This window comes from Varanus komodoensis, unplaced genomic scaffold (assembly GCF_004798865.1).
Source record: "Varanus komodoensis strain SLA01 unplaced genomic scaffold, ASM479886v1 scaffold50, whole genome shotgun sequence".
NCBI lineage: Eukaryota > Metazoa > Chordata > Lepidosauria > Squamata > Varanidae > Varanus > Varanus komodoensis.
The window spans coordinates 1,150,285-1,294,463 of NW_025336088.1; the positions used below are offsets into that span (position 1 = coordinate 1,150,285).

Below are 144,179 nucleotides of genomic sequence, written 5' to 3' on the forward strand. Positions count from 1 at the left end.
CTACTGTCTTCTGTGGGCTGCAGTAAGCCTCTGAAGTCAACATACATGACTGAGAGAATCTAGGGTATTAGTCTGTAAGACCAAGTTGAATATGCATAGTTTGTCAAAGACCTCAGTGATCAGAGTGTCTTGCTATGAGCTATGGAAATCTGTATTAAAATGTTTTGGATACTAAACAAAAAAGGCAATTGCTGAATCATGCTCTGCTTGATTCACGTTCTGCTCTCACATGCAAAAGGGGGATGGGGGAGAAATGTGTCAGTTTCAGTAGATAGCTATTGCACCCTGGGCACTACCGCATATACCAAGAATGAAAGGGTATGTTGGTTTGGGCCCTCTGCACTGTACAGATGTGGTATGCAGGAAGCCTGCCTCTGTCTGTTGGTAGGAGTGAAGAATGCTACAACACTGCACCTGGGACAAGAATTGAAAGGGAAATTAAGACAAAGGAGACAGTTTGGGTAATTCCCCTTACACATCTGTTTCCCCTCATCCAAAGACAGTTTGCCTTCTTACCATGATTGGGCAGGTGGGGAGACAAGAAAAGTAGTTTCAGCAGTTCCCCTAACAACATCAGTAACACCTTCCCATTCCACCACCATGCCTTACCTCAGCAGTGTGCCTGTAATTGGGGGGCCTGGTTCCTGGAGTTGGTGTTTGGTGTCTGTGGTAGCAATCCTGAGTATACCAATGTACAGCATTTCTTCACAGAGCAGACAAAAGGGATTCCCACATGCATGGGAGTGTGCAAAGCCCCCTCCAGAATATAAAGGGCAAGTACCTTTTTTCCACAGGTTATCACCACAAGATATTCCCTCTGTGAACTCTAAGCATGTAAGTCATATGGCCAGAAAGATCTAACACCGCACACATGACCTGGAGTAGTCTGACCCTGCTTTTTATTTCCTACTATGCGTCTTACAGAACGTCTCTTTATATAAAGCAAGCACTACATTTTAAGCAAGGTTGTGTTGTAGGGAGACAATAAGCTCAATTATTTTAATGTTGGCACTTCAGGGAGCTGAATCCTCACAGCACTGAAAAATAAAACCTGAATTGAAATACTGCTTTTACAGAATCCCTTATGGCTTTGTGCAAAACCAACTCTAGCTATGAGGAGGCCTAGGGGCAGAATGTCCCCATGTAAGCTCCCTTCAGCAGACCCTGGTAGACTTGTCTCCTGCTTGTAGCAGCCAGCAGTAGCATTTTGAACAGGGCCAAGTGGCTGGATCTAGCCACTAGCTTTATTTCCACAGTGGTCTTTATGCAGCATCCCTCCAGGGCATTATGAGAATTTAAAATGGCAGCTACACTCAGCACAGAACCAGACTGGATATGTTTTTAATGGGCCATGGTGGATGACAATGATGATTCTTCAGAGGAAGGAGAGGCTGTAATTCCCCAGGGAAAGAAAGCTAGCCATCATATTTGGGAGTTTGTTCAAAGGATAAAAAGTCAGATAGGCCAAAAAAAGGTGTGTGATTCCTGCCCTCCCATCTTGACTATCAGAAACTCAGCAGCTTCAAGAAAAGTATCTGATATATCAGATACATGTGGATTATATAGTTTGAGTTAACTCAGAACAAAGGGCAATAGAAGTCTCCCCATGAATTCCCCCCATGGTTAATTTTATTTCAAGCTATTTCTACTCCACAAGCCAGGATTTTAATCGAGTATTTTCCCCACTGCATGTTAATATTGTATACCTTTGGCAAATACCTCCCACAATCTTTTTATGCCTCCACCCATCCATTCACCAAATAAGCCGCTATCTTATTCCTTCTTACCTTGAGGTAAGCATCACTGAACTCAGTAGGACTTGCTTGATGCCTAGGATTATCCTTTAAGACACTCCCCAGTAGACTGCCACCTCCCTCATAATCTCGTACCTTTTGCATCTTTCATATGCTGTCTCAAGTGAATGAAATTCCTCCTTGCATGACCATTTTCATTAAGCTACTAATAATTTCAAACAATGCTGCACACTTTATTTTCTTCTCCAATGAACCTTTGTAATTACCACTTTGAAGTAAGCACCCTAATTCAGTTGAATGTCCGTTAATCTAGACCCCTCTTGAAACTACATTTCCCTTAAAGCACAAAAGCCCCTTTCCCTTTCACACACCACAGTGGCATCACGTATGGATTCCTCTGATTAAGAAAATCATTTGACAGAAAGACATCCCGACCAGCACCACAAGCCCCTATACTGGCCACACACACACCTCACCTACCTTAGATTCTTCTATGTAAAAAGAAACCCCCATGCACACGCCCCATGCTTGAGGCCCTCAGTGCGTTCTTCTCCCTGATGCCCACATCCAGTTCTCCTTTTACAATCACTGCCGCCAGAAATACCTTTCTAGGCCTCGATTCCCTTGACAAAGACCCTAACCCTGCACTCCCTTACCTGATATGCTAGAATCGTTCCTTAGTTCTGCAAGTATTCCCTTAAGCTACTGATCTTCCTCACCTTGCAGTAATTCCACTAATGCATAAATACCCCTCACCTCATGCCGGCACAGACCAAACATAACCACATCTTAGTCTCTAAGCTCTCCCTCATTCTCGTTGCTCCACCCCATGCTTGTAGCACCTCCTCGTACTGACCCGACCCCTCCCCCACCTTTTCTCACTAGCACCAACTTCCCCTCCCACCCGTGCAAATCTCGCGAGACAATACGCGCTTTCACAAGTGGTGTTTTTTTTATTTGCACCAATCGATCCGGGGGCCGGGCTTTAAAAAAATGACTAAGTAAAGAAGGGCGGGGAAAGGGGGTGTACAGTTTGGGGGGAGTGAAATGTGGGGGGCCACCCCGCCCCCGTTGATCGCATCTTGCAACTCTACACACACACCTGAATAGCTTTTTATTTTTAGCAACCCCCCCATGCTAGCCACTTTCCTTTCCTCTCTAACCCTTCCTTGGGGAAAAGAAGGTGGAGAGTCCCTCAATCCTCCCGGGAACGAGATTGACTTTGCCGGGCTCGGAGTCTACGTGAGGCCGAGGATTTTGCGGCCTGCATCACTCTTGGTGTCTGCTGAGAAAGCGCCGCAGCTGCTCCCCCCCTCCTCCTCCAGCGGTCCCTCCTTCTCTCCCTCCCTATCTTCTCCTTGTAGCAAAAAGGCCCCGCAACTGGCTAGGCAGAAGTGGAGCCTAGCCGATCCACCACAGGTGAGACCGCGTCCCGTGTTCCACTGAGGAAAAAGAGACTCACTTCCCTCCGTCGTCCTTCCAGGCCGTGGCTGGCTGATGAGCAGGCCGGTTTTCTTTCCTCTCTCGCTCGTAGGCCTCGGGGGCTGGGGAAGAGGTGTCTCTGGAATTGCCGAGGTAACCTTCTGTGGTGGTTTTGTGTGTATTTTTTGAGGGAGGGGTATGTAGGCCTTAGGGCTGTTTTTTCTCCTCCCCCCTCTCTTTAGTTGCTGTGGTAACGTCTTGGGGGGGATCGGCCTCTATAGGCCTTGAGAGCCCACCCCATCCCTCGTTGGTTTCTATAGTAACCTTGCGGAAGGAAAGGGAGGGCGCCCCCCAATGAGTAAAACCTAAGGAAAGGGGTTCAGGTAACTATGGTAACGTTGTGGGGGGCGGCGGTACCCCTACACTTGCGTGTGTATACGTGTAGGCCTTTGGGCGGGGAGGGAGCAATTTCTGCTCTTCCAGTGGTTTAAAAAATCCGTAAAGAATTTTAGTAGTAGAAGTACGAGTAGTGGTAGTATTTGGGTGGGGGTGAGGCAGATACTTGCCTGTGGCGACCACATTTGCCGCTTCGCGTGTAGGCCTCGGGGCAGGCCTACCTTGCTAAGTTAAGGGGGGGTGCATCTAAGGGCTTAGAGAGGGAGAGCTGTGTTGGGGGCGAGTGCCTGGGTCGTTGCTATGGGAGCGTTCTTGTCGGTTGTGGGTGGGTGGGGGAGCTGCCCTCGCGCCTGTAGATGGTGGGGGAAAGAAAATATACGTTACCATGGTAACTTTGTGTGGGCGGGGAGGGGGACGCGCGCACCCCTGTGAGTGAACGGACGGACGGACAGGGGGTGTCAACCGAGGCTCTGGGTAGGCCTAGTATTAGGGGCTGAATTCTCGGCCTAGAAGCGTGGGGACTTTTGGGAGTGTCCTGTGGGCAGGGGGGAGTGAGATAGCACCGACCACGTCCTTGTGGGAGGCGAGGCTATCAAGAGTGGGAGTCGCCATGGCTGGAAGTTTGGGTGGATATATTTGTTAAATGGTTGCTTGTACAAGAGAAAAGTTCTGTCACTGCCCACGGAATTACTAGGGATGGTTCCCATTTCTTAAGTTTAAATGGGGTGATTTGTAGTGAGCAGGGTTCTTGTAAGTAACTGTTGCCTTTAAGAGCTGATGTATCTATCTCTTGGTAACTGGTCTGTGCAAAGAGCCTTTAGGGTAGCAACCTACTTTTTCATTTGAAATGGGTAAGTTCTGATGTGGTAGTTTGATGTTTCCATAAAATGTTCTTAAGAGCAGCCCTTTGGGATCAGACCAGAGGCCTACATCTCATGCAGCATTTTGCTGCCACAATTGGTCAACAAGGTGGTTAAGGGAAACTGACAAGCTGGGCATGAGTGTTTTCCCACTGGTGTTTTCCAGCAATTAGAATTCAAAAGTATATGTACTAGTATACACTGGAGCATATAATAAGAAAGCAGACCTAAGAGATGGGGTGCAGGTTACAGAGCAAAATAAAATTGTTTATGGGTATAGTGGAAAATCAGAGCTAGAGTGGGATGCCACCTTGTGAGTCTTGGTAGATTTATATATGGAGGTGGGTTATATGTTTGTGCAGTACTTAAAATCCTATAAAAATGAATAAGCTATTTCTTATTCTGTTCCCCCACCCCAAGTCTCTGGTGGACACCTGTCCTTGCTAGAGATTCTCAGTTCCCACTTAAGGGAATTCCATGTGCTGTGTTTGTGCGTGTGTGGGGGAAATCATACATCTGTTTAAAACATGCACAAATGGTTTTTACAGATACCAGCCTACCTTAGGAGTTCAGAAGCCCCTGGGGGAGGGGGTGACAAACTCACTTTTGTGTGATTTGCTTTTAACTTGTGCGTCTGGTAATTCTGTAGATTCCATGGCCTTTTCTGTTGATTCCTTTTTTATTGAGCCTTTTCAGTAGTCCTATTTAGGGGCCATTTGAGAATGTATATATGTATGCTCAATAAGGACAACTTTTCACATTCTAACAAATCGCCTGATCTTAAAATTGCAATATACCTTTTATTTCCAAACAAAAGTTTGGCTAAAGCTGTAAACCTCACAGACATATTCATAGGATGTTCTTATGAGTGCCATCAGCAATACACAGTAAGCTATCTTATTTATATTTGTATCCTGCCTCTATGTTAATCACAATGATCTATGAGGCTAACAATGTGATTACTACAAGATTACTAAAATGTCAGAAGCAGAAAGGTAACAAAATGGTTGAAAAAGGAAAACCTAATAATAGTCAAATGCTTGCCAGTGAAGCAAGTCCTGCTTCAGTAATGGAGGACCAACAAAGAGCGGGCAAAAAGAAATTCCTGAGATAAGGAATTTCAGCGCCTGGGAGTATTTATCAACAAAGTTCTCCCTTGCATCACAGACAGACACAACTTTGATATAGGTGCTACACAGAAAAGATCCCTCCAGAAGATTTTAGTGGACAGACAGACTCATATGAAAGGGGACAATCTTTTATGTGACCTGGTATATTAACCCCTGTCTGTGTTTAAAAAGTTCACTGCATTTTCCCTTAGTGGTGAACTTTAAAAAAAATTACACTGATGCCACTTCTGCAGAAATGGTGATGGGGACAAAATGGAGAGTAAACAGAACAATTGCTATGATGTCAGTGTGTTTTTTCTCCCCTTTCTAAAGGGCTTTTACCCTTCAGGAATATTCCTTATAAGCATGTGCTGGATGCAGAGCAATTCAATACTTTATCTTTTAGCTGGGGAAATAAAAGTAGAACAAATAGTTCTGGGAACAATGCATTCAGGAATAAGTGAATCATTGGGCCCAATGCATTTTGCTACGCTGTCCTTTGTAAATCAGTTCTAATTATATGTTTCAAAAACAGTGGAAATGATTCAGGAATTCTATTCCCCCTCCCCCACTGTTTCTGTCATGGCCTCTGGTTCTGCTTAGTGTTCATGGGTACCATTCAGGAATCAAGTTCATGGTAGCTATGTCTGGGACATTGTGCATGAACTGGAAAGGAGAAGAAAATACCTTTTCTTCCCTTAGTGTTCATGCTTTCATTTCTATGGCATTTTTTTAGCTTCGTAACATTTGAGCAGGTAAGTTAGGAGCTGCAGGATAGAGAATGGTAAAGATCCTGCTCTGTAGTAATGTTTGATTACATGAGCACCTACCTATTGCTGAGTTTGGAAAATTAAATAGAAGTGGAAAAAACCTGAAATGTTTGGTCAGCCATATTTCTAGTTGTTTTGAATATGAGTTTTTAGAAACAAACTGCTTCAGTTTATTGTAAATGCATGCTAAGTTTTAATTGTTTCTAGACATCATTATTGGTAACTGCTGTGAAGAGTGAATTCACATGAATAATTAAACTGTTTGGATTTTTTAAATTCTTTAAATTTTAATTCTTTAAATTTCAAGGATCTTGGCCTTATATATGGGGAAGGGTGTACATAGCTGCTGTAGGACCCTTGATCCAATGGGTTCTTTGTATGAAGAGGGATGTAGGGTGCCAAATGCGATCAGGTTCAATAGAAGGCATGGCAGGAAACATGTACTACCAGAAGGAAGTTAGTTGGCACATTTGTGTGCATGGCAGGTAGAGAAGGATCCATCAGCAAACTTCTGGGTCAAACAAGATTGGTTAAGGAGGCTATCAGACCATACAATATTCAAAGGAGAATATAATTTATCTTGGGAAGCAAAAGTAGTATTTCCATCACTGGTTTGGTGTAAAGTGTGGCTAATAATAGAAGATTGAACTGTAATTTTGAGCTGTGCGGAGAAAACATGTTTGTATTTTGATAGAAGAGATTTGTAAATGCAGCATCCATAGCACCTGTTTGAACATTTAAGGGGTGTATGAGATACTACCAGCATTTTTCTTTGAAAGAAAAGTATATTTGGGTCAAACAAGTACTTCAGAGGTGATCACCCCCATTTTCACTTAGTTATGGGTACTACAGGACTGAAGTAGTTAATCTTGCAATTTAATCCACCTGTAGTTTTGTTTTCACAGCATCAGCCTGCTATAGGGGTTCTGTGGACTCCTTTAAATTCTTAGCTTGTAATAAATAAAGAATTGATTTCAAAATAACTCCAGTGTGGCAGTAGGATAGATTTTAATGGCATAGCATAATGCACAAACTTTTGAGGGTACATTAAGCCTTACAGTATTAACATAAAGAGAAAACAGAAAAGAAAATGTAAAATACATAGAAGAAATAGTGGTTCATAACAGATGAGAAAGCAAAACAAAAATCAAATGCTATAGGTAAAATACTGAGCTTATAGTAAATAGTGAAACATCCTGTGTGCTCCCATAACCTGATAGAGTTTTCACCAAATAGAACATTGCAACAGTAAGGTTTTTAAAGATTTGTAAGTTTGCATTGTAAGAGTGTTAACTCCAGTGTCCAGATAAATCCAGTTGAGAGTAGAATTGAAGCCAGGTAAAATGTAGGGTTTAAAGGCAAAATTTACTCCTGGAGTCCAGTAGCTCCTTGTAATATTTTAATGTGGGGGTGCATTTTTGTCATTGCTGTTATTTTTGTGTAACATGGCCAAGAACAGTGATTGTGGAGATCAGAAAGTTGACTATCATGACTGCTTAAAAAAAATTTCAAAGTTATGTCAAACATCTGCTAGGATCCACAACTACTCTAGTGATTTAGAGGGTTAAGAGTAGATTATATAGAGTTTATATAGATTATATACAATAGATCCAGGTTGAGTTAGTCATGCTTCTGTCGAGACTAATGTCCAATCAGTTTTAGTTGGACTGCAAGCTATTCCTGAATCACATGAGGAGTAACTACAGTACTGCTGCCATTCATTTCTCTCTTACTGTCTTGTCTCTCTTGCTTCTGGTGGCCTTGCAGTTGTATTCTCTTCTGATAGCATTGCATTCAAAATGGTGTCTTACAGGCTTTCTTTGAGATGAAAAAGAGGAACATTTGGGGGACTAACTGTGCTTTTTATCCAAGTAGAGAAAAATAAAGATGTAGCCCCATGAAGGATTAGACCTGCCCCCAAAGGCTTTGGGGGCAGATCTACAACTTTCAGTCCACCTCAGCTGTAGGACGTTCTCCTGTTTAGACATACTTTAGATTGTGCTGACAGTTACATATGAGAAAGGAAGGATTGTGGCGTGTGATGTGCATGTGTGGTGCATAGCTAAATCTCAATCAAGAAATAGACATTGTAAAAATAAGTGTTACTTTTCCGTGGTAATTATGCCATGACAAAATTGTAATGCCAAATGCATGTGTATATGGTTGCTTTACTGCAATTAATGTTCCTTTAGATTCATTTTAAGATTTAAACAGTATCATGACAAGCTTTAATTCAAATATTTAATGTTAGAACATTTTCCTTATGGTGAATTATTATCTTTATTAGCAGATATGATGGAAGAACTGCATAGCCTGGATCCACGACGGCAGGAACTGTTGGAGGCCAGATTCACTGGAGCAGGAGTGGCAAAGGTTAGTATGAGCACAGCCATATAATTCAATATGAATACTTGTATAGGCAGCTAGCATTAGATGTCTGGGTGCACTATAACAATCCTTGTGGTTGTGTTTTGTTTTTAATTTGTGTCATGGTGTTTGCATCAGGGAAAACAGTACTGCTTTATGGTGTGTGTTGTCCCCACTCATAGTAGTAGAGAAAATTGTTGAAGCAGATTTTAATAATCTAAAACATGTGTGCCGTACCTCTTTCAGCCTGGCGGCCATATAGCATTTCATAAAAGATTGGAGCAGGGGCAGGCTGTGTTCCAATGGCATGCAGAGGTGCAGGTGAAAGAAGAAGGAATTTCAGTGATGGCATCAGGAATGTTAAAGATAGGAATGAACTAAGATTTGTGAGGGATGCTAAAAGCAACAAAAAAGCCTTCTGCAAATAATGTCCATAGTAAAAGACAGAAGAAAGAAATGGGGGTTCAGTTACTCAGTGTGGGTAACAGATGACAAAGGTGGCAAAATGATAATAGATGGCAAAGAAAAGGCAGAAGTGCTCAATTTGGCTCAGTCTTCAAAAGAAGGTTTATGACTTTCTTGACGAACGGGAAGTAGAAGCTGAAGGAGCAGAATGGCTTCACGAGATGGATAGGAAAATGGTCAAGGATCATCTAATTGGATTAAATGAGTTCATATCTCCAGAGCCCAATGAACTGCATCCTAGAATCATAAAGGAGTTGGTGGAGGAACTCTCAGAACCACTGTCCATTATCTTTGAGAAATGAAAGGACAGGGGAATTGCCAGGAGACTGGAGAAGAGCTAATGTTGTCCCTATCTTCAAGAAAGGAAAAGAACAACAACCTGGGAACTACAGACCAGTCAGTCTGACATCAGTCCCTGGAAAATTCTGCAGCAGATGTCAGTCTGCAAACACCTTGAAAACAATGCAGTGATTACTGGAAGCCAACATGGATTAGTCAAAAACAAATCCTGCTAGACCAATCTGATTTCATATTTTGATTGGGTAACTTCCCTGGTGGACTATGGGAAAGCTGTGGACATAATATATCTTGACTTCATCAAAGCTTTTGGCAAAATGCCCCATGATGTCCTGATTAGCAAACTAGCCAAAAGTGGGCTAGATGGAAAAATTACAGGTGAATACACAGTTGTCTACAGAATTGAACTTAAAGAGTCTCAATGGTACCTTCTCAAAATGGGGGGAGGTAATAAGTGGGGTACCACAGGGTTCAGTCCTGTGCCCAGTGTTCTTGAACATTTTTATTAATGAGCTGGATGAGGAAGTGCAGGGAACAATTATCAGATTTGCAGATCACACAAAACTGGATGGGATAGCTAATACACCAGATGACGCAAAGAAGATTCAGAGTGATCTTGATAGGTTGGGGCACTATGCTGAAAAGAACAGAATGCAATCAGGTAGGGACAAATGCCAGTTTCTGCACCTAGGAAAAGTAAATAAATGCATCTGGGGAATACTTGGCTCAGCGATACTGCAAGTGAGAAGGATCTTGGAATTGCAGAGGATCAGTTGGGCTGCATTAATAGAAATATTATTTCCAAATCATGTAAGGTACTAGTTTCCCTTTGCTCAGAACTGGTTAGGCTTCATCTGGAGTACTGAGCCCAGTTCTGGGCACCACAGTTCAAGAAAGACGCAGTCAAGCTGGAAAGGGTTCAGAGCAGGGCAACAAGGGTGATTTGGGGACTTGAAACAAAACCCTATGAGGAGAGATTGAATGAACTGGGCATGTTTAGCCTTGAGGAGACTGAGGGGTAATATTCCCATTTTGGGAATATTTTAATGAAGTTCCTCTACATATGGGTGAGGCAGGCATGCATGAAAATTATGTAGAAAACCATGATTTAAATCTAGTCTGACTAGCTCCCTTCACTTTTGTGTGGAGGCAGGCTCAGAGGAGTCCACTTTTCCCAGCTCAGTTGCATGTGCCAAAATTTGCATCTTGCTTTGAATTTCCTGTGCATTCTACCTAAGCATTCTCTTATTTTATGCCTTTCAGAACTTTCTGTTCTGTTGTGTCTGACTATAAGCAATCCTATGGGCCAAATCTTGTCACATTTTTCAATCCAGTGCCACCTTTTTCAGCTGAACTACGCTCTCTTTGATGAAGTCTAACCACCTCACTCTTTGGCGACCTGTTTTTTTCTTGCTGCTGAGCATTCCAAGTGTTATATGTTTTTCAAACGAGCTTGATTGCATGATGTGACCAAAATAAGTGAGTCTCAGCTTTGTTATAAGCCAGGGATATGTCTGGTTTAATATGCTCCAGCACTTGCTTGTTCATCCCCCTTGCTGTCCATGGAATGCACAGGAGCCTTTTCCAACACCACAGCTTGAATGAGTCAGTTGAAACATTTTTAAAAGCAAAATATTTCGCACCTCTTTTTGGCTAAATGGTGTTAGGTTCCAGGTATATTAAGAAATTTTAGAGATTTGGAATGCAATGTCAGCTGCAGTTTAATCTATAGAATGAGTTCTCACAGCATGATAACCCATCCTACAAATTAGCGATACAGTGTGGCATCTTTGCAAAACAGTCTATGATGTGCATAGCAGATGATAGGGCTTACTGTGGATTGTTTTCCTACTTCTTCCCCATTACTAGTCCTCCAGCTGGCATTTCATGATCCTATGTTACAGAACCCTCTTTGTCTCACACTTCCTACTCCAGTTGTTACCCATTTTTCTATGTTTCTTTCTTCCCAGAGACCTGTGCCACTACCATTGATAGTCACTCCACTGATGTCCAAGTAGCACTTTGGAGCAACCATCACTGGCTCATTATTCTAGTTAAAAATATGGGGGTAACAGAAATTAACAATCTTAATCTTTTTTGAAGTATGACTATGAGTACAATTGTTATTGCTATTGCTCAGTCTTTCACAGAGAGTCTTTGGGCTATTAGGTAGTATAAAATGTATTTATTAAATAAAAAGTCTGACTGCTTGTACAACTGCCTAAAATGTAAGTCTTGCCTGGCCAATGTTCTGGTAGGTGTCTGCTGTCAAAATACAGTAGGTAATATCTATGAACATTGACAGAGTGAGGCTGCATATGGTTTGTGCATTGCTGACAGTTGTCATTTGATGAGCTATTTAAAAGCAATGCGGTGAAGGGATTTTGGCCTGGAAATGGGGTGGCAAGTACATCTCCTTACAGTGAGGTCTGCTTTTTCCATGCTTCTGTGAGTCTCCAGGTACTCATAAAATCATAGAATAGTAGAGTTAGAAGGGGGTATGAAGGCTATAGAGTCCAATCCCCTGCTGTTACAGGACACTACTTTGGAAAATGGAGACCTACATCCCATCCTCATTTCTAAATACCTACCTTTTGACAGCTGTCAAAAGAAATAGCTGCTTTGAAAAATCTATCCAGCAAATTTAAGCTGACAGAGTAATAGACTAGGAAAGACTGCATATGTTGGAAAGGCAAAAGAACCCACATGCGACAACTATTTGGGTTTTCATGACATGAGACCACACCCCAGCTAGCTAACCACAGTGTGGTGTCATGTGAACTTTGTCATATTTTCACACTAAGTTAACAATATGGGATAATCCAGTTTTGACAGCTTTTTATGTGGTAGTGTTGACCTCATAACGGAATTTGTATTTTAGATCAGTTAATAGGATTGGATTGTTTACTGGCTAGTGCCAGTTGGCAGTACATTCAGTTACAGCACTTCTTGGTGTCTATATATTGGTGTTGCTTATTTGGCAGAGTCACTTTCAGTTTAAGGGCCATCTGATCTGTTGAACAGAAAGAGTGGCTGAATTGCCTGTATATTTGGAAGAGATGGATTTTAAAAAGGCACAGAAGTGAAGGTAGCCAAGGGCAAAGGGAGATGAAATAGTGGAAGTTAGCTGGATGATCATGGGAATAGAGAGCACAACAGGGTATTGGTTGCTCTCAAACAGTCACCCATCTCAGAGAGCTTTAGTAGCCCTGATGCGTCTGCCTGGATTGAAGGTACTGCTGCTGAAGGTCATGTCAGTGAAGGGGCAACAACTTCCATTCAGGACTTGATACTAAATGAATGGGCTAGCTTGGCCTGTATCATGCAAACCTGGTTGGATGGGGCTTGGGGAGTAAAGCTCTCCCAGCATATTCCACCTGGGTTCTCTGTATTGCAGCAGGCAAGTCTTTGGAAGTGAGGGTAGATGGGTAGATTTGCAGTGGTGTATCATAATTTGATTCAACTGTCCATGTGCTTCATCCCACAGTCTTTCAATTTCCATGTGTCTTTCAGAGAGAGTAGGTATTCTGTTGATGTACTGCTTACTGAACAGCTTATATTCTACCTCTTTTCCTTCCAAGGAACTCAAGTAATTCTCCTCATCTCAATCTTATCCTCACAACAATCCTGTGAGACAGTTAAGCTGAGAGTAACTGTCTTGCCCAAAGACACTCGGAGAACTTCATGGCCAAGCAGGGACTAAAATGCAGATTGAAATCAGATTCCCAATGAACAGAACTGCTGATAATAGGCATCTTTGCCCTATACCACAAACAAGTTTTAAAATTTTGAATTTTGTCCATTCAGAGTTACATTCCTCTGGGGTTTGCATAATTTTGTCTTACAATTTTTGTGAGGATGTTGCCAAAACAAATGCTTCTAAGGTTTGAAATAAAACCTCCCATTCAACCCAATCAAATGCTTTCTCTTTATCAAACTATCAAAGCGACTTGATAATCATAGTGACACATTAAACAGTTCTATCACTCCTGTGTTATCTGATAAAATTCAGCCATAAATAAAGCCAATTTGATCTTCATTGACATAGGTAAAAGGTAAAGGTTTCCCCATGACATTAAGTCCAGTCGTGTCGGACTCTAGGGGGTGTTGCTCCTCTGTTTCTTAGTTAAGGGAGCCTGCATTTGTCTGCAGACAGATTCTGTGCTCATGTGGCTGGCATGACTAAATGCTGAGGCACATGGAATGGTGTTACCTTCTCACCAAAGTGCTACCTATGTATCTACTCGCATTTGTGTGCTTGTAAACTACTAGGTTGGCAGGAGCTGGGACAAAGCAACAGAAGCTCACACTATCATGCAGATTCGAATTGCTGACCTTTGATCAACAAGTCCAGAAGCTCAGTGGTTTCAACCACTGCACCTTCTGCATCCTTATTGACATATTCAGATATAAATCAATTCATTCTTTTCCAGCAGCATTACAAACATTTTAAAGTCTGGATACAGATATAGTAAAGAAGGTCCTTCCCTTTTTAATGGATTAACACTGACCTTCATCATTCCATGATCTGGGCAGCATAAAAGTTTTAATACATTCATGAAACAACTCTCTGGAATGTACTGTCAAAATATCTGAAAAAGCTTCATAGAATTTTGCAGGTAGCCCATGCAGTTCTGCTAATTTTATAAATTTGAAATACTGTATTCAGGCTTGAACTTCTTGCATAGTAAAGAGTACATTTAAAAGTTCCTGGTGTTCAGAAGATAATTTTGGGAGAATGAGGTGATTTGAATTCATTTTTTTTCCATTTGGGGATGGTTAGAGTTAGATTTGTATAAAAGAAACAAAACTGTTAGTCAGCCATTTATTTGTGTATATCTCTGGAGTTTTTATAGATATACTGGTAACATTGTTCTTTTAACTTCAAGGTCAATAGTATATCTATCTTTTCAGAGTATCTTGATTTTGTAAAGTTCAGAGCCCTCTCAGTTTCTACGGTTTTCTATGATACATTCCAGCAGATTTTTATTTATGCTTATCCTCTAACTTCTCAATTATCTCAACCAGATGATCTTACAGTTTCTTCTCTGCTTTGTCAGCATAGAGGAAATTCCTCTGTAAAGACCCTGAATGTACGCTTTTGCTGTTTCCCAAGTGTTTACACAATTTTTATCCTGTACTAGTTTGGTTTCAGATAAGTAATTCAATTTATCTGTGTACAATAATTTACATATTTGTTCTTCAGCAGAATACATTAATCTTCCACTTAAAATGTGAATCTTGCCATAAGGACCTGGCATAATAAATAAACTGCAGCATGACCAGATAATATTTTCTGATCTATTTCTGCTATTGTGAAGTAATTTATGAAATAAGGGGAAACAATAACTATTGAGTGAGATTGGTTAGGAATTGAAAAATACTATAATCTACTATAATCACTTTTATTGTAATTATAAAATTGACAGATATCAGTTAATTTCATATCTCAACATTCTTTTAAAAAGCTAATGATGAGTACTGACTCTCCCTTATGGTGTGCCTTCTATCATGGGTTCATTTTGGAACTTCATTCCAATTTCCTCTGAACAGTGTCTTGTAACTGGGATATTCCTGCTGTTTCTTAAATAATTTTTCGTAACAGAATCCTGGGGTTTGATTTGGTACATGTTTAATATTAAACTCCAAGCTTCCTCTCTTCCTAATGATCGGAAAGTGACCATGATTATTCTTTATCTGTTCCTTTGATTTAACTGTATTGAAAAATCTTACAAAAGTATTGTTAGCAGATTGGGACCAATCTTAAATTATGCAAAAATATGTGCATTCTGTGTGTGTGGCAGGGAGGTGTCTTTGTCTATATATTCTCTGCTTCTGCAGTTCTTCTTTTGACTGGTTTATCAAGCCCTTTTTACAGTTAAACTTAATGTTTGGACATCATACATTTTCAAATCAGCTATCTGTATCCGTAATTTGAGCAAGTAACTTATGATGCTGTTCTTTTACTTTTTATGTTTAGGTTTCATTCAGGGATTTTGCTTCTCTAATTCATTTAAGACTAATAAAGTTTCTTATTTTGTCTTTATTTTATACAACCTCTTCAAACTGAATACCTCATTTATAGCTAACATTGCCTTTAAGCTAAAATTTTAACTCTTCTTTTTCCCTCCAATATGATTGGTGATTGATCAGCAAGAAAATGGATAGAATTTCAGTTAATTGTTTAGCTTGGTATTTCCTCACACTAACCAACCCCTACAGGTACAATTTGAAAAATCACCAAAACAATTATGTTAGGATTCCTCTTGTGTTCACTTGTGGAATTGAGTACCCACTCCCCACCCACATCTCCAACATAAAATAGAATATTTACTATCCATAGAATTCCCAGGATTAGGGACCACTTTCATACTAGTTTATAGAAATTTTTCTTTATTCTTACTGGTACACACTTTAATATTATGTTATCCCATATATTTTAACATTTTTCATTACTAATATTCCTCCTTAAATCTGTTTCCCTTGACACTTTAAGAAAATCATATTGGTCTTCTTAAAATGTTGCTTGTTGTTCTTTTCATCCACATAGTATTTTGTTTTTCCTTGTCCATTATCATATCTTCAAATTTCGTATAATCTCTAAATCCACCTTTTTTCTTTAACCAATCTTTTGTCCAACCTTCTAATTGAATCACATTAAACCAAGTTATTTTCCCATTCTAATGCTGCCTTTATTGTTTCTTTAGTATTCATTTTCCCCATGCTATGAACTTAGCATCAAGTGAGGACTCTTGATCACCAGCTGCATTTTGCAGGTGACAGTCTTCAAATCGTTTGTATGCCACCTTCTCTCATGGCCCAGATAGAAAAGGAAGAGATTGCTGCATTTGGTGGGGCTCTGATGAATACATTTGCATTTTTATAGTGACTGCACCTTCATAGTTAGGATATTAATCAAGCATCAATTTCAAAAGAATTTTTGCTGTGTGAGATTGCAGGTGATACCCTTTTAGCATTATTTTAAATGGACTGTATATGGCATTGTATGTATCACCTTCAAATTTAACATAGTCACTTAGATGTGGACAGTCTCAAAAAGATATAGGAAGGATATATGAAGCTGTTCTTTGACTTAGTTCTGTTGATTATGCCTCCCAGTTCATGCCTTGAAGGTAGGAGGTGTGTGCTGTACAACCATCTTGCTTGGGACAAGCTCCTGTAAAGCTTGAGAAGAATTGTTCTGCATATTTAGTTTTGTCCTTTGTGCATTTCTCACAGTATATTAAGAAAAATATAATCGCATAAGCATGCATGCATGCAATTCTTGTATGGAGTTTCTCATCTTGAAAAGGCACTATGTGCAAGTATGTACAGTTTTATACTAATTGACTAGCTATACACTATGTGGGGGTTGGGGGGGGGTTGCAACAACATCTTCATGCCCAGTTTCCTCAGCAACATATATACAGCCATTAGCACCATTAGCCATTGATAAGCATTATGTTCAATTAATTTGTCCAGTTGCCTTTTAAAGCCATCCAGATTGATGGTCATCTCTACTTCTAGAAATGGATTCTATTGTTTAACTATGCACACTGAAGAAATAAGTCCTTTTATCTGTCTTGAATCTCTAGCCATTCAACTTCATGTAATGACCATGGTTACATATGAGAGAAGGAGAAAAAGGACTTCCTATCCACTTTTTTTCACTATACGTAAATGTGTATATTTCACTATCATCCCTCTTCTTACTTTTTCTAAGATAAGAAATCCCAGTTGTTTTAATTCAGGTATCCCCGGCAAGGTATCTGCAAAGGGATTCCCAATGTGGTGCCAATGGGTGGCTTTTTAAATATATAGTACATTGTTTTGTATGAAATGGGTACACATTTCTAGCAGAAATACATAAACTTCAACAAAAGTGGAACAAATATCCCTATAAATATCCATTTTCATGGGAGGATGTTTATTTGCATCCTGTTCAGATACTGAAAGCTATTTGGGTCTTCTGTCTGTTGCGTTATAGGAGATGAGTGTTTATCCTTACAGCATTGTCATATCATTGTCATTTTGGTCCATCAAAAATGAGTTCACTCCATATTATGCCTTGCTACTTGTTTTGGACTAATAACAAGTTGCAACAGTCCCATGGTTGTCACAGTTTGCCTTTTTCACAGCAGCCTATCATGGGAGTTGCCAAGCAGCCACATACCAGGTGGCACCAATTAGTTAAGCTATCTGCCAGAATGTCAGGATATGGGCATCTCCATCTGCTGGCCTAGCAGCAGAATAATAACCCTGCAGGATTGGTGCCAGACTCTACTGCAGCTGCTGGGGGGGGGGGGGGGGGGGGGCTTCACAAGCACCACCTGGGAGTCCTGAGGGAAGAGCTATTTTCAGAGCTGGCTCTTCCCTCCGGAGCTGCCTCTGTAACAGTATTTTCCAGTGTTCTGAAGTCCTTAATGTATGAATCTTGCCTGCTTCTGGTTCCTGGCTTCTGCTGTTCCAGGTTCTTGATCCCCACTGCTGTTCTTGCTCCAAGGTACCTGCTCCTTGTTGTGCTGTTGACCTGACTGTTGCCCACTGACTCATTCTGGCCACACATTCATTCATTCATTCAGAAGGCTTCTATGCCACCCCATTCACCAAAGCCTCGGGGCAGCTCACAATAATAAATAAGGACAGAATAAAACAATATAATATGAGTTGACCTGGCCCAAAAAATAAAATAAATAATATTAACAATTAAAATAGCGTTAATGGGCTTACCTAATGGGCTGCATCTCATCTAGCTTCCCAACTGAATCTCAATTTTGACCCTGGCCTGTTTGGCATTATGGCTTGGACTTGTGAGGTGGATTGGTTATGGGATTTGGGCTTGTACCACCTTGGCTTGTTGCCTGGGTCCTGGTGCATTTGTCTTGTTATCTGGCTGCCCATGCTCCAGACAATTACACAGAAACCCAAGATCTCTTTCTTGAACAGTCACTACTAACTCAGATACTATAAACATAGACTTGGAAGTTGAGACTTTTTGCCCAAATGTGCTTTTATGCTTGCTTACATTCAGCCACATTTGCCATTTGCTTTTGAAGCTCCTCGGAGCCCTCTTTTAAGTACCCTAAATAATTTAGTGCCATCTGGAGTCTTTGACAAGGGACTTTGGACTGCAACTTTGGGGAGTGGAAGGACCCCAGTTTGTCTAGTATGTGCAGTGCAGATTGTTTGAGAATATATATACAGCAGGACCCCTGTATCCATGTGGATCAGTTTCAGGCCCCCAGCAAATGCCTGAAACTATAGAGAATAGAAAATACTATACAGTGCAGTATCCAATAGCAAGCAGGTGCTTGTGAGCAATGAACAGCAAATGGCAAAGTAAACTCAAACTGTGTACATGTCCTCTTCCCAATCTCATTCATTCTTACCTCAGCAATTTAAGACTTTCATTGTCACTTTATAGCTTCTCTTTCAGGCCAAGATTAACCATGGTTGAATGAAAATGCAAAAATTGAGCCAGTGGATATGGGGGTCCTGCTGTATTTTAATATCTCAGGCTTGACCTTTCTCATCTATGTCTCAAAGTTATTCATGACTATTCCCCTTTAAATTAATTAGTATTTGTATCTGGGCCGTGTGAAAGCATGTCTCCTGGGTAACTTGCGAACTTTCTTATACATAGAGCATCCTTCCTGCATGTCTGGTAGCCAAAAGTGGGGGGTTTTTTATCCTTTTTTCTTTTTGTCATAAGCTTCTGCGTTTCACTCCCTGTTGCTTGTGGCAGCAGCAGGCTTGGAAGAATGGAACTGCTTGTGCAATATGTGGGAGTTCATTCCTGGCACTCACCTGGGACTCAGACTCTGAATGGCTGCAAAGCAAACTGGAGTCTAAAGAGCTAAAACCAAGAAATCCAACAGATTTTCTGGAGAAAACAGCCCTCTCACACATCCCTACCCATGCCTCCTCCCCATTACCTAGGTGCACCATGTCTTAGCTACAGTATATCACAAAAGTGAGTACACCCCTCACATTTTGTAAATATTTTATTGTATCGTTTCATGTGACAACCCTGAAGAAATGACACTTAGCTACAATGTAAAGTAGTAAGTATACAGCTTGTATAACAGTGTAAATTTGCTGTCCCCTCAAAATAACTCAACACACATCCCTCAATGTCTAAACTGCTGGCAACAAAAGTGAGTACACCCCTAAGTGAAACTGTCCAAATTGGGCATTATTAGCCATTTTCCCTCCCCGGTGTCATGTGACTCGTTAGTGTTACAAGGTCTCAGGTGTGAATGGGTAGCAGGTATGTTAAATTTGATGTTATCGCTCTCATTCTCTCATACTGGTCACTGGAAGTTCAACATGGCACCTCATGGCAAAGAACTCTCTGAGGAGCTGAAAAAAAGAATTGTTGCTCTACATAAAGATGGCCTAGGCTATAAGAAGATTGCCAAGACCCTGAGAGTGAGCTGCAGCACGATGGCCAAGACCATACAGTGGTTTAACAGGACAGGTTCCACTCAGAACAGGCCTCACCATGGTCAACCAAAGAAGTTGAGTGCACGTGCTCAGCATCATATCCAGAGGTTGGCTTTGGGAAATAGACGTATGAGTTCTGCCAGCATTGCTGCAGAGGTTGAAGGGGTGGTGGGTTAGCCTGTCAATGCTCAGACCATACGCCGCACACTGCATCAAATTGGTCTGCAGGGCTGTCGTCCCCAAAGGAAGCCTCTTCTAAAGATGATGCACAAGAAAGCCCGCAAACAGTTTGCTGAAGACAAGCAGACTAAGGACATGGATTAGTGGAACCATGTCCTGTGGTCCGATGAGACCAAGATAAACTTACTTGGTTCAGATGCTGTCAAGTGTGTGTGGCAACAACCAGGTGAGGAGTACAAAGACAAGTGTGTCTTGCCTACAGTCAAGCGTGGTGAGAGTGTCATGGTCTGGGGCTGCATGAGTGCTGCCGGCACTGGGGAGCTACAGTTCATTGAGGGAACCATGAATGCCAACGTGTACTGTGACATACTGAAGCAGAGCATGATCCCCTCCCTTCAGAGACTGGGCCGCAGGGCAGTATTCCAACATAACGACCCCAAACACACCTCCAAGACGACCACTGCCTTGCTAAGGAAGCTGAGGGTAAAGGTGATGGACTGGCCAAGCATGTCTCCAGACCTAAACCCTATCGAGCATTTGTGGGGCATCCTGAAATGGAAGGTGGAGGAGCGCAAGGTCTCTAACATCCACCAGCTCCGTGATGTCGTCATGGAGGAGTGGAAGAGGACTCCAGTGGCAACATGCCCAAGAGGGTTAAGGCAGTGCTGGAAAGTAATGGTGGCCACACAGAATATTGACACTTTGGGCCCAATTTGGACAGTTTCACTTAGGGGTGTACTCACTCCTGTTGCCAGTTGCTTAGACATTGAGGGCTGTGTGTTAAGTATTTTGAGGGGACAGCACTATACTATAGTGCTATAGTGCTACACTATACAAGCTGTATACTCACTACTTTACATTGTAGCAAAGTGTCATTTCTTCAGGGTTGTCACATGAAATGATACAATAAAATATTTACAAAATGTGAGGGGTGTACTCACTTCTGTGATATACTGTAAACCCTTTGTGGCTGAGTGGCAGAAAGGGATGGGCTGCTACACACCAGGTTTCCATGCTCAGGGTTAGGCATCATTCCAGCTGCCCATGCTCTGCTTCTGCTGATGCCAGGAGACTGCTATTGCTCATTAGCCCACTTTTTAGCAGCTGCCCCCATCTTCCTAGTAGTAAGCAGTTGTGGTACCCCAGTACATGGCAGTCACAAGGGTGGAACTGGAAGGTAAAGTTTTTCCATGGCCTCCCTGAGGGAGGTCAAGGAGAAAGCAATCCCTCATATGTTTTGAACTACAACTTCCAGCTGTCCCCCTGCTCCCTTCAGTGCTCTCGTACAGTTCCCTCAAATACCAGTGGGAGAACTGAGCAGGAAAGGGATGTGTCTTAGGACCCCTCTAGTTCCTGCATTGAACCCCTGTAGTTAATCAGCACAGCAGGGTTCACCAAATAACTTAAGCCCAGGGTGTAAAGTGTTGCTCAAATCCATTTTAATTAAATCATATATCCCTCCCCAAGCTCATATCCTCCAGATCTTGAGCCTTTAATAAATCTTTACTATATCTGTCCATTGATCATGCTTTCAGTTTTTGCTTGATTATATTGTTTTTTCGTATTGCTCGTTTTTCTCTTGTAAACTGTTCTGAGAGCATCTGGCTAATCGAGTGGCATATAAAAGCTTTTATAAATAAATAAAAATAAAGAATTCTCTTGTGCCTCCAACCCTGTTACCCACTTTTCCTGGCACCATTGTCAGAAGCAGGGAGGAAGGGAAACTGGACAGGGCATGCTGACTTGTTTTTCTTCTTCTTCTTCTGCTCAAGGAAGACAAGCCAGATGCCTCATGCTTGCCCACTGCTACAGCCATTTTGGAAGTGACAGTGGACAAGGAGGTGCCATTTGACTTTGCTTCCTCAAGAGGAAGGAAACTACAGTGGATCCTTCTGCTATGCATGGCCTTCCCTATTCCCAAGGTTGAACAAGCAGCTCATTAGAGTTCAAGCAACTTCTTCTACCTCCCACACCTATCAGTGCTGGCAGAGAGGGATGCTTGTCAACAGTCCTGCTTTCCCAGCATCAGCAGGAGACTTTGAGTGGGAAAAAGTTGAGGACAACTGCAGAGTTTGACCGGCCATGCGAAAGCTCGGATGTGGCTAATGAGTTGCAGCACATGACATCATCACCTGGCATCACTACTCCTTTCTGACATGCGCATGGCCCCTATGTGTGCTGTTATCCAATGCTCGGCTGCTGGGGTGGGGTGACTTGGCTCGCGTGCCATAAGTTCGCCACTACTGCACTAGGCCAGCCTTCTGGTGGCTTAGCATGTTGTGCAGAACCCATTAATGTGGCTTAGATGTATTTGCATCATAAAATCTCTACCTGGAATCTTAGACAAACGACCCACATCTTTAGAGATATGTTGTGGAAAACTTCCCCAAATTTACAAGATTATTTTTACTTCCACCAAATGTGAGGCCTGTTAATCCTTCTACGACTGTACTAACAGCAATTGTGTTTTTAAAATTTTCACATGCACATAAAGGCAGCTCTATAAAAAAGAGTGTTCATCTGTGAAAATATTTTGATCCTTGGGTAGAAGTCAAGCAATATTTCTTCTCTCATACATTATTTGTATTTATGTTTTCATACTTGTTTATAATTCAGCTGTTCAAAAGTTCTTCATTATCATTTTAATAATTTCATCACATATCAAATAAAAAGTAGAACTATGAATAAGTCGAGAGGAAGAACTAGGGCTTCGGTATCTTCTGGCTTTTGAAAGTTATGTGTAGGCCCTCTGTTTCTTTGGCTGGATTTCAGTGAGCAAATAATAAATTGTTCTTTGCTCTTAACTGTTTTATTTATTTATTTTTTGAAACAATCTTGCTGCATCACAACTTGCTTTTGAAATTCAGAATTTTTAAGAGTGGGTTTCTGATGTGAGATGAACAAGAGATTGCTGTTTTAAAAAAAGGGTAAAAATTCTTTGCAAGTCTAAAGGGGTTGTCTGGATTGTAGTCTAAATTATCTCAGAAGAGAATCATTCCTGTATGTTCTCTGAGTTTTTTTTTCCTCTATTAAGAAGGGCTAAAATGTTTAATATATTCAGATTGAGTCTTTTTGTGTTGTCCTGTGGTCTGCTGGGTGATTACACCAAGCCGGCCTCTTCCTGGTATATATGGATAAGAATGTGTACATCTGTTGCAAAGGGCTGGGATTTGCATTTTTAAAGTGGCATCTAGGGATGCTCTCTTGGCAATCTAAGATTAAGGTTCCTGAGTTTTTCAGGAATGTTGCATTCTTGTGAGGCAGGGGAATACCAATTTCTGTACTTTTGGCATAAACTCCTCAACATGTATCATTTGGGGTACAAGCAGGAACTGATGAAAGTTGAACATAACATTTTTGGGGTTTCCAGTGCCTCTTAAAAGTACTTAAGTGAAGGATTCTCTAACTGGAAAGTTAGAGAATCAAATATGGTGGTACCTTGGCTCACGAATGCCTTGGGTCACAAACAAAAATTTCATGAAAATTTTGACTTGGGCCACAAACTCTGCTTTGGGTGACGACCAAGATCGCAGCCATCTCCCCACCCCCCACGAGTGGGGAGAGGGCCACGATCGCAATCGTGTTCGTGCAGGGAACACATGCGTGATCATAGCTGTGCTGTGCTGCGCCTGTCTTTCCTGCAGGAGCACACCCGTGATCACGCACATCTTCCCTGCATGAACGCAACTGCAATCCTGGCCGTCTCCCCACTCGGGGGGGGGGGGGGGGAGATGGCCGCGATCGTGCTGGTTGGGGCAGGAGAGATGGCCGAGATTGTGCCTGTCTTTCCTGCAGGAGCACGCCCATGCCAGGGTTTCTTTGAGAAGCGCCACCCCAACACAAATGTAACGAACAGAGTGTTGAATCTGATGAATGATAATGTGGTCTCTCATTTCCAGAGAATTATGCAGCGCAGGAAAAAACACATGACTATAGACAGATTTTTCACCAAAATTGACCCTGCAGCTAGGAGACAAAGAAGAGAGAAAACCCCTGAAAGAGATCTCCCCAATGTCCTTATGGAGGGGGACTCCCCCTCAAAACAATAACCTCCCCCCGCCTAAGTTAGTGTTCTCCACTGTACTGTACAGTACTTTGTTACTTTGTTGTTCTTTGTTGCTTTGTTTCAAACTTTTCTGATTTAAAAAAATAGTTACAGAACGGATTAACCTTATTTACATTGAACCTTATGGGGAAATTTGACTTGAGCTGCGACCAAAAACTGATTCACAACCACATTCGGAGGGGCCAGAACAGATTAACCTTATTTCTTCGTTGTGGCCTCTGTGGGAATGCTCCCAAATTTGTACATATTCAATACTAGCAGTAGAAATGGAAGGGAACTCTGCCTGTGCACAAAGAATCCTACAGATATTTAACAATGTCAAAATAATTTATCAGCATATATTAAGGCACCATTTTTTTCCAGAATCAAAACTTAGATTTTATAAATGCACCAAAGAGGAATGTTACTGCTCTAATGTCTGACTGTCAGCTGACCATTATATTGAAAAGGGACATGAGTACGCATTTACTGTAAAGGATACAATTTACCTACTGGTAATATTCTTCTTTCTGTATTAGGGTCCCTTGAACAGTGAATCTTCTAATCAGAGTTTGTGCAGCGTGGGCTCTCTGAGTGACAAGGAGCTGGAGGTACTTGAGCTTAATATATTTCCTAGGCAAATGGATCCTCATCCTAACTTGGGGTCAAGCCAAAACAAAATAGAAGAAAAGGCGCATTTTCTGCTAGAAGATTCTGTTTAAAACTAAACAACTGCAAACATAATTTATTATTTTTAGTATCTTGGTGTTTTTAATCCTGGGATGCCTACAGAAACTAATTTTGGATTCTCCCCCTGCCTCCAGACTCCTGAAAAAAAGCAGAATGATCAGCGCAGTAGAAAGAGGAAAGCTGAACCTTTTGAGACCAGTCAAGGTAAGTCCTCTCATTAGGATATTCAAACAGTTGGTAATAAGTCCAGCTGTTAGAGAAACCCTACCACATACGGTATATTGGAGAATGTTAACCTAAACTATGAGTGATATCTGAAGTATATGTTTCTTTTTCTAATATTTTATTTCTTATATGACCTGGGAGTAATTTGCAGCAGTCTTTTAATGTTCTGGAACTAAGACCCTTCATTGATAATACTTCACTAGATTCACTGTTGTTGCTTCTCATTCAGCCATCCCCAGGCATATTTGATTTCTCTTCTCTGCCCTTTCATATTCTTTGGATGCTTCTGCTCCTGTTGTCTCCTTTTTCTGTTTTTCTACATGTCCCTCTCTTATTTAGCATGCTTCTTGCAAAAAGATACAGGGAACTCTTTGAGAACTAGCCTTGTAACTCAGGCAGTTTCTTGGGAACCATCTTCAAGCAGCATGTGATTCTAGAGTTAGTTTGTTTCAGGCCAGTATTTATGCTGCAGGAATACAGTAGCCATCTGTTCTTTCGCATCCTCTACATACTATCAGCAGTGTGAAAAAGTGTCCTTTACAGATGGAGCTACAGTTTACATGCTTGTACTTCCATAATCCATAATGAAAGAATTTGGCCATGCAGAATTCACACTTCTTCCCAATACGGGACTGGAATAGTACAGCATGTGGCTCCCTGAGAGTCCAGGTTGCTCTAGACTATATGGTTAATTTCAGTACCATTCTTGGTTTCCTTCCTGTATCTAAATCAAAGCAAATTGAACTAGAATAATTCAACTTTGAAGCTTAATAGTATTAATGTTTTCAAAGGCTTAATCACATCTGCTAACATTTGTGTTTTCTTTCCAGGCAAAGTCACTCCAAGGGGACATAAAATTAGTGATTATTTTGAGGTACGTCAGTTTCAGATGTGATCTGCAAATCCTATTGGTACATCTTGACCAGTTTGAAGCAGAGACTCTGAACTCTCTGTAAAAGCCTAAGAGGGGTAGGCCCTTGCAAGTAGACTGCCACATTTTCCTATCTCATTCAAATGTGATTTAAGACAGGAAAAGTAGGTCTTAAATCTGGCCAACTCCTATGCATGTTTTCTTTTTTCCATTTCCTGGCCACCCCAGGAATATTCAGAATTCTGACACTTTCCTACCTTTCCTACAAAGTTACTGATCTCTATTGTGTGTTTTTGTGTCCCTTTAGTTTGCTGGTGGAAGTGGTCCAGGAACAAGCCCTGGAAGAAGTGTGCCAACAGTTGCACGATCATCACCACAGCATTCCTTATCAAATCCCTTGCCTGTAAGTATTCTTTTGAAGGGATCTTTCGGAATAGGCAATGTGGTACTCTGAAAAATAATCTGTATTTCTGGTTCTCTTAGCTTCTAAACAATGCTTACTGACAAATACGTGGTGCTTCAGCATACCTGGGGCATTGCAGGGCTTCCAAAACTCAGGACCTAAATGATGACATTCTCTATCCTTCCCCCATAATTTTTATTCCCTGCTATTGCTATCTAACCTAGTCCCAGGCTGTCTTTGATTAAAGTCTTCATACATATAGCTAGGTGGCAGATAGTTTGCAAAGGAGTTGGCTCATGCTGACATGTAGCACAGACTATACTTCTGAAAGTGTGAGGTCTAGTTGGAAGCCACCATGACCCACTGTGGGACTGGACAGGACTCCTTAGCATTGCAATTTCCATTCTTGGCTGTGCAACCTACTAGTCAAATATTTCAACTTGGCAGGGTTCAGTTGCAAATACATGCTTCAAATTGATAAATGCACCTAGGCTGTAACTCTCTCCCTCTCTCTCCTGCCAAGCAGACCAAGGCACTGGCCTTCTAACTAAAAGTTTTATTAAGTTAATACAAGCCAGTCAGACTGACTTAAAAATACTAATGAAGTGTATTGCCAGTAATAAAGATACAAGCATCTGCCCTCCTTTGCTGACATCAGACCCTGGGATTAATGTTAGCTGATCTACCATCTTCCTCCTTAGCAGGTTGATTTTGCCTTCCCATGGTCTCTAGCTGAGTAACTCTTAACTACCCATCTGCATTACCTCTGGGTCTACTGGCCTTGGAATCCCAGCTGCAGATTCTAACCCCTTCTACTCAGACTCTGTTCCTGTGTTCTTAGAATGATCTTGGTAGGAGAAATAAACTCAGGCTCTATCAATGCACGCACACATATATGCATTTTGTAAGGTGTCTAGAGCTAGAACAAACTGCTGTTTGTGTTAGCGCACCTAGTTAACTGACAGGTTGACTATACCTTTTAGTGATGATGCCATTTTTGTATATATGTAGAAGTGTCTATTCAACACAAGCTGCACATTTATTTTCTGCAGAGTTCTCAGCTAGCCAGACCATACCCTGTAGGCAGTTAAGAAGTATTAAATTACTATGGCACATAGTGTGTTTTCAAGAACTGCAGGTTCAGTTCTTGTTTCATACTGAACACATCCTTTTTAGGTGTTGTTTGTATTTACCTGTGGTTCTTATATATCTTTCAGGCAGGGAATGCCATTGAGGGGCCTTCCTATTTTCTGTCTTTGTAAGTCATATTTGCTTGGTGTCTGGTTTTGACCAAGAATGAAAGATGGATACCAGTTTGTCTTCAGAACAACACATGGGCATATTACCATAACAGGAAAAGTGTAGATAAACATTTTAAAGTATGCTTTATACTTTATGCAAAGTTACCTTTGTATCCATGCACCTTTTTGTGTGAAAATTGCTGGTATCAATCAGAAACAATATTGGAACAGAACAAACAACAGTCTAAATTGAGCTGCTGGCTTAGGCCTGCAGGGAGGTCAGAGTGGAAGAGATCGTAATTTGAGAAGCAGTTACCTCTCATGATCTAGAAGTACCAAAGTGTTAATTCTTCTTGGTCTGTGTGCATCCCACACAGGGTCTGCACCTGTGTGGAGCCCCATTTGGAAAACATTTATAGCTGAGGAACTTTGGGAGGAGCTCTCTCCTGCCATTTCAGTGGGCCTGTCCCTAGCACGTTCCCACATGTTTTCTCAGTTCTCTTTCAACCACTGCTGTGGTAGTCTTGCTCAATGTCTGTTAGTTCAGTGGGCTGTTTTTGGAAACTACTGAGGTTTTATTCCTCCTTTTCTGAAGTCTTTATCATTAATTTTCTTTGCCTTTGCTTTGTGGTCTTTGTGACAACCCTTTTGCCTCAAGGCTTATGGCCTTAGAGGTACCTTTCCATAAGAGTGTCTGCTGTGAAAGTAAGCTGCCATCCACCAACTGCCATTTCCTTTGTCTTTTCTGACCTGGGAAAGGACATAAGTTGCCAAACCTGTGTGCATTGCCAAACTTTTACAAAGCAAGTTAGGTATTCTCAGTCTGACAGACTTCATGTCTTTTAGTGAAAGAAGGTAATTGACTTGGTGGAAGTGTTGAAGTAGCCTCTGTGGCTCAGATTTCAGTTAATCATTTGAGTGCCTGTATAAACTTTTATCTTTGCTGCAGCCTGTGCAAGTGTTGAGGATCTGCCTCATCCCCCAGTCAGATTCTGCCAATGGGATGAATTGACATATTCTAAACTGGGAAGTTAGTGAGTCAATATGACCCACCCACACCGGGTTATTCACTGATACTTTCTAGGGGGGAAATTGTCAAAAAGGCTCCAAAATCTTAAGTGTAAGAACAACAAAAAGAAATGCTAGCAGGTGACAGAAGCAATAGCAGGGCAATTCATTCAAGACTCAGTTGATTCAAGACTCGCCTCCTTTATTGCCAATATCAGAGGATGAGACCAGAAACACATCTCCAGCATTAACACTGACTTGGTCTGTCGCCTCTTGTCTCTACCAATGACTTTTTTATGATTACTTGGTACAGAACCACACCGCTAGCTTGTGCAAAGGACCTGGGAGCAAGTCTAGATTTCCATTTTCTGATTGGAACAGGTTCTCTGACTATGATGTCCCAGTCCTTGGAAGAATTATTTTGGGGATAATCCTCATCACTAGCACAGTACCACTTCAACCGCCATCACCAGACCTCACAATGACTTTTTCTTTTTCTTACCTCTACCATCTGCTTCTATAGAAGTCTTGCCAATACATAAAATAGGTAACATGCAAGTAGTGATGCCTTGGCAACCAAATAATCACTGCAGTGTTTCTGCTTTTCACCAGATGATTATCATTCTGACTCAGCGTTATATTCTCCTGTAGCACTGTTTGTCTTGTCACTGGATGCAGTGATGGGCACTGAGGACACACCTATGTGGGAAGATTTGAGTCAGTTTTCTGGTCAAATCTTTCAGATGGCTCAGTCTTTGGGAATTAGAGACACAGCAACCTGTCCATAGAGTCAAGGAACTGATTTTTATGCAGTCTGTACCTAAACATTTGCTTAGTACCTATCCTGTTCTGGCTCTGTCAGACCATCCAGGGTTTCTGGAAGGCCGCATCCACATCATGCATATTTCCCATATCTAAGCAGCTGAAGAGCATGTTTTGCTTCAAGAAAAGGATGCAAATTTGTCTCCAAGACAATGGATGATGGCATGGCCTTGAGATGTCACACCTGATTGATATTTATTTATTTATTTATTTATTTATTAGATTTATATCCTACCTTTTGTCTTTTTTTAATAACTTAAAAGTGGTGTACATCATTCTCCTCCTACTACTCTCTGTCTTACCCCACAGCAACAACTCTGTGAGCTGGGTTGGGCTAAGAGCCTGTGATTGGCCCAAAGTCACCCAGTTGGCTCCATGGCTAAGCAGGGACTAGAACTCAGAGCCTGTATGAGTCCCAGTCCCATACTCTTAACCACTGCATCACACTGGCTCTCAACAAATTTTGTCACAAGAGCCTAAATCAAGGAATTTCACCTTGTTAGGCAAAAACAATTGAATATGAGGGCTGATGCAACCATAGTCTGTATACAAAAAAAGAAAGCAAACAATACAGCATGCCATATAGAGCTGGCTCAGCCACCCAGTCCATACAGACAACACTAGTGTTCTTGTCTTTGTTACTCATACAAGCACTCACAGGTTAGAGCAGGCTTTCAGAAGCCTGACTTCAGCATGAAAAAAACAATATTCAGCAGCAGCAGAAAGGGTCATACTGACAATAAATACTGGCTTTGACTTCCCTTCTTCTGCCTTCCTGCCTCTGCTTTTTGTCCCATCTTTGGAACTTGTCTGTCTTCTTTCCTGCAAACCTGACCCAACATTCTATCAGACTCTTGGGTTCTCTCTGTCATCCAAAGGAGTTACAAAAGAGAGCCCAATGCCCTCAAACTGTCTATCCTAGCCTGAGTTCACTCTGCTTGTACAGTGGCTACATCTGTAGCATTCAACAAGAGAGTTACCATACCTGAACTTTTGATGGCTTAACCAGGTTGTAACATTGAAATGCTTAGCAGTCCCTATTATGTGGATGAAAAGGACAGTGCTGATGCCTCTTTCAGACATGCTCTTCTATCTATGGTAGTACAATAGAACACATACCTATCTCTGGTAAGGAAAACTTCTTAACAAAGTAATTTGACACTGAAACCAATCGCCTAGGGCAGGTGTCAACATGCTAGTGCCCTCTAGATGCTTGAAACTGTAGCAATGTATCTTAAATTTGTGTACTGTCTGAGAATGTTGGGGAGGCCAGTAGCCAGGAATGCTGGGAGTTGTAATCCAGAACATCTTAAGAGCATCAGGTTGGGAAAGGCTAATGCAGGCTACATTTCCCTTACTGCCACATCATAGGAGGAGTGGGAACCCATGAGCTCAGTGCTTGCTGCTGCTTGTGCATGTAACACTAAACCATAGTTTTGCACTATGTCCAAGCAGGAACAAAGATATTAGGAGTGTCCATTTCATTTTCTTTTAAAATTGTGGAACATTCTGTTGGTGATGGGATGAATTTTAATAGCTCAATCCATCCTGCCCCCCTACTCTGCTTGATGTTAGCTTCCAAAATGCTGCATTTTCCAGTGCATGGATCTGTCATGGATCAGTATTAATTCCTTCTCCACCTCAACCTCTTTTTTTTCCTTCAAAGTATTTTTTAATTTTCTTTAAATGTATTGCAGCGGCGTATGGAGCAGCCGCTTTACGGGGTAGACAACAGCACAGCCAAGGAACTTCAGGAAGAGCATTCTGCTCTGCCAACGCTGGTGTCTGCAATGCTGGCGAAACAGCGGCTAGAAGGCGAGCAGCTGGCCCAGAGGGGTACAAGCCTCTGTTTTCCATTTACTTCGGTGAGCACGGTCTTAATGACCAAACTCAAGTGAGACTGAATAGGTCTGACATGGGTGGATAGCATGCAGTCCCCCCACCACTGCCACATTTGTATGGTCCCCTTATTGGAATCTGTTTTCTTTCTTTTTCTTAAAATTCTAGTACTCAGTGGTTGCAGTTGGTGAAAAAGTGACAGCAAAAATAACTAAAAGTTTAGAACCAAGGGAGCTGTTTGTTTTGGAATTATCCTTCCCCAAGATCCCTACTTCTCGGCCAGCTTCATTTACCCTACCCTGAGGTACTCCTTTCTTCAGCCATGTTAGGCCCTCTTCTCCTTCCATGTTCCAGCCTTGGCATCTCTCCTATCCTTGCATGGTGATGAAATGGACTTTCCCATTTCAAATGCTTATGATCTAAATTAAAACAAATTGAAGCCCAAGAAATCATGGGTTTTCCAGTTCTCAAGATTATATGCTAAAAGTTTTGTTTAAAGGTCTCAGATTAAGGGCAAGTTTATGGTAGCATAGGTATTTCTTTAGAGACCATGGTTTAGCATCCATCTTTTTTTTTTGTGAAAACGGCATGCAGAGCATGTTACTATGATGGAGCTAAAACGTCCGAAACAGCATTGTGATACACTTCTAATGTAACTTTTAGCTTTGAACATGTTGTTTCAATTCTCTGTGCTAATAACTCAGAAGAGGAGGCAGGACAAATTTACCTTTATGGAATGTACATCTTGGGATTGTTGGGTGACACTTAGACTCATTTAAAAGCTCAAGACATTCAACTTCAAAGTATTTATTCCTTGAGACCCATCCTCCCCCCTTTATCTGCAGCATGTCCTAAAATATGACCTTGATGTGCACACATGAGAAATTAATCTAATATATTATTATAAACTTATTTATACACTCATTATTCCAGGACAAATTCTATCTCTAGGCTTGTCATGTAAGCCTGTTCCTGCAATTTAACATATGTGTCACTCACTGCCCCAGACCCCAGCAATTTGTTAAATACATTCACGTTCTATAAACAGTTCGTTTTCTCAAAAATATTTCAGAGAAAGTACTTAAAGGAATCCCTAATGGAGACTGGGACTTAACTCTGTATGTGAACCAGCAGACTGACTTTTATATACTGACTTAGGAGGGTAGCCTGTAGGTGTCCATTTACTTTTATATTTGATATCTTTTGTCATACTGCTTTTGGGAGTAGAGCTAGGAAATGGCCATTGTCTGGGACACTCCAGAGAACTGGATATAAGCCTGTCAGGATTGACAGCGCTCAACTGAGTAGTATAAGCTTTCTTTGTCCTTAGATTAAGCAGAGAAGTTTGTGTTTAGCATAATACTTTGCCATCTAATTAATCCACAGCCCATGGACTACATTTATGTTTTTATTACAGGCTCAGCAAGGCAGTCCTTCTTCAACAGGTTCGGGGAACACAGAGCATTCTTGCGCCTCCCAAAAACAGATTTCCGTCCAGCATAAACAGACACAGGTATGAGACAAATAAAAATTGTAAAGATATACCTGTATTGTATTTAAATCAGGTGCATCATACAATTGGGGAAGAAGTGGAGGGCAACAAGGTAGTGGCACAACAAGGAAGTCTTATTCCATCATTGATTGGTCACTCCTAAGTATGCGTGATCTTAGGAATAGCTGTCCTTGAAGTGAATCAGTGTACTTTGAGTAGCAGATTTCACAGTGGAAATTATTTGTCCCTAACTCCAGTCTACCATTTATTCCGTTCTAATGAGGAAACATGGAGCTCAACATTTGCTGATGGTAAAGGTCATCCTTACCTTTGTTTCCTGAGTGAAAATGTTGTCAGTCCAAAATGTTGGTTTCTCTTTGTTTAATGGTGAACTCCATGCCAAAAGGTTTGTTGCCACTGTAATATGTAGAAGGTGCTCCCAACTACTATAGGTTTCCCTGTACATTAAAGTGTTTCACAGTGTAGAGCTATTCCCAAATAGGAAGGACTTTGCATACATGTGGGTGTTCCAAGTGTTCATCATGCTAATAGCCTCTGGATCTGTGCAGCTACATAACATGGTAGTTTACATGCTTCTTAACCTTCAGGAACCCTTTCACGTTGTGGATCCCCAGTGGATCCATTTAAATTGTAGAGAATGCAGAGTCCAGTGTAGATAAAGCCTCAGTTGATATGGAACTTTGGGCCATGGGGCTGCGTTGAACACATGCCTCTACTTGCATGTTAGCATTCATGGACAAACTGTCTTTCAGGGAAGCTAATTCATCTTGCTTGTTTCACTGAAGAGCTCCTAGGTTTTCAAGGAACCCTAGGATTTAAAGAACAATTTGAATCCTATTTTTTACCAGTGAAAACTTGACAACTGGACTTAACAGCTAGTTTCAAAGTGGGGCTTTTAATGGAGAAGAAAGCCATGCTTCCAAAGCTCTGATCTCTGTGGCTCCTCTGTATGGCCTACTAATAGTTTTGTGATTGAATCTTGTGAACCCCAGTTTCAGACTTTAGGTTTTGTGGCATGATTAAGCATCCAAAAGTGGTAGCTAGAGTAATCAAAACAAATAAAAGGAACCAGAGTTCCCTAAGTAGCTGGGTTTTTGCTGAAAGGAAAGACCACTCTGTTATAAACTGCTGTAACATTCTCCTGGGGCCTGAAAAAAATGTTCATAGGAAAGGTCTGAAAAAGGCTTTTGGATTCCATTGCTTTAGTTCAATTCAAGCCTCTTGTGTTTCTTATGTGTTGAGTATGCTGGGTCCAATGATTTGATCCCCTATTTGCACAAGGATGTTTATGGAAATATAACAGGTAACAATAACAAATCATGGGCTTATTAACCCATGATATGCTAAGTGCATTCTGCATCCTTTTGAAATATTCAAAATCTAGTCAGCTCAATCGGGGGTTGTTATGTGACATCCAAACCTGGCCACTGATAGGTTAATCATAGGTTAAACAACCCACAGTTAACTTAGATTTCATTTAACCCACAATTAACCTATAATGTCTGCATAGCAACACTAGATTGGGGTTGAGTGTTAAAAGTAGTGGCAGGAGACACAGCAAATAATAAGTTGATTAACTTATGTAACCCACTGTTACATAGAAACTGAGTCTGTATGACTGGGCTACTGTATTTTTCATGACCTGCTCAGCACTGGTATTACACTGAAGTTCTCCCAGTTTTGCTACACCTAAGAATGCTCAAGTGATTCCTAACTAGGGAATGGTTTTCTTGTGAAGTTGGATTTCCAATTAACCAGAACCCTTCTGGCTTTTGGGCACTGTAGACATGAAATAAGTTAGCCCATTTGGCAGATGTTAGGAACTTATTTTTTAGATAAAGACTTTGTTTTCTTAACAATTATAGGATGCTATCCATTGGCTATGAAATCAAGGGGCAGAAGACTGATATTTGAGGTGTTTTTTTGGCCATGAAACAATTACCCACCTCTTGGATGACTTTTTCAGTTTGCTTACTCTCTTCTTTCCTCTCTCCCCCTGCCCCCCAGTCTGATCTTACAATGGAGAAAATATCGGCACTAGAAAACAGTAAAAACTCTGATCTGGAAAAGAAAGAAGGAAGGATAGATGACTTATTAAGAGTAAGTAGAAATACTTGTAAACTCTCCTCCCTCTCTTTTTCAAACATTATCGTAATGCAGCTGTATCTAAAATAATATAATCTGAATAATTTTGAGAATAAATTGCTATGCAAGAGAATTTGGTAAATGGGATATTGTCTTCTGCCATTACATGCAAAGATATAACCTGCAAGATTGTTTGACAGCTAGCTCTCCATACATGTCACGGTGAGTGAAAGAAAGTATCCTTACCCTATAGTATAGGATTAGTATGGCTGCCCTCTGGAAAAATCTGAGAATCCCATGCAAAGTCTCCAGAGGAGTTGCTCTATTAGTTTGTTGCAAAAAAAAAGTTTTAACAGGGTAAGCAAACAAATGAAAATTGCAGTTTGTATGACTATAATTATAACTAAAATTTCTCTGTAACTACACAACTGAGCAATATGTCCACTTCTGTAATCTCTTCTGTATATTCCGGCATTCTTGTGTAGCATCTTCAACTTTTCCTCCTCATGCCTTTATGCAGACTTGCAAGTGACACTTTGACTGGTTTCTGTGTTCCAATGCTTTGTATTTATCTTAGGCAAACTGTGACTTAAGGCGACAGATAGATGAACAACAAAAAATGCTTGAGAAGTACAAAGAACGGTTAAATAGATGTGTGACAATGAGCAAGAAGCTGCTTATAGAAAAGGTAAGTTTCGTTTTGCCAATTGCTCTTAATATTCCTCCCCAACTTTTCCTATTCTTTATTTCCAGCTCTTCAAATCTGTTTGCACATCCAGTTACTTGAATTTGTAGCTTGCTCCAGCCAGTCAATTGCCCCAGTTGACATAACAGTCTAGAACAGATGTACTGGGCATTCATATTGGTTCTCTAATTGACATAACTTGAAACAAATTATGGAGCGTGAGCAAGATTGTTCAGGGGAAATCTGTCTTAAACCACGGATAGCAAATACAGAATTCAAAAACTTTTCCATCAGTCAAATAATTTTTAAGATCTGGTGTAAAACCTGTTTTATCTCAATCCAGCTATCTCACTGCTAATATTTTAAACAGGACAATTAATCATTTACGGGATTTTCCAGTGTGGCAGAGAAAATCTTATTACTTAAAAATACAAAATTTTCTGGTTGAGTATCACATAATCTCTTAGAATTGTTCAGAATGAAGGCTATGGACCTCAATTTTCCACTACTATTAACTTTGACATGCAGTTCCACCTTATGGCCAAATACATACAAATCTCCGAGGAAACAACATTTGAACTGTGGGTAACAAACACCTCAGTTTGAAATCATGGTGTAAATTCCATTTACTAGAAAGAGTTAGTTAACTTTTTATTTACAAGAAATACTTGTAAATGCATACCGCTTAATCTGTTCATTGCAAATTTAAATGAGATTCCAAAATATTGTATCAGTGGTACCTCACTCCACTGGCCCACTCATCCTATGAAAGCACCTCCAAAGGTTCTAATTACAGATGCAGAGGGAGGGATCAGAATCTGCAGCCAAATCCCAAGCCCAGTGGAGAGGTCAGACAGTCACTGAGAATCAGTTTTAAAGTCTCTAGGAAAATTTAGTGAACATGCTAATGGGACATGGAGAACGACACCTAATCTGAAGATACAGTGGCAGATTAAGAGAGTGGATCAGTTGTGAAGCATCAGATGTTCGAAGCAACTGATTCTTAAGTAAGAGGATCTACCTTCTGGTATCCCTTTTCTCAATTTGGAAGCAAGCAAAAAGAGATACAGTGGTACCTTGGCTCATGAACTTAATCCATTCCAGGACTCTGGTTGTGACCCAAAGCGTGAGCCAAGTCAAATTTCCCCATAAGTTTCAATGTAAATTAATTCATTCTGTAACTATTTTTTCTTTAATCACAAAAATTTGAAGCAAAGTGACAAAGAACAACAAAGATCGCAGCCACCACGCCCCCCCCCCCCCGCACCCTGAGCACAGCCATCTTCCCTCCACCAGCACAAGCGGGATTACGGCCATAGATGGGCATAATCACGGACACACTTGGTGGGGGGGAGACAGGCGCGATCGCAGGCACACTAAGTGGGGTGGAGACAGGCGCAATCACAATCATCACCTGAAGGGGAGTTCATGACCTGAGGCAAAAAATTTTTTTTCTTTTTTTTTTTTTTTTGCGACCTGATTTGGTCGTGAACTGAGGCGTTCGTGAGCCGAGGTACCACTGTATTTGATTAAGAATCATCTTACCATTAAGCCACATTTCTGTAATAGGAAGTGGTCTAACTTTATTTCTTTGATTATTGATTGTTACAATATTCTTCTTGTATACTACAAATCCTAGTTAGTCAGATTTAATAAAAGGTTTTTAGTTAGAAAGCCTTTGTCCTAGTCTGCTTGGAAGGAGAAGGAAAAGGTTGAAAATCTATTAATCCAAAGCTTTTTGGGCATATTATACTTTAAAGCAGAATTTATGCATTGGGGCAGGGGAAGGGGGTCTTCCCTGATCAACATTGGAATAATTTTCCAGATGTGAGTCATGAAAAAACAGGCCATCATTTTCTTTTGACCCCAAAACAATTCTTATTACATTATTAAAGAAGAATTGAATCCTAATTTAATGACCTTGATTAGATATCTTTAAAGAAACCACAAATTTCTGATTTTAAATGATTCAGAAATATTACAGTATTTATTGAAAATAATAGCATGGCATTAGTATAAATCACAAAACATAATTGAGAAATTATATCAAAAGTTTATACATTGTTGAAACAACACATTTCAAGATAAGAGTGATTAATATAGTCCAAAAACTCGTGTTAAAATGCTTCCTTCATAAAATACATGAGTGACTTTAGTACATGTGCATATATGAGTTAAAGTGCTTGTATATCTGGACATGTTACCAAAGTTGTGGCATCTTCAGAAGTGTTAGTCTTTAGTGGTGGCAGCCCCCTGCCCATATTTGGGGTGAATTGTTATGTCATAAGTTACACGGATGACACAAGTTGGGGAATAGTATGTATTATTCCATAGCATCTAATCTGATCAACTTCATGCTCCCTTTTTGACTCTTTCACAAAAGGGTAATGAGGACCATTAATTATGTCATATGTGACTGAAACTCATACATCATGGTAGGAATCACCTTCCCTCATCTTAAAATATCCACTCTGGTTGCTTTTTGTAGGACTAACCCCAAATCAGACCATTTAATACAATGCGAATTCTAGCAATTTCCAGTGTACTGAATTGGCACAGTGATTATGAAATTATGAACTATTTTAACAATAGTCAAAGACATTTTTTGCTACAAGAAAACTTTTGTGTTTTAGCTATAAAAATTTCAAGAGCAATGAATATGCAACAACCCCCACCCCAAACTCCCAACATAAACTCCGCTTTTCCCCTTTATAGTCCAGTCTCAAACCCTTAAGGATGAAAAAGTAGCTCTTCCATTCTCATTTTGTTCCTGAACCTTAACACATTATTTAAAAAGCAACTATTAAGTCACATTCAGTGTGGTCCCATACTACTAATCATGACAGCTAATGTTAATTCCTATGCCTCGTTCAGGAACCTTTTATTTCTTCAATAATCTTCCTGTTAAAAATATCACCACTTTTTATTTTGCACAGTTTTACAATACTGCATCTTAAGATGCCTTCAAATGTTAGAGGAGGTTTACATAGAGCTGCCTTTCCAAGCCTAGCATCCTTCAGGTGCTTTGGATGATAACTATCAACATTCATGGCCATTGGTTACACTGGGTGGGGCTAATGGAGTTTGAGGTCCTAAACAAGTGGAAGGTACCAGGTTCCTAGGGCAGAAATAAGGAGATTTCATCAACCAGTGAGACATTTGCAGTAGATGGTCCCCGACTGTCAATTTTATGTCTAAGTAGGAAGCTTCGTTTTCTCACTTATTGCTCTTCCCTCATTGTTTGTGTGGTAAAAATCACATGAAGGAAGATATTTCTCTCCATGGGGAGTGTTTCTGAATTTTCCTCTTCCTACTGATACTTACTGTCAGGAAGGCCCATTTTACCAGGTTATGTAAATTTCAAACTTTGCTCTGTTGTTGTTGTTACATTGCATTTATACCCTACCTTTTCCCCCTTGTGAGGAGCCCAGGGTGGCTTACATAGCTCCATTTTATCCTCAAACCAACCCTGGGAGTTAGGTTGGGCTGATATTCTGTGACTCAATCGAATTCACCTAGTGAGCTTTATGGCTGAATAGGGATTAGAGTTCCACACTCTAACCACCACATCACACTGGCTCGCAAAAGAAATGTTCAACACCATTGTATAAGAAGGGAGGTCCAATTTCTGATGGCATCTACAAAATCAGAAATAAAGTAAGAACTGAATCATGCCCATCCTCAAAACTAACCTTGTATTGCATCAGGAAGCCATGTGGCTTGGGCTATTCTAGTCATTGTGGAATGGCCACTGAGAATATCACTTGCTGTTTAGAATTGGTGTGCTAATAATTTTATTACTGAACCATTTGTGTTCTGCCCTAAATTGTACTGGGGGTATGCTTAAAGGAAGTATGCTGATTGTAAATTACCATTTTTATTATCTTCAGTCTTCTTGTTCACTTCCCGTTGCACACATGTATCTCTGTGTGTACACACAAATGCGTACATGCACCATATATACCCTTTTATAAGATGATCCTGAAATCAGAAATAGTAAGCCAAAAACTTGAGGGTAAAAAAAAATCATCATTATATTGCTTTAAAAAGGATAAATAATAAAGACAATTAGATTTACAGGCTTGTTTTTATTAATCATAAAAAATCTTCATGGTACTAGAGGAGCTCTTCCTGTTTTGTGTTGCTGCCTGCATGAGCCTCCTCCCTCTTTCCTGCCCCCCCCCCCGCCATGTCTGCCCCCCATGCGTATCCATGGCACTGGTGCTGGCACCACCCATCCTCCTTGACCAATGCCAGCCAGCCAGCCCCCTTCTGGGCCACCATTGTTCTACAGATTGGAGAGGGAATGAGACTATTAGCTGGAATACAGAAAAGTGAGTCACAAGAGTCTACAAGTGTCTGGCTGACAAATACATAGAAACAGAGCGAGTCAGAAGGGGTCTCCCGGGCCATCTAGTCTGACTCCCGGCTCCAGCCAGCTCCGCTTGCGACATGCTCACCATGTGCATGTCAAATACCCACATACACTGGCATATAAGAGCTCCTTGAAACTGAAAAAAGTGAAACAAAAATTGGGATTTTTTTCTTATACACCTGACAATATGGCAAACAACAGGAAAACAGCCCGATATATCAACCTCCTCTTACATGCTAGTTGCCTTATATGCCAATATGTACAGTATTGTGTATCTGTCCTTTTTTTTCTTCTGTATAGGGAGCCAGTTATTAAGCCACATGTCAGTCCACTGGACTTGGGTCACAGTTTTGCTCCCAGTAACCTATATTCTGTAAGAAAAGTTTTAACTGTCAGCTTATTGAGAATGACCTCTGGGTTGATGTTACTTTTAATCTTCATGAACTGTCCAGCAATAGGACAAATTACAGCTAAGAGTCCTTACGTTCTATCCTTCCCTCCCCAGTCAAAGCAGGAAAAAATGGCATGCCGAGATAAAAGTATGCAAGATCGGTTACGGCTGGGTCATTTTGCAACAGTCCGGCATGGGGCCTCCTACACTGAGCAGTGGACAGATGGCTATGCTTTCCAGAACCTTATCAAGTAAGTTTTGTAATTGCCCTTTCTGCCTGCTCTCAAGGCAGAAAAAATGTCTGGCAGTTATTGGCTTGTCTTGGGACCAGACTCTGGCGGTGCTTAACATTAAAAGCTGCTCAGGTACCATTTTTAACAACCTGGGAGGAAAGCCAACAGGTGTTAGAAAGAATATAAGACTGATAATCCAAATAATCTGCTTACATAGTGACCAGCCAGGTACCTGTAAGAAACCTGCAAGAACATGAGTATAATGTAACCCATGAGTGAAATGGCACCCTCCAATCTATGTTCCTCAGTAACTGGTGTGTGTAAACAGACTGCCTCTGATACTGGAGGTAGCATATAGCCATTGAAAATCTTAACCACAGGAATCTGGTTGAGGTTGAATCATCCCTGGGGATGAAAGTGAACGTTTATGACCTGTTCCCATTTTGGCAATCAGAAACATAATAAAGCATGATATCCAGCAAGAGAGCCTAAGGGATATAATAGAAAATGCGCACACTGGATATATTCATAAGCCACATTCACAAAGCTCCCACTTTAAACTGTTCTGCTTGCAAGGAGCAGCAGATGTGACTAGAAACCTATGTTCTAATGAGCCTGTTTACGGGTGCAAAAGAAAAACCACTTCTCCACAGCAAATAATATTTCTGTGTGTTCATTACTGTTTTTATTTAGACAACAAGAAAGGATAAATTCCCAAAGGGAAGATATAGAAAGGCAACGGAAAATGTTAGCAAAACGGAAGCCACCTGCCATGGGGCAGGTCCCTCCAGCAACAAATGAGCAGAAGCAGCGCAAGAACAAGACCAATGGAGCAGAAAATGAGACGTAAGTGGTACAAAAAAATTAGGATGCTCTGTAGCATTATCAAGATGTAAGTAATAAGGCTGAAGTTGTTATACATTAACCAGCAGACTTCCCCAAATCATGTGAAAGTGTTAGAGCTTCTTCCCACTTCATCCACTATTTTAAATGAGAAATACTTGCTCTTAATATTTGGAGGTTGGAGTTCATATACCTGCTCAACTATGGAGTTGTTTCTTTTGTGTTAGAAAGGTAGTAGTGTTTGCACATGTGCACGTACCGACATAGGTTCTACCTTCTGTGAAGTGGAACCAGTGCTGTTCTTGATGACTGAGGACTGACAGGGTTAATAAATTAATGTACTCTGTTTATTAAGAAAGCCAGTCTAAGTAAATTACTTGAGTTTTTTGTCTGACCATAGTGAATGGCCTTCTCATAACCTAACAGTGCAACCTTATGCATGTTTACTCAGAATTAATTCACACTGAATGCAGTGGACCCTTATAACTATACTTGCCAATTCCTTGATATTTGGCAGGGGAATGGACCCCCAGCAACCAAAGAAGTAAAACTTGTCTCAGTGAGAGGGAAGTCCTTTGAAAGTGAAGAGTCCATGTTCAATCCATGGCATCCAAGAAACTTGGGTGGCAAAGCTGGGAAAGATGTCTGCTTTGATTACATGAGAGTATTGTTGCTAACTGAGCTAAAGAACCAATTTATAAGGTGGTTTCATGAGATTTGTGTATGTGTCCCCTTATAATTACTACTATGTTCAGTGAGACCTAGACTTGTTTTTCTCCCTTTTCTGCTCTCAGAAGCTTAATCTTTGTCTCATTTACTTTGCATGTGTACAGGTTAACATTAGCAGAATATCATGAACAAGAGGAAATATTCAAGCTCCGGCTAGGTCATCTTAAAAAGGTAAAAAATCTATTGCAAAAAAATTCAAAGGTGCTGGTCTCAACTGTTGTCTGACACGCTAATTGTTCAAGTAGTTAGGTCTGTACTTATTTTTATTTATTTAGTATAGTTATTTTTAATCTCACCTTTCAGGATACAAATATTTCAGTGTAGCCCTTTCATAACTGTCACTATCACAGTTTAATTCCTTTTCCAGTATATTGGGAGTAGATAGCCTTTTGGACCCATGGGCGCATTTGGTAATTTGAGGAGATGCCCCAGAACCTCCAAAAGTGACTACCATGCATTGTGTGGCTATTCAAAAAGAGCAAGTAACTTCTTGAAAGCCTTTTCCTGCAACTTTTTTTTTAGTTAATCAAGGCACATGGTTTCTTTCTCTGGGTAAACTCATTTTGAATTCAGCATTGTAGCTAACATTATCTTTTTCTTGATGCAGGAAGAAGCAGAAATTCAGGCAGAACTGGAGCGGTTAGAGAGGGTTAGAAATCTGCATATCAGGGAATTGAAAAGGATACATAATGAGGATAACTCTCAGTGAGTATTGGGCAGGGGAATGCTACAAATTATAAGTTTGTGAAGGGCAATTGAATTGCTAGAATGTGGTATTTTGCATAAGAATGATAGCCAAGCAAGCAAAGCATTCATTTAAAAGAAGTGTTAGAATCCATAGCCCACCATATAGTGTCCTGGTGATGTGCATTTATTTTTTTTTTATGTCCACAAGTTGCTTTTTAGAAACTTCAAGGCAGCTAACAAGTGTATATAGCTTAAAGGTTCTCATTTCTGATGCTACTACTGAGGTACTGTTAACTACTTCATTACTGATATAGTGCCCTCAAGGTTTAGAAAGTGACATAAGCACAAAAAAGGAGCTTACAATTTAAAGTATACTTGATGTGTCATGCACTCATGCAGTGGGATTTTAACTACTTAGGCAACATGAATCTGAGGTTTAGAACATGCCCACCCTGTTCCCTTTGACATAATTTTTACCTGGTGCTTTTGCCCAGTTCACCTTGAGTGGATCTGTCAGGGCTATTAGAGATATTTCTGCTTCCCTCCTACTATTTGTTTAGTGCACCCTTTGATATGATCATAGCATAGCTTTTAGCTGTTCCTTGTTAGATGCCATGTATCCATAAAAGAAGCCATTTTTATGTGATCATGATAGGAACCCCATATATGAAGTTAAAAGTAGCTTTTAATTCAGAAGGGTGTAGCATTTGCTATGTAGATTATGTGGGAACATGTGTAAGGAGAGAGTTTAACTTGTTCTCAGAGGAGTAACACAAGCAAGTCTCCAAGAGGCAAGGCAAGTAGAAAACACATGTGAAGAAAAAGCAGAAGTGGGGCAACCGGAAACAGGAAATGTAAGACTATCAAGAAATGTTTGATAGCTTCACAGATAATTGCAAGCTCTGAATCACAGGATATAACAAGTAGCTTTGCCTGTGCAATAGATGAGCAAGCCATCTCAATGCCTAAACTTCTTCTTTTGTTAAAGATAGTGAGAGCACCTATTTTTCAGGATATTTACCATACCATTCAGCTAGATGATCAGAATATTGTAGCTGCAGGTTGAATAAAGACTCCCCTCCTCTCCCCTTGTCTCCAGATTTAAAGACCACCCAACACTAAATGACAGATACTTATTGCTGCATCTCCTGGGGAGAGGTGGATTTAGTGAAGTATATAAGGTAAGTTGGAGCACCTTTCTACTTTACTTGGCTGCCATAATTTGACTTCTTGGAATGAAACAATGCAGATGCCAACAACTTGGTTACCTGATGTCCCAGGCAGTAGAGCTGCTTAAGATCCTATTGGAAAATCCTCACTGGTGTGTGCAGATAATTACTAGACTACATGGGCCAATGGTCTGAAGTGGTAGAAGGTAGTTATATATGTAGAATGCAGCTGGGTGTTTTTTCCTGTTTCTAACTTGCTGTTTAACATATTTGCTTCATTTTGAGTTTGCAAATGCATTTGTATGAAACTATGTAAACGTTTGCAAATACTGCTGGTTTTAATAGCATTCTAAGCAGGTCTATTAAGAGAGTGTGCATCCTGTTTTACAAAGAGCAGATTTGAGTGACAGATATTAAGCTAGGGGTCCTCCCTCTTCTTTCCCCCTCCAGCTCTCTGGGTTCCAGCTGTTCTGACTTGGATGTCCAGGGTGAGCTATAAAATAAGGCACTGAGTTCCCAGTCATCTTAATTTTTTAAGAATGCCTCGAATCTAGAGGAGTTAAAGGAGAAGTCCAAGAGAGTACTCTTAGGAATTATAGATGGCAAACTGGAGGTCAGCACTTTATTACAATGCTGGAGTCACAACATGACAAGAGGAGATGGAGGCAATAGGCCATAGTAGATGCTGCAACTGGTAACTTCTTGCAGAGCATTTGTGAGCATGAATAGAGCTAGGTATCACTGCGCCATAGAAATAAATATTCTTTATTAAGGAAGTGCAAGGAATCTGTATGGGGATCTGTTAGATTTCCTGAGCTAACTCTGGGACTCGGGTGCCCTTTGTGCAGGCCCAGAGATTCCAGATTCCCAGAATCGCTAAGAATCAGGTCCCATAAGCTGTTCAAGCAGTGCCCTCTTGTGCACCAGAAGCAGCTTCTCCTTGTGCTAAAGAAGGCTGGATGGAAGGCATGTGGTTGTGAGAAGCCCACCAGGAAAGCAGCCACCCTGGCCTTATAGCAGCATCCACTCATGCACCAAAGCAGCTGGTCGTTGGGCTCTCATTCACAAGGAGCCTACCAGGAAAGCTGCCCTCTACTGTCTAAGCAGTGTCCCATTTCCATACTAGCTATAGCCACCTTTTGAACTGCTCCAGCTGATGCAAAAGAAGGTTGCCAGTTGTGCAACTGGGGCTCCATGAGCATTCAGAGACATCCTTTCAGCTCGCTTTGGAAGTGCATGAATGCTTGGAGGAACAGATTCTGTCAGTGTTTATCTGAAGCCTATTTAATATATTTCTATACTGCCTGGTAGCTAAAGCTTTCTGAGTAGTTCACAGCAATGTAGGTGTTGCTTGCTCTGATGTTTTATATTGTACTTGGGGGTGTCCAGCAGATAATATTCAAAAAAACCACACAGAATTGTAGCTTAAAGTAGGTTTGTCTTTTTTTATCTTGGAAGTATAATGTGGTTTAGGATTGTGGTGGTATTCTGGAACACCTGATCAGTTCTCCTCTTTCAGGCGTTTGATTTAACGGAACAGAGATACGTAGCTGTAAAAATTCACCAGTTAAATAAAAACTGGAGGGATGAAAAGAAAGAGAACTACCACAAGTAAGTAGTGCAGAATTTTGAATTGCAAGGGGGTTGTACACTGGTTATAATACACTTGGACTTCTGAACAGAAATAGATGGGGGGCAGTGTTCCTGACATTTGGGGGAACAGCAAGAAGTACCTTTCCCATGAACATAAATGTATTGAATAATTGCCCATTTTAGCAAGTAAATTCAACTCAGGATTTTCCTAAGTTACTGAAGTCCTTAAATGATAGTTTGGGCTGTGTAGTTTAAAACTGTCTCCTCCCTTGGTGCTGAGCTTTTAATTATCCCTCTCATGTGCCAAGTTTGGTTTGTAAGGAAAGCAGATACAGAAATTTGTTGGTTTGATTTTTTTAATTTCAGTTGTGATCTGTTACAAGATGTAGGGACACAGGGAACAGCTAGAAAATAAATATTTTGCTCTTACAGACATGCATGTAGAGAGTACAGAATCCATAAAGAGCTGGATCATCCTCGTATAGTTAAGCTGTATGACTATTTCTCATTGGACACTGACTCGTAAGTGCTACTTACTTTACCAATTGTACATTGAAACAGGCCACTTGAATGCTTGCAATAAAGCCACTTTAAAGTTTGGGCTATCATAACCCTTTCTCTAGCAGAGAAAGGGTATATAAGAGAGATTGGTGGTATAATTCCAGAGTAACTATTGCCCCTTGATTTCTGTTGATTATTATTCACTCTGGAATGATATCCATGTAGCAGAGAATTAATTTGGGCAGGTGGGAATTGCATAACCTTCCTATATACTCTTACTGCCATAATTGGATGTGTAGAGGTATATGAGGAGGGTCATTGAAAAATTAAGCTGTATTAGGTGATCATGAGTACATACCTTGTTCATAAAGATGCATGTCCAATAAAATTATAGAAGCAGCAGAAGGGTCTGTATGTTATCAATTAAAAATGCATGTGCAGTACTTTGTATTGTTGGAAATCTGAAATATAAGGAATGTTTATTAAATTAGAGTCTTAAAACATAAGAATCTGTGTTTGAGTCCTATTGGCCTATCTTAGAGCAAGATGGTTTCCCTTAACTTTTAAAAATACATTGCATGGAATTCAAGGTATTTGTTTCCTTGCTAATGCTTTCAGAACCTTTCTGGTCTCTTCTAGGCATTGTGCTCTTGAGAATGTCTACTCTTTTTGCTGCATTATTTCTCATACTTGTAGCTTCTCTTTTAGTTAGTGGTCTGTAAGGTCACAGTTTTTAAATATTTTGAATATTTATAGTCCATTCTTCCATTTGAACTGTTCCAGGAGATTTAGAAAATATCATTAAAATATGATCCCTTATAAAACAGCTTAAACAACAGCAAAACATCAGTACAGCTAAATAATTACCTAGTTGAGTCCTCAGATCTCCAAAAGATGCCTGTGTTAGGGGAGCTATCTTGATAAGAAAATTCCACAAGTGTGGCAGTACAGCCAAAGAATGTCTCCATCTGGTCAACATTTGCCTAACTCCTTTGGAGAGAGCATTTGAAGAACCTCAGAAGCAGATTTCTTCTTCGTTTCTGATGAACCTATTGCTCCATATAGACTAAAATAAGTTAAAAGTGGGTTATTCCAAGTTAACTACTCCCCATAAATTGTCACTTGGAGGAGAAGGTCCCAAATTGTTAAGCCTCTGATTGCAGTACTAGATATTTTTTTTAAAATAGGAGTTGTGGAAAACCTTGCAACGCTTTATTGTACATAATGAACGTAAACCATTATGTCTGGCTTTGCTTTCTCCAGGTTTTGTACAGTGTTAGAATACTGTGAGGGGAACGATCTGGACTTCTACCTGAAACAGCACAAATTAATGTCAGAGAAAGAAGCCCGGTCTATAATCATGCAGATTGTGAATGCATTAAAATATTTAAATGAAATCAAGCCACCCATTATTCACTACGATCTCAAGCCAGGTATGTTCATAACACTGTTTGGAGCATAGCATGAGTGGAGCAAGGCAGGGTACTATGTTCTGCAGGTGTGTGCTTCCTTGGCAGTTTTATCATGAATATTGGTGATTTCATATGCATTAAAACAGTCAGGCTTCTAGTCCTTATGGCTGCATGTAAGAGCTTTTCACAGTTGTGCCTTGAATGCTTTCAAACCTTTCTTTGTTTTACATTTTAGATTGTAAGCTCCCCAGAGCAGAGACCTGTCTTTTTATTGTTACTTTTTAAAGCACCATATGCAGTGATGGTAACTATGTAAATAATATCCTCAATTAATAGGCTTTTTTAAAAAAAGCTCACTGGTGATTTCAATCCAAGAACAACAACAACGGATTGCTTAATTTCTTTTTCATGGTCTCTGTGCATCACACATAGGAGCTCTGTACCTGCATGGTACCTTTTGTTGGGAAGATTTTACAGCTAAGAGTATTTTGGCAGGAATCCTTCCCCCACCCCAGCATTTGTTATATGGGAGGAATTCCTGCTCATTCCCTCAGTACATTTGAGACCATCCAGGTGGTCTCAGGATTAAGGGAGGATCATTATGACTGACCTCAATCTAGTCAAAGTTGATCTACCAAGAAAAGATTGGGTTCGTATATGACACCATGAGGGTCAGTGGGTGGGTTGTATGAAAAACATCAGTTAGAAGTAAGCAGCTTGCCTGCCTTCTTTGTGTTCTCTGTGCATCACACACATGGGAAACTAGCAAGCTTACCACTCTCTGGTTGGTTGCACAGTGTTATCAACAAAGCATTAATGAGAGAACTGCTCTCCCAAAAGTGCGCTCTGATCTGGTATGAATGTCAAGCTTGTTGTACTTGACAGTCAGTTGACATGGAGCAGCTTTGCAAAGGTCTGACAATGAGATCCTGAGATTCAGGTAGCTTCCAGTGGAATGAAGGAATGGGCAAGAATGCCTCCCAAATATAATGGATGCTAGGGTGGGGAAAGGGTTCCTGCCAAAATGCTCTTAGCTGTAAAATCTTCCTGACAACAGTTGCAGAGCCCATATGTGAATGCAGAGATGACCACTTGAAATATAGTTATAGGTAAGTAGCCTGGTTTTTTAAATTATTACTATTTTGTGGTGGTCTGGCATGTTGGTTAAAAACAAATGTGTGTCTTGCCCTTTTCTGTATTCTTGTTTAGATCAGCCTGCTGCTTATCCAGCTGGTATCATAAGTAATAAGCATATTCAAAAAGTGTTTTCCCTTTCTCTAGGTAACATCCTCTTGGTAAATGGTACCGCATGTGGTGAAATTAAGATAACTGACTTTGGCCTCTCAAAGATCATGGACGATGACAGCTACAACTCAGTCGATGGCATGGAGCTGACATCACAAGGGGCTGGCACTTACTGGTTGGTGCCATGATCTCTTTCTTGTACTGAACATTTCGTAATATCATAAACTTAGAAACAGTGCCAAAAGTATCCATTGCAGCCCCTTACCATAAGAATAGTTCCTTATTACATCTGTGAAAAGTAGAGATCAGGAGCAAGTGAAGGCATCTTAATTGTGACTAAAATGTTATTGTGAGAAAGACAGGTGGTGCAGCTGAGTTATTCCACTAATAACTGATCTGTCTGATCGGTAGGAAAGATTTTGCAGTAGACACGGGTGGTTCCTGTGGTAGTGGTGCAGTGTACTCATTTTGGGTCTTAGTCTGGACTTTAAAGAATCTATCCATGGTGATGAAAGACCCCTGCTGCCCCTAAAGTGTTTAATACTATAAATGTTTGGGCCATGATCCAGAAAGGTTACACTGTCCCACTACCATTGGTGCCACCAGGCTCTACCTGGAAATTGTTTTGACTTGCATATAAATCATACTCAAGTCTGCTACACTGAATGCACAATGGACAGGAAAAGTGTCCATTAGCTAGACTTCTGATTGTTATCCATTGGGTGAAACTTTGCCTTCGATCATACCCTGATGAATATTTAGGTTTTTGGCATGCATATACTTGATGCCTTTTTTGAGTTAGTGCACAATTATAAAATGCCATATTCATCTACAGCTGTCTCCTATACTTACCTCTAGACAAATGGCTTCCAAAATATGCTCATTTTAAAGTAGTGGTCTTCAACTTACCTAAAAGGTAGGATGTATCTGAAATCCCCATCTGCCCTGACCACTGCTTTTATTGCAAATGCAGAATATAAACTGAATTATTAAAATTACCACGACAGTCTTCTACTTGACATAGTATGTCCAGGAGTATGTTTGTGTAAGCAGCTTTTGTTAAACTAGAAATGAAATGGACAGTATAAACTAGGAATCAAATGGACACCAGCAGCAGAAAATAAGTACCTTAAGAGAAACTGCCTCTGGGCAGGCCAAATGAGTGTCATTCCCCTTCATCAGTAAATTCTTTTTCTCTTAAAGAAAATTTAGTATAATTACGTCAAAATAGAGTACATAAAAGGCTAAATATTTCATACCATCAAATTATAAAAATGTCACAGTTCAGAATTCATAATTCAGTAATATATCAGTCACATTTTCATATCAAGCCAGAATCTTAGAAGCCTACATCATTTTGGTAGTTTGTTAATTCTAATCAAGCCATTGCTAAATCAAAAACCTGGTTTGCAGGACATAACCCACAGCAGGTTGTCACCCTTCGTGAGCGGAGCCAACCAGAGCCGGGGGTCAGACTAGATGGCCCGGGAGGCCCCTTCTGACTTGTTCTGTTTCTATATTTCTGTGTTTTGTTTCAGGTGGGTTTTTCATTATGCCCAAACTCATTTCAGGTTGCTCAGAAGCAGCCACACTGAGAACCTAGGGATTGTTTTGATCTATGAACCTGGCAGAGTGGCTTATGTATGGCATGTTGGAAACAGCTACAGAGTTGCCTGGCAAATCTGACAAAAATCTTGCTCATTTCTCACAACCTAGATACTGCAACTGCCATTCTCCTGACCTTGTTTTCTGCCCCTTTTCCAATTCCTTGGTTAAAAAAAAGATACTTTTCAATGTATTAATCCTCTCCATTGGCCGTCTAGATCATGCCACTTGCTATTTCCCACCTTTCTGGAAATTTCTGCAAATGATTTGTTTACCTTCAGAGTGATTTGTGCAAATTCTCAATAACTACAGTGTTTATTCATAGTAACTTGTACACTCCAGTGAATCTGTTCAAATCTATCCCAAGTTTGTTTTTGTTAAATTTGTTAAATTCACCTTGCTGAAGGTGAAAAAAAAATGTTCAGTATGTGTAAAACTCTGCAAAAGTGAAAAAATGGACAAAAATCTTCTGTGAGATTGATGAGCAAATCTGCTATTATTGGCCAAGTAGATTGTGAGGTTGTGCTGCAAAGGATACATGCCGAGAGCAGACAAGAAGACTAAAGGGGGACACAAACGCCGGTATTTCTGTTGGGGCTAGTGTGAGGTAGCAATCAAAGAGCTGTGGATAATTTTCAGTGTGGCTTATCATGATATCTGAACTGGCCTGAAGTCCTATCAAAGTATTCCAGCTGAATCCAGCCAGGTAGAATTTTTAAAAATATCAGAATGAGGCCACCTCCCCCCCAAAAACAAACAAACAAAAACCACAGCTTCATGAGACTGAGCATGTTTGGTGGCCTCCAGGATCCAAGTAATGTAAAACCAGGGTGGAAACTGTACAGCTTCAACCCCTTATTGTATATAGTATCCCAGAATGGGTAGCAGGGGTGATTGGCTGGCAGGAGTTTTCCCGTAGAGTGTGAGTACACAATGCAAGCATTTTGTTGCAAGTCCTACTTGTTCTTAGTCCAAAAATGTATTGTCCTTTTTTAAGGCTGTGCACATGTTTATACATTTACTTGTTAGTAAATCCTACTGAACTCTTTGGGTGTCTCTTGAATATCCAAGCATAGGATATCCCACTCTTTCTCTTTCATAAATACATGCTTTCCCACAAACCTTGGACTCCATTCTGTCACACTCACATGGTTGTTCTGTTGTCCACTAAAAGATAGGTTGTTGGTGATGGGGCTGTTAATTTCGTGCTCTAATCTGTATTAAGAAAGCAATCCTACGCTTGTATGTCCCTGCAGCCCATGTATCGAATGTTGTTAGTCTATTCCACTAGGATAGGTAAAATTCATATCTATCAGTAGGTCATGGATCTTTCACATCTCTGTCAGAGCCAGTCTATTGAATGAAGTAAGATTTCATTTGTCTGCGATCATGTCATATCATGGGGCAAAGAAATGGAAAATATCCAAAGCTATTCCCAAGAAGGAATAGTAATAGCCATTGTACATTCTAGAATATATTTTATGCTGATCACAGGCAGAAGCAGATCTGCCATCTTTTACAGTAGTTTCTTCATTTACTTTGAACCTATGCAGTTTATTCACTATTAGCAGGTCAGTGCTGGCAGTACTGAGGGTGGTGTCCATGATTGTGAAAAAATGAAGATTGACTCATGAAGAAGTATAGAGAATTGTTTTAATCAAACTCTGTCATGAAAAGGCATTCCTTCTAATTACTTTATGGATAGGTTGTGTAATCATGTAAATATTGCTCCAGCATCTTGCTGATTCTTTCCATTTGCCCTCCCGATTGGGAGCTGTACTCTGAAAAGAGATGAACCTCATTCCTAGGGCTTGGAATAATCTTTCAGAAAAGAGACAAAGATTGGGGACCTTGTTTGGAGGCCAGCTATTCTCCAAACATGAAACTGGAATACATGATGAAGGAAGATTATAGCACTTTTAAGAGCAGCTGGGATCCTACTCTAAGGTATAAAGTGGGCCTTCTTTGAAAATACATCCGAAATAATAGGAAATGGACAAAGAGGGCTTTCAGCCTTTCCATATTGATTCTTTGTTGCATGGTACATCTCACAACATGCCACATAATGTTGATTTCTCTCTCTAATCCATAGTCACCAAAAATACTACCTTCTGTCTTCCAAAGTACCTAGTCAGTGGTACATCATGACATAAAGCCAGCAACCTTCATACAAGGTATTTCAGAGGGAAACATGCAGGCAGGAATTTGCATACAGCAGTCCAAAGGCAGGGTCTTGCGAGGAGTTGGGACCTTCTTGCAGTTGATTAGTCCTGTGTCCAGTAATGTAGCAGCAAAGTTCTGGGGCCTATAGCAGGGAAATAATGGGTTTTTGACTTGGCACTTCAAGATACTCAGGTTTATAGGATAAAGTATCTGCTTGCTGGTTTTGGTGACTGAGTACATACTGAATTGGGAAGTTGAACTACGTAGAAAGCAGCAGCTACTGAAACTGGTACTGGTTCAACCCTCAGGCTCCTTATAGAGACTTAAGGTTCCATTGGTAATTTTGAATGATGATTGGATATCAGGAACCATACGGACACTGTTGATGTGTTTCAAAGGCAACTTTGATGGTAGGTAGCTCTTTTCCCCAGGTTGCATAATTTTGTTCTCTCACTGGCAATTTCCAGGACATACAGCCACATATGTGCAGGGGCCATGTGGGTTTCATCTGTTGAGAAAGCACTATCCCTGTGGCACTAATAGTGGCATCACTTTCTGCTCCATGCAGTCACTCAACTTGTCAAATGCATTCAAGGTTTGGGGAGTATAGCAAAAGATGGTCAGCATATTTGTCAGGGGGAAATTTATCAAAATTATGGTAAAAGCATTGGTAATAGTTGGCAACCCCCCAAAATGGATGGATGTCTTTCACAATTTGGGATACCTGCCAGTTGGGGATCATCTTTATATTCTTCAGATTCATCTGTATCCATATTGTATGGATTTAACATCTGACAGATCAAATGGTCCTAGATTTAGTCTTACTTGGAACCCAAAGAGTGCCGTTGGTCAGTTGTGACAAGTAGTTTTCTCGGTGCCCTTCAATCTCCAAGCAGAGACTAATTAGGATAGAGTAAGCCGCCCCGAGGCTTCGGCGAATGGGGCGGCATAAAAATGTTTTAATAAATAAATAAATAAATAAATAAATTCCCTGACATAACTTATCCCTGCTAGTAAATTCCCTGGCTTAACTTATCCCTGATGTGATCTGCCAGATTTTCCTGTAAGTGATCAACTAGCTTTGCCTCATTCCAAGCCAGATCTTGAGTGCATAGGCAACAGGCTCAAAGACAAATGTCAATCCTAGTGGAGGTCTCAGTTCAACTGACAGTCTGGTGTTCATCCAAGGTTGTTTTAAACTCCATTTAGAAGTCAGAATAGTTCCTTAACAGCTGTTTTGGAGCAGATATGGGGCGTGTCCCACTAGACAACATTCTTTTTCAACAAACTTAACACAAAGCACATCTCCAGTGTTCTGTGTGGCTAAGACGCTCTCCAGGAAGGCTAAGGCTTTGAAATCATTGGATACTCAGAAATAGGAGTCACCAGCTCCTCTCAAATTTTTGTTTAGAAATGTATTAATTTTAAAAATGTAAAATACAATTAAAATAACATGAAGTTAAAATAACAATATGCTACATTAAACATACAATTAAAATGAAACTTAAAAACTGTGCATCCCACCACCAAGACCCTACCACCATCATTTGCTACAAATTAAAAGTTCTTTCAAAAATTATTTCAAAGAGCTCCCATCACCCTTCCAAAATTGCAATGGCTCCTGTGAATGTTCAAATCCTTTCCCTTTTTTAAGCACATAAACAATAAATGAACCCCAAATATTATCAAAATTCTTTTTATATACCCCTTTCCCTTTTAATATCACAAGTTTACTTGTCATTAAGAGGTATATTACAAACTTCTCTGTATTCATCACTCAATTCATAATCATGTTTTACTTTCCAATTGTTTGCTGTAATTAATTTCACAGCTGTTATTAAGCTTGTTATTTTTTAATATTCTAACTCCATTTTTTTCCAAATATTGAGAGTAATGTAATCTCAGGACATACTTTGATATTTTAACTTTATTTTACTACTCACTATAATAATCTCTGATACCTTCACAGTTTTGTCCCAGTACCGGCATCCTTCAACATGGCTTCCTTGACCATATGCAAAAGACATGTTGCATTCTGTCCATTACCCACAGCTCCTTTGCTTCTATCACTGCATATGTTGCTAACCTTTACAATGACTCAGAGTCACCATGGTAACGCACCTTTTCTGCTTGCAGTCAGCCTCACTGGGTACCTATGCAGAAGATTTGCTTCATTAAGTTGTGGGAAATCACACATCAGCTTCAGCTTCTTTTTTCCTCTGTAGCCGTATTGATCTCATCATGAGAGGGAGTGATGGGTACCCTTGATCCAGAGACTCAGAGGAATTGAGTTATTTCTTAGATCAAATTCTCAATTTCACCCAGTGCCTAGGTCTTGAGACACAGCAACTAATATGGAAAGTTAAGGATCTGTTTTTTTGATGCTGCCTACAGAGGTATTGATAGCAGTAGCTATCCCATACCTACCAGCCTTTTTGCAGAAAGTGCAGCCATGGAGGAAAGCATACTCTTCTATGATGTTGTTAGTCACGAAGTCGTGTCTGACCCATTGCGACCCCATGGACCACATTCCTCCAGGCCTTCCTGTCCTCCACCATCCCTCGGAGTCCACTTAAGCTCATACCAACTGCTTCAGTGACTCCATCTAGCCACCTCATCCTCTGCCGTCCCCTTCTTTTGCCATCTATTGTTCCCAGCATTAGGCTCTTCTCCAAGGAGTCCTTCCTTCTCAATAGGTGGCCAAAGTATTTGAGTTTCATCTTCACTATCTGGCCTTCTAAAGAGCAGTCAGGGTTGATCTCCTCTAGGACTGACCGGTTTGATCACCTTGCAGTCCAAGGGACTCGCAGGAGTCTCCTCCAGCACCACAATTCAAAGGCCTCAATCCTTTGGTGCTCAGCCTTCCTTATGGTCCAGCTTTCACAGCCATACATTGCAACTGGGAAAACCATAGCCTTGACTATACGCACTTTTGTTGGCAGGGTGATGTCTCTGCTTTTTAGTATGCTGTCTAGATTTGCCATAGCTTTCCTCCCCAGGAGCAAGCGTCTCTTAATTTCTTGGCTGCAGTCCCCATCTGTGGTGATCTTGGAGCCCAGGAAAATAAAATCTGTCACTACCTCCATTTCTTCCCCATCTATTTGCCAGAAAGTGAGAGGACTGGATGCCATGATCTTAGTTTTCTTAATGCTGAGTTTTAAGCCAACTTTTGCACTCTCCTCCTTCACCCACATCAAGAGGCTTTTTAGTTCCTCTTCACTTTCTGCCATTAGAGTGGTATCATCTGTATATCTGAGGTTGTTGATATTTCTCCCAGCAATCTTAATTCCAATTGGAGATTCATCTAGCCCCACCTTTCTCATGATGTGCTCTGCATATAAGTTAAATAGGCAGGGCAACAATATACAGCCTTGCCGAACTCCTTTCTCAATTTTGAACCAATCAGTGGTTCCGTGCCCAGTTCTCACTGTTGCTTCTTGACCCGCATATAGGTTTCTCAAGAGACAAATAAGATGGTCTGGTACTCCCACCTCTTTAAGAACTTGCCTCAATTTGTTGTGATCCACACAATCAAAGGCTTTAGCATAGTCAATGAAGCAGAAGTAGATGTTTTTCTGGAACTCCCTAGCTTTCTCCATGATCCAGTGTATGTTGGCAATTTGACCTCTAGTTCCTCTCCCTCTTCGAAACCCTGCCTGTACTTCTGGTAGTTCTTGGTCCACATACTGCTGGAGCCTAGCTTGTAGGATTTTGAGCATAACTTTGCTAGCATGTGAAATGAGTACAATTGTGTGGTAATTTAAACATTCTTTGGCATTGCCCTTCTTTGGGATGGGAATGTAAACTGACCTTTTCCAATCCTGTGGCCACTGCTGAGTTTTCCAAATTTGCTGGCATATTGAGTGTAGCACTTTTACTGCATCGTCTTTTAAGATTTTGAATAGCTCAGCTGGAATACTGTCACCTCCACCAGCTTTGTTGTCGCTCAGACTTCCTAAGGCCCATTTGACTTCACATTCCAAGATGTCTGGCTCGAGGTCAGTGACCACCCCATCGTGGTTATCAGGGACGTTAAGCTCTTTCTTGTCTAGTTCTTCTGTGTAATCTTGCCACCTCTTCTTAATCTCTTCAGCCTCTGCTAGGTCCCTGCCATTTTGGTCCTTTATCATGCCCATCTTTGCATGAAATGTTCCCTTCATATCTCCAATTTTTCTGAAGAGATCTCTGGTCCTCCCTATTCTATTGTTTTCTTTTATTTCTTTGCACTATTCATTTAAGAAGGCATTCTTATCTCTTCTAGCTATTCTCTGGAATTCTGTATTCAGTTGTGTGTATCTTTCTCTTTCTCCCTTGCATTTTGCTTCCCTTCTTTCCTCAGCTATTTGTAAAGCTTCCTCAGACAGCCATTTTGCTTTCTTGCATTTCTTTTTCTTTGGGATGGTTTTAGTTGCTACCTCTTGTACAGTGTTGTGAACCTCCGTCCATAATTTTTCAGGCACTCTGTCTATCAGATCTATTTCCTTAAATCTACCCTTAAAAGGCTAGAGAATGTACCAGGTCTAGAAGAAAGCTGCATTTTGTCTTTTTGCTTTATCCTCATATGAACTTGGTTGTATTTGAGTCTTCTCAGGGCAAATTGTATAAGGCACACTCATCTCCCAAGCACAAAGGAGACAGAGTCTTATGGGTCATCTGATCTGTTCCTCAGGCATTGTTGTTTTTTGTGTCTCCTGTTCTTAGGCAGCCATGTCTTAATACCAGTTTTTCCTTTGGGACAGTATGGATTCCCTTCTTGCTATTTTACCAAACAACCAAGGAGAACAAGCCAGCGTGTTCCAGTCTGAGACAATATATTTACCTCACCAACATATTAACACCTTCAAACAGCAATCTGATTGTGATGCCAAGACTCTGTGCTATCTCTCTGAGGCTATGTTAAAGTCAGCAGGTTAATTGCAGGAGGCGCATTCCTGTGTGGAGGGCACCTTTCACTAGGAATGGCCTCTTTTAATGCAGAATCAGAAATTCAATGAACTTTGTCCAAAAGGCAAAAGACTACTATGAGAAAGATAAAGTTTAGCCTTTCAGATAACCAGTGTAAATGGGCCCAGCAAGTGGAGTTGTTTGGTTGATCTTGGAGCACAGAGATGTCCCTTTCTTATACCCAGGAAGTTCTGAATTACCTTACTAACAGCAATATTGCCCCTGTGCAAGAGCAACTGGTTTGTGTTAGTGGATCGAAAGGATGCATCTTTCTGCATAAAAACTAAAGAAGGCATCATTATTACTTCTGTTTCATCCTCAAACATAATGCTTATCAATTTCAGGTACTATGATTTCAATTTCAGGTGCTACATAGTACTCAAGTAGTATGTCAATGATCTGGCTATAGCCCCAGTATATTTATGTAATGTATAGGTTGATCTCTCATTGTGAACTCTTACAGAGATTGGGATTTGTACATGAATCAAGACAGGTTGACCCTTTTGCCTTTCAGGTAATACAGTATATCAGGGCCATGTTGGTCTCTGTCATGGGCTGGGCATACCTTCCTCTGATCACTGCCCTAGTTGCATTAGCCAAGAGTTTGCTTTCCAGCCAAGTTGATGCCATATTCAGTATCTGCTGTAGCCACAGTGACAATAGTGGTATTTGCCTGGCTCTTAATGAGGCCTCTTCAAAGTCTGTGCCTCCTGTCACACAGATGACTCTCACTAAACAGAGACACATTTGCACATTCTGAGCACAGTAGTGCTGATCCTTCAATACTGAACATTTTCAGTCTCCAAGAGGGAATTTCTTAACTCAAGAGCTCTCATAGCCAGTTCATCTCTTAAGTGAATGGAACATCCACTGTGTAATACTGATCACTCAAGGTTCATGGTCAAGACAGAATGCTTTTTGTCACATAAACCTCCTTGAGCCATGTCTGTGCAGAAGCTTTTTAGACTTTCTTGACTGACCTCATTAACCTGCACATTAAAGACTACAATAGTTTCAGGTTATTTGCACAAGCAGGGAGAGACAAAATTGATTTCAATTACCATACTTGCCAGCCAGATCTTCAGCTGGTGTATTATGCATAGCACAGGGCTTGTGTCAATATGTATCTGAAGAGACAATATACTTTCAGACTCCTTGAGCCAGTTGTATCTAGTATCTCATGAATGGCAACTACACCTGAGAATTCTAGTCCCCTTTCAGCAGTTTAAATATTCTGTAGATTAGTTTGCAACCACAGAAAATGCAGTAAGTTCAAAGTTTTGCAGATTTTATGAGGAATACTTCCAGTGAGTTCACAGCCATGTTTTCCTCTATGATGATCTCAGTCTTACCAGAAAGCCAACAACTATATCATCTTATGCCAAGAAATAGAATTCCTCATTTTTTTCACTATTTGCTCAATTTTTTAACAATTATGTCAGCTTCTCACAAGTCAGTGGAAAGCATTTCTGTTTTTTCACATCCTTTGATGCAACAATTTCTCTAGAGAGTCTGGAATAGCATTTAGCTGCTGGTACAAGTGGAGCTTGACATCAGTTTGAACCGATTGTACCTCTTGATTCTCTGCCTCCTTTCTTGGAAGTGGTTGTTGCATGTAGTCGTCATGTCAACTCACAGATGCAATTAGCTGTATGCATTAAGGATTGATGCTTCTTACATGACTTTCCATAAAGATAAAGTGGTACTTTGTCCTGAAAATGATACCTGCCTTCCTGTCAGAACTGAAATCAGTCCATCATGTTCTCAGTGTTGGAGCTTTAGCCTTCTATAAATCCAGAACTGAGAACATTTATCTTCCAAATGATACTGGTTTGTACCTCTGATATTGTACCTCCCATAAGAACCTTGAGAGGCAATTTCTATATAATTTTTCTTATAACTAGCAGCAACTATTAATGAATTAAGATGTCTTCTGGTCCCAGAAGAACCATTTCTCCCATGTTATTGGAATTGCTGTTGTAAGTTGCTCATGTCTCTAACAGGAGACTGTTTTATTTAAACAGGTCAGAGATCTGGAAGTCCCTTAGTATTTTGCCAAGAGACTGATTTCTTATGCTTCAGTTAAGCAGGAATGAACAGCCCTTGCATGTATTTAAAAACAAGTATGAGATAGTCCCAACAAACCAAGATTTAGGACTAAATTTAAATCAGCTATTTTTAGCTCCCCAGGACAAGGATCTACCTTTCCTTCTGCTATTCTGTAAAGCACCATGCATGTTGCCAGCATTACATAACCAGTATGTTATATGTTGTTGACTTGAGTTCAGACACTGATAACCAACACTCAAGCGTTCAGTAGAGGTTGAGTATGAGTTGTCCCTGAGACATGGGCCATTGTTAAAATATGGATGATAGATTCTGTGCTCAGCTGTATTTGCAGTCCATGATTTGTCGTCCACAAGAACCCATGTGGTTTGTTGCTAAGTTAGGAACTGTGAGTTGTGCTGAGCAAATCATGATTTATTAGCATGACTAGGTCCAAACAACGTAATAACTCTCAATTCAGAAATAACCGAGAGTTCATTGACAACCCAGACAACATATACTCAACCCTTGATTGTGCATTATATTCTCTGAATCCAGCCACTGTGTGTGATTTCCAGTATAAGAAATGTCTGTCATACTTCAGGTAGTTTTCCTGAGGAAAAATGGTACATGACATGAAAAGCTGATGGAGATTAAACATATGGGCACAAACCTAAATAAACATATGCAGTTTTAATCTCTCTCTTCCTCAGGTATCTGCCACCAGAGTGTTTTGTTGTTGGGAAAGAGCCTCCAAAGATTTCCAATAAAGTTGATGTTTGGTCAGTGGGAGTAATTTTCTACCAGTGTCTTTATGGAAGAAAGGTAAGCAAGCTAATTTAACTACTAGGGTGTTTTTAAAGGGGTTTTTTTCTTCAAGTTTTAGCAAAACAAAAAAAGAGAACAAATATACATAGGCTTGAATTATTCATCAGTTGTATATAAGCAGATCAAACATCCATGTATATATTCATTTGACAGTGGCTTCTATGTCATCAATTCAAATGTTGAAAGCATCATTAAGTTCTCAGTCTATTGCAGTACAGCAGGAGAGCATTCATCCTTTCAGTGTTGTAATATTTGTAGTTTAGCTTTCAAAAGGGTGTGGAAAATCCATTTACATTTACCATTTGTTAACTTCCAGGTATTTAAAAGAATGTGGGCATTGTTAGTAGTCATTAAAGAGTGTTCCAATACAAAGTTTATATGCATTGTAACTGCTTCCCAAAAATAAGAAGTTGCTGGATATTATCAAAATATATGAATAAGGAAGTATTAGCAGTATTTAAATAAACCTTTATTAAAGAGACTTTGCAGTGTCCAGTGGACCCATGACAACAGTTTTTGTTGAATAATATGTAACCTGAAAATCATGGAAGCTTCAGATATAGATGACAAAGTGACAATCCATTGATTAGACAGAATAGGACAGTCCAATTTCCTATTCCATTCCTGCTTAAAACCCCATGTATCATATTTACCCACTGATACTATGTATTTGTAAACATAGATCATAGGTCAATATGACCTCAATAAGCATTTCTAATAGCATAGAAGAATGAAGCTGTAAAAGCTGCAGGGCCTAACATAGCTTCTAACAAATACTGCAATGTCAAGTACTGTCATTCAGCCATAGCAGGCATACCTAAAATGACAAGTACTCATCAACAACTTGCACAAATTGATCCCAAGTAAAAGCCAAGTTATTCCAATTCTGCTGCAAAAAGAACTTACCCATCTTTCTTACCGATTTTAAGACTGGATTTTTTCATAAAGTCAACTTGGTATGAAAAAATGGATCAAAACATTGTGATGCAATATCATCTGCCACACATCTCTAGCAGCGTTAATTGCGGCTGTATTTGTGTTAATAGGCTGAAAGCCTAATGCCATCTACTTGGAAAGAGTATCCTCCAAACAAGAAGATTCCAAAACTGACCAAGGAGACGCATCTAAGTGGGAAAGAGCAATATTTGGTACAAGTCAACAAAATAGGACTGATGATCTAAAGCAAAATTTGCTTCTTTGAAAGACAACTGAGCCACAACAATAAACTGTCAGTCTTTTCTGAAATTCATTGTAATATTTGGCACAAGAGTTCAGATTTCTGTGTATATTTGCAGCTTGTTTTCTGATTTTAGTTCTTTAAAAGATTTTATGCATTTACTTAGTTATATACTGCTTCATAGCCTGCAAGCTCTCAGTGCAGCTTACAATTATTTAAATTATATATAATTCAATAAATATTCACATTAAATAACAACAAAACTATAAAATAACATAATAAGACAAAAACACAGAGGCTCTCTATTGCTTCCATGTGGGATCTAGTAATCTAACCATAGGCTTGCACCCTTGACTGTAGAATTTGTTTTATTTTTAAAATGATAGGTTCTCCCATCTAACTTGAGAATGTTTTCTGTTACCTAATTTGAGGATGGAAAAGGAGAAGCAGGTGCAAGTAAGGGTGGTGACTGTAGTAAATGTGGAGAGACAGGGGCCTGTATAGGGAAAATAACTCTTGCCACTTTATTAACAGATGTTCAGTTTAGAATTACTTTGATTTTCTAACTAAAAATCCTTTATACACCACCAGTCCTAATCCTTCCTTTATTTAAAAAAAAATGTTCAACTGCTTTGAAGATTACTGGATGTCCCCCTCCATCCTTTTGAAACATAATGACTGCATAGCATGCCATTTCCTTGGCATGCAGACCCCACTCTCTCCCTGTCCTCTCATAAGTTTTGAATTTGATAGAAAGCTTCCTTTCTCTTTCCCTGCAGCCTTTTGGCCATAATCAATCTCAACAAGATATTCTGCAGGAGAACACAATCCTTAAAGCTACAGAGGTGCAGTTTCCTCCAAAGCCAGTGGTAACGCCAGAAGCAAAGGTAAGAAGGGGTTTGATATTTCAGTCACAGGTACAGTTGAGAAAGCTGTGAAGAATCTACTGACAGTGTCATCCAGCAGTGAATTACTCCTCCCATTCATCAACAGAGACACAACTTTTATTGGCTTGAAGTTTCTATGGGGAAGCATCCCTCTGTTCATCCTTCTGCCAAGGTGCCAGGACTACCAACAATTTCTGGAGTATAAAACTTGTAGGCAATTACCTATTTTCAACACATTTCTTCTTCTTTCTTCTTCTGCTTCATGATGATATTAATATTTTTAGTTTTACTTTATAAAACACCTAACATTATCTAGATCTGTACGATTTTAAAATGGCACAGTTCCTACCTCCAGCTTACAAGCAATACCTGAATGTAGGGAAGAAAGAAATTTTTATTCATAATTCTAATCTAGTTTGGGCATATCCTGATTCTCAGACTTCACAAATAAGTGGAAATTGAAAGGTTCATCCTTATTAGACAGGGGCATGACCACAAAATAGTTAGCAATACTCTTGGTTTACATGGGTAACTTCTCCACTTAATTTATGAAGATACTCAGAAAACCTTGGACTGTTAGTGAGTGCAAGAGTGAAAGTTTCACCCTCAGAGGTTAAAGTTCTTCTTCTCTACAGTTCAGAGGTGGTTGCAGTGGTAAGGGATTTCCACTCTAACCAACCAGCATCTTGAAATAGGTACCAGCTAGCAAGTAAGCCTGCTTCACCTTGTGTACATGTCCTCACAGAAAGCAGTTTCTAAGGGGATCATATCAACTTTTCTTTGAGCTTCTTCACTTTCACTTTTCATTTCCTTTTTTCCTTTTGTTTTCTTTTTCTTGTTCCTTTGATCTTTAAAAGAACACTTTAGGAGACACTTGCCAATTCAATTCTGGCTGAATTAGTCCTGCTTTGTTGTTCTTTAAGGGGCTAATTCAGCCAGAATTGAGATGGCCAATTTTTTGTGCTCAAGGAATGGTTTTGCACTCTGCCTGCATTCTTCTTATTCTAGAAGGGTGACAGTGTCTACTGGACACTTCCTGGAGTGCTACTTAGACAACACTTACCTTTTAGGTATCATATACTCTGCACTTGCACTACTGGCAAAGCATCCTTTTTGTAGGAACCTGTTATAGCAATTTTGTAGTGAAGGAAATGTCACTCAGCCCCACCTGGGCTGATTAGATCACAGCTATGGCCACCTCTGTCTGTGCAAAAACAGAAGCTTAGTTTTAGTTTAAAGGTTCCTTCTTCTCTTCTGGATGGGGAGGACATCCACACATGCTACAGTTAAATTCCAGTTAAGATGAGTTGGGTCCTTCTAGATGACTCTCTTTCCTGTCATCCTTTTATATATACATACACAAACACACACTCACACACTCTCTAGTTGTGTGTTCAGTTTTCTGTGCATTTCAGTTGCTGTATAGTACTTTCAAAACTAAGAAGAAAACTTTCCTCAGTGATAGTTTAAAGCCTCTACTAGTACTGCCTCCCCTGGTGAATAGTAGTCACCATTCATTACTGCTCCACCTAAGCAGAAATTCTTATGGTAAGCCATTGTGTTTTGTTCTGTAAATATCTGGTCAGATAGTTATTTCAACAACACTCCTGCACTCAGTTTTGGTGTTTTTTTTTTTTTTTTTCAAAACCATTTGTTTGCAAAGCAGTAACCAGCTGGTAAACACAGCATCAACAGTTAAGCAAGCAGTGCTGCACAGAAAATAGGAATTGAGTCACTAGTCTGGTGAGCCTTTATGCCTGAAGTTGCTCTTCAGCTCTACCTGAAAAGAGAGAAAAGGCAACCCTAGATCATCCGCACACTTTTGTTCGACAATTTGGTTGTCCACCTACTTCTCTCAACTGCTGTGTGGTACATCTCAACTCAATGGAACAGATTGACAGGACAGTAGAGGGAAAAGGGTGGAAGTGTCACACCTGCCATTCCTATCATTTCCACTGAAGACTTAAAAGAGAAGTGCCTTTTAAGCAGCAGTGGTTTAGGAAGATCACTTCTCAACCATCCATTTACAGAATAATCAATAGTCAGGGAGGATTGTTTTTCAACATGTGTTGTTATCCACCACTTCTAAAAGAAACTCTTGTTAGTAGCGGTTGCCCTTCATTCAGAAATGGGGTACCAATACTAACACCTTATGTCACTTTTCTCTTATCCGTGATTCTTTTTCAGGCATTTATCAGACGCTGTCTGGCATACCGGAAGGAAGATCGGATAGATGTCCAGCAGTTGGCTTGTGATCCCTACTTGCTTCCTCACATCCGCAAATCTGTATCAACAAGCAGCCCAGCTGGGGCTGCTATTGCCTCAACCTCTGGATCCTCTAATAACAGCTCCTCAAACTGAGCAGGAACAATAGGCCATATATATATATATATATATATAAATATATATATATACACACACACAGAACTGCAGAAAGAAACCAAGAGAGTCAGACACGTTTTGAGAATGCAGCCTTGGGATCAGCAAGGAGTCCACAAAATGGCCTCAAGAAACCGGTATCGGGTTCTTTGTTTTTCTCTTGCGTTCTTGTCCCATCCGTAGAACAAGGCATCATCGATTCTCAGCAAGGATGTGAGGCAACTTAAGTCAAGCTAAGTGGCCAAGGAAGAGGAGTTGGTTCGTCTCGTGCTGAGCAACTGCAAAGGCGCTAATCGCTCTGGGCAGTGGAGGAAAAGATGGTTCCATGTACTGTGAACGTCCAAACAACACGGACCCAGGGTGTGGTTCCATGACACAGGGTGCACACACTTTGTGTGGAGAATTGTGGACTTGGCGGCAGGGTAAAGAGGCTGGACTTAGTCCATTGTCAATATTTAAAATATGTTCTTTTCTTTCAAATTTTAGACTACATCTCATTGGAGGGAAGGGGAAGAAACCACAGAGCTCAGTGCTGTGAGGTTCCGCTGGTGGGATTGGCATAGGAATCTTCTACCCTTTGAAAGGGAGCCAAGGATCCTGCTTGCTGACAGCACCAGCATTAACATGTTATCCCAAATAATTTCAATTTTAAAGTAACAATTTTATTGGGTTTTTTTTCTGGTTATAAGATAAACTAACTTGCAGGTCAATGTGGCAGCCCTTCCTGCTTCTCCCTAGATTCTGTGTGTCAGGGGTGAGTTATAATGCAGAGATTGCATTAAAGCTGTGAGCATAAATTCCTCTTTCTCCACCCCCACAACCTGCACACACAAAAGCTGCTTTTTGGCAGGCACTTGACAGTTGTTTCCCCTTCTGCACCCCCAAATAAATCTTAAGAGTTTCTTCTTTTTAAGTCTTTTCTCATTTGGTTCTCTGACCCATTCACTTGAGTCTGTTTAGTACTCTTTAACAGACGCACAGATGCTGGCTCTGGCAAAACACTCTAGTGAAAGCACCTTCTCTTTTTTCTTTCCCCCTCCCTTTTTAAACATTTCCTTTCTGTACTGTCTGCTGCATCCTCAAGAACAAGCAGACTTCTGAACTTAAATCTTCCCAAATCTTTTATCCATAAAAAGGGTTGGGGTGGTTTGTTTTTTAATCCTTGACTTTTTTATCTTTAAGAAAAACATTAAAACCAAAGAAGAATCCAGTTGCTAGAAACTTGTGGCAGAATGCTATTCCCACATATGGCCAAAATGATGTATGTTGGAAATACTTTAAGCTGGTCAGGCCCAGCCGCGTCTTCAGTTCTTTATCCACAACAGATGATTCTCAGTTCTTACTCCTTCCCTTCCTACTGGCAGTGGTGCACATGGAAGCAGCAGGGCAAGGCAAGGGGGACCAAGCCATATTCAGATTTAGGCAGACAAGTGTGGGGAAAGCAAACCTGGGAAACAGAGACTGTATGTACATGTGTATGTGCACTCGCCTCTAGTTACTTCTGCAGATCAGGTGGGTAGGGCCTGGATGCTGTGCGTGTACGCCATCCCGCCTTCCCTAACAGTTCAACCACCAGGATCAATGTACTGTTTGGTCATAGGTGAACCATTCTTCATTTTAAATGTCATTAAATGAGTCTGCAAGAGGAAGTAAGGAGATTGATATGTCATTATCACAACTAAAGGCACTGTAAAAAGGGGTCATGATGCTTAATTTAAACAAGTCCACAACCCAGCTGCCATGACAGTAATTTGGGGATTGTGGGATGTTTCCCCTGACTATAATGAGCTGTGCCTCAGAACTAGAGGAGTGGCTTTTTGTTTTGTTGCAAGTCATGATCCCTGCACCCCCCGCTCCCCGCAATCTGGATGGAAGAGCTAATATTTAGACCCCTTCTATTGGGCACAGAAAGTAGGTAAAATCTGTCCAGATAGAGAAGCACACCAGTGGATTCTCCAGGGTCTCTGGGGGGCTTCTGGTAGAGCTTCTCCCCCACCACCCACTCACTCTCTCTCCCTCTGAGCAAATAATATGCCTCTCGAAGCATGTATGAATTAATAAAACCTATGTTTCATCATCTCTTTTTGCCCAGCCTCCCTTTCTCATTAAAGAAAACCAGCATGCATGTTTGTTCCTTTTAGGGTTTGGCCATGCCAGTGTTACTCATAGCTCTTTAATCAACTTGCAGCTTGGAGCCACACAGGAACTGGCAAAATGCAGAGGCAGTTGCTATGGTAGTATACAGCTGCTGTGTACTTGCTAGGGACAATAAATGTTGTTCCCTCAGCCATGCTGGGATTGTGTTCATCATATTTTTCCGTATCTGAATTTGAAACATGAAACAAACTGCCCATGGTAAATCCAGAGACCTAACACCTTAGCCTTTTGCTTTCCCTCCTTAAAATTAACCAGATCTTCACTTCAGACCAGTTAAAATTTGCATTGATTAATTTTTGATCATCCACAGAGAACCCTATCCCAAACCAAACTTATTTAATTTTGTTTATGACTTAGTCATAAAATGTATTTGTTCCACTTTCCCCCTTCCCTCAGAGAATAGTGGCTGTCAGATATTTCAGTCCCTCTTAGTTGTGCCTGAGCAGCAGCCCTTCTACCTTTTCATAGCATTCATCACTGAAACAGGATAAGAAATGCAGACTGTGACTCTTTTTAAAAAGTTGTTGCTGAAATGGGTTTTATTTCAGGTAACCAAACTTTTTTATTGCCACTCTGTTCATTTTATTGAAAGGGAAAAGGAAAAGTGTATGGATTTGTAACTTGAAACTAGGCCAGACTGTTTTGGCTTTGCCCAACAGACAAAAATATGGATATTAAACAAGTTTTAAGAAACTGAACCTCTTCGCTTGCTTGTTATGTTGAAACTGTTGATGGATAAACTGGACAAAGGGGGAAGAAAGGCAATTAATGATCCTGGTGTAAGTAAATCTTTTGCTCTGAAGAGAAAATGAGTAAACTACTTATTGGAGCCCATAAAAATACTCATATAAAGATATATTGCTCTTTAGTAAGGGGAATAATAATGCCAGATATATCCATGGCTCAAGAAGCAGTTTCTGTTGGCTCAGTCCTACTAGTCAGCAAGCATAGCTTGGCACACTTCTGAATGATACACATCTGGAGTTAAATGAAATCACATCTGATCAAAATAGAAGCAAGACACCAGCTTCCTCCAAATATATGTAGATTCCATAGTCATTCTGTACGAGTAGGGAGCAAAGGATTAGAGGCAGGATCCATAATACTGAGAACTTCTTCACTGTTTTTTTTTATTCTTTTGTTTTATCTTTAACTTAGACTTTAGTAGATGATAAATGCCTGGTGAAATTCAGAAGTCATTCCATATCTAGTTCTGGTAGATGGAAATAGGGCTTTAATCTTCTATGTAATATATGCTTTGCAACCTCACTAATAAGCACAATATTCAGATCTAATGAACTGTGTTTAATTCTAGAGTGGCTGTATCAGCTTTTCTTGACTGCTTTCCCGGGGGACTGCTCATCAGACCCCTCCAGACCAACTATGGGCGCAAGCTCTGGCAACCAGGCCTTAAGGAATTTCCTAAGGAATGAGGATTAGATCTGTAGTCAAGAATCGCCATATTTAACAGTGAAGGCTTTCTTCCTTTTACTTTCCAAAGTTTCAAGCAGTTCTTGATTTAACCTCAACCATTCAGAAAACACTTTCTTGCACACCAGGTCTCTTATTCAACCTAGCCCAGAGGTGTGTGAGATATCTGTCTGGGGAGGGAGATCTGAGAGATTTTCCTGACTCAGTTTTCTGCATTTCCCCACCCTGCTGCTGATTACTCAAACTGATGCAAGTTGAGTTAGCACAGTTTTCTGCATTTAAAATAGACCACAATTGATACAAGTGTTCTTTTAAGGTTGCAAAATTTACACTAATTGCAGAGCCTTAAATCTGAACACAGCAAAGTTGTGCAAATCCACGCCTTTCACAGGACAAACTGACTCAAGCTAGCTTCTCCACTAACAGGATCTACTTAGTTGTTCAAACAAACAACAAAGCCCACAACTAGTATAATCATAACTAAGACAGAATAAACCTTATTTAGGAAAACATAAAATATGGAAAGAAGTCTAGATAAATCTGTGCAGAAAGGAATAACACTAGGGAGGACAGAGCCTAAAAACCTTGAGTTTCTTGTACAAATCATAACTGAAAAATACTTAAAAACATATTTGATGTGTGCAAATTGTTTTACTCTAGAGAAAAATCATAGTGCCAGCAATGAACCATTCAAAATTATCAATGACAACGTTCTTTCTGAAGGAATATGCCAAATCAAAGTAATAGCAGACAAAACTGATGAAAGTATTTAATAAGGCAATATGCTGTGCTGGGGTTACACAACAGACAAGTAAATGTGATAAAATGCTAAACCGTGCAAGTCCACTTATGCTACTGTAATGCATTCAGACCAAATTTGTGTGTAAGACCCTGATTTGCACAAGGAGTGCTATGAGTATGCAGATCTCCCCTACATGCATAGCTAAAATTTTCATGCACATTTCCAGACCCCCACCCTTCAACCAGAAGTCTAGTGTGATCTGTTTCCAGATGCTGGATCAGAAATGCTATGAAAGTTCATTGTGTTCAAATGAAATAGATTTCCCAGCATTGTACATAACTGGCTTAGCATCTAATTCCAAGGCTTTTTCAAAATTACTGTTCTTTTTATGGTCTCTGTGCCCATACATGTGGGCTGACCATGTTTATAGAGTCCAATTAGATAACAGACTCTATATTGTGTGTTAGTTATATAGTCTCTATAGTCTATACAGCCAAGGCATTTTTGGCATGAATCCACCTGTACCCACCTGGAGCATACGCCCAAGTGTATGATCCTGCTTTCCTCCTCAGTTCTCTTTTGACTGCTGTGTTAGCATCCTTTGAGAAAATGCAGTAATTAATAAAAGTCTACGTGGATTTATCAAAAATAAATCCTGTCAGACTAATTTAATCTCATTTTTTGACTGGATAACCTCCCAGACAGACTGAGGGAACACTGTGGACATATTCTACCTTGACTTTAGCAATGCTTTCAACATAGTGCCCCACAATTATCCGATAAGCAGATTAGCAAAAAGTGGTCTAAATAGAAAAAATATTAGGTGGATCCAAAATTGACTGCTAAATCTGACACAAAGAGTGCTCATCAATGGCATCTTCTCAAACTGGAGGAAGGTAACTAATGGGCCACAAGGTTCAGTCCTAGGTCCAGTGCTCTTCAACAACTTTATTAATGATGTAGATGAAGTACAAGGAACAATAATCAAATTGAAAAAAACTGGGTGGAATAGTGAACACCCTAGAAGACAGAATGAAGATCCAGGGCAATCTTGATAAACTTGAATGCTAGGCTGAAAGCAACAGAATGAAATTCAATAGAGACAAATGCCAAGTCCTCCACCCAGGAAAAAGAAACCAAATGCACTGATACAAGATGGAGAATACATGGCTTAACAGAACTGAAAAAGAAAAAGTCCTTGGAGTTATTGTGGACAACAGTCAAAGTATGAGCCAACAATGCAATGCAGCTGAATACTTCCAAATCATGAGACATAGTAGTTCCCCTATGCTCCTCACCAGTCAGCCCCATCTTGAATACTGTGTCCAGTTCTGGGCACCAAGATTTAAGAAAGATGCAGAAAAATTAGTGTCTGGAGGAGGGCAACAAAAATGATCCAGGGTTTGGAAATGCTGTTCTGTGTGGAGAGACTGAGAAAAGTGGGCATGCTCAGCCTTGAGAAGACTGGGGTGGGGCATGATATCCCTCTATAAGTACCTCAAAGGCTGTCTCAAAGGGGAAGGTCAAGATCTCTTCTTGCTGATAGCAGAGTGTAAGACACAGAATAATCAAGTCAAGCTGTGACAACCCAGATTCAGGCCGGATATCAGGAAAAGCTTCCTCACTGTTAGAGCAATATGATAGTGGAACCAATTGCCTAGAGAAGTTGTGGGATCTCCCACACTAGAGACATTGAAAAAGAAACTGGACAGTCATCCAATTGGAATGGTGTGAATTGGTGACCTGCAACAGCAGGCAGTAGGAACCGATGGCCTTCTTGGCCACTTCCTACTCTACTATTCTATGATACTTGAGATTTTTTTCTGTCATTCTTTAAGGTAGTGTTAAGGAATCCGCCCCCCCCCCCAAATTACATTCCTTATTTCTTCTCTGTTTTATTTCTACCCATTTTATTTTTTTTCCTTTAAAGCAGGTTTTTCCTCCTGACTTTGTTGGCTCCTGGAGCCTTTTTCATAAGTGCTCCCAACCTGAGGATAAAGTCCCTGTTATTGACAGGCACTCTCTTGGCTTAATGTGTCCTGAAAGAGGACCTAGGGTAGACTCTTCAGCTTTCTGCAAAGCATTTACAAAGTAAGCCTGCTGCAACCTCTCTGCCCACCTCTGGACCCACTTCTGAGAATAGACTTTAAAGACAATACATTCCAATCTTAAAGCTGTAGTACAGTGTCTATCTGCCATCTGTTAATTGCTGGTTTGGGAAGTCTTTTATATCTATGGACAAGGCTGTGCAGGCCTAAGCTCCTCTTATAGGATCATCTTCTGAAATCAAAATGCATGCGCCACATAGTACTACAGTGGAACACAGAGCTGACCCTCCACCCACTCCAGGTCTCTCATCTAAATTGGAGTCTTTTAACTCGCTGAAAAAGCATGCAACACATCCCTTGGTGTCAAAGAAGATGACATCGTATCCTGATCCCAGGATGAGCACACCTTTTTCAACTCCACTTGTGGCCTTTGTTGAAATGCCTTCAGTTCCACTTATGACTTTGGTTCCAATGTATTCATTACTGATCCCTTGACCACCAATGGCACTTTCCCATTCTAGTCCTAAAGTGGATAGGTACACTTTCCCTTAGAGAAGGTTCAAGCGATTGCTTCAATGCCAGAAGGAAAGGTCTGCACAGTGTCTCTAGAACTGATCCCGGAAAACCATCTGTAATACTTTGCAAGTTGCTCCTACCAGTTTCCTTTTCAATTCCAGCAGTCATTAGATTCTCCTAAAAGCTCTCCTGACTACATGTACTCAAGGCATTTTTACTTGGAATTTTACTTGGAAGGCATTGGATGCTATTGGTTGGTGAATACATTCCCCTACAACATTTGAACTGAAGGCAGCTATTTACCAAGCCTGCATGCCAAGGAAGCAAGCCTTCCTTTTGTCAGCACAATTTAAGCATCTGCCAGATGAGAAGCATGAGCTAGCCAGAATCTTCCATGATGAGGCCATGAAATTCTTTTGTCAATAGATAAATGGCTCAAGTCTTATGGCTAATTGTAATTCAAAGACAACAGTGGAAGCAGTCATGCCTTGCCATCATATTTGGCTTCAATCAGCAAGCATTTCTCAAGAAACAAGGTTAAACATAGAGGATCCTCTATGAAAAGGCATGTGTAATACGAAGACCAACAAGACTAAGTACAAAGGCTCAGATCAATGTATGATTTCTGGAATTGTGGCCTCAGTGCTGAAAGACTCCTTCATAAAGGCAATTGTCTTTATGCTTGCTTAATCTTAGTAACATTTCTTAGTAATCTTCTTCCCAGGGATGAAAGAGGGCCATACCATCTTCCAAAGTTTGTTCAGACTTTGTCTCCATCAGATGTCAGGCTCCCCCAATCTGCAGCCCAATCCTGGCATGGAGCATCCCTAAAGTTCTAAAGATTTTGACATCTATACTGTTTAACAGCCTTCCTAGTCACAATCACATCAGCACAACAATCCAGTTCATGTAATTGCAGATGAACCTTCCACTGGGATACACAGTTTCTCCATTGAGACATCTATTTATGCCTAAGGTCATATTTGACCAACACTTTAGTGAGGGCAGTGTCCTAACTACCTTTTGATGACCTCCATGGAATCAATGCTATTCACTCTGGATGGGTGGCATGCACTGGTTTTCTATAAATCCTACAAGCAGCTTAGGCTTCCCCCTGTGCTACAAGGGCTCATCACAGGGGACTGGCAAGGTCCCCAAACTGCCTGTCGGCCTGGGCGGTGCAAGTGATCTGCTTAAGCAATCAAGCTAGCAGGTCTTCCACTGTTGGACCAACATTGACTGATCTCACCCTGGCACATTGACAGACAGAGCATTTTTTGGAATTCTTCCATACAGCTGATCACATCTTTCCATATTATAAAATATTACAGGCAGCATGTCAAAGCAAGAGTCAACTCCTCCTTTGGTCAAACTATGTCATCACAGTATAGAAATTAAAGAAATAAACCCTCCCTAATTGGAAACAGCTTGGGCATATCCCAAAGGTTCAAATGCTGCCTCAAACCAGTCATTGTTTGCATTCACATGACACATGACCCCATTCCTTGCTGATAAACAAGCAAAGAGGGTAGCATGCTATTTTTGCTTAGTGAACAAATGCTTCCTATTTCAGATTCTACAAAGGCTAGAGACTAACCTTTTTTAAAAAAATGAAAGCTGGGAAATAGGATTATGGCTTACTGGAGTTTGGGGCAATTGCTTGCCCTGCCCTGGACACCCACATTCCCTATGCTCCTATGATAATGTCGCAGTCTTGGTTAAAACTTTTCAGCCTCAGTTTGACCCCAGCTCCCTCAAACTGCAATATGAGCATTTATATTTGCATAGATGATAAAATATCTTTCAATAATCAATCAATCACATGTGTTAAAACCTAAGTTAGAGCATTCTATTAAATGGCTTTATTAGGCATCATATAGAATTGTATTACCTTAATTCATACATACATATTAGGCATCATATAGAATTGTATTACCTTAATTCATTTGAAAACTGATATTGGTTTAAAAGCCTTGAAATATTAAACTGCCCTGCCAATATCAAAACTGTCCATTACCCCCACAACGTCAGATGGAAAGAAAGTGAATGTGGCTAGGAAAGGGATCCTTATAATATTCCTGCAATTTGGTTAGCTACTTAGAACAACATCCTGCAGTGCAGGTCGTTGTTAATATAACGGATTAGAGGGTGGCTTGCGTTTATTCCAAGGCAAAAATCTCGAAACAAGACACCCACCGGTTGGAGCTGTGCACAGGTTTGGCACCAAGTGTGTCGCTAGGGGGCCTCCACCAGAAGCTTCTGTTCTCCCCGTTCACAGATTATAAGGAGGGAGCAGGAGCAAAAACGCTTGCTTTCCTAGACAAGAGACTGGTTGTGTCTGCTAGCGCAGGGCGACGATGCTTAGCCAATGGAGCGAGGCCCGGGAGAGAGAGGGTCTGCTTTTACTTCCTTCTGCTTGCCTGGGCTGACTTGCCCCTGCTGCTGGACGCCCATCTGCTCTGCAAAGCCGGAGGCAAAGCGCAGCCGCCTTCTCGCTGCCTCGCATTGCAGATGAGCAGAAGAGGCCAGGCACAGCCTGGTGACTTCCCTACGAATTGATCCGTGTGCGTACTGCAGTGTGTGGGGAGGAATTATCTGGGCCTGAGTGTGAGATGAAAACCTTTGCACAGCCGGGGAGACGGCAGCGAGGCGGAGCTGTCCAGGAACTGGCCGGGCCCGGGAAGAGAGGAGCTCCCCGGCGCAGCCGCTGTCCAGGAAGGAAAAAGCGGGCGGGACCAACCCTTCGGCTCATCCTCTCCTGGTCGGCTTCCGGAGGCACCTTCTATGCCCTCCCCCGAATAACTGCCTGCTCGTCAAATCCCGCAAGCGCTTGGCGGCGGCAACTGGGAACTCGAAGCCTCAGTTTCCCGCGGCTGCGAGGGAATTTTTTTTACCATAGAGAGCGAAGGCTAGAGCGACAGTATGCTGGGCCTCCAATAAGCGCGCGCGAGAGGCCCTTTGCATTTTCACCATAGATATTTATACGGGAAGCTCGCGCTGTACGTGACCCTGCTTTCCCTCATCTGCCTGTAACTTTTCCTCACGGCGTCCTGTTTGTGTACGTTGGGAATGCGAGTGGTAGGAGTGTGCCACACTTGTGAGAAAAGTATTGAGGCACATGGAGACCTACTGGGAGGGGGATCCTGGTGCACGAGAGCTGTGCTGCTCAGTGGCCCCTTTCACGTGGAACAGGCAAATCTGATGTGGTGTCTCAATCTTTCTTTTCACTAGGTCTTTACTGCCCCTCGGGATGGCCCTCAACAAATCTATGCATGCAAGAAATAGGTACAAGGACAAACCACCCGACTTCGCTTATCTGGCATCAAAGTACCCAGAGTTCAAGAAACATGTGCAAATAAATTTGTCTGGAAGAGTGAGGTAGGTCAGCATCCATATGTGCAGTAAATGGTATACAGCATCAACCATCAACGAAGTTGCAGAATAACAAAAAGATGTCTGCTGAGAGGGATTTAGAGTCCAAAACCTGACTCACCTGGATGCTATATAGTACAGAAGGAGGGAAGAAGGATGGGGGTAAAAGATAAATAGGGGGGAAATATACAGTCAGTTCAGTTGTATGCAGTTAGGTGTGGTAGCAATCAAAAACTAATTGGACTAGTTATGTGATGGCTTACAATAGGCTGAGAGATGCAATGGTTGACATGCTAAAGTGCTGTGCCCTACCGTAAGGAACTATGATGTAAATAATAGGAAAAGTATATTACTATATATATAAGACTACAAGATTTCAAAAATGGGCTCTACTTGGTTGAGATAGTTTTGGCTGCTGAGACTTTGAGTAAAAGTCACACTATGAATGATTTACTATATGTGCAGTGTTTTGGTTTTATCAATCAAAAACAAATAGACATTCAAAATGTATTTCAGTTATTATTTATGTGCTGTCTAATAGCCAGAGGTCCTTGGACAATTTACAACAGTTCAAAATATAAGATATCAGTAGATAGATAAACACAAAGTTTAATCAACAAAAAGAAGAAAGAAAAAACCAAGCAGCACAAGTTTTATCCTTAAAAGTTTTAGTCTACTAAAGTCCAGGTAAAATGCCTTAACAAGGACCAGGTTTGAATGACATGCCTTGGGCTATGTTACCCATGATGAACTGCAGCACCTGTGATTGCCAGATTGACTCTGTGGGATTGACAGGTCATGTGCCTATGCTTTCCAGTTTTGCATGGCACAACATACTGCATACTCAGTCTGTGCAAGACACAACGTCACCATGGCTTACATAAAGAACCCATGGTGGGCTGTTGTGTCACATGAAGAGTCTTTGACACTATTTTGGTTTTTTGAATTGCTGCCGAAGGAAACAGGGTGGAGGTATGAAGGTAGCATTTCTTTCCTAACCAGAAATAGATCCTACTAAATTTGTTCACACACTCATCTTTCAATAAAGCACCAAAGCACCTGTGCTGAGGTAATGGCAATTTTATCACTTAGGAGAATAAAAAAGGAATACAAAAAAGCATTTTGAGGAGTATGTTGCTAATAATATCAAGATGAACAATAAAGAATTCTTTAGCTTATCAGAAGCTGACACAATAGAGGGTCATAATTTTTGCATGGTACAGAAAAAATGGAAAGGAAATAATTTTATTTCCACTCTCAAAATACTAGAACCTGAATTCATCCTATGAAACTGTGTTCTAATTCAGGACATATTAGAAAGCACTTCTGTGTGCAGTGCATGATTAAACAATGGAATTTGCTACAACAAAATGTAGTGATAGACACCTGTTTGGATGACTGTAAAAGGAAACAAGACACATTAATAGAAGATAGGACTATTAGTGGCTATCATGATAGATATATATTACTTCCAGTATCAGAGACAGCATGAGCACCAGTTGCTAGGGAACATGATCAGGAGGCTGTTGTTGCATTCTTCTGCATGGGTTTCCCATGGACATTCAGTTGACTACTATGTGAACCAAAATCCTATGCACTCTTAACAGCACGGTGATTTTACTTAAACAACAGAGAGTGTAGCCCATAGCCCCATACCCATAATGTTGGCTGTGCACATTATGAGCCAGTCAGTCCATGCATAGAAATCACAGACATACACACATCACAGCCATACCAGTATGCCATTGATAATGCACCAAGATTGGCAGCTGGCCCCATGTTCCAGCAACCTCTGCAGAGATGCTTCAGGATATCCTTATAAAACTACATGGGAAAGGAAGGAAAGACAGTTCAGCATAAGACTCGCCTGGGAAGAGTCTAATTGCCTAATGCTCACAGGGTGAGGTCTGTCTTCTCCCAGCCCTCATGATTCCATGCAGCCCCATCTGCCTCATGCACTTTCTTTCATCAGTCCCAGTTACTGGAGGTATAAATACCCTTGCTGTTCATATCCCTCTCCTATCCACCCCATGTTGGTTGCACCATGAACTGTAGCCCATTGGCTAATCTTCAGATACAGTCTTGGAGCAACTAGAACACAGTCATCATGTTTATTGGATGCAGGGAGTTCTGTAAAAGAATAAGAAAAAAAGTCAGATGGTCCTGCAAACTTTCTTACGACAGTGGGGCTATTACACAACAGTTGGACAAAAGTACCACTCCTCCCTTTGCTTTTCTCCCAGCCTAGGCTTGGCTTCAGCAGCAGCCAGGCAACAGAGTTGTGTTAGAACAGGCAGGTTGTGATTATGCTTAGGAACAGATTAGCTACTTCTGCTGTTGGTCTTATGATGGGCTGCACTTTTGATCTGTATTGCATCAGCAGCAGAGAATGGTCTCCTCTTGGAGTTGGGCTGTCAGTGAAGAACCCAAAGAGGGACAAAAACAGTAGTTAGTAACAAACAACAGCCATTTCAGCTCGGGCTTGCACTCATGCTCATTTGGTGCTGGGAGAGTTGCACTGTGACCTTAGTGATTCCAGTTCCCTTGCCTCACCCCCTTTCCCACTGTTAGCGCCCCTGCTGTCCTCCATTGATGGATGCCTAGACTGTGGTAGAGACTGTGCTGAGACAGTACATGTCCAACATGTTGAAGGAATTGCAATGGAACTCTGTCAGCAAGTTGTATGTATTTTTTGTGCTGTATGCAAGAGAAGAGGGCAATTGGTATATGGCCATTGGTGTGATGACTGGAGAGACGTACCTGGCATTCACTATGTGAATGCATGTGGTCTCCATAGCCGTTAGGGCTTCACTTTCTGCATAGTGAATACTCTGCTGTAAGCTGTGGAAAGAGAAAGCCTGTTTGTCTCTGATTCTTCCAAAGGGTCTGAAATGGAAAATGCTAAGGACATAGTAGCAGGTGGTAGGCCATTTTATTTATTTACTTTGCAGCTGGGGAAGCATGGTAGAGCATGCTTGCTGGGGCATCTTCCTTTCACATGCCATGTTGACCATGGAGGAGTGAGGCAGAGCAGGGAATGGGAAAGTTACTAATTATTTATTAGATTTACATCCTTTTCTTACATTGAACTTGAAGCGGCTTACATCATTCTCCTCCTGCTTCTCTCAGTCTTATCCCCACAACAACAACCCTGTGAGACAAGTTGGCCGAGAGTCTGTGACTGGCCCCAAGTCACCCATTTGGCTCCATGGCGTTCCAAGAGTTCCAGCCCCGCACTCTTATTGAGCCAGACCATTTGCCCACCCAGTTTGGTATTATCCTTGCTAACTGGCAATGGCTTTTCAGATGCTCAAACAAGAATCTTTCCTAAGTCTTGCTGAAGATGCCCTGCATTGCATTTGGGAACGATACCATGCAAAGTTTGTGTTCTGCCATAGAACAACAGCCTTCTGTTAAAACTCACTGCAGTTCTTATTTGCAATCTAGACATATCCATGTTGTGAGAATGTGTGTGAGAGCTTCTGAAGTTTATCTGCAAATTGCTCTAGTCAGTTTTTCTTGATGAAAGATTTAAGGCAAAAATTCCTCAGTGTATTTGTATTTTATGCTTTTCAGTGTAAACTTCAAAGATCCAGAAGCAGTGAGAGCCTTGACGTGTACCCTGTTGAAAGAAGACTTTGGACTTCAAATTGACATACCATTAGAAAGACTTATTCCAACTGTTCCCTTGAGACTTAACTATATCCACTGGGTTGAAGATCTGATTGCTCAGCAAGATGCTGCTACTAAAGGTTCAGTTATATGTGGAATAGACATAGGTATGTGGTAACTGTTAGTCAAAGCCATCCTATGATCTTAGCTGCATGGGTAATGCAAAAAAAAAAAAAAAAATAGTAGAATATTAGCATACCTTAGTCGGGATCCTGTGAACTCGTAACAGCAAGGCAATTTTACTTAAACAACACAGAATGTAGCCCATAGCCCCATACCTACAATGCACATTATGAGCTAGTCAGTCCATGCATAGAAATTTGAGGCATCACAGACATACACACATGTCATAACCATACCAGTATGCCTTTGATAATGCACCAGGTACAAGACTGGCAGCTGGCCCTCTGCTCCAGCAACCTCTGAACAAAGAGAGTCCTTTTGTTCCATTGCACTCACAGGCAACTAATCAGCATGATGATTTAGAGGGCACCCGGTGTCAGTGTAATTTAGTGTGTATCTTTTACACTCCTGGCTTAAACCTTGAGGGGAAGCATCAATATGAAGGTTGCAGAACTGAGCAAGAGTGGCAGCCTTTCCTCAGCATCCATGGTGCCCATTGATCATGGGTTGGTGCGGTGAGGAGCCCCACAGTGACAGCCAGACCCCCACTTCACTCTTGTTAACGGAGAGACGCAGCCATACTATCTCTCTGCCCCACCCGTGCTCTAGAAGGCACAAGGACCCTGCAGTGCCCTCCATTACATGGACTTCTCTTGCATGGGAAGAAATAACCCAGCAAGTGGGTGGCCCAGTTTTGGGGAAATAGCAATATGTACATCTGTGTGTTCTGAGGCCAGTCTGTTTGTTCCAACTATAGAATGCTCTCTTCTTGTACAAGGTATCCTACCTCCTTAGTTTCCATCACTGGTGTTTCCTCCATTATGCTGTAACTGTGCGTACCCATTTTTTCTCCTTCCCTGACCTGCTCACATTTCAACCCTGGTTTGCTATTCTGCTGCTAGAGTGGTGCCACAGTTGCGTTGCACTGGCACATTTCCAGTGATGGAGATTTCTGTGAGGTTAAGCAGACCTAGTACAGTTTCCACCATATACTTCCCTGCCAATATATCTGGAAAATAGGATAGCACCCTAACTTTGCCTCTCAACTTAGCATCAGAGATTTTCTGAAGTACGTAGAGTACATACAGAGTAGTATGATTGGCTGCTCTTCACTGTTTTAACTAGTAATTTTTTTTCTGCATTGGGTGCGATGTAGGCACAGGTGCCTCCTGCATTTACCCATTACTTGGTGCAACTTTGAATGGATGGTATTTCATTGCAACGGAAGTGGATGATGTGTGTTTCAGCTATGCCAAGAAGAATGTGGAGCAAAATAATTTATCTGACCTTATAAAAGGTATCATTTGATCTCACTTGTCCCAGTCCTATGCAGCAAAATAGTTTGAAGCTGTTTTACAGACGAAATCATGCATATGTTGTAGATTTTTTGGCTACAGAACCAAAGTGTTGCCTTGATTATGTTGAATGCTGGTGTCAGTTAACAGGAGATCTGTTTTTATCTTCCTAATCACACCAACCAAAGAAGAACAGAGAAAAATACCAAGGGGAAAAAGGGTGTGGGGGAGGATCCAAGAACAAGTAGAGAAAGGGGAGATGCCTGGAGAGATGGTGGCATAGGCCAAGTGGCTTGTGAGCTGGCACTGTTCAACAAGGAATAAAAGTCATTCCATGTAGAAGTGAAGGTCTCAGGGATATCTCTCTTATTAAAAAATGATTTTTGCTTAAACATCGTTCAGCTATGTCACTTGAGCTGAAATGTGTGTCTTCCAGTTCTGTAAAATAGTTCTTATAGCTACCAAAGTCAGCAGAACTGCCTAGTGACATGGAAGTTGAATGTAAGCAGTTTTTAACAAACTATCCAAGCTGGTGAGATGTCTTGAGGCAGCTGAGTCTGGCTGGCTCATGTTATCCGTACTTGCTGCAGGTTGCAAACTGGTAATTCAGCACTACTTAAAGGTCCGTCACGATATTGCTTCATTTGGCTGTAACTATTGCTTTTGGGGGCTCTTCTCCAGCTTTTGCTATTTGTAGTGGAATAACTAAGCTTAGGAAATCACAGTGGCAATGCTGAAAACTATTTTATAAGGTCTGGCAATAGTGACATACCTCATTTGCATTTTGATTATATGAAATAAGGATAAAATACTATAGTGTTGTTATACTTAATGCATGCAGTCTTCTTCTGCCACTTTTTTGGCAGTAGCATTTAGCAATTTCTGGAAGTTTGACTGAAAGTGAATTCATGTTTGGTTCATCATTTTACTTCCAGTGGTTAAAGTGCCACAAAAGACACTCCTGCTAGATGCCTTAGAAGAAGAATCTGAAGTTATCTATGACTTCTGCATGTGTAACCCTCCCTTTTTTGCCAACCAGCTAGAAGCAAAGGTATGTTGGCTGGTGATCATACAAACTGGGTCGTTTTTTGCATATGTTGACAAATGCTTAATCTTTGAACAGGCTCTTCATATGTGTAACATTTGATGCCTGATTGATAGATAAGCATGTTGTTGAGAAATACTAAAGAACTGAAGCCAAGTGTAGTTTTTTCAGGTGACCTGGATAAAATAGTAACAAATAGCAAGACAAGATACTGTGCCTCAGATACAAACTCTGAAAGCCAGGACCAGCTATATGTTTTGAAAGACCATTTTGTACATAATTGCTATCCTTTTTGTTTTATAAATACTTTAAAAAATTATATTTTTATAGAATATTTACTACAGCATCATTATGGATCTCTTAAGCTATTTGTCCAATTAATAATCACCAATTGTGTTATTTCTCACATGTATCTCCCCCTAGTTGGATAACTGGATCTCTCATTCCAGATATATACACATTTCTAATGACTGGGGATAATGGGAATTATAGTCCAACTTATCTAAAAGGCTGGTTGGGAAAGGCTGATCTAAATTTTTGGAAGAGGTAAGAGTAGCCTATAACAGAGGGGGAAGGTGTGTGTGATGCAGAATTAATAAGAGGTGAATATGAAAATGTGCTGCTGCATGTATTAAGAAGTTCACAGAAAAGTCAGATGTTATGGAGGTTTTTGAAGAAAGAAAGGTAACATGGCTAGGTGGTCTGGAAGAGCAGTCAGGCATATGAACTAGTAGGTAAAATGTCTGAATAGCAGAAGATCAAACAGCTGAGAATTGTGGCTTTGGAAGAGCAAAAATGGTACAGAAAGAAGGGGCAGAAAATAGCTCTGAGAGGTAAGAGCAAGAAGTTTGAGCCAGATGCAAAGGGAGCTGGAAAGGAAATTAAGGGATGTTGATGGTGGTGGTATTGCCAGGTTTGAATTACGAGAGTCAAATGGCTAGGGCAGAAGCATTTTGATGGAGATAGGAACAAAGAATAAAAGGGAAGGCTGAAGAGAAGAACTTTGCAGTAGCCAAGGCAAGAGGGAACCAGAACACGAACCTGAATTTAACCAGGAAGGGCTGGATGATGATTTGCATCGCTGTAGAGAGAGGTGTGACCTGTTGGCAATATGTTGGGATAGCAGTACCATTACAATTTAGCTGCATCATGCAAACACTTCATTTCTTTTCTAGGGAGTAAATTCCCGTAATCCCAGAAGACCACCTCCCAGCTCAGTCAACACAGGAGGGATCACTGAGATCATGGCTGAAGGAGGGGAGCTAGAGTTTGTCAAGAGAATAATCCATGACAGCCTGCAGCTTAAAAAAAGATTACGGTAAGAATTTAAATCAGATCAAACAAGGGCTTACAGTCAAAGGAAATTGCAATCCAATGTTTAAAATGTTAAAAATTACCCAAGATATACAAAAGATGCAAATATCTTCTAATGAAAACAAAAATACCTTCACTACAGATTAAAAACAAATAAAATAAATCTGCTCCAGGCTTTAGAAGAATTATTACAAAATATTCTTGTAATACCTGCAAAATATTAAATATCAAACAAAATGAGTAGATGCATAGGGATATCATCCTATTTGTTGTTATATGCTGTCAAGTCGTTCCTGGCTTATAAATTCACGGCCGTGGCTTCCTGCATGGAGTTAACACATCTCATAGCTGGTCTTTCTCTTCTTTCAACTTTCCCTAGCATGGTTGTCTTCTCTATTGCATCTTGCCTTCTCACGATGTGCCTGAAGTCTGACAACTTCAGTTTTATCATTTTTGTTTCTAGGGAAAGTTCTGGCTTGATTTGATCAACAACCCACTTTCTGTGGTCCAGCGTATTTGCAAGGCTTTCTGCCAGCATCATGTTTCGAACGCATCAATTTTCTTCCTGTCAGCTTTCTTCACTATCCAGCTCTCACACCCATGCATAGTAATCAGGAATGCATTGATGTGGATGATCTTGGCCTAGGCCTGCAGTGAAACATCCTTACACCTGATGATCTTTCCTAGTTCCCTCACTGCTGCCCTTTCAAGTCTCAGTCTTTGAATTTAAGGGCTGCAGTCTCTGTTTGAATCGTGTGTCTAGTATACAAACTCTTCCACAAATTCAGTTTCCCCATTGTTAACTGTAAAAGTTCTATCCTTCTGCGGACATGATTTTTGTTTTGTTTTCCCTTTTTTCAATTTTATTTATTTATTTCACAAAGTATATTAGAAACGAAGAAAGGAAATATATGGGGGGAAAGATGCCAAGGGACATTTCACAAATATAGTTTCTAACTTCAGTATCTGAGCATATTCATAAAAAGATGAAAGTTGTTGTCTGCCATGGTAACATTTAAATAATGTAATTCTTAATCAATGATTTTTGTTTTCTTAATATTCAGCTGCAGTCCTGCTTTTGCACTTTCTTCTTTTTCTTTCATCGGGAATCATTTCAACACATAGCTACTTTCCACCAGTAATATGGTATCATCTGCATATCTTAAATTATTGACGTGCCTTTCACTATTTCCATTCCCTCTGATCATAATTCAGCTTTCTTTTTGAGTTGCTCTGCATTCAGATGGAATAGAGAGATAAAATACATCCTTGTCTGATGCCTTTGCTTACAGGAAACCATTTCTCCACAGTCTGTCCCAAGGGTGGCTTCTTGACCATGATACTGGTTACACAGGATAATCAGTCTGAATAGGTCCACAGCGGTATTAAAGTCAGTAATGGTGCAATCCTGTGGCTGTTCTACTATGGCTGTCTAGTAAGACAAGGTCACAACTCTGTAGTACAAGGACCCTTGCCCATTCGCTACAGATTTAAGGCCTCTACATAGTTTCATTTTAGATAGGTTCCATCTTTTATTGAACTGTATTTATAAACTTCTCAGTTCTAAATGGTTTTCATTATTGCAGGTGGTACAGTTGTATGCTTGGAAAAAAGTGCAGTTTGGCACCATTGAAAGAAGAGCTTCGAATTCACAGAGTAAGTATTTCTCTAAGCATGCCATATGGCTGTTACTTAGAGTTTATAGCTGCACTGTCCGTTTCATAGAATGCATTTCTCTGATACACTTTCCACTGATAAATATTGCACCTTTCCTTCCACTGAATTTAAAGTAACTTAAAGATCCCATCCAGAGGCTAGCCAGTCTGGCTTAGCTTCAAGATACTTTACCTTGTGCTTTGTACTATTGTGTTGCCTTCCACTTCAGCCAGTTCTATTGCGCATATAGATATGGCCTCACTTAACTTCACACAAACAGAGCAGGAATCTAGGAGGCTTTGGAGGAAAGATCTTGGCTTTACAACATTGGTGAGCCACCTGTTCATTGTCCACTACCACATGCAGTACTTATGTGCTGGATCAAGAGAGAATTTGGGGCAAGCTTGAACATATGCTCCCACAGAGGCCACACTGAGGAACTGTGTATGGACCACAGGTTGTCCACATGTGATCCACAGTCTTTCATGTTTGGTAAAATGTAATAAGAAACTAAGAAAATACAATTGTCAACATGGGATCTTTTGGAATCTTGTTTCAAATGTCTCTGAAGCTGAGTATCAAAGAAAATAACTTTCAGCACACTGACAACGCATAATGTGCATGCTAATTTTCTTTGTGCAGGTACCTAAAGTGACCTACACAGAGTTCTGTCAAGGTCGTACCATGAGATGGGCGCTGGCTTGGAGCTTCTATGAAAATGTCAGAGTGCCAGTAAGTGTCTCTGTGGCTGTCTCCTCCTCATCATTGTGTGACTCTCCATTATGAATCATTTAGGATGCTATCCTGATATGTTACAATATCACAGGTTTCAAAAGTAGCTTGCTGTGCAGACAAGATGGTGGTGAAGGGATTTTCTTTTGAACAGTATGTTCAAATGTTTCCCTCTAATTTCACAAATTACTTGAATGATTCTTCAGATCCTGGCAATATACATGTTCTTTACATAACAAAACATTTCTCAATGCAGTGTGCTTGATAAAATGTAATGACTTAAACCGTGTGAGTTATACTTTTTGATCGAGGATCTACCTTTTTCAATTAACAAATAAATCACTTTTGATTATCATTTTCCCTCTTTGTCCAAAACTTACATTTCGGTTCTTCTTCAACTTCTTGAGAGTGTACCTCAAATGTACATCAGTACATAATTTACAGAGCTCTGTGTCAGGTTTCTAATTTTAATTGCCATAGAGAAGTCTTTTCAGTTCAGTGGTATGAAGAGTAAGAATTAAGAACATAGAAGAACTATAGGTCATGTTTCCCTCAAAGATTTAGACTGGCCAGTTTAAGACTATCAGAAGATCCATATTGATTCTGACCAAAGGTCTATCCAGTCCAGTATTCTGTTCACCCAGTGTTCACGCAGGTGGCTGTAGGGTGCCCACAAGAAGAACAAGACCGCAGTAGCCCCTTCTCACTCGTGTTTTCTAGAAACTGATATAAAGAGGCAGGCTACCTGTGAGGACATTGGAGATAATATCATAGAATCAGAATGATATTATTTAAGCCATCAAGTCCAGTCCCCTGCATGCTGTAGGAATCCAATTTAGAGCAACCCTGATGGATGGCTGCCATGACAGATCACCTACCACTCCATAACCAGTTGGCCCAATTGTCTAACTGCTCAAACTGTTAGGAAGATTTTCCTGATTTTCAACTGAAATCTGTAACTTAACCCCATGATTTCATATTCTGCAGTTTTGGATAATCAAGAGATGGTTGTGGCTTTCTTGTGTGTGCCAACTCTTGAGGTATTTGAAAAGTGCTATTGTACCTCCCCCCACCCCATGATCTCAAGGCTAAACGTACCAGTTTCATTCTGTCTTTCTTCATAGGATTATTTTTCTGCTCCCCTGATCATCTTTGTTACCGTTCTTTGAACTCCATAGAATTTACCCAAATTCTTCTTGATTGGACACAGTATTCTAGATGAGGTCTGACCATGCAACTGATAGCATTATACTTTATGAGTTTGTCTGTCCCCTTTTAAAGCCATTGCTACATCTTGTGTCATGAATTCCATAGTTTATCAATGATGTGTGTAAATAGATGCTTCCTTTTATTTGTCCTGAATTTTCTACCATTCAGTTTCACGGAATGACCCCAGCTTCTATGAGATGAGAAGCTGAGACAAGGAGAAAACCTCTCTATTTACTTCTTCCATACCCTAATTTGCATAAAATGCATAATTTTCTGCAATTCTGTCATGTCTTGCCATGCTGATCTTTTTTTAAGCTAAAGACCTCTGCATGCTGTAGCCTTTCCTCATAGGAGAGTTGCTGTAGCCCCTTAACCATTTTGGTTGTTCTTTTCCAACTCTGCAGTACCTTTTAGAGGTGCAGCAACCAGAACTGTACACAGTATTGCAAGCAAGATTGCACCATAAATTTGGTTAAGGGCATTATTATATTGGCAGATCTGTTTTTTTTATTCCTGGTCTAGTTATGCCCACTGTGGAATTTGATTTTTCCGAACATTTGGGTTGACATTTTCAAACTATCCAGAATTGTTAGCAATGTCTCTTAATTTCAATGTCTCTCTGCCAACATATGCATGAAGCTGAGATTGTGTGTCCCACTGCATGTCATTTTACATTTCTGTTGCCATTTTAACACCCACTTCTCCAGTTTAGAGTGATCCTTTTGAAACTCTTTGCAATCCCTTTCATGTTAAATCTTCTAAATCAGTTAATGTTATCAGCCACTGCTCATCCTTAATTCCAGATTATTAGTGAAGAAATTAAAAAGCACCAGTCCCAATACAGATCCTTATGGGACCTTACTGTGCACATCAGTCCATTGCAAGAATTGACTATTTCTGTTCTCTGCTTTCAGTTCTTTAACCAGTTACTGATCCATTAGAGGACCTCTCCTCTTATTTCAGCACTGCTAAGTTTGCTCAGGAGTCTTTGATGAGGAATTTTGTCAAAGTCCTTTGGAAGTTCAAGTAACCAGTGTCTATCAGATCACCCCTGTCCACATATTTATTGACCTCCTCGAAGAACTCTAAAAGGTTAGTGAGACAGGGAAATATCTTTGTAGAAGACAACTTAATTCTTTTTCAGTAAAACTTGTGCTTCCATATACTTACTCATGCTATCTTTAATAATACTTTCCATCAATTTCCCTGAAACAGAACTTAACGGAAGTTTGACAGCAACAGAAGTGGAGCATTACCCCCAGTTCCCCTTTTTAAAAAATGGACTTAAATTTGCCACTCTGCAGGGACATGTTTCATACTTTTCTTACAAGATTAGCAGCATCACATTTGAGCTCTTAGAGGACTCTTGGGTGAAAAGTTTCAGCAACCACGTGATTTGTTAATTTATTACTAAAGTCTAAAACATTCTCTCTCTTCCCCATGATTTGCCTTAATTCTTAATACTCCCTTCCTGGAAGTAGCTGTCCTATGTTTTCTTTTAGTGAAATCAATTTAGCTTTTCTGTAATCACCTGATCCTCCATTAGTACTTCTTTAACTTTGTCATCCTCCAACAATTCAAGTACCTCCCTAGCCAGTTTCTTTTCAAAGAATTCTTTATTTTATGCATGATGCTTATTTATTTGTATTATTAATCTTATTATTGTTTTATTTTATTACTATACTGCCTGTAGCCAAAGCTCTCTGGACAGTTTCCAACCAAAAGATGGCACCAAGGAAGGCTATGTTGCTAGCGATAGGCCCTCAGTATAATCTTTTTGCATCTCTTATTGTCTATTTTATTCCATTTGTGTCCTTTTTTCTTCTTATTTGAGTATGTTATCCATTTTCTGAAGTAAGCCTTCTTTTCTGTGAGAGTTTCCTTGACCTTGTCTATTAAACACGCTACTGAATTTTAGACTCCCTACTTGCTTTCCTAACCTGTGGTATGCATTCCGGCCAAGTTTCAAATATGCAGCCTGCAAGCATATTTCACCGTCTTGACATTTTAACCCTCTTTAACCTTTTACCAATTAAAGGGTATTACATTGGACTTCCTTGTCAATTTTCCACTTAATCTGGCTCCCTGGAGGTCCTAATCTGACCCCTTAGTTTATCCCAGAAGGCCATGCCCCCTTTCCCCTAATCACATGCTAATTTGTGCTTTCCCAACTATTGTGCAGTTTTTCTTCCCATTCTAAAAATTTGAAATTGTTCTCCTAAGATATCTTGGCCCTACCCATTCTGCCTGCAGCCGTGACAACCACTGGAATGTAGTTCCTACCCAAGAGTCCCTTGCAAAGTGGAGTACAGCATCTGGACTGAAACAAGTCCTGCATACCTCACTATGGTCCCTGTTTTGAGCTGGTTCCACAAGGCTCTCCTCTCAGTCAAGGTTGTGGGTAGCACCACTTACGTTTAAGTTCAGGGTCACTTTCCAACTGTTTAGTTCCATTACCAACTTTTCTAGGGCACCGTCATTTCAAGTATAAAGAAATATAACCTCTTTTTCATAACTAGAACTTACTTGTATCCAGTCAGTGGGAGGACACATAGAATGTCTCCCCGAGTTCATTCTCCATCTTAAAATTGCACTCAGCATTATATCCAGGCAACAAACATGTGACCTCAATACTAAATTACTCAATATAAATATTAAATTACCACATTACCTTTTCTAGTTTGCTTGACATTTTGCCCTGTTACCCTATATGCTCCTCTAGACATGTGTACAAACCTGAGCATGTTCTGGAAATAAGCACTTTACAGGCTTTTTAACTTTGGCAATAAGGCACCTGACAGGAGAAACTGAATGATTCATACTTTGCTGCTTCAAGAGAAATTTGCTGCTTCAAGAGAAATTTGCTAAGCACAATCAAGAATTTAATATGTACACTCATTAATCAGTGAAACTAACTTGATAGAGCAGTAATGAGTCAAAAGGAGCAAGAACATACATCAACCTGTACGAAGCATCAGCAGACATGGGGAGACCCATATAGTGGAGGTCTCAACTGAATCCTAAGAGATCAAAATACAGGGAAACTGAGCAACAGTGTAGGGCAGCATTGTAACAGGAAAATGGTGTCCTGTGCCTCTTGGTGGTGTACTCCTGCGCTCACTCTTGGCTTTTTCAAGGGCTGGGCTTGTCTACAGGACTCCAAAGTTTACCCTACTCCAAAAAGTGGTTAAGATCCTGCCAACTGTGTGGAGAAGATTCAGTACTGTGGTCCCAGAATGGTACTGGTCCAACAGCCATGAATGGAATATTGCTAGTGGGACAGCAAGACATATTCCCAATCATTCAGCAAAAGGGGTTTGCCTGGAGTGGCCAGGTTTGCTCCGGGGAAGAACAAACAATGAGAGTTGGAGCCCTGAGTTTTTATACTGTTTCATTAAAGCTTAAAAATGGCAACATTAGCCATTCTGGGCTGAAGCAGTGGGTTAGTTGAAACCATTACAGATGCAAAAAGGGTGATTTGGGATTGCCAAATCAAGAAAGTGCCAAGGCTTTACCTTTCAAAACCTGACCCTTCCAAACAGGTAAGAAATTTCCAATCATACAGCTGGTCAATGATTTGATTTTGCCCTGGGGGAAATCACTGTACAATTGGCATATACATGAAGAATGACATTAGTATTTTGCTTATCCTAAGGCAGGTGAATTATTTTCAGTTCTAATTAATTTTGCTTTTGCTAGATCTGGCCTTGCTTAGTTGACTTTCTGTAAAGCAAGATCCCTTTGGTGTTACTTCTCCCACCTTGACTCAGGCAAGGAACCCTTAAAAGTAGTCCATGGTTGACAACTTTCCCAAGAGTGACTGCCCTGACTGCCCTACTCGAGCCCCCTTCCCTCTTTGAAATTCAGGGTCATCTATCTCCAGTGCTTTTTATCATACAGAGCCACATAAACTCCAGTACAAATTTCACTGTCCTTTCTATAGATTCTGCATCCAGAGATGACCGTATACCATTAGTTCTCTCTGTTCTGCCCTGACACCCGCACTAAGTTCTCCCTTAAGACCAAGCATTCCAGCTCTTCCTTCTTGGCTTGGGGGTATCTAGCATTCACACCTGATCCATGGTGTCCCTCTCCAGATGTCGAACATGTGCACCTTTTTCCCTAAAGCCCTTAAGTCTCCTTTGACTACTTATCATAATTTCCCCTATATTCAAAGTCCATTTTCATCTTGTTACCATTCAGCAAATCAAGACACATTTTCACTGTGATCCCCTTAGGATGATTCAGTGCAAGCCAAAGGCTTCCATGCTTCTGCACAACTCTTCTCCAGAATTCCTTCACAGAGTATTTTCTGCACACTGAATGAATTTGCATGGTAGTTAAATTTCCTTGCACAGAACTTTCAGAAAGGAACAAAGATGGTAGTCTGTATATACTTTATTTATTACTTTTATGGTTAAAGTGAAATTTCATAGCAATTGTACATAATTATCGCTGGCTGTTGTTATTATCTGTTTTAGCTGTTTAAAACTTTTAAATATTTTTTCTGATTTTCTGATATTTTTATTGTACTTTTACCATCTGTTTTTATGGACTATATAAACTTCCCAGAGTGCTTCAGCTGTTGGGCAGTATAGAAATGAAACAAAACAAAACAAACAATGTAACCTTATTTATAATTAGGTACACATAAGTATTTCCTTAGACCATTCTTACTCTATGAAGGATTGAACAATGATCAGCAGCAATTGTTCAATTTGTTTACTTCTGAAATAATTCGTTTTTATTGGATAGCTCATTATCTTGTCTTTTTTTACCTACACGTTCATCTTCATCTGATTTCTTCCCCCATTTTTCTCACTTGGAGATTTTCTTCCTTTCCAATATTTCATATATATAATTCACGCTGTTGTATCTTGGTGCTTAAGATAACCTGCAGCACTTCACAGAAGGAAAGCTTCCATTCCCCACCTCCCTCTACTGCCAGCTGTGTTGCGCCCTCTCCCTGGGAGCAGGGTTCTTCCAAGCAGTTTGGGCTGAGGTGCAGTGGGATGGTGGGAAGCTTTCCTTCAGGCAACTTTCTTCCAGGCATGACATTGGACAATCCCTCCTCCGACAGGAGCTCCTCCACCTAACCCTGGGTGCTTCCCAAACCCTGCAGAGAGAGATTTGTGTGGAGAAGTGGGCTGGATGGCTGAGAACGGGACAGAAACCTTTCCTTCCAAGTTTGTTAAATGAGAGTCCAAGACCTTGACACTAGTAGTTTATAACATTTTCTATTCACAGTCCTGAATGCTAGCCTAATTTCATTCATATTTGAAATTCTAATTATTCGACTCAACTTGGAGCATATGTGTCTGTTTTCTCACTCAGTCACCTCCTTCAAAGAAAAGAAAATTTGAAAAGCCCCGGAAACCAATTACATTCCTCGTCTTGGAATCTACAGCCAAAGAGTTGGCTACCAAAGCCTCATCTGTGGGAATAGATGCTGTTGAAGGAATGGCAGTAGTTGCTGCATGGATCAGAAAACTTCTTACAGATCTGAAGGTATTATTACCAATTTATTATTGTTTGCTTCAGTAAATGGCAAATGACTTAATAGATTCACAGTGAAATTCTGTTTGTGCTTGTTTTGATAGGTTCAGCATAAAAGCCTTCCTTGTGGAAATGATGAAGTCAGCTTGTTTCTAACAGCTCTAGAAAATTCCTGGATTCACTTAAGGAGAAAGAAAAGGGATCGAGTCAGACAACTACGTGAACTTCCTCGAGCATCTGTCGATTTCCTGCAAACCACAGAAGAAAAGGACCAGAAAAATCCAAGTAATACCACAGAATCTGAAGGAAACAAGAGTGAAACCAGCGAAAATGCATCTGTGGCACTTGGTCATGACCCTGAATCAGCAGAAGGTGATGGACTTAATAGTGAACCTGAAGTTAAAGAGGGAAACATCCAGGAACATATTGAAGAAATCAGAGAAGAAACACAAGATCTAGCTTTAGCAGGATTGAAAGATTCCAGTCCTGGAAAGGAGTCCATGGTCTTAATCACTGATAGTCAAGCTACTGAGACTGGACAGAGTGCCAACACCTCGAGTGAATGGTTCCTTTTCAAGTGTGTCTTAATTGTGAAGAAAGAGGGGACAAATTCCTTAGTAGAAATGCACTGGATTGAGGGACAGAACAGAGATTTAATGAACCAGCTGTGTACCTACCTAAAGAACCAAATGTTCCGCTTGGTCACAACTTAAGTACAAATGGAAATGAGGGAAAATACATAGGTTTTATTTGGATAGTCTTGCTCTTCTGTTTAATATATTCTATGATACCATTGCTGTGAAAGGTGACTTTTAAAAAATTCTTTTGAAGTGTGATGTTCTGAAGAATTATGCTGGTTTTCTAAAAAAAAAAAAAAAAAACCTGGGTTGGATCCAGACTAAATTAGTTGCATTTAGCCCTCATTTAAATCAGTGGGACTTAAGTTATGGACTAACTTATATACTTGATGCCAATGAAACCTAAGAGCGACTAATTTATTCTTGGTCCAGCCCTTCACTTAACAGCCTTTCAGTATTTTACTTGAGCAACATACATTTAGAAAATAGCACTGTAGCAGCTTTTAGAAGGGTAATGTTATTGTATAATCTTCATCTGTTTTTCCATCTGCCCAAAGGTTCTCCACTATATGTGTATCTTGCCTCCCTCGACAATTTCCTAGTAAATACTCCTGAACTTCAGATTGCAATGTAAACAGGTATTTTTCTACATAATGCAACTCCAGGTTTGAAAGAGTGAGGACTGGACAAAAATGGCACTGTTTTGTTTTGTTTGTTTTTGGCCATGAAATTGTGAAAACCAGTATTTGTAGTACTCTGATGAATCTTGGTGATAAACACATTATTTTTAAAATGTAAAGTTCACGTGTAGTTTGAATAAAACCAGAGTAGATGAAAAGCTAAGATATTTTCTCAGCCTGGCCTTGCAGATTTTATTTTATCAGTTCTGCTCTAGCACTGACTCAGCCTGACAGAAATTGAGCCAGCATGTGGAAGTTCATTTTTCAAATGGGCTGCAATTTGCCGATTTTTTTTTTAAAGAAGAAATGTTTGTGTAAAATTGTATAAATTGCAGAGTGGAAATCTATTTTGCAGATACCTGAATTAACTGAGAAAATGGAAGGTGGAATGAATGCATAAGCTGTCGGATGTGCTGTGGCACAATTGGATGGCATACAAATGTTTTAAATAAATGAGGATATTTTATGTAGACATTTTTTTCAAATTGCAATAGAGCTACACCCTTAAATTTATAGAAATATTTACACTGAGCTCCAAGATGAGCAAATTTTCCAGTGTGCACATCCCTAAACCAGAATGAGAGGAAGTTTTCAGTGTCTCATTACCATCAAGTCATCTCCAACTTCTGGAGTTTCTATGAATAAATGCCCTCCAAAACGTCCTCTCCTTGACAGCCCTGCTTAGTTCTTGTAAACTCAAAGTTGTGGCTTCTTTTATGTAATCAATTGTTTGTTATCATCAGGTCCCCCCCTTTTTTCACCTTTGCTTAGCATTACTGTCTTCTTTACTGAGTGTTGCCTGACATGATATGTTGTCTTTTCTGCTTCCAGGGAAGTTCTGGCTTGATTTGATCAAGGGCCCACCTGCTTTTCTGTCTTTGAATCCAGGGTATTCACAAAGATAGCGTGCAGGAGGTTTGAAAGGTATCAATTTTCTCCCTATCAGCTGTCTTCACTGTCCAGCTTTTGCATCCATCGGCAGTGACCAGGGGCACAGTAGTGAGGAAGATCTTGGCCTTTGTCCCCACTGAAACGCCTTTACGCTTGACAGTCTTTTCTGGTTCCTTCTTTACTGCCCTTCCAAGTCTCAGTCGTCTTTGAATTTCTTGGCTGCAGTCTCCAGCAGAATTTATGACTGAGCCAAAGTATGCAAACACTTTCACAATATCAGTTTCTTCAGTGTTGACTTAAAGTTGTATAATCTTGTAGCCTTGATTTTTGTTTTCTTCATGTTCAACTGCAGTCCTGGTTTTGCACTTTCTTCTTGCATTTTCATCAGAAATCATTTCACTTCACTGCTACTTTCTGCCAGTAATATGGTATCATTTGCATATCTCAAATTATTGATTTATCTTTCACCTGTTTTCATTCCTCCTTTCTGTGATCTAATCCAGCTTTCTTTATTGTGTGTTCTACATACAGATTGAACAGATAGGGAGATAAAATTCACCCTTGTCTGATGACTTTGCTTACGGGAAACCATTCTGTTTCACCATATTGTGTTCTGACAGTAACTTCTTGCCCACAATACAGGTATGCATTGGGAGATCAAATGCCCAAGCACCCCAATTTCTTTTAGGATCATGCATAGCTTCCACACAAAGACTTTGCTGCTGTATATAAAGCATAATCTGGTTTTCTTTTGGAATTCTTTGGTGCACTCCAGTAGTCAGTATATACCTGCAATATGATCTCGAGTGCGTCTTTCTTTTCAGAATCCACCTTGAAGATCAGGCATTTCTTACTCCATACAAGGTAATATTCTTTGTTGCAACACCTTGAGCATCACTTTGTTTACATGGGAAATTAGCGCAATGGGCTTATGGTTATTTCACTCCTTAGCAGCTTCTTTCTTTGGAACTGGAATGTACATTGAATGTTTCCAGTCGGTGAACCACTGTTACGATTCAGACTGATTCAGCTTCTGCAGCTTGGAATAGTTCTACTGGTGTCCTATCTACTCCAGGTCCTTTATTTCTTTCAAGTCCTTTCACTTCACTTCCTAATATTACAGGTCCTGTACAGTTCTTCTGTATATTGTTTCCACCTTCTCTTTATTCTATCTTGGTCAGATAGTGTGTTCTTATCTTGGTCTTTTAGGCTTGCATTACCTGCTTGTTCCTTGAATCTTCTGAAAGAGATATCTTGTTTTTCCTCTTTTGTTGTTCTTTTTCTTTACGTTGGCTATTTTATTAGTTCTTTTTCTCCTTACATGGTAGTTGCTGAAAAGTTGCATTCCAGATTCCTATTTTTGTTGCCTTATGTTTTTCCCTGTCCCTTTCAATTTTGTTTCTTCTGTCACCCATCTAGGCGCTTGTTCACATGCGCGCGCACGCGCGCGCGCGCGCGCTCTCTCTCTCTCTCTCTCTCTCTCTCTCTCTCTTTCTCTCTCTCTCTCTCTCTCTCTCACACACACACACACACACACACACACACACACACAGAAATTGTCTTTTGGCATTCTTCCCTAATGTCTGTGGTTTCAGTGCACAGTTCTTTTGATTCACAGTCAGTTGAATCGAGTAATGCAAATCTGTTATTTATGTGGACTTTAAATTCCTTAAGAATCTTAGTTGAGTTGCATTTTAACATTATGCTTCTGTTAGTCATCTTTTTCCGCTTTACTCTGATTTTTTATATTAACGTGAGCACTACTACAATCTGGGCCTGGTCTTGTTTTGGCAGTGAAAGTACAGATTCTCCATCTTCCTCTTCAGTTATGTAATCTGTATGAGATCTATATTAGCCATCTGGTTATGCCCGTATGTGCAGTCGTCTGTTCGGTTGCCTGAATTATGTATTTGCAGTAAACTGATTGTTGGCTTCACAGAATTCTGTGAGTCATTCTCCTGCTTTGTTTCTGACCCTTTGTCCAAATTCTCCCACAACATTTGATTCTGCTTTGTTTCTTACTTTTCCCAGTCACCTAGGATTATTATCAGCATGATTTGCTGTTTTATGGTATGGTGTGTTATCAACTTCCTCATGAATGCTTGCATAGAAGTTTTCAATTTCTTTGGCATCTGTTGTTTGGGTGTAGACTTGAATGATGGTTATGTTGACAAGTGTTCCACAAATGCTGATTGATATTATTAGGTTGGTCTTTGCACTATAGCCCATTACTCCCTGTGCTATGTCTTGCCTCAGTATTAGAGCCACTCCATTTCAGTTGGTCATTTTCCAAATAAAACTATTAGTTTAACTGAAACGGTGGTCTCTGTGCATCACACATATGGGTGCTGCACCTGCTCAGTGCCATGTTCGGGAAGTTTCTTCTAGTTAAGCCTAGAATTTTTGGCAGGAGCCTCACCTCCCCTTCCCCATTATATAAATAGGCAGGCTCCCGCCATTTTCTCAATCCAACTGGAGACCATTGTTTGCCCTGTGTGTATGTCCCTAAGTGTCCTACCACTATGTAAATAATAGATAAAAGGAGAGAGAAATATACATACATATATATCCACTGATACTGACGTGGGCCTGGCAGGTGAGTTGTGCAAATGCACGTATGACCACTCGAAGAACAACGGTTACAGGTATGCAGCCTGCCTTTACAGCCCATGTTAGTTTGCTTACACAAAGTACTCCAATGTTTAACTGTTTAATTTCTTGCTTTACCGTTTCCAGTTTTCCTTGTTTGATAATTCACATGTTCCAGTTATATGTGGGGCTGTATGTGGGACTGCCCTTGAAGTCAGTCCGGATACTTCAGATGGTGCAAAATAGAGCTGCCAGGATGCTGTTGGGGACTGGTCATTATTCTCACATAACTCCAGTCCTCTATCAGCTCCATTGGCTTCCCGTCGAAGTCCAGGCTCAATTCAAGGTGCAGGTTATTACCTATAAAGCCCTAAATAGCTTGGGACCAAGATACCTAAAGAAACGCCTTTTTCCCTATATACCTCCCACCCCCTAAGATTGGCAGCAGAGGCCCTCCTCTGGGAACCCTCTTTGAAAAAGGTCAGGAGTCAGAGTACACAGAGGAGAGCTTTCTCTGCGGTGGCGCCCCGACTATGGAATCCACTCCCTAGAGAGGTCCGCCTGCTGCCGTCATTATATGCTTTTCGGCGCCAGGTCAAGACCTTTTATTTGACCAATATTTTAACATAAAGTAATTTTAATTGTATTAGAATTATTTAAGTTATTTTAAATAGGTTAGTTTTATGCTCAGTTGTGGAGTAGTTAATTTATTTAATTTAGGATTTGAAATAATGTAAGCTGTCCAAAGATGACAGTGATGGACAGCCTACAAATTTTCTAAATAAATAAATATGTGTCGTGCAGTTTCCGACTTTCCTTTTGCCTCTGTGCATATCAGCTGTTACACTTCCTTTCAGCTGTGATCTAGTTTTGTCATTAGAGACAGCAGTATTCATCCTCCACTCTTCCCCTGTAACTGAGTGTTTTCTGAACTGGGGGTCTAAACTTGTAGTGTGTTTTTGTTTTATTTTGGATTGTTTCATCATTGTGTTTACAGGGTAAGAATATTCAGAAGTGGTATACCATGGCTGCCTTCTGTGCAGTACTAACTGGAGTTAGTTTGAGCATCATTGCCATTGTCTGTGAAAGATCCTCTGCCCGTTTTACCTTCAGCTACTGCTTCTGCCCAGTAGCTGCTTTTCAGGAGTTTCTCTGCCCCATCACCATTACAAATATCCATTCTCTTCTGCTGAATGTATTGTTATTCTTGAAGAGGCCGGGTGCATCTTAGTCGGGTGTCTGAACTTTGACCATTCTGCCATTTGACCCTGCTAGAAGACCAGCCCAGTAAGAGAGTCTGGTCTCCTGGCGGCATTGCTCTTGGCTTCTTTGGCACTCTTAAACCCCCTCACCACATTAAGGTGTGCATGAGCAGGTGATTTCATTATTGCCACCAGTAATACATATCATAGTAATGACAAACTAAAGCTGTAATCCTAAGCCTGGGGGTAACCCTCGTTGAGTTCATTGACACTGTTTAGATGACTATGTTTTGATTGAATAAAATATGAATTAGGGTTTTGGCAGTGTGCATACATTCATAGTATTTTTTAAAAATAACTTATTTTTCTGATAAACAATTCATTACAATTCCCTGAATGACCTCATGCTGTTTACTGGCAAATCATGCAGTTGCAACAACCTCATGAGTTCCTTTGCTCTCTTGCTTTCCATCTGGCAAACAAATAGTAAACAGTCACAGCCTTTTTTTTCGCAGTCTGCTGCTAGCTGGTAAATGGGTAGCTTGTGCTGGTCTTTTCTTACACCAGCCATGATCCTAGAGGGGCCGTACCACAAGAAGATGCTTTTGAGGAAAACTGAACAAAAATTATGTTTAAAAGAATCACCTCTCCCCTTTTGGTGCCCTGAGAATTGCTCCCAAATAAAGAAACATACCTCTAGTGTAGACTAATCAGACACAAGGTATGGGACTACTGGGCCTAGAAAGAACGCAATTCAAGGTCTTTCCTACATTATTGGTTGCCTGGTTCTGTAGGCCTTGGGTCTGCCTGGTGGAGGAGGAACAGCTTAAAGGACAGAGCGCTTTACTGGCAGGATAGATGGCTACAATCTACAGCCTCGCCTTCCTGGCATTGTTTACTGTCCAGGGAATATAGCTACAGCCTGCTTTTGGCCCCCTATCCTTTATGCCTCCCTCAGTCTTAAGGAGATTGGATAAAGCTAGTCAGCAGCAAAGAAAATGGCCCCAGTGTTAGCGTGTTCACTTTGCTTGATTGAAGCAATGGGATTGACAGCGTTTCTCTCCAAGCATTTTCCACACAGCCCTTTGGCTAACTGTTAGAATTAACATAAAGAAAGCAAAAGACACAGGCTTCCGTCCCTCCCCACAACACAGCCCTTGAGCCCATACACGTTATTAGCACCATGCTTTGATCAACATACAAAATTCACACCTGTCTGCTAGTGTTGACTCTGGATAGTATGTGCTGGTAGTTGTGTAACTAAACACCTAGTATTGTGCAGACTTCAGGAATTTTGCCGATTGTGTATCAAAGCCTGTTAGCATATGCTGTGCCTAGCATATATAACCATAGTATGATTTTAAAAAGTGCTTGCAAGTATGTTTTGTAGTTGTGTTTATCTCATAAGTAGTGACTAATAGTCTCAGGCAAGACAGTGATCATACCTAAAGAGATCCATTACCAGCACTTACTAAGAGAAATAATTAAATCACTGTCAAGTATCTTTCCCAGCAGTTCTCAAAATCTCTCTTGGAATCACTATCTTCTCTTCTTTGAATGCCTCCCATTTTGTATAGATAGCTCAGGTTATTGTTGTGTCCTTGGTGTAGTGGGCATGTTTGTGCATGGACCATCCTGCTGTAATGGTGTTCCACAGGGGATGTAATGAAACATCACTGTTAGTCATCACTATTTAATGTTTGCAGATGCAGGTAAGTATTGCAAGAATGTGTACAATTATTTCTTCTAGATTCTCCTTTTTAGTATGCTGTTGCCGTGCAAAATTCTAAGACATGAGGTCTAAAATAGCCATTTCTTTTCTGACTTTGTGTTCAGCTCCTAAGGTTGTACTTGTCAGTTTTGCGACTAAGTGTTGATGTCCTGTGAGTCATAAGGAGAGGATTTTTGGAGTAGTTTTTAGTTAATAGAAATGTCTGGCACAGTGCTACAGTGGCAAGCAACACCGGTGACTGGGTTTACTGGGAATTGCAGTCTTCGTCATTTCCTCCCAGTCCTCCAGTTCGTGTCACAGGTGCCCACATGACAGAACCCATGTTGCAAGCCTATTTTTATGTATGGATTAGTTGGGAGATTTTTGGAGTCCCATGGCATAGCCCATGACCGCAGTTCTATTAATGCCCTAGGAGCACTTTGGAGCAACCATCACTTGCTCAGTACCTTTTTTGGGAAGAATGCAGGACAAATTGTGCAAATGCTTTCATTATTTTTCAAAGCTGTACAAGTGCATACTTATGGCTGTCAAAATGCCTTCTTCACTAAACCTTGTTGGTTACAGCTGTCAAATGGTAATAGTAACAAAGCAAGACTGCCTGTAAGCTGCACTGCAAACACTTGACAACTGACAGTTGCCTGAATGTCAGATGGATCAGACCAGCAAATGGGAAAGAAACAGTACACCAAAAAGGGAGTGGGCTGTAGATCTCCCACTGAGCAGGGTAATCCAGTATTACACTGACATGACTTCAGTGCCCTCCAATTTGAGACACTTCCTAAGTCCAGAAAGGGGAGATCTTAAGACCACGGTCATGGTCATGTTTCCTTTTTGGAGCCATCACCATGATCTGGGAACTATTACACCTGACACCCGCCCAAAGAAAAAACACCCCCAAAAATCCCACCCTGAGAAGAAGGCTAGATGGGACAGAGGGAACGGGGCTTTTCCTATTCCATCCTATTCCACAAGCCCTACAGTTCCTTTTTTAAGGAAAATTTCCAGGTTTTGTTTTGTTTGGAGCGGAATATGCACAGACTTCATGGCTGGGCAATAAATGATGTGTTTGTGCAGGACTTAAGACCCAGAGGATTACCTTCCTTACTAAAGTGAGCTCAATAGCCACTTGATTTTGGAGTACTGCTCTTTGAGATTTCTTTCTTGTGTATTCCAGTTGACAGCTAAGCCCCTGACAGCTGTTAGTTGTTCACAATGTAGTCTATATGCAGTCTTGCCTCATTATTCTGTTACCATTTGACAGCTATAACCAACCAGGTAATAGATCAGGCAACACTGCATATATTTTTGGAAAGCATAAGTGTGCACATGTACAATTCCAAAAGACCAATCCTCCTTCTTTAAAAAAAATAAATTACCAAGACATTTGCACTCATTTTGGTAGCCCTCTGTTTTTAAGGTGGTTGAACTAGCAATGGTTGCTCCAAAGTGCCACTTTGGAGGGGCACTCACTGGTAATGGCTCTCCAAAAACAGCAAATAGTTTATGTGTTGCTTTTGCTGAATGGCTGCTTACCACTTTCCACAACCCAGAATGAGATTGGTTCCCAGATTCAAATGATGTGCCAAACCACTGGGGGTCCAAGAAGCCTTAGAATAAGCTTTGGGTTGTCAGAGTGGTTTGTTCCCCAGAACGAGCCCCCCTGTCCGTAGCAGCCTTGGTTCGGACAGCACAGCAACCCATGATAAGTTGCCACATTGTGCAAACCCAGTTGGTCCATTTGTTCAAGTAAAGTATTTTTGGTTCACTCAGTTGGCAGAGCAATGTACAGATCAATGCAAACTGGGTAGTCCCTTCTTTCAGTCTTGCAGTCTAAGGGAAAAGGGGTGAAGAGCAAAGTGGAAGTCACCCTCTTTTCCTTTAGAACAGGTGAGAAAACACCTCCAAAGCAGTGTTGCTAGCTGAAATCCAGCATGAAACTTTGCTGTCTGGCAAAATGACCAGTCTGTCCTCCCACCTTTGCCACTAACCTCCTAATCTTCTTAGGAAGGCTAATTGGATCCTCCCTTTCCATGATTTTATTCCCAGAGTTTTTTTGTTTGTAAAGGGAGATGGAATTCATCCCATGTCCGCTCTGCCCCTTCCTGCCGCATTTCGCTTGCTTGCCTGCATTCTGGCGATGTTCTGATCTCAGAAGAGCGCCTTTGCCCGCCCCCTCGCCTTGTGCTCTTCCTAGCTGAGAAGTGAATTATTGATGGGGCAGTAAATGTAAGCTGGCCAGGGGCCAGGGGTTGGCGCTAGTCGCAGGCTCACTGGGGAAGAAAGGAGAGACTGGGGGTACCCAGCAGCCTCCCACCAAAGGTGACCCCACTGCAGCGAGGAGGAAATCCCGCTCAGCACCCCCCCCCCAAGCCCTGTGGCGTGCTGTCAGTCTCGGCCGATGAACCCTCTTTGCCACTGCTTCCCTACGAGGCTTAGTTGAGCAAGTGCTCACCAGGGCTTTTCTCTGAAACCTGCCCTTCACTGCCGCATGTTACAAAACACAAGCAGTCATTGGAGTCTCTGAACAAGAACAGAGTGCCTTTCCTACCAACTAACCAGTGTGCCACCACATAGCTGGTACCTGAAATGAACTCTGGGGTAAAAAGTGTAGAGGAGCTTCCTGACAGGTTTGACCCACAATGCTCATTTTTTAACCCCTTCACCACTGCTGCTGCTTTTTTTAACCTGTTAACCTCTGCACTAATTATAAAATTAGAGCTGCTGCAATTCAAGCCTGCAAGGATCTTGCTCCTTTAAGGGCAACCTCTGCCCAGGGATGTAGCTAGCTTGGTGAAAGGAATGGGACACAGGATATGGCTAATTACCAAGGCTGGGCAACTTCAGTGGCCTGGGGCCCATTTTCATTCCCCATACCTTCCCCCTCAATGTGTATACACACAACATACCCGTAACTTAAAATGGCATTGATTTTCAGGAGCTAGAACCACCACAACCCCACCCAAAGATTAGGATGGCTACCCTGAGTGCTATTTTGTATATGTACACACACACACACACACACACACACACACAATTTGGGCTGGAGGGCAGGGCAGGAGGTGCCAGAGGTGATCTGTTACCAATTCCCAATATGTGTGCACGTACACACATTCATATGTATGTTTATGCATGCAGATTTAGGATTACTACAATGTACTTACATTACACTAAAGTTAGCTAATGCTAACTATGCAATAGTGCTGGAATATATTTCACACAAATTGAAGGCTCAGTATTTCTATCTACAAATTAAGCACTGACTAAAACATTAAAAATCGGCATAAATGATTCCATCCTCAAAGCTTCCGTAGTTGTCATCCTGAGGCAAGAACTGAAATCTGCAAGTATTCACACCAAGGAATTAAGGCAATTAGAGCACAATGGCTGGCCAGAAAATTATTGGCAAGAAGTCGGAGCTGCAATCAGGATGTGACCCAAAATCCCTAGTCTCATTCCAGGTACATGCCCCCATTTCCCAAAACAGTAGAATTTGGGAAATTCTGCAACACCTTCCTCTGTTTTTGGGATGCATATAGTTACTGGTGTACTTTGTGAACTCAAAATGTTTTATATTATGATTGTTATTCTTGAATAGTAGTCAAAGATGTGGAGGATCACAATTTCCTACCCCTGTGTTAGAAGCATATCCCTTTTAAAATGTCAGTTTTTAAAACATAAATCCTCCTTTCAGGTCAGATAACAGCCAGATTTCCATTTTGGCATCATGAAAAGAGTAGGAGGAGGTATTTCAGTACATTAGAGCAGCTATTAAAAGTTATAAAATAATATTAGCTTTATTCTGCAGGGAAATGGTTATTTCTGGAGCAAACATGGGGTCTGCCTGCCTGACATTTTCCTAGCCTGAAAGGCAGCGGTAACCTTCAGGGAAACAAAAGCATGTTCTCAGCGACACAAATCTGCAGGCGGAGAAGGAGAAAGGTGGGTGAAGAGGAAAGCAAGGAAAGGGGAGGGGGGCCTCCAAGAGCCACTGGCTCAACTTCCATTGCTGCCCAAAGTGAGAATTTTGCCATTCTCCATTCCCTCCATGTGCATAATGGAAGCCCCCTTTCCTGTGCCACATGCAAGTGCGCCTCCAGGGACTGGGTGCGCATGAGACACCAAGCTGCTAGTGGGGTGGCTTAGCATAAACCCTCCTGCGCTTGGAGGTCATAAGCATGATGGGCAGTTCAGGTGACTTATGTTAAGCCGTGGCCATCCAAACCTAGATAACACGCTAAGCCACCCATGGGGGAAGCTTGCAGGCTCTGCTGCAGGTCACCTGCTCAGCCCTTCTTTGGGGCTTAAGGAGGTGTGTGCTGGCTAACACTCCCAGAGTGGTTAACACACTGGGTTCAGACAGCACAACAACCCATCATGACATATCATCTTGCATGAACCTCATAATGGGCTAGGTTCAACAAATGAAATGACCAAGTTCAGACACCACGATACCCACCATGGCTCTCCCTCTAGCTCTGGCAGGAGCCAGGGAAAACCCACCCGGTTCCATGGTGTAGCACTGCCATCAGAGCGGCTGGGCACCGTCTGGCCCATTCCCCCCCTCAGTGGGAAAGAAGGAAGCAGGGCTGGAGGCAGCCCTCCGTCTGTGCATCTCCCCCTCTCCAGGCCTCCTGTGTGCCACTGTCCCAAGCCCCAAGCAGGACTGCATGAGGAATGCCCAGGAGGACTCCTGCTTGCCCTCCCTCCTTCCTCCAGATGTGAAGACCATTGGCACAGGGCCCTCTGAGGGCAGGCAGCAGAGAACTGCAGTCTGGGGAGACACCCTGAGTTATGCCTCCTGCCCACACTAAGCAACAGGGAAGAGTGAGGGTGACCTCCATGCTGTTCAGCTGTGGTGGGTCAGAGCTGAGCAGCAGATCTGTTTCTGCTGGGTTTTTAAGCCCAATGCCAGGTGGCCCTTTCCTTCCTACCCCACACTCCAGTTAACCAGTCCAGTGCCAGGAGAGTGAGGCTGCTCACAAACAATTCTGTTCTGCTGGCATGGGCATGAAACCTGGGTGTCAGGATGTGAGGCCAGCTTCAGGGCTCCATTTTTCTGGCCACAGGCCAGAATAACAGCCATGGTAGTTTCAGGATTGGACCCACAGCCTACTGCAGCTATCAGGGCTCTTACAAGCATCACCTGGGAGCTCTGAGGGAAGAGCTATATAAGAACCAGCTCTTCCCTACAGAAGCTACCTCAGTGATGAAGGTTTCCTGACCTGTGGTGGTGCTTCCTATTCCTATGTGAAACCTAGGCTGCAAGCTCTGCACTCTGGACCTACACCTGCTCCTGTTTTTGCTCCTGGTTCCTGCTGAAAAGCCTTGGCTGCAGTCTCTGCCTCGGGGCCTTTCTTCTACTCCCATTTCTGCTCCAATGGTACCCTCTGCTTGTGTGGACTTTCTGGCTCTTGACTCCTGGTTTGTGCTTATCTACCATCGACTTGGAATTTGGGTGGGATTTCAGTTAATACTTGGGATTAGGGTGTCTGGGTCCTGGTGTTCATAAGTTACCTGCTGCCACACCTTGGACTCTGACACTGGGCAGGGAAGTGGATGCCAGCAGCTGAAAGTGCCAAATTTCAACCACTGTTGTCCTGTTCCATTCAATGCTCCTGCAGTGGAGGACTCGCAGGGAGGAGAAAGGACACAACCTTCAGGTCAAGCACAGGAGAATTTTACCTGCAGGTTAAAATTCCTAGGCAGGTTGAAGTGTCATGGAAGCCCTCCCAATAACCTATTCTCAAGGGCTGAGTATGGCTTAAGTATGGGTTATTTTCAAACTCTGGATGGTTGTTCCAACATGTGTCATTCTGTTGTTTGAAGCCAGGTGGGTTTGTGAACCACAAACAACTCATAAAGAGAACCCATATTTTTTCTTGAGTTGGAGCTGGGGGTTGTTCCTGGTACACGAACCATGCTTTGTCAGCATGGCTGGGTTTAGACAGCACAATAACTCACATTTCAAAACCAACCCATGCTTCAAGGGCAACCCACACTCAATCCATATTCAACTCAACAACTCTATTTTTTTCTCTTTTATGAATCTTCATGGGAAGAGAGAGGAAACAAACCATGGCGGGAAGTATGGAAAGGTTACCAATGGAAAATTAACATGACTGAACCCACTGTGGGATCTCTGGAATCCTGCCACTCCAGGCAGGAAGTTTTCTGTACTACCTGTTGGGCTGGCCATGACTAAGGAGCCAGAAAGGGTGTGCATCTATGCAAGGGCTTAATTTAGTCTGCTATCCAGTCCTAGAAACCATGTCTTAACCCAGAGCCTAATGTGCACATGCTAATGTATGTGAAATAGTAAATAAAGGGTGCTCTTGCATATGCTAAGGGCTTTTGCAGAGTGGTGTGTTGAAGGCAGTGCTCAAAGCTTACGTTCAGGTATGCCCTCAAAAGAATAAGTAGGTGGGACACCAAAACACAGCACAACTAACTGACATGCTGCCTTTTGAAGCAAGTGAAGTAAACCATATTACTTCATTTACATTCCTAGGGTCCTTGCTGGAGCACCAGTGTTCCTCCTCCTCCACATCACAACTTGCCAGTAGCAATAGGGAGTGGGAGAGAACTCAGCACCACTATGGCTGTGTTTCAGCTGGTATCTGTGGTGGTTCAGGACAGCAAGAGCCACTTCCACACTGGTGCTGCCAGCCCAAAACAGCTGCCGGGGTGGCAGGGAAGAGGGGGTAGTTCCTGGCAGTTATGAACACAGGACACAGCCCTGCAATCCCTGCTTACTATTTTGACCTGTCAGGGAAAAAGCAGCAGCTCTAGCTGACTATGCAAAAGGCTGGCTAGAACTGCTCCTTGCATGTGGCCCCTGCTATCCCAAAGCAGTAGGCGGGGAAAGCAGAGATGCAGCCAATGCCTCTGACAACTACACCCAAGTGCCACTTGGATACTTTAAGGGTGGCTGTCAGGGGTACTCATTCAGCAACCACTTGGCAAAAGCAGCAGGAATATGTTTGCCACTCTTGCCAAATAGCTTGCTAGTTGTTTCGATTACCCCAGGAGTTGTCATTTGTCTGCATTCAGCTAACAGAGGTGAATGGGTGCTGTAGATACCAAACCTGCAACAACCATGGGTTGTCAGGGTGGCTTATAAGTCTAGAAGCTGGGCCAATAAACCTCAAATTAGCCATTGCAGGTCTGTGCAAGATTCCATGCCCCCTACTGGCTTGTATGTCAGAGGGGCTTGTCATGGTGTGTGAATCCAATCGCTGCCTGATCAATAGTGCTGTGCAACTGAAAAATGTGCATGTTGTAATACCCAACTGAAAGCCATTAAATGAATCTGACTTATTTATACATGATCCATAAACTACCTCTTATTGGCATCAGTAAGGAGTTAATTTTCCTTTCAAACATAACAAGCTGAGAAAAGAGTCCTCCCACCCCAAAATGGGTTTGTGGCCTACAGCTGGCATGCACAATCAGATTGGTAAGATAGGAATGGAGGTCAGCTGTAATGAAGTCTTCTGGCATTATTGATTGTTATCGAAGAGAGGGTAAGCGTGCCTTCTCACTGCATCATTCTGATAACAACTTTGCGGAGAAGAATGGGAAAGATGCCAGAGCGGCGTTTGAAAATGGAGAGAGAGAAAAAACCTGAGAATGTTAGAAGAGATCCCAGAAGTCTGCTGGGAAATAGGAAAGTAGGCTGGATTTTAAATCTGACTGATGTTTCCTCGCAGTTCTAATCCAGGACTCTTGACCCTGCCTCTTCAGTCTCTCTCAACCGCCAGCCTTAGTAGGGTTCTTCCTGTCAAACAGGTGCCAGAAAGTTATCCTTGATAACAGAGTCCTGGCTTAAGGGTAATCCAGGTTCTTATCCAAGAGAGTGAAACTGTTCCTCTGTCGCAGACTGCCAGGGACAGCCCTGTCATGTAGCCATGTGAGTCGGTGCTCTCTGCTGGCAGGTGCTGGGGGGGGCGGCAGTGATGGCAGCCTCCCAGCTCTTCCTCTCTGATGGGGGACAGAAATGTGTGTGTGCCATACACAATGTGTTGTGCCCCCCTCTCCAGCCTGCTGCTTCAGGTGTGGTGGGCACCATCCTATCTCCAATGCTGAAGTAAGTTTCGATTGCTAGTCCAGCTTCTGTGCATGGAAAGGAGAGAAGACACCAGCTTGTCCTTTCGCTCAAGTTGCAAAATGTCTTGGCTTAGCCCTGCAGTCTGCTGTGGAGCCTATGGAGACAAAGATGGAGACAGGATCTCTCTAAGCTGGCAAACAGAGTGCCAGAATGGCATGTGAGACTCAATGAAAACAAGGGCTAAATGACTCTCAATGTCAGAGATCTGTGGCAAAACTTTAAAACAGCCATGAGGGCTAGGCTGATGTCATCTCACTAAGATGGTGCCTTGAATCAAAGCCCTGACACATCACACCACACAGTCAAAGCAAGCATACAAAAGATGACTCCAGTTGGAGGAAAGCTAATGGAAATTTCAAACCTAGCTGATGAAGCCTTACCACTTGGGTTAAGGCATCAAAAGGAATTGACACGTCTAGTCAGTTCAATTGCTGATTTACAGGACCGGCTAGAATAAATGGAAAACAAAAGCTGGAAGGGATGAAACAAGTCCTAGAAGGGGTAGCAGGATCACATTCCTCTCTTGATGGCTTTCCTGAGCTGGACACTGTCAAGCCAACACTGGCAGGATTGCCTAGCACTCTATTTGCAAATGCTTGCTTGGAGCAAGGCTCTGAGGAAGGTCTTACTAGAGTATGTTTGGAAGGCTGGTAAGACTGAGGTAGCCATATTTGAAAACAAGAATGCATAATTCTTACAAATGAGAGAAGGGCTGGCAGATAATAAGATAATAATCTTTCTTAATGTGAGAGGTTTGGGAAAGCCCTTAAATGGAATACAGTCCAAACTGTGGTTTTGTTTTTAAAGAGCGACCTGACCTAGTGATGGCGCAGGACACTCACCAGCAAAACAGGATATTAAAAAACACATCCAGGAATGGATGAGTTATTTGTTGCACCCAGTTGAGCAAAATCAAGAGGGATTTTAATTGCAGTAGCAAAGAAGCTCAATTTCATAATCATGAATACAATAGGTCACACTAGAGATCTACATGTATTTGAAGATCCCTTCCCATCCCTTCCCTTCCCTGGCTCACTCCAAAATGTGTGTGTGGGGGTGTGTGAACTGTTACTTGCATAAATATTTATACAGCTGATGTTCTTCCAAATGTAAAGTTTTATCTGGAATTTTCAGTTTGGCGATAAGTGTAGATAATTTATTTATAATTAATGAAGAGTTCAAGTCCTGTCATTGCAAAGCCACAAAGCTTTCATCTGTAATTTGGAAGTACAGCACCCTTCCAGAATCCAGCTTTCCTTATCAGGTTTCTTCTTAATTTTTCCTTACCCTATTCAACAAATGAACATGCTGCAATTTACCTTTGCATCAGAGAGGATAGAAAAGTCTTTGAAAATACTCATTGTGTGGGGAAATTAGTCTTGAAAAGAATGTGATTAGGATTTTTCCCTCTTTTCCTTATTTTCTTTTTTAAAACTCAGGCTACTCCCCTATTTGACACTTCTCTGACACCTGTTCTCTCTCCAGAAATGAATCCCCCCCCCTCTCTCTCTCTCTCTCTCACACACACACACACACACACACGTACGTTTACTTCAAAATATGGTATGTCTTACCTGCTAAGTTTTGGGTCCACATTCAATACACCTGTGTGAGAAGCAAAAGCAGGAAAACAGATGTCTGAATTGGGAGGTAACTAGGAAGGCCAGCCCTGGAGTGAACTCTCCCTGACTTAATCACAGTTCCAATGGCCAACCAGGAATCCCCAATGCCTGGGGAATGTCAACTCCGATTACACTTAAGCCCTGTGCTGCATTGATTAGCTCAGCCCACCTTAGCACATGCTTTTAGACCTTCAGGGCGGCTCTACCCAGGGCTCGTCCCCAGTCTTTTGCTGACAGTCTCAGGCTCCTATGCACTCTACAGGGGGCTTCCCACTTACCCCCTGGACCTGACATGACATCTTTTGTATACAAGCCCTTATTGACTGGGTCCGCACACCAAGGTAGTTGAGTCTGCCTCCCTCTGGTGGCCTACAAAACACTCTGAGTAGCCCCAACTTCTTGTGAGGTTCAGTATAATGCCGCTTCCATCCTCTGTCACTCTGTGCTTTCATGCAGTGTCCCCTGGGATACCAGCTGGAGGACAGATGAGGAAGGGGGGTACTTGAGGACCCCCATTGTGTCTGATGGCTAGTTGGGCACAGCTGTGGCCAGCCAGCAACTTTAAGCCCAGGGTTGTAGACAATGTATGTGCCATATGAAGAGGCCTGTGCATGGAGATGCAGAAAGGTCTTCCCTGGATGCTCAGTGGATCTCACAGCTGATGGGGGACAGCAGAGCTGGTGTGGTGTGGTGTGGTGTGGAGATTTGGGTTCTAGTCCTCACTCAGCCATGAAGCTCACTGGGGGATTTTGAGTCAGTCACTCACTCTCATCCTAACCTACCTCACAAGGTGGTTGTTGTGAGGGCAGAATGGAGCTACGTATGTAAGCCACCCTGGGTTTCTTGCAAGAGGAAAAATGGTGGGATGCAAATGCAGTGTGATGATGATAAGTTGCTAGTAAGGTCTGGAAGACACAGTGGAACCCTCATGGCTTTCGCCTTTTGAGGGGCTTTGAATGAGCCCCACAATGATCAACACTTAATAGTCTGTGCTTCACGCACATTCTCACCATTGTTTGCCACCTGAACTCCTGAACTCCACACCACACCAGCTCTGCTGTCCCCCATCAGCTGTGTGATCCACTGAGCATCCAGGGAAGACCTTTCTGCATCTCCATGCACAGGCCTCTTCATATGGCACCTGAACTCCACTCCTGCAACCAGGACAGGGATTAAGAAGGACTCACTCATGCAATAATCTTTCTGGAGCGCACCTGCTTTGTTTGGTCCTAATAAAGGTATCCAAGTATACATTTTGGTACATTTAGGACTGTATTGTGATTAGGTTGCATTGTTGTTGTTGTTAGTTGCGAAGTCGTGTCCGACCCATCGCGACCCCATAGACAACATTCCTCCAGGCCTTCCTGCTAGAAACTCAATATTGCAATATTTGGTTTAAATTTAGAATTTCTGTAAGTAAGAATGCAAAATCTTCATCTTGCATTTAAAAGAAGAAACCTCCACTAAGTTCCTTCTGTAGGAGAAAGTGCCTGAGCTGGTATAAATGCCAAATCCTAAAAACCTTTGTCCTGGCTGGAATTTTTCTTCCAGGAGTTGCAATCAACATAAGAACAGCTTTCGGCTATCAGCAAGCACAACTGATCTGTTTCAATTCTTCCTGAAGCTATGCAAGCCAAGAAAAACTGTATAACAATAGCAGACCCAGTGCCTTTTCTCTGCATAAGAATTATTTGGTCAATTAAGTTTTTAAAAATCATAGCATGACTATCCCTCAACTGTTTGTTGGTTGTCCTAGCTTAGAATTTTAGTTTTAAAATGAGACCAAGATGGTCTGAATTGAACTTGTTTTGTGCCTTTTTACAGTGGTGTCACCAAGTCACCCTGCCCACCTATTTCTATGAAGCTTCTGGGGTGATTTTGTCACCCCAGCTATTCTTTTTTATTTAAAAAAGGTAGGAAGCTGAAATGTGAGGACATTTTACACCAGGCACTATGTGACAATAAGAGAATAAGTAGGAAGGCCAACTCATGTAAAATACAGTACAGAATGCATACTGGGCTACTAAAGTCACTGCAATGCAGGATGAAGGTCACAAAAATGTTCTAGAATCCCAGAAATCAAAATACAGTATTTGAAATAAAATGACAAGCCACCTTCAGTAGCAGCTCTCTGTGCCTCATCTCCTCTGGGGACCAGTGCTGAGGTCTCTCCAGTGCTGTTACACTTGTCCATAATGGGGGTGTGAGGAGAAGAGCAGGTGAAGGTTTTCTCAGGAGTAAAACCCACTATGTTTAATGGGCATTACCTCTATACTTGTGTAAGTTTGCAGCCTAAGAGGCTGGCTTATAATAGTCACTCCCAGACTCTCCCTTGTCAGTGTGCCTCAATTAGTTTTCAATTAATTGAAATATGTTTAAGGTGCCCTGCAATCCTTCCCTGGCACCAGGGACTCCAACCTCTGTGTTCAAAGGCCAAGCAAAAGCAGGGAGAGTAAGTGTTAAGCAAACACAGTTTGGAACATTGCATAGTTCTGTCCTGAAAGAACACAGGAGGATAATTAGGTTGCCCTTTTTAAAATTTAAATGCTTTAATATTTTACTTATGCACATATATTTGCATATGTAAATCAGCACATGCAAATTTCTGTGTTTTTCTTTTTGAAAATGTTATGGGCCTGAGCTCTGGATCTTTTTAGTACCTAACACTGTCCCTGCTACCTGATTAAAAATTGATTAGGCTGTATTAAATAGCTGGATAAAAATTCTGTAGTGTGTGAAGAAATAATCAAGAATTTCCCTAGTGGATGTCCTTTTCCTTTCACTTGCTGAGAAATCATAGCTTGTTCTCAGTAATCTGGAGTTAAAAAGAAGAACTTGTGGGTCAGGAGGTATTTTCTTTCCAGGAGGCTTCAGCCACAAGCAGCACCCGTTGTCACAATTCTCATTTGTACTTTTAAAGGGCCTTTTCTTACCTCCTTGAAGCTTGGTTCTCTTGGCCAAATTACCAGTTTGTCCAGCAGAATCTCACTTGTTGGGCCATTGAAAGGATACAGAGCCAGGAGCGGCAGATAGGAAGAAGTTCTTCCATTGTTTCTGAAGGGTTCTTGTCACTCTCCAAATGCCTTTATGAGTCCTAATAGCATTTGCTGTGCAAAAAGAAAAACAGATCGTTTGCCTTTGTCCACATTTTCCCCAGAGTCACCGCTTACCCAGCAAAGGCACTGTGCGGGCTTTTGAAGGTGTCCTCCATATACATTGTCTCTTTGTGACTTTTCTTGAAAAACAAAGCAAAACATCCTGTGCTGAAGCCCTCAGGAAAAGTAAAGAGCTTTATACAGGGGAGGCTAGAGCTGCAATCCTATGCCCACTTACCAGGGAGTAAGCACTATTGAACATAATGTGACTGGCTCCTAAGTAGTATATTGGATCATGCAGTCGGAGGCAGCAACCTGTGGGGTCTTGGCACCTACAGTCTATGATCTGGCTGTGTGTACCTCCTAGGGCATGGGTCCTCGAATTAAGGCCCACGGGCTGGATCCAGGCTGCCATGCCCATTTAATTGGCCTGCCCCACAGGTTCTGCACTTGCTTGCTGTGTGTGTGGCTTGCTCACGAGGAGGTCGTTTTGGACTCACTCGGAGAAACGATCTCCTCGCGAGCAAGCCAGTGCCTTGCCCCCTGTGCCCCCCGCCTCACCTCGTGTGTACGCATGCCCCACCCACCGGCCCGTGCCCCCCTATCGGCACTGCCTTGGCGGCCCACGTCCACCACTGGCACCTGTCAACTGGTCCCCCGTTGAAAAAGTTTGAGGACCCCTGCCCTAGGGGCTGTTTGATTTGGTTGTTCTGGCTTCTTCTGAAAGCACTTCCACATATAGGCACAGGGACCTTTCCCCTTATCTATCTATATGTCTGTCTATCTACCTTCCTGCCAAAAATCAGCACTACCAAAAAGGTGGCTTACAGAAGCAATTAAACCAAACTTTAAGGCTCAATTCGGGTCTAACTGTGTGTGTGTGTGTGTGTGTGTGTGTGTATTAAAAGGAGCAACTACTCCATCAGACCCATGTACAGGCTAAAGGCCTTCTCAGATAAAGTGATCTCTGACAGCTTTGTCTGCTGGTGCAACAACGCCAGCAAAGCCAGTCACCCTCAGGAGGGAGTCCCACAGCCAAGGAGCAGCTATGGAAACAGTCCAGGGTTTGCACCGCTGTCAATTCTTCAGAGAAATACAACTGGACTTCTTTGAAGTTTTTGGCTGGATTTTCATTGCGGTGGTCAGACTGACCCTCAGCTCAGGGGCAGAGCAAGTAAGAGGGAAAGAAACACTATGGTTGGGTTCACATATAAAGCTACACTACAGTGAAAACCACTGTGGTACGATTTGTCATGTCGTGTGCCCCAGCCAGAGTGGTACAGCATGGTGTGGGTGGTCTCCATGTAACCATGGAGAGAAACAATGGTGTGATCTGTGGTTTCCATGCCACACGATGGTTTATTGTGTAAACCCAGAAACAAAATTCCTGCATGACTTCTATGCTGCTGTCACAGAAACCTGTGGAAAGACTGGTGCTGCAGGAGCAGATGCTCCTCCTGTCCATCTGCCTAGCAAAAGAAGCATCAGCTCCATCCATGCTCCAATTGGCTGCTCCGTGCTCCTTTACACCTCTGCCCTTGCACTGCCTTCCAGATGTCCATCTGAGACTTTGAAATATTTCTGGCAGTGGAGAATCAGTCCCCACCACCTTCAGCAGCAGTGACCTTGGAGACAGCAGTGTTTTGTGCTCCGGTCTGGTTGCTGCAGTTTACACAAGAATTGCTTGCAAGCTGCTCTGCCTTTGTTTTTCTCATAGAAACATTGTTCCCCTCTTGGCAAAGTTGTCCCTACATGAGAGGAACAGAGGGGCTGTGCACAGGGCATTGCATCAGATGAGGCCATTCAAAGCCCTCCAGGGGTCATGGGATTGCTCCTTAGATCAGCCTTCCAGAACTCAGTGCCATCCAGCAGTGTGGCACCACTAGCCCACTGTATCCACTCAGCATGGGATGCCTTGTCTCTTTTGTGCCAGTACGATGTCAAGTTAAATGGCAAGGCAGAGGTACTCTTGGTGGCCTCCCCAAGCTGTGAAACCAAGTACTAGGATGAAAAGGAACAAAAATGAAAAACATGCAGTCATCTTTCAGTAGCTTTAGGCAAAAACTAACTCTGCTATTACACAGCTAAAGCAAAACTCCGCTGCTATATGTGAAAACAGAAGTGTGAGTTTCTGTCAAGTTATAGTTTTAGAAGAGCTTGAAAACACTTTGAAGAGGCATCACTTCCTAGTGATGTTTTGTTTTGGGATTTGTTTTCGCTTTTTCAAAACTCACAATGAAGTATTAATAGCAATCTTCTAGGAAGGATTTCCTGATGGACAAACTGTTTGACAGTGGAACAGACTGCCAAACAGTAATAAGGATATTCTAGAATTTTGTTTGTTTAAGAACAGAAGTTGTCTCAATTGCACCCCCTAACCCAAGTGCAAGCACATTTTGTGGCTGAAAGTCACATATTCCTGTGTTTTCAGCGTCATTTCCAAAATGTGCATTTTAGGAAAATGTGCATTTTCATATTTTAGCCAATTGGGAGGTACATATTTAGAAGCACACTTAAACAAATGTGCACACTGATGCAGACCTTACTTATTGGAAATGGGGTGCAAGGCCTGCAAGCAGGAACAGCAATGAGGCTGATTCTCCCATCCCTACAGGATGGCGGGCTCTCCTTCATTAGAAGTTTTCAGCAGAAGCAGAATGAGCACCACTCAGGCTTGCTATAATGGTAGATTTCCAGATGGATGGTGGTGAACTAAATGTCCTTTGAGGTCACCTCCAAATCTATGCTACTGTGATCTTAGGACATTCTCACGCATAGGAGGGGACGCCTCTTCTGAGATTATGCCTTTTGTGGCACACATGTGTATCACCTGAAAATAGAGAATGCTCCCTTTCCAAAATACTAATCAAATGCAGATTTATGCAGATTTAATTGACTAATTTATTTAAAATTATGTGATTGACTAGGGTGTCCATAACAGGATGACAGGTCAATTTATGAGTGATCTCCTGTCCCCCTCTTGAATGAAAAGTGAAGTTCCTGCTGTTATTTAAGCCAGACACTGCACAGCATACTAAAGCTCGATTTCCAGATCCAGTTATTGATCAACTGTCTCTTCATATAATAGTTACTGATGTGCCTATTTCAAAGGCATGATAATGGCAGTGCTACAGGTTTGCTGTTGGCTGCTGCTTATTTAGGCTGCAAAATGGGTTGGGGTGCTCCCTTTTACTTGCTGGCTGAAAGCCCCTAGTCTCAGTCATTTCCCCTCTGGCTTCCGCTCTGGATTTGCAATCATGGTGGGTTTATATTGCTTCCTGGTTTTAAAGAAAGGTTATTAAGCCTCTGGCAACGCTCACTTTCGGCATTATATATAGCCCTTTTCCAGGCCTGTGGAACCGAGGAGAGCAAATACCCAGGAGAGGAAGCATGCTTGGCCTGCCCCATCCGCCATTGCATTGCTTGCCCCCAGAGGCAGTGCCAGGTAAGAGAAAGATCCAGGGTTCAAGTCTGCAGGACACAACGCAATGCCCAAATTTGCATATGCTAAGGTACAAAAATATGTGCATAATTAGAAATAACGACTATAATTTCAATTGTTATAGAAGGCAAGGCAATTAATCCTTGCTAGATTTCAGGAAATAACTGTGCAAAGAAATGTGGGATTTCACTCAGAAAGAGAAAAGACCCAGGAATTGCCCCACGCGGGAGCCAGTGTGGTGTGGCAGTGAGTGTGCCGGACTGGGACTCAGGAGAGTTTCGTGGTTGTTCAGCCATGGAGCTCAGGGGGAGATTCTGGGCCAGTTACTGACTCAGCCTAATGTACCTCGCAGGGCTGTTACAAGGATGAAATGGAGAGGTGATTCTATAAGCCACGTTGGGTTTCTGGTAGGAAAAAATGTGGGACATACGTCTAATGAATAAATAAATTCATTTAATTATAAGGGAAAACAGAGAGCTAATAAACTAAGAAAAAAGGACAGTTAAAATTTAAAACATCTGTAATGGCTTCATATTAGCATGAGAATTCAGAAGTGGAGATAATCCTGCTGGGGGTTTTTTCATTAACAAGCTCATGTACTGCATTTTGAATACACTGGAACAAATATAAGATGCTCCAAAATCCATTTCCAGAAGAGTGTGTGCGTGTGTGTTTATCACTAAATTATCTCATTAAACAAGCACTCGATTTACAGCTTTTTTAATTGCAAGGCTGGATGACAACTCTTCAAGTTTACAATTGACATGACAGGTCAGTATGCTTACTTGTGAGTAAAGCTGCTTGTAAAGAAAGGTGCTTACTGTTTCTGGTGGCAACTTGGAGCCCTTCTTAGAGAGTAAATCTGCTCACGAAGGAAGGTTCAATTTGGATGCCAGGAGGTACTGCCTGACAGTTGGACCCTTAGGATATGGAATGGGTTTCCATGGGAGGTGGTTGAAGCCCCATTGGAGAGGGTGTTCGAAGATAGGCTTGACATGCACATGGTAGGCATGTCATGTGCGGAGCCAGCTGGAGCTAGGGGTCAGACTAGATGGCCTAGGAGGTCCCTTCTGATTTGCTCTGTTTCTGTGTTTCTAAGTATCCAACTTCTGTGTTAAGTGTTAGCCAAAATCTTTCCCTATGAGATCTACTGGCAAAGAAGTGTCCTAGTTTGCCGCTTCTGTATTTTCTCCTTTAATTTTTTTCTTGTTCTTATCTTTGTTTGGGTGGACTGCAAATAGGCACAGAGCTTTGAATGAGATACAACAAAAGGAAAAGAAAAATGGAACAAAAGACAATAGCCAGAATAGTCTGACAGGACTAACCTACATTTATTAGCATTGCTAAAGACAGTAACACTAAATTGTTGGGGAAAGAGGAGGAGATGAATATGCCTCACAGGAGAAAGCCTGCTTTCATGGGAACTTGCCACTACAATTTGGTGGTGTTATGATGATTTTACATGAAGTTTGCTAATCCTTCATATGCTAATCCTGCTGGTGCATTTGGTTTATCTATGATTTGTACAGGGAGTGATACTGTTAACCTCACAGAATGAAGATGGATGTGGTTGTTGCTATATGCCATAAAATCATTTTCAACCTATGAAATCCTCCCAAAGTGGCATGTCCATTAACAGTAAAGTCCTGTAATTCTCCCGTGGACATGATTTTTGTTTTCTTAATGTTCAGTTGCAATCCTCCTTCTGTGCCTTCTCCTTTCACTTTCACCAGGAGCCATTTCAAGTCTTTGCTGTCTCCTACAAGTAGCATGGTATTATCTGCATATCTTCAATTAGAGATTTTTCACACCTCCCTCTGATTCTATTCCAGAGTTCTTTATGATATGTTCTGCATACCAAGGGAGATAAATACATCCTTGTCTGACACCTTTGCCTATGAGAAACCATTCAGTTTCTCCATATTCTCTCCTAACTGTAGCAATGAAAATCTGTTCTTTATGTGGACTTTAAATTCTTTAGGGATGTTACTTAAGTAATATTTTGGCACTATGTTTCTGTTGGTGATCTTTTTTTAGCTTGGCTCTGATTTTTTTAACTAAATTGCTGATGGTCACTACCGTAGTATGCTCCTGGTCTTGTTCTGACAGCAATAATATAGCTTCTCCACCTTCTGCTTCCAATTACATAATCTATTTGATTTCTATATTGGCATCTGGTGATGTCCATTTGTTGGTTTGTTAGTTTGTATGCTGCTAACTAATTGAGATGGATTCTCTAGGCCACTTACAGTAAAACACTAAAAAACAACAATAAAACCAGTTAAAATCACATTGAATAAAACATAACTATCACAAGAAATCACAAGAAATAAGTGGTTGCTTGATGTCTTTTCAATGAACAGGTTGGAGGTTTCACAAAATTGTATAAATCATTATCTTGCTTCATTTCTTACCCCTAGGCCACATTTTCCTATTTTCCTACAACATTTGATTCTGCTCCCCCCACCCCCACCCCCACTCCTTTTGCTTTCCAGTCACCTAGGATTAGCAGCAAGTCTTATTCTGGTGTGTTATAAATTTCCTCTTGAACACCTGCATAAATGATTTGAATTTCTTCTTCAGCATCTGTTGTTGAAGCATAGACTTGAACGATGGTTACAGTGATAGGTTTTCCATTAATTCTGATCGATATCATTTGGTTGGATTTTGCATTATAGCCTCTTAGTGCCGATGCTATGTCTTGCCTCAGTATTTGAGTCACTCCATTTCTTCTGAGTTTGTCATTTCTGGAGTAAAGCACTTTGTGTTTGGTTAGAAATTTCCCATTCCAGTCCACTTTAATTCACTCATAGCGAGTGCAGCAATGTTTATTCTTTCAATTCCTTGCTTACCTGTTTGCCTTGATTCATACCTCTCATACTCCATGTCCCAGTTGTATGTGCTATGCAACATCAAACTTTGCTTTCATCTCTGTGTGCACTGGCCACTAAACTTCCTTTCAGTTTTGATCTTGTAGCTTCATCAGCAACAGTGCTACTTGTATCTGTCCTTTGCCTTTCCCCACTAGCTCATAAAGTGTCTTCCAACCTGGGGGTCTCATCATCTGGCACTAACTTTTGTTTCATTTTGGATTCTTTTGTCATAGGGTTTTCGTGGTAAGAAAATTCAGAAGTGGATTGCCACAGCCTTCTTCTGTGCAGTACTAACGGGTGTTAGCTTGAGTGTCACTGCCATTGCCTGCAAAAGATTCTTTGCCTTCAACTATCACTGCTGCCCAGTAGCTGCCCTTCAGGAGTTTCTCTGCTCCCATCAGCATTAATGAGATCCATTTTTTGTTGCTAAGGTGACCATTATTCCTGAAGAGGATAGATGAATCCTAGTTTGGTGTCTCAGCCTTGATCGTTCTGCCTTGAGTGACACTGTGAAACTATTCTGGCCTCATGACAGCATTGCTCTTGGCTTCTCTCACACTCTCAAACCCTCTCTACACCTTAAGGTGTGGATCCATTTGAGGGGGAGATATAGATAAGAAAAGAAGTCAGAATGCCTTCTTGTGCCAGTGAGATGAGCACAGCTTTATCTTGAGTAAGCGAGTTTTTCAAGAGATGTATATATTGGCAAATCCGGTGTAGCTCCAGTTATCAGCCTTGTGCTATTTCTTTCTCAGATTTTGTTCATACAACTTACCTTAAACACATTCATGCATATCTATTTATTCATTGATATGGTCAACCTTCTCCCCACACCCTGCATTGCAGAGCACATTTTAAAAGGTGCAAAACTACAGTGTGCATCTGGGTAGAGAAGCTGTTTTGTGATGTCACAGCAAACCAATGCCCTCCACAGAGAGACTCAGGCTCCACTGGGTGGAAACGGCGTCATCTCTCCACCACTATCCATTTAAGACGCCCCCCCCCCCCGGAACAGAAAGAGCATGTCAGTTTACAAAGCAGCAAAAGTGTTTCCATCCATTTCCTAGTGATGCGTTTATACATTCCTTGCCAGATGCCCTGCGGAATCAGTGTGTCAAAGCACTATAGTCACTGGGGAAAGCTGCCATCTGGAGTCATTGATACTACCATGCTGTTGGGCTGTATTTTCATTTGTGTTGCCACTCTATCCATATAGGCCCTGTCGCCTCTTAACCTCCTTACTAAACTAGAGCCAAATTAACAAAATCTATGAACACACCCACACCTACACACAGGGAACCTGAAAGACTTTCTTGGCAGGGGCTTCCTAAAACAATAAAATCAACACCCGTGAATCATCACCTGTGCAACAGCTCACATGAGTGAGTGCCGCCACCCTAGTACTGAAGCCCCATGTGTTGGACACGGACTTTGTGGGATGCTGGGAATAACAGATCAAAAAAGAAGAAACCATCTGGAATATTGTGTTGGTGAGAAAAAGGACCTGTGAGTCAATGCACACTGTGGCAAAAAGAAGGTTGCTTTCAGCAGGTCACTTCTGGCTATTTGGGAAAGCATGCCTGTATGAGATGTATTTGCAGGCAGATATTTGTCACCATTTTTAGGCAAAATTAGAGGTCTGGTTATCACAAATGCCATGGCTGAAGAGGCACTTCCATGGTCTTAAAGCAAGCCCATAATCCTCTCACCATTATTGAGATCCCTACCCATATCAGTAGTGACTGAGCTCTCAAATGAACCCTGAATTTTGGGGCTGTCTTTCAAATGGCATCTTGTTCTCTCCCAGTAATTACGGAGGTAGGCATTACCAGCAGGTGGTATGACTGTGCATGAGTCTGTCTTCTTCCAAGGCTCACTCTTTTGGAAGGCTTTACGCTTTCCTCAATCTGGTGCTCTTCAGATATGATGGAATACAGCTCCTGTCACCCCCAGCCAGCATGACGTAAAGTTGGGGTACACTGTGATTAACTTGGGGATGTGACAGAACTAAAGTATAACATGCACACATTTAAAAATGGGGGACATGATCCAAACTTCCAAAAATTTGCAGTTTGAAAGAGCAGTATGGGGTGTTTATCGCAAGCAGATCTTTCAAAACAGGTGTACCAGCTGCCTGTGGGAACAGGATCACTATAGACTGTGTGTGTGTGCAAATAAGTGTCCCAGCAGTGGGTTCTTTTTGCATATTTTCTCCCTTAATTATCTCTGTACATGCAAACAAAGATTTCTGAGATTTCTTAAGGTTCAGACCCTATATTTCAGGGAACAGAGCCTGGCAGCTCATGGGAGGTATCTGCAGGGTGTAGAGTCAGGAGATATTTATTCTTTGAAGTTAAAATCAGATTTACATATACAATTTTTACAGGGAAACATCTCACCCTACCCCTAAATCCCTGTCAGATCATAGCTCGCAAACATATTCACAGAATGTACCCTGTTGCTTCACAGTGATATTGTGGCATAGACTTCAGAAACAGATCTTGGATCCTCATGATTTGCAACCAGGACAAGCTACTAACTCTGGCTTTTACCTGGACCTACTGTAAAAAAAGGAGATGTTAGCATTCTGTTCTAATCTGACCATCCTCCATTTTGGAATAACAGTGTTCTTTCCCATGTTTTCAAAATAAATGTATTATCCCTGCATTGATGCCCAGTTCTCTCCTGGAGAAAGGAATATGGTAAGATAATGTTGAGTGTGTTGGGAAAGGGGGATGGTGGAAATGTAGAATGGGGAAACAAAGCTAGGATTGTGCACTATAGAAAATTGCTGTCCTTGCACCCTTCTCAATGCTTCTGTGTTTTCACCATGATAGTTAACAGCTTCCTTGGGACACCCTAAAAATAAGTAAAAATTCCTGAACTGTTGGATCAAAGAAACCTTGCAAACCTAGGAATCAAGGGTACATGATAAACAATTATATTTGCTACCTCAAGATGTAGTGATGGCAATACACTTAAATGGCTTTAAAGGGATTTGGCCAAATTCATGGAAGGAAAGACTATCAATACTTGTAACCTCCAACATCAGATGCAGTGTGTCTTTTTGTATCAGCTGCAGGGGGACAGGATTTTAACAGGAGTATAACAGATAAACAAATAAAAATAAAACAAAAGTTATAAATCCAAAAGAGAAGCTATGCTGTTAAACTAGAGGGCACTGCTTGCAAAGGAACTGGTGCACAAGATCAGAAGACTAATGGGGAGAAGTTTAAAATGTGGACTAGAATTGATGCTCATTAATTATCAGATTTTGCTTGTAGGCATAGAAACATAGAAACAGAGTGAGTCAGAAGGGGACTCCCAGGCCATCTAGTCTGACTCCTGGCTCCAGCCAGCTCCGCTCATGACATGTACACCATGTGCATGTCCAGCCTATCTTTGAACACCCTCACCGATGGGGCCTCAACGACCTCTCGTGGAAGCCCATTCCACACCCTTGGGGTCCTAACTGTCAGGAAGTGCTTCCTGGCATCCAAATGGAACCTTGGTTCCCTGAGCTTTGCTCCGTTGGAGCTCGCCCTGCCTTCCTCTGCAGAGGAGAACAGGTGTCTACCCATCTCCATGTGACATCCCCTCACATACCTGTATGTCGCCAACAGATCCCCTCTGAATCTCCTCTTCTCCAGGCTGAAGAGACTCAGTTCCCTCAGTCTCGCCTCATACTCCATCCCCTTCCCCTGCAAACTGGTCACCAACCTTGTGGCCCTACGCTGCACTGACTCTAACCTGGCTATATCCTTTCTGTAGTGAGGGGCCACAAGTTTCATCTAGTCTGCTTCTACTGAATCCCCATCTGTGCTGCATTCTATCTTACTGCATCCTATTCCTTCCCTGATGTATAAAGCCACACCCTGACCCCTTTCCCTTCCTGTCCCTTCTAAAAAGGTGATACCCCTCTATGTTCATATTCCAGACTTGCCTTTCATCCCACCAAGTTTCTGTGATTCCCACCAAGTCATACCCTCCTATTCCCAGGAGAGCTTCAAGCTCTTCCTGCTTATTACCATGCTCCTAGCATCAGTGTATGTGCACCTCAACTCCTTCCCACCGCTTCCTTTCCTTGGAGTTCCCAGCCTCCTCCTTCCTCCCATCCTCCCTGATACCTGGCCCCTCTCTGTAGGAGTCCTGTCAGTCCCTGTCAGTCAGTACCTCTAAAACCCTGCTCCCAGAGCCCTTATCCTCTCCCCACACTTATCCAGTGCAGACATGTTTCTGGGGGGCCTGAACCCCCCCCCGGCTCAGTTTAAAGTCTTCTCGACGAAGCTCGCTAGAGCATCCCCAAAGGACCTTTTCCCCATCCTTTTGGCAAGAAACTGAGTGCCGTGGACAAGGAACCTGAAGCATTCCTTCTGGCACCACACCCTAAGCCAGTTGTTCACCTCGGAGACCCTCCTGTCGCTGCCTGGCCCAAATCTCCAGACCGGTAAGATCGACAAGAAGGCCACTTGGGCCTTTAGCTCCTTGAGTTTCTTCCCCAAGGCCTCAAAGTCCCTGGTGATCCCGACCACACCCTGCCTGGCCATGTCGTTTGTGCCCACATGGATCACCAGGAGTGGCTGGTGACCCCTGAGGCGAACAAGATGCTCCACTCTGTCCTTCACATGCCAGATGTGTGTGCCCAGCAGGCAGCAAACCTCCCTTGTCTCCAGGTTGGGGCAGCATACCGTCACCTCAGTGCCCCTCAGCAGGGAATCCCCAACAACAATCACCTACCACTGTGTCTTCCCAGCGGTAGTGGGTGGTCACGTCCTGGCCCTTGCCTCTCCTGCAGCTGCCCCCTTGCCGCTTGTCGTCCCAGGCTGGGGGTCCTGCTGGTCCCCCAAGGCCTCATCAGCCCCAGCCTCCCCAAGTGGAGAGACCCTGTTTCCCAGCTCCAGATTGGTGCCAGGAGAAGGAGGAGGCCGTGCTGGCCTCCTCCTCCTGTGGGTGACATACCTCCATGTCTCCGCAGCTGCTCCTCCCGTGGCCTCTCCCTCAACCCTCTGTCCAGAGAGGGGCTGCTCCTGGGGGACCTGGAGAGCTCTCTCAGCCCTCAGGCACCTCAATTCCTCCTCTAGCAGGACCACCAGCTTGCACCGAGGGCAAGTGTAACCCACACAGACACGCAAGGATAAAATGAAATTTAAATTGGAGGAAAAACAAAGGAAAGCAAAGCACAGAACAGCACAAAACAAAACAAAAACAAAGAAAGAAAAACAAAGCAATTAAAAAAAACAAACCCTCAGCCTTCCAGGGAAGGGAGTTCCTGGGCAGCCTGGGCCTCAGCTAAGGGATGCAGACAAGGGCCAACGCCAAGAGGCAAGAGCCAAAAGGGCTTGCAGTGGCTGAGCGCGGCCTTATCAGTCCCTCAGGCTGGTGGCCCTGCCTGTTGGCTTCCTCCTGGCCCCTCTAGCCCTGCCTCCCTTCCTCTCAGCTGCTCCTGTCCCTCTGCTCCTCTGCCCAGCTCCTACCTTGCCTTCACCAGTCCCCTGGCCACTCAGCCCTCTCTCCCAGCCTGTGCCTCTGCTGCTCTGCTGCTCTGCCAAGAGGCAAGAGCAATAGGCATTTCCCTCTTATTTGTAAGGAGAGGGGGCACTGCAAGCTAATCATACCAAACATGCTGCCTCTCCACACTTCTGCAACATTCTTCTAGAAAAGGTAAAAATGAAAAGGACCTGCATGTGTTGATCCTAGTGGCCCAAGGCATCTGTACTGCAGAAGTGCCAAGTGGCAGGCAGCTGCAGGCATTATGCATGCTTGGAACGATTCCTCACCAAAAGGAGGCTCTGCAAAGAAATGAAATGACATCCCACAAATAGAATGTCAGTGAAAAGAGCCGCACAATGAAAGAACTAGGCCAGCCCAAGGAGACTGTATGGCACAAATGACAAGAGAGAGTGGGCTGCCCCAGCAGGATAGACATGACACTTTACAACCTGAAAGCAAGTCCTTCCCCACTTTATTCAATTCAAGATGTCCTTGGGAAACACCCTTTCTTCTATGAAGACATAAGCTCACCTCTTAAGTATTTTTACCACTCTCCTGTCACCCTCTCCACATCAAGTTTCTAGTCCTATTTTTTAAAATCTCCAGTTTTCTATAACATTATGTTGAGACCACAGTCTATCCAAGAATACTATATCTGCCAGTTTTTTGACTTGAAACGATGTAACTTCCCTTGTCCCTACTTTTTACTCTTTACATTCCACGCAAACCACATTCAGTTCCTTGAAAGAAGAGAAGAAGATAGATATAAATAAATTAAATGAATAGATATAAAAATCTCATCCCATTTTTACCTCCTTGCTTTTAACTGTATGGTTCATTGTGCCTAGAGCAGACACTTCTATTTGTCAATCAAACCACTCCCATCTTGCTCCACTGTTTCTGCATCTTTCTCCAGAATCACACACCCTTCATCTTCTCTGCACTTCCTTTGACCTGGTTTGCATGACATGACGTGGGTCATTTTACCAGCGGGGCTGTACTAGGCCTCACAGGCACCAGTTTGGTGCTGGTTTGGTACTAGGCCTCACAGGCACCAGTTTGGTGCTACATCTGCAGGTGCACCACCTGCTGTTGCTTGGTGAGCCATACAAGCAAATGCGGCAGGTGGGTTTTACCCTCTGGTCAATGCTCCAAAAAAGGGATATTGTAGATTTGGGAAAAGTTTAGAGAAGGGCAACTAAAATGGTCAAGGGGCAGGAGAAACTCTGCTATCAGGAAAGGTTACAATAGCTGAGATGGTTTAGCTTAGAAAAAGGGAAAGTAAGAGGGGACAGGATGGAGATCTATAAAAATATGCATCTTGTGGAGGAAATGGAGAAGGAGGCTTCCCCCCCCTTTCTCATAACCAAGGGTTGTCCGATGATGCTGATGAGTGAGGGATGCAGGCAGATAAAAGGGAGTACTTTTTCTCATGGTGCATAAAGTGTGGGATTCACTTTCACAAGATGTAGTGATGGGCATCAGTTTGGAGGGCTATAAAAGAGGGATGGATACATTTATGGATGAGAAGTCTGCCAATGGCAACCAGTCTTGACTGGTCATTTGCTGCCTCCGGTATCAGAGGCAGTTTGCTGTGGAATATGGTCAGGAAGGAGCTGTTGTATGCATAAACTTAGGGGTTATGGTGGGCAGCTGGTTGGCCATTGTGTGAGCAAATGCAGGACTAGAAGGACCCTTGGCCTGATCCAGCATGCTTGTCTTATGTTCTTACTTGTTCTGGGTTCCACAGTAATGGGGCAAATGTGACTTTCCTCCTGCTTTTCTAGTCACTGGCATTGCCTGAGAGGATTATTCTTCTTTGGCTGAGTCTACCTCCTTCTGGTTTCTTCACTAGAAATGTACGTCAGGAAGGGTTGATTTGACTGCTGTTTTCTAGGCTAGCTCTTGCTAGGGGAAAGGAAATGTAATCATCACCCCCCGATTGCAGACTTCTGTGAAACCAAGCAGAGCTTAATTCCCAGCTTCTTGGCAATCTAGAACTTGACCAGCCCCTAAACTGGATCATTTTCTCTCTGGATCAGCTGCATTCTCTGTTAATTTGCATTGCTCTTATGTTGATTTTAATGATTTCTTGATAGGTATCTACCCCACTGTCCTTGATTTTTCCCCAGTTGGTTGTCAAGCCCCTAGAAATTTGGTGGGTGACAGGTCTGAGAAGTGTTTAATTTTTAGTAGGTAGGTTACAGAAGAGATAGACATCAAAGCTCCTCAGTCTTGAAACAACACCCTCTCATCTGGAAAACTTCCTGTTCACTACAGATGCGTAGCAATTATGTTTACTCAGTTGTGTGGAAAAGCTACTCAGAAGAATTCCCAACTGAGAATTTATTTAATTATTTAATATTCTATTAACTGTAATTTAATATAATTAGAACCTGCTTTTACTAATTTCAAGATGCTGTGTCTGACTGTTGCTGAATTATTTGTACTTTAATGTAATAATTACATTTACTTAACATTAATGTAGCTGTGTATGAAGCCTACAGTCCCACCTTCAGTCACTAGTTGGCAGAGTTCCCTAACTAGTGCACAGTTTTGCAGAGTTCAAAGCCAGGGAGTTCCAGTGTGAACCATCCCGCCTCAGGGAAAGGGAGTGCACAGATTCCTATAGAAGTGCGCCATGGTAGAGGTAGTCCCTGGGGTGCCAGTAGACATGGCTTTACATAGAAAAGTGGGCACAGTGTTTCCATCTCTAACAGCAGTACAGTTTTGCTGGAAGGCTTTGCATGATCAAACTATGGACTATTCCAACCTGTGTGAAACTGGGTATATTCACTCAAAAACAACAACACAAACCAACACTAGAGAGCAAACTATTACAAATTAATATCCTTGGAGATGTGTGAATTTCAAAAGGTTTCTTCTCTTCTTGACCCTTTGCGTAAAACTGCTAAATCTACTGGAGTTCTGTAAGCACAGGAAAATGGCTATATGGTAAAAAGAAGAGGAGGAGGAGGAAGGGAGGGAAGGAAGAAAGAAAAAGAGCCTTCAACTTTTCAGATGCAAGACACACTTGCAACTCATGCACTCTGCTTCACCCCCCCCCCATATAACCATTACATAACCAAGGATCTTTGAGCCATTTCCCTTCAACTCCATTCTTGTCAGTCAGATCCCCTAATCCTCTTGATCTGAGCATCCAGACTGAATGCAAGATTCTGGATGAAGGCTTACCAGCTACCCTGCACTCATCAGTCTTCCTCAGCTTGCTGTCAACACCTTTACATCCCCCCTGCCACAAATTGTGCGGCACCCTCCAACACTGGGTTTACAATGGTATGCTCAATAAAGAAAGTTATAAATGTTGCCTACATGGATCTAAAACAACAAGTTACTACAGAGAATTGATTTTAAAAATTATGCAGCACAAAATGCAATCCTCCCTTGACTGCATACAAGTGGTTATTGCAGCAAAATATTGCTTCAGTACCTTTCTCCTTTCGGATATGTAAAGCAGACTACAGCATTGCTATCAGCCTCTTGACAGCTAAGGTATGAGATCCATTAAAGCATCTGTAATTATTTATAGAGAAGGAGAAAAACATTGCATTGATTAAAAATACAAGATTGCATAACAAAGGAACACCCTCATTTCTAGGAAAGACCTTAAAAGGTAATGCTAAAATTACTCAAAACTGCTGGCAGGCCAGAATTTTACTTTCTTGCTATTTAATTTTTTGTTGTGAGCCGCCCCGAGGCTTTGTTGCGATGGGGGCGGCATAAAAATGTTTTACATAAATAAATAAATAATTCCATTTCATTGCTGCTCTGAAGAATTTTAAATGAGTTCATTCATGTTTTACCCTTAGCAGTTTGATTTCTGTGAAATGGGTATTTTGTGAATCATGCTAGTGATTCTGTAAATAAGGTTGCCCTCTCCTCATGGCAGTCATTTTTTTGATGACATCTGTGCCAATCCCTCAAAATTCCAGCTGTGCCCAGTAGCTCAAAAATGTTGGAAAGCCTTAGTCTTCCAGATCTGGCTATTGTCAAAAGGCACAAGGGAAGGGGCAAATTGGGGGGGGGGGGGGACTCAACAAGTATAAATGGCTGAAATTCCTTCCTAACACCATAAATGGAACTGAAATTTTAAACATGAGCAAAACCAACACAGCAAATGTTCACTCAGATGCTAAATGCTATCATCCAACCTTCTCTTTTTATTTGAAGCAGTACATGTTATTTTATACAATATTTAACACAATATCTCATACAAAAGTACCACTCAGAGCAGTTTGCCATATTACAAGGCCCCTGAACCCTAATTTTAAATTACTATTAGCTTTCCAAATGTGCAAATTCAAGAATCAAAACTCAACTAAATAGATAAATGCCATGTGCAGATTGCACAGAAACCTGTATGTTTTCTTTGGGAGAGAGGCTTGGTTTTGTAGCTGTCCAGTCAGTGGCTTTTAAAGCCTTGAACCTTTGGATGATGTAGAGCAATTAATAATAAAGCAGCTCAGTGAGAGGAGTCAGCAAAACAAGTTTTAAATAAAACATCCAGTAGCCAATTTATCCTGCCTAAAAAGCAAACACCCTCTTTCCGGGAACATGAAAGAGCAATATTAAATATATCTAACACCCTTTTCTTGCCCTTTACTTCTAGAGTAGCTGGACTCTCATGTTGGTTGGTTTTTGCAGAACGCGATGTGCCTAGACGGAAAGCTGTTGGCTGCTTCCTGTTGTATTTCATGCTGGGGGACAAAATAATAAAAATAAAATCCAGCTGTAATATCCAAATCAAGGCTTTTGGAGGGTTGTGTGTGGTTTACTAGACTTGCCAAAGGTGGCTGTTGGGTCAGTGTGAACAGCTAAGGATTCAGGAGGTGTTTGCTTCATTTGAAGTCCTGGAAGGCAGAGCATTCATAAAAAGATTTCGGTTGCTGTTCAGCATTGTGCAATGGCTCCAGCCCAGGCCAGTTGATAATGTGAACCTTTCATTGCTTTCAACTGCACCATTCAGGACTCCCACCACCAACCAAGCCAACCTGGACTGTCAATGAAAATCTCTGTGTGATCTATACAGACCCTTTCTACTGATCACAAACTTTGTTTTGCTTTGGGTCAGTTTCCCAAAGGCAGACTCTACCAAAGGTTGGAGTCTCTCCAACTACAAAAGAGTTGATCACTCATTTGCCATTATGCAATGGAGTCGTCGTCCCCCGCCAAGCTGCAAGCGAAGAAGGCAAAGGCATCCTTAGTGCACATGCAGTTGCTTTGAATGGTACTTTGATCAGGAGGGATTAGTAATGATAATGTTTATCTTTATCCTTTGCCATTAAAGACTTCAGCAGCTGCTGAGGTACTGGTTTGTTGGCAATCCTGACATAGCTAGGAGACTGGCAGTAGACTCATCCTGTCCCTCAAAATACAAGGGTGTCTATATGCCAGGGTGCCATACAAACAGAGAAAAAGCACAACATGCTGCTTCAGATTCACATTCAACATTCACAGCCAAACAATGAAGCACAGTTAGGAAGGAAAGCCCCCACTTCAAAATAGCTACAAATTCTATCCATCAGAGTACTGAAACTCTTTCAGCTCGAGGACCAGGTTCCATTTTGGAGAAACACTGGGAGCCACTTTCTAGTGGTGGCCACATCAGCAGCGGCTCCAAAATGCCAGTGTATTTTAGCTGAAAGTTGTTATTGTCACTAAACCTTAGGAGAGGCATTTCAACCTTAAAATGGGGAAAACAACCTACAAAGAAGCTGGGAAACCATCACATGATCAGTAGCTTGGGAAGAGGCACAACCACCAGGGGAGTCCTGGAGGGCTCAACTGGGACCCCAGGCAGGCTAGATTTGGCTCCCTAGTCCTGAGTTTTAGCACCCCTGCTATATAGGACCAGCATTCTCTACCCACCAAGAGCAAATTACACCTATTGGGAAGAAACAACTAACACTGGTGTAAGCTGAAAGGTATGTAGCACCAGGGCTTTTTTTGTCATAAAACGCACCGGAACAGCGTTCTGGCACCATTTTTTCCAATGGATTTTACGAAGTGATTTTGAATCGCCTGTCTGGCGTAGCAGATCAGCAGCAAACTTCATTAACATAGTGCCTGAGGGCTGCTTTTGTGTCTGTGCTGCTCAGCTTGGGACGCTGCTCGGCTTGGGATTGGTGTGCGTGGTCGCGCTCTGAGCGCTTACTGCCAGTGGCGACCATTATGTTTATGTGTGTGTAGAGTGACCTGGCTTTACACTAAAAATCTTTTTTAGTGTAAAAGTGTGACCCCCAAGATGTGAGTTCCGGCACCTTTTTTTTTTTTTTACAAAAAAAAGCACTGTGTAGCACTGTCAGGTGGTAGGCTGCTTTCAACAATGAGGGGAAAGTAGACTGGGATCTACTGTACATTTCTGATGATTTGTACTAGATTGCTAAGGGGTTCTGATTCTTAGATGTCTAACAAAAGCAGCCAAAAAGCCTCTGATAGCCACTATCCTTAAAATTAGGTCCCCCAAAAAAGAATACTTCTTGGTGGAGTAGGACCAGCACAACAGCATTTTTGTGTGAAAAGCTTTGTGAACTTCTTTCTGCTGGTTGTCACAATTTTCTAGCTCTATATATGCTCACAAACACCCATTCCTTAATCCTTATCATATGTCCATCTGCCTGAGCTACTATTTTACATCTGGCTCTAATTGGTGGATCTCAGGGTCCTAGGAAAAAAAAAATGATTGCATAAGTCTGAGGTTAGCTCACAAAGGGGTTAGATAACATATATTTAAACATACCAAATAAGAGAGTTGGGGAACAAATAACAAGAACCAGAGAATGAACAGAGCTGGAAAGGATTTGAGAACCTACTTCTGTCATTGTCTTACTATATGGCCTTGGTCAACTTGTTCTGCCCTTAACTCACCTGACAATTTGCTAAATAGAAATGATAATTTATCTCCTGCCACACAGGGGAAAGCAACCTTTTGGGCCCATTTGGAAATTTGAGAAATGGTGCAACCATTCAATGGCCTCCATGAGTGGAAATGGCTAGATGCAAAGGATAAGCCACCTGCCCAGAGGAATTAATCAGAAATTAAGATGGCAGCTTTGTGAGGCTTCCACTTTGCTTGGAAGCAACCCCGGCTGCCATTAAGAAAATATAAAAATATTTTTAAAATAAAAATCAAGAGGAGCAGGTTGTATGGGTAGAAACACTGGTGCTTGCAAGCACCACTTGGCTCATTGTTGCTCTGCAGTGACTTTAATAATTGCAAAACAGGCAGAAGCAGGGGTTTCTAACCTGGGGTGCCAGCACTCCCAGGGGGTGCAAGATGGTATTTCAGGGGGTATGACAAAGAGGAAGGCTGTATCCTTCTGTGATGTTTTTTGCCAAACATTATCCCAATAATAAAATTATGTATTATTGTTTTGTTTGCATTTGGATTCAGGTTTTTTTTTTCTTCTAAGAATCACCTGAATCCACAGGCAGACTTGTGGATCGCAATCACCAAGAAACTTCCATGTTTTGACAAAATCGTGAATGAGAAGCAGGAACAAATAAGTAATTGAACTTTATGTTCACAGTTGGGATTGATTATACCATTTCAATTTTTTTCTAATTGCTCAACTTATACTTGAATTTTATGCACTGAGTTAAAAGCCTTTTTTTAGTTTGATTTATTTACCTGCAGTACTATATGAATTTGTGGTTCAAAAATTAGAAATTTTACTTCACCTTCAAATGTGATACTACTTATGGGGTGCAAACATAAAATTTGCTTGAGGTGAGGGGCATAAATAAGGTTGGGAACCACTAGACTAAAGTTATACAATGAAATCCAGCTCACTCAGTGGGGGAATCTTTCATTTGTTGAGTTTGACCTGAGATATAGCTGTTACATAAACAAATAAATATACAAAGGAATTCTGACAGAAACAATGGGTTTGGATCCAGACTTATTCTGACTTAGACCTATTGAAATAAATGGGACTAAAGTTAGTCATAATTAATTTAAATCATATTGATTAACTGCACAATCTTATCCTTGTTTCCTCAGAAGTTCCACTATGGCCAATATAGTTACTTCCTCATAAATATGTTTAAAGCCCTAATCAATTTTAAAGGCATTCTAAGCCTGTACCTATTCTCACATCTTGTCGCATCCAATTCTGTCCATTATTTATTTATTTAAATTTGTGCAGCTAGTGTGCCAACTGCACCCATTCATAACACATCTAATCTGGAAATGGTCACGCGAGCCATTGTTACATGATGTTTGGACTACTGAAACATGCTGTATGTGGCTCTGCCTTTGCAAATGGCTTGGCAAATTCTGCTGGTTCAGAACACTGCGGTCAGGAGCTTGACCAGAGCCAGGCACAGGGAGCATGTGCTCCCTTGTTATCACAGCATCACTGGCTACTTGTCTGTTTCCAGGCACAAAAGTGTTGCTTATTACCTAGAAAGCCCTGTATAGATTTGGGCCAGGCAACAGGAAAGGCTGCCTTCTACCAGATGTTCCTGCCTAGGTGTTACGGTCTTTAGGGAAGACCCTTCCCTCATGACCACCACCTTCACAAGTATATTTGGTGGTGACATGAAAGAGAGACTTCACCCAAGCTGTAAGTGAATGTGACCGGCTTCCTCTTCACTTTCCTTCAGTCAGCAGGTATAGACATGTGTATTCAAGCAGGCTTTCTGAGCAGAGTGCTATTTTATTCTGTTATTGTTGTGTTTTTGTGTTGAGCAATGCTATCCTATGGCTGTTAGACAGTGTGCTTTGAGCCATAGGACTTTTCAGAGTAGCAGGTACACAGTTGGAAAATTGCCCCAACCTTGTAGCTGGTGATCTGCACTTGGATGCTCTGTCTGATGCTGGGATGGAAAGAACCCCTCTGTTTGCTTCTCTGAGGTTGTAAGAACAACCTTGGCAAAGTGTAAAGAGAAGTGCAAAGGGGTGATGAGACCAACTGCCAAGATAAAAGGTATCCTGGTGCACCTTTTCCTTTGGTTCTGTGGCATTGCATTAGATTCCTGAAACCAGCCATTTAAGGGCATTGCAGAGCACAGAGGCTACCTTGGTCCCTGCACTCTCCTGACTGCCCCAGGATGCCTTGTAAGCCCCCAAGTTCTGAATGCATTTGGTTTCATCCAGTTTTTATTTATCAGTCATTGTAAGCCACCTTGATTGCCCTTTTCTTGTTAGAAAGGCAGGCTACAAATCAAATGAATAAATAAATAAGCAAATACTGTAATGCCCCTCATCCTATGAGGATTACAGGATGATATACTAACATTATAACACAGATACAATTATCATGAGTTTCACAACCTCTTAAAATGCCTGGCTGCTTAGAAGAACTCATGTGCTGCCAGCAAAGGCTGTAATATAGGTGTTAGGTAGGCTTTTTTTGGGAGGGGATTGCACAACCAATGCATCACTGCTGAGATGCTGCATCTTTGTTAATAAGTTATACTCTGGCCAACTCGTGTGGGAGAATGATATGGGAAATACACACTTTTCGAAGAAGTGCTTTCTTTTGTCTGCACTGAATTTACGGCTCCACAGAGAAATAACACCTCTCATGATGCTATGATAAAGCCCAGCTATGGAAGGGCATATCTTTTAAAGTTCATTGAAGGCAAGTTTAAAGCTGCCCCTGAAGAATACTCAGCCTCTCCGTTCATTTCTAGTGCTATCAGCGGGGAGGTGAGAAATCAGAATCCGTTTTCTCCAGCTTACCTCTTCATTCGTTTATAAGGCTCTGCCAGGCCCACCATTTATGTTAACATTTTTTTTCTAAGTTAAAAAGCCCTCAAGTTTTATCCTCTGCCTTGTTCAGAAGGTGACCCATCCCTCTGATAACGTTGGCTATCCTCCTTTGCGCTTCCGCGGGATATTAAGTTAAATGCAAGGACCGTTCAAACATGAAGCAGACATGCAAAAAGCTTTCCCTCCCTTTAGCGCTAATTGGCGCAGCTGTCGCAGTTCGCGCGCTGCCCGGGTCACTGTTCCAACCGCGGCGCGAGGCGGCGAGCACAGCGACACCCCCTTTCCAGGAGCCGGGATAGCGCGCGTGCGCGTCCCCAAGGGTCCGAGGAGGCAGGCGCGCGGCGGCTGCACGCGCACTCTGCTCCGGCGCGAGCTGGTGTGCCGCTCTCCGACCTCCCCGGGTCGAGAAGATGTTGCGAGTGATACCCAGCTGAGCAGCAGCTGGCCAGGTAAGCGGGGAAAGGGGAGCAAGCAGAGCACGGCGGGAAGCAGCTGCCGATCGCTGAGGCAGTCTTCGGCGGATCCGGGTGCTCGCGCGTCTCCCCCTCTTCTGAAGAAACGCGTTTCGCTGGGCAATGCAAGGGAGGCGGACCGGGTTTTTGCTTCTCCCTGAACTAATCAGCATGTGTGTGCTGATGGAAAAGTGGGCTCTCGGAGCGCGCACGGGCAGGACTTTTGCGCGTCCCACGCAAAGGGGGACTCTTTTCAAGGGAAGACATAAGAATTAGCCTGTCTAGTCAGTCACCAATCTATCCTCTCTCAAATTCCTGTGTCTGTCAAGCAGTATTCTTAGCTATCCATTCATTTTCAGTTTTTCTGTCTTCATTGCACCTCTATATGCAGTTTCTTTAATATGTTTTATTTCTGTCCTTTTTCTCGTTTTTAAATGTTCTCTTTCATTTTCTGTTCCCTGCTTCTTTAAATCCATTCAATGCCTTTCTATTCCACTTTTCTCTTTTCCCTTTAGTCCAGTTATCTCTTATTCTTAGCTTTTCTTCTGAATCATCTCATTTCTGTAAGACAAATGCAGAGGCAACTTTGGGGGGGGGGGAGGCCCATCTGTTCCCTTTCTCAGGCCGAATATGGTAGAGTTGCCACATTCTTTTCCTGTTTTGATTTTTATGTCTTTAATTTCCCTGTTTTATTGCAATATATGGGTGTGTGTGCACATGCATGTGTGCGCCCACCTGCACATGGCAGGTGTGCACAAAGTACTAGTGTGTCAAGAACAGGAGTCAGTAAAAGATTCTGAATTGAAGTCATGTTTAACAGGGTGAAAAGTATTTTGCCTAAGAGGGTGTAATTGGAGCAAGTAAATGCTTGCTTCTGTGTTTATGACCCCACAACAGTCATTTTGTGAAAAAAATCTGAAGTGGTACACTTTTTAAGGCCTTGATCATTGCTGAAAGTGATTTCAGATCCAAAGTGTGTGATTTGGGCAAGTTTTTGAATTGAATGACAAGATGTAGGCCACACAGAAAATAAATCCAGAAGGCTAGGGATGGCCAGTGTCCATGTGATGGTGTTTTGTCTGGAATATGTTCTTTAAAAGACCATTTTTGTATTCTGTGTAGGTTGCCTGAACTTTGGTTTCTCACTCTTTAATTATAGGCTTCTAAATATTGGAAAACCTGGTAGCAGTCCTGGTGGAATATAAGGCCATTTCACAGTATTAGAGCCCTCTCCCTGTAATGCTTGGCAAGGTGAGCCGTACAAGATCAAAATGTGTATAATTCTGTGAAGAGAATTCTTTATCTGCCCCCAGGTAGATGGTTGGTGTAGGAATACATACTTACTGACAACAGAACTATTGATCAGACAAACAGAACAGCAGGTAAAAATTCATAATCCACCAATTACTGTTGGTATGAGACGGCAGGTGCATAAGAACTTGAGGAATAAGCCAGTGTGAGCAGGATAATTTTTTTTAAAGCTTCATGGAATGCAGACTTGCATTACTCAGGGCACGATTATCTAGCTATAAATCACTTCACTAGTCTTGAGGAACATTTTTGCTTAATAACAATAAACCCGTGTATTTCTGTGTTAATAGAAACTGGACCAAATACATATATTTCCTCATTTAGTCTGACCAGACTGACCACCTTGTGAACAGTTATGCCTATCTGAAAGGCTGTATATTATTACAATCAGCAGATCACAGTTCAGTAGAAATGGACATAAGAGGTTTTAAATAGTGTCAGAGTGTCAGCATTTTAAGCAGGCAAACCTGGCATAATAGTATCTTTTATATAATCAACTCCTGTTAGTACTGAATAATGCATAATTTTGAATTCATTAGGCCATGAACAGAATTCTTCATTAGGCTGATAAAGAATTCTGTGTGACTGGAGGGCCCTTTCCACAACTTAGTCCAGTGAAATGGGTGAAGAATTTTGAGTTTGGTGAAGATCAGGTTAGACATGCTGCTTCCCCAGGCAGTTGTCTGAAGAAGAGTCAAGTGTCACCTTAGTAAAAGTGTGTAAATAACTATAGCAAAGTGTCACCTCTGCTGAGAATTCATCAGCCTAATGAAAACTTTTGCTTCCTTTCTTTATTTGGGTCACATCTTTTGTCCTGCAAGCATCCGTGGAAGAAGCTGTGAGAATTTCTACCTCTCTCAAGAACAGCAGTGGGTGAACTGTTAATAGTACAATGACAACTTCTGCGCAGATAGACATTATTACAGAGCAAAGCTTTGACACATTTATTACCCTTGTAAAAGAGGCTGTCCTTGGTTGGGAATGGCAGGCGGCCTGCATGAAAAAGCTATATTCCCATTTGCTTTAAGAGAGCCTCTTAAATAGTTGTAAACTTGTCACTTTGCTGTACAGCAAAGGAGCAAAAAACCCTGCTCTACTGCCAACGACTCCTATGTCCGGGAATAGCTTCAGGCAGTTTGCACCTGGAAATGTTAACAGTTCAAGCTACATCAGAGATAGTGCTTGATCCCAGGTAAAGCTTCATTTCTAATGGCCTCCTTTGCTGCAGCAATTCAGGTATACAAAATGAAGGGCAGAAGTCTCCAAGCACAGTGTTAGCTCTTAGACTTGTTTGTTTTTAAATGTCAGAGGACAATTAGAGCATAACACTGAGCAGTTTCACACACACACAAATGTAGTTGTCTCCTATTTGAATGCATAGTGAATATAACTCTCTCTTTTACACACACACACACACACACACACTCACACTCCTACTCCTGTTTGTATTTGCACAAACTGTACTGCATTTTTGCTGATTATAACATCCTTCAGGATAGCTCAAATGTAGTTATGTGTGCTGCTGCCTTAGTCCCTAAGCCAGTGTTTCTCAAATGTCTCATATCAAGGGACACATTTTTCTGAATTAAAAACTGGAGGCACACTTTATTTTTATAGGCAAAGCGATTTATGTTTAAAGTGCAAATGTGTGAGATCTACCTACCCTTAGAAAGTCAAGCAGTTATGTTTGTGAGTGAATAATGATGTCTCCTGTTTGGAAGAACAACTAATTATGGTGCACTGATTCATACAGAAAAACAACAGGCATCCTCCTTTAAAGACAGGTAATTCTGCAGCATCTTTGCACTGGGAGTGAATGAATGATGGGGCAAAATTACCTGCTGTTGGTGGAGGTTAATCCGAGGGATGCAAAGCCAATGAATTGTGCAATGAATAGTCGTTACGTTGGTGGCCAGTTGCTGCAGAATTTGCAGCCTTTTACCTCAAGTGTTTTCCACCACCCCAACCGTTGATGATTTCATACTTGAAGAGTTAAAATTAGGTGTCTCTGCCTTGGTTCTCCAGGAGTGAAGAATAAAAGCAGGAAAATGAAGTCCCCTCTTGGATTCCTTCCTGATAAAGGGAATCTAGCACTAACAATCAAAAGCTGTTGTGTCGTAGTTCTGCTTTATCTTTTCCTGAACTGATTTTTTGCGGTAAAAAAGACAGAAGTGATAAGAAAAACAGGTGAAAGTTACATGTGTAAGCTGTACATGTACCGTACATGTACCATAGTTAGCAGCAGCCATGGTAAGACATGTGCGGCATTTCTCATGCCTCCTGTTTCCATTTTCCTTCCTACCCTTGGTAGGGTAGGGGCTGCACAAGTTGTAGCATCTGAGGAAGAGTTCAGGACACAGGTAGGCCCACTGAAATGAATGAGAGTTAAGTCAATCATGTATACATTAATTCCCACTCATTTCAGTGGATCTGCTCAAAGTACAATTAGCACTAGATACAACCGCAAAGCTCTAGAGGATATCACACAGTGCCTTAATGTAGATGTTGAGCAGCTTGGAAAACAAGAGGGCACCCACATACGGCGCCCATTCCCCAGGCAAAAGACCACAGCACAACCACAGTGCCAGTTTCCCAGCACAAGAGCAGAACAAGAACCGCAGAAAAGATGCCCGCTCCATATTGACTGGCAAGGCAGCCCAGAAGTATGCTATGGTATCGCAAGCTTCTGATATGTTTGGGAAACCATAAAGATGCACTCTCTTACCTCTCAGTGAAGGGTATCCAAGACATCTCTGCTTCAGATGGAAACAGGCCAAAAGATACTTGACAATCACTGTCAGAGAAGAAAACCAGGGGCTGAGTTGCCACCACCTGTTCTTACACCTTGATCAGAAGATGGTGAATTGGGGAACAGCCTGTTGTTAAAATCCTTTGGGCTGAAGTAAGGTCTTTTGAGGTGTGTTTTCATCATGGCTTCTTTCAAAGCTGTACCTCTCTTCCCCAAGGAGGCATTCAACATCTCCATAAATCAACTCTTCAGTTGCCACTTTGCAAGGATTGAGGATTCTGATGTAGAATTTAGCTTTCCAAGCAAGGGCATGCTAGATACCTAGAAGACCTGAGACCCAGATCCAAAGGGCAAAAAAGTACGAATTTATATGTGCAAATTTACATGTGCAAATATACCTTTATAGTTCGATATAACCCTTATAATTTAAATGTTATAAGTGGAAGCTAATTAACCTCTTGATTGCTTTCAGGAAAGGACTGTGCAATGTCCTATATTCTGCTTGTTAAATACTCAGCCTCTGAGCACCCATCCCTTTCCTTAGTCATTCAGACCAAAATCCAGATGAAGAGGATGGGACCAGCAAAGGGCTGTATGGCACATTTACTGATTAATTTCAAGTTGAAATTGGCACACTAACAAGTGGAAATGTGTTATAGATGATTAATACCCATTCTCTGAAGCTGCAAACGTAAACCATTTCTGGGGGATAACCCCTATTAAACATGGCAGGATTTACTTCTGAGTACAACCTCACTATTCCTTCTCATTCCCTCACTCACATGCAAGCAGCACCAGACAGAAGTCCAGAGGATGTTTGCAACCTCATCATAATACAGCTCTTTAAGTTCCAAAATGTATAGTTGGAGCCTGTAATTAGGACCACCAAGACTGCCTTATAAAATTATTGTGTGCCTATAGATTTGGAGTTTTTATTTTTCATGGACCAGCATGGCTAATTCTGTTTTTGATTTTTTTTAATTACTCAAGTCATCCATCCTCAAGTTTCCCGCTAAATCAAAACACAGGAAAGATCCTCAGGGTGAATAAGGCAGGTTGCAGCTCTGAGCAAATACAGTGAAGAATAAGATACCAGACCTACGAATATTTACATGCAAATAAATTGTACTGAACTCACAAGCACTTAATTCTGAGTAAGTATGTTTAGGATCACACAGTAAACTTGATGATTACACAGTAAACATGTCACATTATCCTTAGATCTCTGTGTACCCCAGTTATTTACCTACCTCACATAATTTCCTGTGCCATTTCAGCTATTTTTCCCAACCCAAAGGGCTGGTCCCAAGACACTGTACTAAGGCAAAGACAAGCTTAAGGCAAATCAGCAAATGGCACCCCTGCTGCTCGTAAAGGTACATAGGTAGTACTCAAAACTAGTATAGCGCCACCATCCCTCCCTGTGAAAATCTGTGAATGAGGCAGAGCAATTGCACAATAAAATCCTTGCTTAGAAGCATCCGTGATGTCAGAGTTGCTGACGCTGGTTTTGCTCAGGAAAGCTTGTTTGCATTTGGACCTAGGGCAGCAAAATGAAAGTAGTCCTTCAAGCTGGTCTTCCTGTTAGATACTCATGAGGGAGCAAGATTTGAGAATCTTGGCAGCTGATTTATAATGCTGATAGCTTTTGTGTCCATAAAGTAATCGTGTCTTTGGCAAATCAAGCTCAGTGATCGGAAGCTGCAAACAAAGAGAAAAAAATCTGCAAACAAAAGATATTAGCTGTGCCCTTGTGTCTTCAAATATATATTTCAATGAATTTGGCTACTTGGTGAGTAATTAAGGCTAGCACTTAATGATAATTTTAAATTCCATTTCAAATGGCATGGACTGGACCATTGAGGAGTGCTGTGAGTATGTGTGCTAGAAATTTTACCCATGGATCTGAAATGAATCTGCAGGTTAAAACAATACCTAGCATAGAATTGCAGGATTTCCTTAGGTTCCACGGGCAGTTTAACCCACTGCTAATGAAAATATTTAGGAATAGCATTCATGCTGAATTTGAGCGAAAGCCTTCCTGGTTCAGCATTCTTGCTGTGCTTGTACAGTGGCTGATGCCTATGAGAAATCCAGAGCAGGACATGAGTACAAGATGACTTTCCTGCTTGTTTTGTATGCTTCTATCATGTTTCCCTGCACTTGCCTTCTCCCAAACTAAGCAGTCCGTACATTGGAAACTTTTCCTCATAGGGTCCAGTCCTTTGATCATTTTGGTTGCACCTTTTCCAACTCTGGTATCCTTTTAAGGTGTGGTGTCTTAAATATGCAGTATTCCAAGTATCATTGCATCATAAATTTGTATAAGAGCAGTATGATAGTGGCAGTTTATTTTCATTTCTTTTCCTAATGGACTGTGCTTTTTTCATAGCAGCCACACACTGTCAACTTTTTCATCAAGTTATCACCACAACCCCAGTTACTTTCAGGTTCCATTGCATCAGTGTATATGTAACTTTGGGAAGTTGTACCCTCCAGAGTACATCAGCTTACATTTGCTGACACTGAACTGCATTTCCTATTTTAACACCCATTCTCCTTGCTTGGAGAAATGCTTTTGGAGCTGTTCAGAAACGCTTTTTGTTTTATCTTAACTAATTTGGTGGCAACATCAGAGTTGGTCACCTCGTACATCTATTTCCAGATCATTTATGGACAAGTTAAAACGCATCTGCTTCAGTAAAGAATCTTACAGTGGTTTGCTGTTAACACCATTCTTTTTGCAAGAACTGGACATGTATTTCCACTCTGCATTCTTTTTTTTTTAACCAGTTACAAATCCATAAAAGAAAGCTCTTATTCTATGAATGTTAAGTAAACAATTTTACAGAATTGCCCATCCACATGTTTGCTGACATTGTCAAAGAACTGTAAAAGATGAGTGAGATTGGACATGCCTTTGTTGAAGTCATGTTTCTTCCTTTTCAGCAAGATTTGCCCTGCATGCTTTCTACTTGTATTTTTAATAATGTTTTCCTTCAGTATGTCTAGAATTGAGGTAATTGCCAGGATCTCCCTTGGATCCCCTATAAAAATTGGTGTTAATTTTGTCACTCCCGAGTCCTCTAGGACAGACATTGATCTCAGGGGAAAGATAGATATCTTTGTTAGACATTAAACATTTCCATATTTGAATTGTTTAAGACTATCAGACTGATAGCAGATGGACCTGAGGATTGGTTAGCGTTCAATTTATCAATAAGGTCTTGAACATCCACTGTTGTTAACACCAGTGAAATTCAAAGGGATTTTGCTAAGACTGGTGAAAATTCTTAGTGGTATTTTGCTCTCCTTTTCATGAGGGGGTGTGTGTATGAGAGAGGGGCGGAGCAAATAGATGGCACTTGCTATTCACACATATGCTTTGATGTGATGTAGTGGAGAAACCTGAGCATGGACCATGGGCAGAAGAAGGAGGGGAGGGAGGGTTTGTGAAGAGCAGCTAATGTCATTGGCAAGTGTCACGTCATTTCTTTGCAACCCAAAGGTCATGAATAAAACCTGTACAAAATTATAAAATATATGACAGGAATAGAACGTTGGAGTAATTCGGTTAAAAATAATACATGTAAAGTTGATTAATTATCAGCAGAATGTAGGTGCTGAACCAGAAATTGGGGGCATAGGATTCCAGTATCCTGGGCTCCATCACTGGTACATCATGGTAAATGAGTTTTCTTGAACCAGTAACTCCCCTGACAGAAACCAGCTGTGAGATACATCCATGAAAGCTTTATATCACCTTTTCTTATCAAGAAATGAAAGCCAGTCAAATGATTGAACAGAAGTGCAATTATATGTATATATTGGAGTAAGTATCTGCAGAATGCTTTTTTAAAAAAGACCTGAACAGTTGTCTTTTTTGAAGCTGATGCTTGAACAGCTTGTGCTGTTTGCCCAAGACAGTTCTGATGGGTGTTATAATTGAAAATGGAATCGTTACAAAGTTTGCACACTTCCATAAACAGAACCATTAGTTAGAGTGTTGCTAGGCTCTCTGCAAAGTCTGAGATTTAAAAAGTGTCTTTCAGCTCTTATGTCAGCAAAATATTTCCTGGAATTTGTCCCCACCCTTTTTAAACTTTTCAGTTTTGTACTCATTTTAAACTCAAAACAAGCCATTCCCTGCGCTCCGCTTCTTGCAGTATACAATCCAGGCATTGAGATCATGGACAGGACATGCCTTTTAAGTTGCTGTCTTGCATTTGAGTACATTTTTCAAAGTTTGCTTAACTCTTTCCCACAGGCTGTGATTTTATATGAGTGAAGTAGTTCATAGTTTTCCTCCTCACCCCCTCTGCATTTGAAACATCCAATTTCTCTGACCTGAACCTAAAAGTCTTTAATCGCACAAAACAAATAGTCAAAATGTTCCACTTTGAAGCAGTGTTCTGGAGCTTGCCAGGAACTATATGTCAATTTAGGACTAATCAAGGCATTCAAAGTTTAATTCTTGTGCTGACACTCTTCTTCAGTTCCATCCTAATTAGCAATTACAGTTTATTTTCTGTCAAGAATTATGTCAATGCACTCAAGGAAATTTAGTTTGACCAAATGCTACTTCTTCATAAATTGCTCATAAAGACTGTTTGTATATCTAGCAAGTTTCTTGGAAGTCGGCTGGGAAGTTTAAAAGCTAGAGCAAGTAATAGGCACCAAATTTGTTTATCTAAAAAAGGGCCACAGGCCCCAAATACTGCCCATTCTGAATGCCTTGCCTGAAGATAGGATCCTCCAAGCCCTCACCTGCCTCACGGCTGAGAGCCTTGTGTCATGTGCTTCATTCTATTGCAGCTGCAGGAAAGTGGCTGGTGATTGTATGCAAGCTTGGGACATGAAATCCACCTCCTAATATTAGCCCCCAGAAAGCAGGCCAAGGGACAAACACAACAAAATGCCATACCTGGACAGGAGGATGAGTCAGTTTCCAGTGTTGTTCACAAATTCTCTACCTTCTCTAATTGTCGTCAACTGACGATTAAGCACAGAGCAAGAGCACTTTCGTTGGCAATTTTCCAGCAGTCAGAATCCCTGTTAGTATTACATAATCAAGTGCACACATTATATACATTAATGCAATATTGTTCAGTGTTTCTTGTTTTGGGAAATTTTTATGGGAATGTATTCTTGTCTTCACTGAAAGAGAAGATAGTGACAAATTGGGTTTAATAGTACACATGGCTGGACCAAGATACTTTGTGTGGTGTCTTTCCCCACTCCCTTGACATACGTATATTGTAGTCAGCCAGAGTGACAGTTCAGTAGCAGCCATGGTATAATGCACTCCATTGCATTTAAGGAAAGCAGGCCAGCTTAGGGATGCGAATCGGGCTATGTAGCTTTCCACAGTTCTGTCCTCCAACATCTGCCACTCCTTTGTACCCTAGCATCTGCTGTGTACTGCTACTCTCTGTCTAGTGGTAAGGCTGGCCCTGAGAAGTATGTACTGTATATAATACTGATACAGTAACCCTAAGGCACAGGTGTGAGTCTTCCCTGATCAAATGTAATGCAGGGAATAGGGAAAAAGGAGTCATGTTGGATGAAGAGGAATGTTCAAAGCAAAACAAAAACAGGACCTGGGATAAGGATTACCCAAGTCACAGTTCTTGCCATGGCTGGAGTTGGAGCTAAAGGCTCCATGTAATGCTCATGCTTGAAATATGACCAGTGGTGTAGCAAGGCTTGGACCTTGGAGCCAAAGTGCCTGGGACCCCCTCAAGGACCACCCAGAGAGTGGCACATGATGAGGGTTTTAGAACAGCAGGAACAATCTCCATTTTGCCCTTGCAGTCTATAATGGCATTGAGATAGAAGTGAATTTAAGATGCAAAACTATGCATGCTTAGAGGATTCCATCCCTGCCCCCCAAGTTAGCAAACCATTAAAGCAGTTGCAAATGTGGAATGGTAGTTGGAGGGGGCGAAGAGAAATATAATCTGTGTGCTTCACAAATGGCATAATGCACAGGACTATTTAAAGTCTCTCTGTCCCCCTCCAGCATATAAGAGGATCAAGTTCAGGGTCTGAAATTGGTTAGCTGCACCACTGAATGCAACAAATAAAAGATAACTTCTGTATTGACCAGAAAAGGGAAG

The 144,179-nt window shown here is 41.5% G+C and overlaps 2 protein-coding genes across 9 annotated transcripts; both read left to right on the forward strand.

Moving 5' to 3' along the window:
• Positions 1–2,844: 2,844 nt before the first annotated feature.
• Positions 2,845–67,555, forward strand: TLK2 (tousled like kinase 2). Of its 6 annotated transcripts, none has more exons than XM_044447037.1 (23): positions 2,846–3,329; positions 8,599–8,684; positions 24,651–24,722; positions 24,936–25,005; positions 25,857–25,900; positions 26,205–26,300; positions 31,069–31,236; positions 32,628–32,723; positions 34,731–34,823; positions 35,386–35,496; positions 40,374–40,510; positions 41,186–41,338; positions 42,169–42,235; positions 42,672–42,769; positions 43,851–43,932; positions 45,440–45,531; positions 45,946–46,035; positions 47,278–47,447; positions 48,708–48,846; positions 60,143–60,254; positions 61,304–61,405; positions 62,214–62,321; positions 64,509–67,555. In XM_044447037.1, exons 2-23 carry the CDS (start codon positions 8,604–8,606, stop codon positions 64,680–64,682), a joined length of 2,355 nt encoding a protein of 784 aa, XP_044302972.1. In that variant the 5' UTR covers positions 2,846–3,329; positions 8,599–8,603; the 3' UTR covers positions 64,683–67,555. The 6 variants fall into 6 exon arrangements, with proteins under 6 accessions (XP_044302977.1, XP_044302972.1, XP_044302971.1 ...); XM_044447036.1 differs by having other exon boundaries at positions 8,602–8,684; XM_044447038.1 differs by having other exon boundaries at positions 2,846–3,173.
• Positions 67,556–73,905: 6,350 nt separating this feature from the next.
• METTL16 (methyltransferase 16, N6-methyladenosine) lies at positions 73,906–92,936 on the forward strand. 3 transcript variants are annotated; one of them, XM_044447190.1, is made up of 10 exons: positions 73,906–74,158; positions 74,826–74,972; positions 78,543–78,745; positions 79,918–80,058; positions 80,992–81,107; positions 82,277–82,419; positions 84,002–84,071; positions 84,714–84,803; positions 91,347–91,520; positions 91,613–92,936. In XM_044447190.1, exons 2-10 carry the CDS (start codon positions 74,845–74,847, stop codon positions 92,219–92,221), a joined length of 1,674 nt encoding a protein of 557 aa, XP_044303125.1. In that variant the 5' UTR covers positions 73,906–74,158; positions 74,826–74,844; the 3' UTR covers positions 92,222–92,936. The 3 variants fall into 3 exon arrangements, with proteins under 3 accessions (XP_044303125.1, XP_044303126.1, XP_044303123.1); XM_044447191.1 differs by lacking the exon at positions 73,906–74,158 and adding an exon at positions 74,357–74,593; XM_044447188.1 differs by lacking the exon at positions 73,906–74,158 and adding an exon at positions 74,358–74,652.
• The last annotated feature ends 51,243 nt before the right edge of the window (positions 92,937–144,179 follow it).

Coding starts and splice junctions, on each gene's coding strand:
- TLK2 (XM_044447037.1), top strand. CDS start 8,604: ATGATGGAAGAACTGCATAGCCTGGATCCACGACGGCAGGAACTGTTG. Junction 35,497..40,373: donor AGAAGCTGCTTATAGAAAAG/GTAAGTTTCGTT, acceptor TTCCCTCCCCAG/TCAAAGCAGGAAAAAATGGC. Junction 47,448..48,707: donor TCACTACGATCTCAAGCCAG/GTATGTTCATAA, acceptor CCCTTTCTCTAG/GTAACATCCTCTTGGTAAAT.
- METTL16 (XM_044447190.1), top strand. CDS start 74,845: ATGGCCCTCAACAAATCTATGCATGCAAGAAATAGGTACAAGGACAAA. Junction 80,059..80,991: donor TTTATCTGACCTTATAAAAG/GTATCATTTGAT, acceptor TTTTACTTCCAG/TGGTTAAAGTGCCACAAAAG. Junction 91,521..91,612: donor AACTTCTTACAGATCTGAAG/GTATTATTACCA, acceptor TTGTTTTGATAG/GTTCAGCATAAAAGCCTTCC.